At 34.4% G+C, this 144,179-nt stretch overlaps 11 protein-coding genes across 24 annotated transcripts in view; 4 read left to right on the top strand and 7 right to left on the bottom strand.

Annotated features, from left to right (window-relative positions):
* Nucleotides 1-26,374: 26,374 nt before the first annotated feature.
* LOC131944059 (signal-induced proliferation-associated 1-like protein 2) lies at nucleotides 26,375-66,876 on the top strand. Of its 3 annotated transcripts, none has more exons than XM_059304516.1 (25): nucleotides 26,375-27,864; nucleotides 30,189-30,342; nucleotides 31,131-31,282; nucleotides 35,991-36,173; nucleotides 36,638-36,713; nucleotides 37,459-37,557; nucleotides 37,974-38,077; nucleotides 39,256-39,413; nucleotides 40,115-40,221; nucleotides 40,846-40,980; nucleotides 41,317-41,441; nucleotides 42,390-42,508; nucleotides 43,080-43,194; nucleotides 43,975-44,225; nucleotides 50,348-50,473; nucleotides 52,808-53,154; nucleotides 55,347-55,381; nucleotides 55,605-55,938; nucleotides 56,374-56,482; nucleotides 57,306-57,468; nucleotides 57,575-57,690; nucleotides 58,341-58,483; nucleotides 58,968-59,121; nucleotides 61,594-61,697; nucleotides 62,753-66,876. In XM_059304516.1, the coding sequence occupies exons 1-25, from the start codon at nucleotides 26,392-26,394 to the stop codon at nucleotides 62,911-62,913; spliced, it is 5,043 nt and encodes a 1,680-aa protein (XP_059160499.1). In that variant the 5' UTR covers nucleotides 26,375-26,391; the 3' UTR covers nucleotides 62,914-66,876. The 3 variants fall into 3 exon arrangements, with proteins under 3 accessions (XP_059160499.1, XP_059160500.1, XP_059160501.1); XM_059304517.1 differs by having other exon boundaries at nucleotides 61,594-61,690; nucleotides 62,753-62,963; XM_059304518.1 differs by lacking the exon at nucleotides 50,348-50,473.
* Nucleotides 66,877-66,949: 73 nt separating this feature from the next.
* On the bottom strand, nucleotides 66,950-70,172 carry LOC131944060 (KIF-binding protein-like). Its single transcript, XM_059304519.1, has one exon. It carries the CDS (start codon nucleotides 70,155-70,157, stop codon nucleotides 68,337-68,339), a length of 1,821 nt encoding a protein of 606 aa, XP_059160502.1. The 5' UTR covers nucleotides 70,158-70,172; the 3' UTR covers nucleotides 66,950-68,336.
* Nucleotides 70,173-70,380: 208 nt separating this feature from the next.
* Nucleotides 70,381-78,338, top strand: LOC131944082 (cytoplasmic dynein 2 light intermediate chain 1). Its single transcript, XM_059304587.1, has 14 exons — nucleotides 70,381-70,588; nucleotides 72,529-72,593; nucleotides 72,818-72,852; nucleotides 73,204-73,273; nucleotides 73,362-73,450; nucleotides 73,944-74,130; nucleotides 74,688-74,756; nucleotides 75,042-75,119; nucleotides 75,341-75,420; nucleotides 75,618-75,688; nucleotides 75,872-75,917; nucleotides 76,621-76,672; nucleotides 76,929-77,021; nucleotides 77,900-78,338. Exons 1-14 carry the CDS (start codon nucleotides 70,537-70,539, stop codon nucleotides 77,972-77,974), a joined length of 1,062 nt encoding a protein of 353 aa, XP_059160570.1. The 5' UTR covers nucleotides 70,381-70,536; the 3' UTR covers nucleotides 77,975-78,338.
* Nucleotides 78,339-78,567: 229 nt separating this feature from the next.
* LOC131944061 (battenin-like) lies at nucleotides 78,568-80,746 on the bottom strand. Its single transcript, XM_059304521.1, has one exon. It carries the CDS (start codon nucleotides 80,130-80,132, stop codon nucleotides 78,774-78,776), a length of 1,359 nt encoding a protein of 452 aa, XP_059160504.1. The 5' UTR covers nucleotides 80,133-80,746; the 3' UTR covers nucleotides 78,568-78,773.
* Nucleotides 80,747-82,672: 1,926 nt separating this feature from the next.
* On the bottom strand, nucleotides 82,673-87,143 carry LOC131944074 (battenin). Of its 2 annotated transcripts, XM_059304565.1 has the most exons (3): nucleotides 87,105-87,143; nucleotides 85,776-85,907; nucleotides 82,673-85,553 (listed from the first exon to the last, which is right to left on the bottom strand). In XM_059304565.1, the coding sequence occupies exon 3, from the start codon at nucleotides 85,546-85,548 to the stop codon at nucleotides 84,265-84,267; it is 1,284 nt and encodes a 427-aa protein (XP_059160548.1). In that variant the 5' UTR covers nucleotides 85,549-85,553; nucleotides 85,776-85,907; nucleotides 87,105-87,143; the 3' UTR covers nucleotides 82,673-84,264. The 2 variants fall into 2 exon arrangements, with proteins under 2 accessions (XP_059160548.1, XP_059160549.1); XM_059304566.1 differs by lacking the exon at nucleotides 85,776-85,907 and having other exon boundaries at nucleotides 87,105-87,126.
* Nucleotides 87,144-89,256: 2,113 nt separating this feature from the next.
* On the bottom strand, nucleotides 89,257-98,989 carry LOC131944073 (dynein regulatory complex subunit 7). The gene is made up of 17 exons (XM_059304564.1): nucleotides 98,747-98,989; nucleotides 98,311-98,485; nucleotides 98,080-98,205; nucleotides 97,731-97,925; nucleotides 97,003-97,161; nucleotides 94,786-95,004; nucleotides 94,201-94,320; nucleotides 93,868-93,940; nucleotides 93,593-93,721; nucleotides 93,352-93,480; nucleotides 92,833-93,065; nucleotides 92,394-92,609; nucleotides 91,786-91,896; nucleotides 91,028-91,138; nucleotides 90,619-90,813; nucleotides 90,238-90,377; nucleotides 89,257-89,733 (listed from the first exon to the last, which is right to left on the bottom strand). The coding sequence occupies exons 1-17, from the start codon at nucleotides 98,968-98,970 to the stop codon at nucleotides 89,652-89,654; spliced, it is 2,637 nt and encodes an 878-aa protein (XP_059160547.1). The 5' UTR covers nucleotides 98,971-98,989; the 3' UTR covers nucleotides 89,257-89,651.
* Nucleotides 98,990-101,253: 2,264 nt separating this feature from the next.
* Nucleotides 101,254-107,696, bottom strand: LOC131944076 (kanadaptin). Of its 3 annotated transcripts, none has more exons than XM_059304569.1 (12): nucleotides 107,605-107,696; nucleotides 105,129-105,306; nucleotides 104,783-104,902; nucleotides 104,580-104,643; nucleotides 104,263-104,405; nucleotides 103,772-103,926; nucleotides 103,408-103,477; nucleotides 102,818-103,010; nucleotides 102,596-102,695; nucleotides 102,083-102,392; nucleotides 101,605-101,700; nucleotides 101,254-101,417 (listed from the first exon to the last, which is right to left on the bottom strand). In XM_059304569.1, exons 1-12 carry the CDS (start codon nucleotides 107,665-107,667, stop codon nucleotides 101,368-101,370), a joined length of 1,542 nt encoding a protein of 513 aa, XP_059160552.1. In that variant the 5' UTR covers nucleotides 107,668-107,696; the 3' UTR covers nucleotides 101,254-101,367. The 3 variants fall into 3 exon arrangements, with proteins under 3 accessions (XP_059160552.1, XP_059160553.1, XP_059160551.1); XM_059304570.1 differs by lacking the exon at nucleotides 107,605-107,696 and adding an exon at nucleotides 106,377-106,397; XM_059304568.1 differs by lacking the exon at nucleotides 107,605-107,696 and adding an exon at nucleotides 105,516-106,218.
* On the top strand, nucleotides 107,650-113,226 carry LOC131944077 (uncharacterized protein C19orf47). The gene is made up of 8 exons (XM_059304571.1): nucleotides 107,650-107,703; nucleotides 109,492-109,694; nucleotides 109,825-109,912; nucleotides 110,274-110,369; nucleotides 110,506-110,621; nucleotides 110,730-111,048; nucleotides 111,719-111,883; nucleotides 112,037-113,226. The coding sequence occupies exons 1-8, from the start codon at nucleotides 107,688-107,690 to the stop codon at nucleotides 112,216-112,218; spliced, it is 1,185 nt and encodes a 394-aa protein (XP_059160554.1). The 5' UTR covers nucleotides 107,650-107,687; the 3' UTR covers nucleotides 112,219-113,226.
* A 1,731-nt stretch (nucleotides 113,227-114,957) lies between these two features.
* LOC131944075 (synaptojanin-2-binding protein) lies at nucleotides 114,958-124,078 on the bottom strand. The gene is made up of 4 exons (XM_059304567.1): nucleotides 123,689-124,078; nucleotides 120,029-120,165; nucleotides 119,324-119,437; nucleotides 114,958-118,661 (listed from the first exon to the last, which is right to left on the bottom strand). The coding sequence occupies exons 1-4, from the start codon at nucleotides 123,759-123,761 to the stop codon at nucleotides 118,554-118,556; spliced, it is 432 nt and encodes a 143-aa protein (XP_059160550.1). The 5' UTR covers nucleotides 123,762-124,078; the 3' UTR covers nucleotides 114,958-118,553.
* Nucleotides 124,079-127,544: 3,466 nt separating this feature from the next.
* On the top strand, nucleotides 127,545-133,778 carry LOC131944063 (uncharacterized). 9 transcript variants are annotated; one of them, XM_059304527.1, is made up of 5 exons: nucleotides 127,560-127,617; nucleotides 130,448-130,522; nucleotides 130,893-130,990; nucleotides 131,738-131,843; nucleotides 132,517-133,778. In XM_059304527.1, exon 5 carries the CDS (start codon nucleotides 132,718-132,720, stop codon nucleotides 133,237-133,239), a length of 522 nt encoding a protein of 173 aa, XP_059160510.1. In that variant the 5' UTR covers nucleotides 127,560-127,617; nucleotides 130,448-130,522; nucleotides 130,893-130,990; nucleotides 131,738-131,843; nucleotides 132,517-132,717; the 3' UTR covers nucleotides 133,240-133,778. The 9 variants fall into 9 exon arrangements, with proteins under 9 accessions (XP_059160514.1, XP_059160511.1, XP_059160510.1 ...); XM_059304523.1 differs by having other exon boundaries at nucleotides 127,561-127,617; nucleotides 131,704-131,843; XM_059304525.1 differs by having other exon boundaries at nucleotides 127,602-127,621; nucleotides 131,704-131,843.
* A 2,924-nt stretch (nucleotides 133,779-136,702) lies between these two features.
* The window catches only part of LOC131944062 (inositol-tetrakisphosphate 1-kinase), a 35,610-nt gene continuing 28,133 nt past the window's right edge, over nucleotides 136,703-144,179 (bottom strand). Inside the window, exons 4-10 of the mRNA XM_059304522.1 lie at nucleotides 140,890-141,004; nucleotides 140,423-140,521; nucleotides 139,464-139,507; nucleotides 138,494-138,653; nucleotides 138,127-138,194; nucleotides 137,552-137,720; nucleotides 136,703-137,153 (exon numbers count right to left, since the gene is read on the bottom strand). Coding sequence (XP_059160505.1) covers nucleotides 136,801-137,153; nucleotides 137,552-137,720; nucleotides 138,127-138,194; nucleotides 138,494-138,653; nucleotides 139,464-139,507; nucleotides 140,423-140,521; nucleotides 140,890-141,004 — 1,008 coding nt within the window. The 3' untranslated portion in view covers nucleotides 136,703-136,800. The remainder of the gene's footprint in view (nucleotides 137,154-137,551; nucleotides 137,721-138,126; nucleotides 138,195-138,493; nucleotides 138,654-139,463; nucleotides 139,508-140,422; nucleotides 140,522-140,889; nucleotides 141,005-144,179) is intronic.

The raw sequence follows: 144,179 nt of genomic DNA, 5'->3' as shown, positions 1-144,179 counted from the left end.
GAAAAACTTGAGGGGGGGTGCAAATCGAATGTTTGAGGGGGGTGCAAATCGAAAACTTGAAAGTTTGTCCCCGGGAAGGGTCGCAACGCCTCGGGGGGGGGGGTGACACCATTAAGTGCCGCACCGGGTGACACCCGACCTCGCTACGCCACTGCATATCAGTATCAATAAAGTGAAATAGATCTAGATCTAGACTCTACAAGTCTACAACTCTATTAATTTAATATTAAATTATTAATAATTTGATAATTAACCTTTTAGTTATCATTAGTAAAAAAATTTAGTCTTATAGTTTATATTCTACTACAAGTTTACCCTTTACAGGATTAAAAGAGTATATTCTAGTTCTAGGATTATAGACATTTCTGGAATAATATGAAGTGACTAGGTCAGGTTCCTGGTTTTTTTAATAGGCCTAGACCCTATTCACTTTTAATTTTATCAGGCCTAAACTACGTCATTATTGTCAGCAGTCTACTTTTAAGCCATACAACGAGAACACATTTATTAAAATTGAAACATTTAAAATGGAATAATTGATGATGGTTCACATCAGCATTGACCATTGGCTTCATTAAAATTTTAATGAATGGGTACAAATTCATATAATTTTAGCTCATTGAGTTGTTTAGGAATATGATAAGAGTTGATTTTGGAGACTTAGACAAGCTATATGCATGTGACTAAATAGTTTGCTGTTAAACACTTAATATCTCAATTTTAGAAAGTATGTAAAATAAAAAAATAATGCTGACTATGGTATGATTTTTTATACATCATGTAGCTTTTGACATTCTTTAAAATATGTGTTTCAATGAAGTTATTATTATTTAGTTTTTATTTAGGTTAGCAAATGCTTATATTAATCACGAAACAATAAAAATACAAACTATAAGAATAACTTTTTTCGCCTGTGTTATCAGTCAAAACGTTAGTAGTTAGATTCTTCCATCTCAATACATTTTTAACTTTAATAACTTGTAAGTTTGCTGCCACTAACAAAATTTAATCTGTGTTGTTAAACATTGTTTGAACTCTCAAGTTTCATAACCACTTTAAGTTGATAGAAATCATGCCTGAAATAAGGCATTGCCTGGCTTCTATTAGGGGCTGTGCACATATGATATAAATAGCAGGTGGCTTGACATATTTTTTTATGTAATCTGCTGTATGGAGTTGACTAGAGTGCTATTCTAAATAACCATATATCTGTTGTTGCTGTTATTTTTATAGTAACTGTTTGTTTAAAACTTTAGCTGTTCAGATTGATTGACATAAGCAGTTTAGCTATTCTTTGTTCCATCACAATATTAGGATTTTTTTACCTTTATTTCTATGTCTGATATGGATGTGACATGCAACTAATATAGGATTGTTTAAATTACATAAACATTGTGTGCAACCTTTTATTTTATTGGGTGTTTTTTAGTGCTGGTCTTAATCCCTATAAAGTTTTGTGGTCAAGCTGTTCTGAATTCTTTCTGGAATTTAGATGCTATGTGTAAATTAAAATATACATTTAGTTTTAAACCTAATTTAGTTATTAGGTATAGTTTAACTTCTATATTCATCACTTTACTAGAAAAGAATATAATCAAGAAAGTATATTCGTAACTAGCATACCAAATGGTATTTTAGCTTTTCATGGTATTTTTTTTTTATTTATGTGAAGAAAAGATCTATTGCTGACTTCTGTTTCTTACCCAATACCAAGGTTTAGGGCGTTACTAAAGATAAGGTTATGTTGCAGTTATCATCTTAACCTGTAATACCATTGCCAAATATCCCATTGCATTTGCCCTTTTCCCCTCCCAGGCCCCCTCCTCCCAACGTAATTAAATATCAGTAGTTAATTAGACCACAGTAGCCAGTGTTGTTTGATGTTTAAAGAAAAATCACTTTTCCCTGTGCCTACTTGCGGGTGTCTTATCTGGGCCTCTCGCCTTCTGGAATGTTCCAGTGTCAGGTCTCATTAAGCGCACCTGCATGCTGTGTGCCTTCTACAATTGCCTAGTCAATGGGGATAGACCTTGGGTTGGAATTTCTTCTTCTTAAACCCGTGGACTATAGAGCGTTTTCTTTTCCTTAAAGAAAAAAGTTTAGATGTCTATTATCGTGTTTGGGTACAATACACGATTGTGTTCTTTTATAGTCTAGCCGTAGTGTGATTGGCGTGGATGTTACACCTCAGCAGAATCTGATGATCCAGGGGTCGACAAACTTGTTTTTATTTTAAATCACGAGAAGTTTTTAACTAGAACCGTGTCAAAATTTTGTACGCGCATTACGACCTGAGTAAAAACTTGGTAAAAAATAAATGTAAAAAATTACACATGAGTTTATGGCTAGATTCGGCGTGAATTAGCGTTTAGATCCAATGCTAATTAGGATTTAGATTTAGCGTGAATTAGCGTTTAGTCCAGTGTTAATTAGCGTTTAGATTCAGTGTGAATTAGCGTTTAGATTCAGTGTGGATTCGCGTTTAGATTCAGTGTGGATTCGCGTTTAGATTCAGTGTGGATTCGCGTTTAGATTCAGTGTGAATTCGCGTTTAGATCCAATGTGAGTTAAGGTTTAGATCTAATGTGAATTAGCGTTTAGATCCAGTGTGAGTTAAGGTAGCGTTTAGATCCAGTGTGAGTTAAGGTTTAGCGTTTAGATCCAATGTGAGTTAATGTTTAGATCCTATGTGAATTAGCGTTTAGAACCAATGTAAGTTATATTCTGAGTTATCGTTTAGATCCAATACCCCACGAACTACCCTAACAGACGGATCAATAGATTGTTATTTGTCCTGTTGTTCTACAAACCCCTACTTGTCTTTATGAGCTACGGAATGTCCGCTTGTAATGAATTATTTGTCTCTTTTCTTGCTTGTCTTGCCACATTCCTCTGGTTTTTCTCTTGCTGTTCTTTAGAAATGGGATGACGTGTATGATATATCAATACTACCGGCAATGTACAGCTAGTTAACTGTTGTTGCAAAAACACGTTATATTTGTTCCATGGGGGTTAATTGGATGCATGTTTTTAGAATATGGTTATGTTAGTGTTAAAATGTGTGTTTAGATGCGCACAACTGAGGATATAAATGTTGGTGATATGAACAATGGGACTCAGATGCCGATGCTTGTTTGGTTTAATTGTGTATAGCGTGCATCGTGACGTACGTGAAAGCTGTAATTACACCGCGTTTTGTTTTATGCGATACAGAACGACTGGAACATTCGTAATGTGATAGCGCTGTATCGCACTGCGATTATCACACAACGACCGGTACATGTTACTGACACTGCTGTTTTCGGCTTTTTGGCGTGTGCTAAGAAAGCAAATTGACCGGCAGAATGTACTGGGACACAGCTGTTTTCAGCTTCTATCCATTTTTAGTGTCTCAGTGCTGTTTTCAGCTTTTGTAGTGTCTCAGAACTGTTTTCAGCTTTTGTAGTGTCTCAGAACTGTTTTCAGCTTTTGTAGTGTCTCAGAACTGTTTTCAGCTTTTGTAGTGTCTCAGAACTGTTTTCAGCTTTTGTAGTGTCTCAGAACTGTTTTCAGCTTTTGTAGTGTCTCAGAATTGTTTTCAGCTTTTGTAGTGTCTCAGAACTGTTTTCAGCTTTTGTAGTGTCTCAGAACTGTTTTCAGCTTTTGTAGTGTCTCAGAACTGTTTTCAGCTTTTGTAGTGTCTCAGAACTGTTTTCAGCCTTTGTAGTGTCTCAGAATTGTTTTCAGCTTTTGTGTTGTCTCAGAACTGTTTTCAGCTTTTGGCGTGTACAAAATGGTTCGTGTTAATGTACTGTAACAGTGCTGTTTTCAGCTTTTGGTGTATACTAAAAGAACGGCAAAATGACCACATGATTTGAACAGAGTGATTAGGTCTTTGTTCGCAAAACGTAACAGGGGAACAGCAGTCCACGTGAAGCCGGCCGAGTGGGAAAGGGCAGAACATTCAAGCTAACGAATGCTAATTCGTGATAATTGTTCAGTTAATTAATTAGTCAGCTGATCACTATGTTAACCTTTCCAGGGTCTATAACCCGTGTAGGCGATACCGCTTTACACTCCTAGTTTTTTTTTTTTCATTTAGACTACCCCGGGTGATGGTTTCGTTTTTTTTTTATTCCTCTCTTTTAGTTTTAACCTTGGATTTTCTAAGCATGGTATGTCAAGAAAAACATCACATAAAATGGCATAGACAAATATTGTGTAATCTACTATGGTTTTACTTCCTGTAAAAATCTGGCCACTTCATTGACCCACCGTCGCGGGTTGCGATTGTGTACTTTACGTTACGTCTCATAGACCACAAGGTTGCCTGTGTTAGCTTTTAGTAGCGAGAACAAACGGCAACCATCGCTGGGAAGAGATTGCCTACACAGCAAGTTCATAATATGTACTCGGATCGCCCTGGTGACATTTAGCAATAAAGACCGGGCCGATACCATTCTTATCTCCTGTTCGGTTATCGATTACATCAATCCAAGCTCTAACGGGGGAAGACGTAATTGGGTTGCCGATACCGGAATAAATAAATTTTGTCGAAACTCTCGGAATTTGGAATTTTGAAATGTCTGGCACGTAATGGGAGATATAGATCTATCTGGGGCATATAACAGCGTATTTTACATAGGAGTATATGTACTCATAGAGAGCACGCAATAAGTGGCACATTGTCATACTTTGGACCTAGTGTTAACTACCTTGGTAGCAGAGCTGATGTGGTAATTTTTTTGTCGAAAATCTGTTGAAAATAATCCCGGAAATCCTTGCGCATGAGCTTAGATCAAATGCGTGGCTCGATATGCTTTCAGGTACACAACTATGCAATTTAAAGAATTTTTAACACGCATTAAAAAAAAAAAGAAATCGTTTTTAAAATAGTCATGAGAATAGGCACCTAGCCTTGATTGGTGGTAATTATTACAGCCTGTGATGGAGATTTCTTCTTTAGTGAGTTTTTAATTTAATTTTAAATTTACAATGCTAAATATATTACATAGGACTACTGTTCGATAAGCCATACCTAAATATTTGTATAACTAGTATCGTTGATAACGATTATTTAACCTCAAGCCTTGTTATTGCTGTGTTGGTGGTGTCCGATACAGGGGAATAATTGGGTATGGCTAATCGACATGAAAGAAAACATCTTTTTAATTAATCCTCGTCTCAGACCAAAGTAGAAGCTCAGGTCAGCTTGACTGGAGGTGTGGGGGGGGGGGGAAGAATTCAGCAGCCCCCACAGATGTGGGTAATGAAACGTAAATCATGTCGGTTAGCGGCCGCGATGTGGCATCAAATTATTAGCTTTACTCGAGCAGCGCTGACCTATGCTGAAACTGGTGGGGGGGGGGGGGATCACTTCCGGTTCTCTTCGGTGCAGGCGGCTTTGTGTGGTGCTGTGGCGTTGGGGTAGGGGAGAAGTGGGTGCTGGATTTTTTGTTTCTTATATATGTATATATATATATATATGTATATATATATATATATATATATATATATATATATATATATATATATATATATATATATATATATATATATATATATATATATATATATATATATATATATATATATATATATATATATATATATATATCCCTGACTATATTTATAGTATTTTTAACTGCATGTTACATGTTTTAAATTATTACCTTAGTGGATAAATCTAGACGTGCGTCTCTTCTTTGTTGGTGCCTTGACTACCCCAGACGGTAGCCGACCCTTGCTCACTCTCGTCCGCGCACAAATTATTTACCCCACATTGTGCTCTCCCCCCCCCCCCCCCCCCTCCTTCCCTCATCAGCTTCCTAGCTTATTTATTATCGTGTTATTCATTTTGCTCACTTCCGTTCTGTTCGGAATGATGGTGGCGGTGGTGAAGGAGTGGGGGGGGGGGGGGGCAGTGCTGGGTTACCTGCTTTTCTCCGCGTGGATTTATCCCAGCTCTTTTAATTACGGACGTTATATAAGATTTCACGGGGAAACGGTCTGCCCTCTATTCCAAGGTACATTGGCTGTGATTTGGTGAGAAATATATAGGCCTATATATATATATATATATATATATATATATATATATATATGTGTGTGTGTGTGTTAGATAGATAGATAGATAGATAGATAGATAGATAGATAGATAGATAGATAGATAGATAGATAGATAGATAGATAGATAGATAGATAGATAGATAGATAGATAGATAGATAGATAGATAGATAGATAGATAGATAGATAGATAGATAGATAGATAGATACATTGATAGATAGATACATAGATACATAGATGGATAAATAGATGTCTTGAAGTAATATAAATACAATGTGTAAATACGTGTATTTAGATATTACGTGCTTAAAGTTAAACTACTCTACTAAGTTAAATGGCTATATCGGATCTCTATAGTGCGCGTGTTTTAAAATAAATAGAATAGAAAAGCCATCCCAGTCAAATGGACACATACGAATTCATTGAATCTGATGTTATTATACCGCTTTGCAGTGTTACGTGTGTGGCTGTCTTGAAGTAGCCAGAAATCTCTCAGCCTAATGCCGCCCGTGGTATTCGCCGTGACAGCTTAGGATTGGGTGTCTTCGGGACGTGAAAACTGATATTAGCCGGGAGAAATGACAAACGGGATAGGATCTTAGTGCAGGCTTTAAGTGGGCAGAAATGACACTTTGTGTGAGGGTGGGCATGTCGATTGTTAGTGTCGTTACGTCTTTTATATGCTGTGTTTATATATATATATATATGTTTATATATATATATATATATATATATATATATATATATATATATATATATATATATATATATATATATATATATATATATATATATATATATATATATATATATATATATATATATATATATATATATATATATATATATATATATAAACATATATATATATATATATATATATATATAGAGAGAGAGAGAGAGAGATACATACATACATACATACATACATACATACATACATACATACATACATACATACATACATACATACATACATACATATATCGTGGTGTGTTTCTGTGTGTGGCGAGGCAGCTTTCTGGTTAACTTACCGTATATGGTGTGGATAAACTGACCATCGCCGTGTGAGTAGACTGAACTTATAGCCGTAATGACCATTACTATATTCTAGCAACCCTTTAGGTAGGGGTCATAAAATGACACCGATGTATGTAATGTCGTCTAACTGACCTTCATCGTAAAAGGTGTAAAACAGTCACGTTCTTGTATTTTACTTCAAATCTTACACGTATCCTCTGCAACACACCTTTGCATACCCCTTCAAAAAGGTTTACCCAGTGTTCTTTTGACAGCCCCGCACATTATTCTCAGTGTGTTTTTTTTATTATTATTATTATACATAGCTATTGTCGAGCACACAAATCTTCGTAGAAGAAGAAAAAGCATCGTGAAATATGAGCGTTAATATGGACATTGTGTGCAGAACAATGAACGAGAGCCGGAAAAACTTCTTTATTCGTGACATCAAGGAAAAGGCCGATGTCTGAAATCTATTGTTGAAACGAAACATCTCCTTGTTGGGGTAAATAAGAAGAAGAAAAAAATAATCTTATTTTGAGTCTATTGTTACGTCCCTTGAATAAGACAATTGAATGTAGCGAACAATGAGCCGTGTCTATTTATAGAACGTAGTTTTGATAGGCCGACCTCGAGATGGTTTAAGGCGCTGGCTTTTTCCCTATTGTTGTACGCGTGTTAATTCGCTTTGCTCACTTGCGTCCTATCGCACTGGTTTATACTTTAAAAAAAAAAATCACGGGGTTTTTTGTTCGATCTTACACGTGTACTGAGTACTGACACCTATTTTTTTTCCCGGGGGTGGGGGGCGCTGGGTTAGAATGAACCGGGCTTTTATTTCCGCGTTTACCCCCCCCCCCCCTTGCATTCCTAATTCAAGTGGTCTTCGGTTACCAGGTTGTTGTGTTGTTGCTTTTTTTTTTCTTTCTTTGGTCGTGGTTAAGGATTCGTCGTGTTCGCAGGGCTGGAGGGGGGGGGGGGGGAGGGAGAGGTCGAACCAGAACACGACATTCTTACAGGGTGTTGTTTAGCAGGACTGTCTGCTGGCGTGGAGCGTTGGACCGTTATGGATTATGTAATAACCTTGAGGGTAATTAGTCGTTTTTTTTTTTTAATCCGCTTGCGTGTTTTAATTAGAGACTTGATTGATGTGTATAAGAAACTTGAGATGTAAATTTTTCGTGTGTGTTAGAAATGTGATGCTGGTTTTTAGTATTATGTTTACTTAATATATTGTGTGCAATTATATAACTTTTAAGCCTACTATAATTTGATTTTAATATATAAGACAGAATACTTCCTTATAAAACATGTATAAACCTAATCTATGATGATAATTGAATGAAGGTATGCTTTCTCTATTTAAATATACATCAACTGTTACTGTATTCTAGTATTCCCTTACAAGTACAAGTCAAGTTTTATTATTATAGACATAATACTTCCTTATAAAACATGTATAAATCTAATGCATGATGATAATTGAATGAAAGTATGTTTTCTCTATTTATAAAACCTCAACTGTATTCTAGTATTCTCTTACAAGTCAAGTTTGATTATTAAAGTATACTTAATTTTAAAATCTCTTCCATGCAAGTTTGGCCTACCTACTAGAAAATCTCATATAAAAGTGCGCATCCATTTTCAAAGCCGTGCGTGTTACCGTTCAATTGTATCAGTTTCAAGTGGGATTGTAAATAGAATGTAATATTTATCCAATTTAAAACCTGTAATATGAGCTGCATGTATTATACCCAGTGCTCCAGCACGATGATTTGTTTAAATTAATATTTAATGCTAAAAGTAAACATTCTCGAGTTGCTGTAGTTTGTCATATTAGCTTTTAAGATTTACTCTCCAGGCTATGTGCTAAATATATATATTGACACTTGCGTATCTCGCATCCTATTTTATTTATTGCTATTACCGATTTATTAATGTGTTTTTTTTTCTCTAAGGCATTTTTCCCCCTTCCCATCCGAAGCTTAGAAATGTATCGTTTTCTTAACTGATTACTTCCTTCCTAGTTTTTTCTTTCCCTCTTCCTTCTTTAATTTATTTTATTCTCAAGTGAAAACTGTCTCTCTCCCCCGCCTTAAGCATTCAAACCTGGCTCTTTATGTACAGCGTTAATCTACTTTAGAAGTGTGTGTCATATTGCCTGACGGTTTTGACTGGCGGATGGTTTAGGGGAGGGGGGGGTGGGTCGGTGCAAAAGGGTATTTTATGAGGTTTATGTGTGGTAGAGATCCGCCACACCAGGTGTTTCGACGTTTAAATTTTTTTAACGGTTTTTTTTTTAAAAGTATTCTGCGGCTATATTGAAGTTTATTTACTGTATTGTCAAACTGAGAAAGTCGAGAATATAAGGCTATTGTTGTTAGGTTAAAATATTTCTATATTTATTATCATGATATATCAAACTAGATTTTATTTTCTAGTATCGCCGCTGTAACCTCAACATTAATAACAAAAAGGGGGAGGTGGCGAAACACAATTAGGCTGTTTCCTCTGGGAGAATATTTTAATTTTTTAATTACCTAGATTAGCTCGTGAGGTGTGAAGAGTTGATTGTTTGTTTTTTTTTTGTTTTTTTTTTGTTTTTTTTTTATGCACGCTTTTTTGTTTTATGGCATTGTTCCTACATACTCTGTTGTTTATTTTGTTGTTGTTTTTTGTGGAGGGGGGGGTAATTTGGTCGTGTCTCATTGCCCTTGTATTTAAAATATTTGAATATTTATATTCGGCCAGTCGTGATAACAGAATATGTTTTGGATCTTGCAGCTTTGATGAAAAAAAAATTTCACATTAATTCTAGTAAGCTCAAATCATTGAGAGTTTGTAGGTTTCTTTGCGTGAATTGTTACTATGTTTTATACTTGTGTACTAATTTTTATTGATGTGCTAATGCACAGTTGCCTCTGTAACTCTCTTATTATTATATAAATTCTATGCTCTTCTCTACATGTTAACGCTGGTCTATAAATTATTTCTTGTCCTTAAGTCCACTATACTGTATCGCGTTAAATATTCGTTTCAGAAGTCATCATCTTTAGCATTATAAATGCCCTTGACTGAAACAGTGTCATGATTCTTTTTTTTTTTAAGCCTCGTTGAGAACGCTGGGAGGGAGAAGGTTATGTTGTACCAGCTGTCGCCTCTCTCCCCTCCCCGCTCCAACACTTGTCACATAGCCTGCACGGAGGAGACCCAATATGAAAGAGCCTTCCCTTTTTTTTCTCCCCTTTTTCTAAAAACATTTTTAGGCCGCCGCCAGTTGTAACCTGGCCATGCGTGGCGCGTTGAAATACCGGGCGTGTTTCTAGTGCAAGGCCTCGTAACTGGTGGTTTGGTACGGGGGGCCGCCTGCTAGTCAGGGGAGGAGAACGTCACCTGTGGTTTAAAGAGTGGGGGGGGGGGGGAGTTCTTTGTGGTTTATTTTTAAACTACATGCTCTGGTATGCTGTCTCTCTCAGTGTTTTTTTTTAAGTAGTATTTCCGTTTACATTTGTATGAGACATTCGAACCACAGTTTACTTTTGTGGTTTATTTTACAACTACGGGCTCTGATATGTGGTCTCTCTCTCTCTCTCTCTTTTTGTTGTAGTATTTCCGAATATATTTGAATAAGGCATTCGAACCACAATTTACTGTGATTTATTTACACTAAATGCTCTGTTATGTTGTCTTTTTTTTTTAGTTTTGTGGTTTATATTCAAATAAGCCATTCGAACCACAATGTACCCTTTTGTGGTTTATTCGGTGTTTCATTAAGACTTTTTTCTCCGGGAGGGGGGGTGACTAAATTTTACGGGGGGGGGGGGGGGGGGCACTGGTAAAAGTATATATTTTCTATATAGATATATCAATTCCATTTCGTTCGTTCGAGGGGGGGGGGACAGACCCCTCCCCGTCGAAGTGATGCCTGGAAGAAACTTTGTGTTGATTTTATGACATGCTCTGATATGCTGCCTGTGCTCTTGTTTTTGTGTTCAAATATGGTACACGAAACCACAAGTAAAATGCACTTTAACTGGTATAATAGTCGAGGCCCACAAAAGTGTTATTTAAAGACTGAAGCCCGGCAAAGGGTGGGGGTATGGGGTTAAAGGTCACCAGTATTCGCATGTATTTCATCATGTCTATAATTACTGAATGGCCAGTGGGAATACTCTTTGTTCGCAGCCCGTCGGCGTATAATATCATAATACTGTCTTAACATTTAGTGTCCCTAGACATTTGGGGCTATTTTTATCACTTACGTACAACAGTAGAGGATAAATTTCAAGGAGCATATCCTAATATATAAATCCCCACGTTCGCACATCTCTCTCTCTCTCTCTTTCTCTGTCCGCAAAAAATTTTCGCCGGACATCACGTCAGAATCGGCAGCGATATATCGAGAACTTTTTACGGACTTTTGTTGAAAAAAATATGTTAGATGTTTTAAATGTATAACCACAAAATTATTTAAAGAAGAAAAATAAAACATAAAGGCGTATTCGAATATAGAGAAACAGTATTATTTATGCAACCGGAAAAGCATTAATATATGTGAAAAAGAACGCATAAAACTGTGACGTCACTATTGCTTATACATTAACTAATGACGTCATCTGCCGTGTTTAGAATGAAAAGAAATGAACTATTTCATTCAAATTTGATTTAGATCTACGTACACTATGAAATGTATACAATACAATTTTTCCGGCCTAAACTCATAAAATTTATTTTATGTATTTGGATTCTAGATCTAGAGATTCTAGATCTAGACTAAATCTAAATCTAAATCTACGCAATAACTAGATCTAGACGTAGACGCTAAGATCTAGATTTAGACTCTAACTTCTCTAAAATCAATTCCAAAAATAAATTTCTATATTAGGACTAAACTATTTCAAGACTTATTTATTTTATACAAAATCTTTGTTTGGAACTGGCTAATTTGGGATAAAAAATTAATTTGAAAGAATAGGCATATTCGCGTAAGTTAAGATTTTAAAATACGTGTTTCATTCTCCGTATTTTATAAGGTGCCTAAATAGCGGAGATGTTAGTGTACATTAAACCACGCAGGTGGTGCGGGTTCGAGACACAGCAAGTCAACTTGGTTAATGTATTCTTTTTTATTATGCTCGGGCTAAACTTAAAAAAAAAAATTCTTTTAGGAATCTAGATCTAGATCTAGATTGTCGGGTGTCCGATAGGGCACTTCCCGGCGCCGCAGGCGCTTCAAATTTGGCATGATCTTGCCTTGGTGCGACAGAACACGGGGGCCGGTTGGCCGAAAAGTCTACGATGTGGGGGTCAAAACTGACCTCGACTGACCGGTACCTTATATAAGCTATAAATCGAAAAAAAATGTCCACGGAGGAACCTCTTCATAACTCTTGAGGTCGTAGACCGACCTTCGGGCGAATTAATTAAGCATTCAAATTCTCAATGTTTTCGAAAGCCTAAGCGAAGCTGGGCAGCATGCCTAGTTATTATACTAAAATTCATTGCATTGGGTTTTGGTACTTTAGCTAGCTATTTTTTTTAAAGTGCTCAACATATCAGTCCATTGTTTGTTCAAATCCATTTATGACTAAATCTATTAATTGTGGCGTACAGATACATGCATATTTTTGTATCGATCTAGTATTATTAATATTTTAAAATATTCTGTGATTAGGAGTGTGTGGCTATCAGATTCAAGTGAACTTTCATCTCAACTTTCTATGCTGAAGCCATTGTGCACATTATCGAAGTCTTTAACGGTAAAAGCAAAAAAATAAAATAGTTTTTTATAGTGGTTATTGCTCCAAGTCTTTTTTTTTTCGATCAGAGTAAAGTGTATTAATTGTATGCAAGTGAACTTTCACCTTTAACCTTCCATTTTGGGAGTCATTGTGTACATTGTCAAGGCCAGTACGGTGTAGCCCAAGTGGTTGGATAAAATCGACCTCTGAAATAGCATCGTGCACCTTTTCGAGACTCGACTGTTTAGCTGTATAAAAAACAATCGGTGTCTTTTTTTTTCCTCTTGTCGTTTTTAAAATGGGATTATTTTTAACGTATTAGTAACTCAAGTCTTTTGGGTTATCTCTTACGTAATTAGTAACTTACATCGTTTGGATTATCTCTAACGTAATTGGTAACTTACGCCTTTTGGATTATCTATAACGTAATTGGTAACTTACTCCTTTTGGATTATCTATAACGTAATTGGTAACTTTCGCCTTTTGGATTATCTGTAACGTAATTGGTAACTTACGCCTTTTGAATTATTTCTAACGTAATTGATAACTTACGCCTTTTGGATTATCTATAACTTAATTGGTAACTTACTCCTTTTGGATTATCTATAACGTAATTGGTAGCTAATGCTGATAAATTTATTTCAAGGTTTGAAGCAACGAGCTTTAAATTAGTCTTGAGAGTGGTGCCACATTGTATTTCAGAAAATGGGTTTGGGAAGAAAAATTATCTTTTTTTCTTTTCCTGAGTTTCCCACCGACATGGCGCTTTACTTCGTGTTATTAAGAGAGTTATATAGTTTTTAAAGAAAATCAATAAACTGCGTGATTTTAAAAGATGGGTGGGGTGGTGGGGGTAGTTTTTTGGGTTTTCCCCCGTGTGGGTTAATAAGATGACAAAGTGGTAAACTGTTGTGGTAAGTTTGTAGCGCGAGGATGCTGCGATCGATGGTGGGAGATCTGTGTATGATGGTATCGACCCAGCCGGGGTCTGTCTGTAGACCACTGTGGAAACCCTGCATTCTTGTCCCCCCCGTGTCTTCGGGAATTGTTCATTTTTATTTTATTTTTTTTCGTTTGAGTATTTATTTATTTTATTTTTATTGTAAAAAATAAAACAAGTAGGCCTTAACACTTAGGTCTAGATGATGACTTCCAAGTGTAATGGAAATATTTTGATGCTGGGGTCAAGTTTACTTACTTAAGACAGTGAAGACCATTCTTATACTGGGAATATGTTGATGCTATGGTCAAGTTTACTTAAGACAGTGAAAAACATTCTTGTACTGGGAATATTTTGATGCTGGGGTCAAGTTTACTTAAGACAGTGAAAAACATTCTTGTACTGGGAATATTTTGATGCTATGGTCAAGTTTACTTAATACAGTGAAAACCATTCTTGCACTGGGAATATGTTGATGATAGGGCCAAGTTTACTCGAGACAGTGAAAATCATTCTTGTACTGGGAATATGTTGATACAGTGAAAACCATAGCAATGTTATCAAGATGCGCGATGGATATCAGGATAATTAAAAATCGGATGGCCTAATTACAGCAGGTTAGCTATTTTATTTGGATTTTTTTTTTCATTTTATTGAGGTGTATCGATTTTTATTTAAATTAAATATAAATGTACGTGTGTAGAAATAATAATCGATTATTTTGTAATTGTCGGCAAATGCTAAATTATACAATATTTAATTTCCTGTCGATATCATTGATCAAGATAGTGTATCGATACAGACAAATAAGACCCTGCTAGCAACATTCAAGTACCAGCTAATAGACGTCTATATATAATGTGAACTAGTGTTCATTCATGAAGTAAAATGCCACATAAGAGTGGATCCTTGTATTCTATAAAGGTATTGTCAGATTGGAATTTAAAAATATAAAGACCCCTCTATATGTTCAGCAAAATGTATTCATACACCAATTCATACTGCTATTTGTGAAGGGGAGGGGGGGAGCTATCTCATGATGCCCTTACGTTGATTTATGTACGTAGTGCGTGATCGTATCTAGTTCCTTTTATTTAGTGTCACTCTCTGAGACCGGTGTTTATGGGGCTACTCACACGGTATTATCTTAACTCCTGCACGTCTCCCTAAGCTCACATTCTTTCTTTCTTCTCCCCCCCCCCCCCCCCCCCCCCAGTGAAGACGAGACATTAATTAATTGGCCGAATCAAGGCTTGCGCAACATAACCCCCACGGAGACGTCAATCCGGCCATGAAATAAATTCCCGGATGGCTGTATCCCAGGCCGGCGGGTTTACGGAGCGGGGAGAGAAGCGTGTTACACGCTACACTTTATTTACACGTCACACTAACACTGGCTCTATGGGAGGCTTTTTTTTTGGGAGGGGGGGGGGGCTAATACAACAATTTGTTTCTTGTGACACTTTTCGCTTTACCTGATACCCCAGTGTTTCTTTCAGGCATCTTTCTGGGAGGCACTGCCCCCCCCCCCCCCAATATCGAAATAGAATGTAAATACCTTAATTAACAGTGTCCGCACCCTTTCTGAAGAAAAAAGGCTGGAAAAAAAACACGGCCATACTCACCCCCCCCCCCCCCTCCAAAATAATTTATCTTAAAAAATAATGACATACATATTACAGGCATATTTGTAAGCATAACAATGTTTTTTTTTTAATTAATCAATGATGGTACTTGCTGAAGTTAATCAATTTAGTTGGGTCTCCGTGGATAGTGTTCGCCTCTTAATTAATAATGGATTAGTAGTCGGCTTTAGTGTGGGGAACATAGGCCGCCTCGTGTCTATGTAAATGATTAGACACTGAGTTTGTGTGAAGGTTCAGTGTTACCTACAGGTCTAACAATACTTGATAGTTTTGTTACTTTACGGCTGTGACTGTCACATAGGTGTTTTTTTATACGTTTTTAGTCAGTATTCCTGGTAATCATCTAACCATAACCTAACAGTACCTTTATGCAGTGACGTAGCTACCTATCCCGGGGCGAACTATCAGTTTTTGCTCCCCAACCCCCATTTATAAATAGTTAATCACGTTGACTAAAAAGCGCACCCACTCAACATTTTTTTTTATTTTAGTGTCACGCAATAGATGTAGAAAACGGTTAAACAAGACCGTAAAACCATTGTTTATAAAACTGACTGTAATGCTGTCAAAATGAGCTTTTTTTTCTATCCCGTTGGTCGGCGCCCGGGGGGGGGGGGGGGGGCGCCCCACCTGCACTCCCCTAGCAACGCCTCTGCCCGTACGGTCTAAACTTCTAAAGTATCGCTATCTGCGATACCATTTAATTGAATATGTCGGTACGTCTATGCTGCGAGTATTAACATTATTTAAATTAAGTCAAATAAAACACAAAAGGAATGTTAACTGTAGTTTTATGAATCAGTTTAAGCTGTAAATCATTACAACGTTGTGTGTTTGGTTTTACTTTACGGGGCGGGAGGGGTTAACTTTTAAACACAGAAGCAACGCTGGCTTATCATAACTATCCCGTTTGATCTGTTTATTTTATAGCTTTTTATTGTCGTTTAAGTTCGTTGAACGAATGTTTGTTGTCTTCTTGACCCGCTTGTTGGCAGTTGTGAATTTTTTTTTATGTTGACCATGGGTTTCATTGAAGAGTAATATAAACCGTTTTGCAGTACCGGAGTTATATGTACTTTGGGATCAGTCAGTCAACATAGAGCGTATGTGTGTCAATGTTTATGCGTATGAATATTAGTGTATGTGTGTGGATACATCAGGTCACTTGCCTTAGGGGCGAGGTGGAAATCGGACTTCGGTGATAAAAGTACTTTGTAGTAGAGATGAGAGGGTTAAGAAATGTGACGAGGCGTACTTGTATTGCTTCAATATAAACGTGATTAAAAGATGTATGTTTAGATTATGTTCGGCTGAAGGGCTGAGGGAGACTATGTCTGGGTTATTTGTAAGTTATATGAGAAACTGGCATGGTTATTTGTAAGTTATATGAGAAACTGGCATATTTATTTGTAAGTTATATGAGAAACTGGCATGGTTATTTGTAAGTTATATGAGAAACTGGCATGGTTATTTGTAAGTTATATGAGAAACTGGCATGGTTATTTGTAAGTTATGTGAGAGACTTATTTTGGTTTTTAAGGGGTAGTGGAGTCCTTGTGACTACAACGAAGGGAAGGAGCTTACGTTTTTTGTGATGGTAAGGGGTTAAGGACTACAAATCTGATGGTAAGGGGTTAAGGACTACAGTACAAATTTGATGGCAAGGGGTTTAGGACTACAAATCTAATTGTAGGGGGTTAGGACTACACATCTGATGTTTAGGGGTTTAGGACTACAAATCTGATGGTAAGGGGTTTAGGACTACACATCTGATGGTAGGGGACTACAAATCTGATGGCAGGAGGTTAGGACTAAAAATCTAATTGTAGGGGGTTAGGACTACAAATTTGCTCAAATTTATGACAGGTCCCTAGATCGCAAGCCCGCCCAGGGCGCCTTTGACTCTAGGAAATAATAGCAGGCGACCGTTGTTTTCATTCTCGACATTACGCCCATAGCGTCGCGAACTTAGGGCCCGGGTAGGATATCTGGGCAAATTAGTTCCTAGGCTGGGTTGCTGCCCTTTAGCCCATGCCTATTGATTCATTGGCTGGTATGAAAAGGGGGAGGTAATTGTGTTGAAAATAATGAAATGCTGAACGGGGACAAAGAAATGTCTTATTTGTTGATCGTCTTGGTTGTAATTAACGGTTCCTCTTTAACTTGTTATGCGTGTAGCCAATGTATCAGCTGTACATAAAAAAATAAAACGCAACTTGTTGTTAATGAATAGTTTTAAAGCTTGCAAGCACGCTAGCTTATTTTATAATTTGACGTGCACTCAATTATGCCTAATTAGTTCATTTTGAAATCTTTCCATGTTATGGTCACTGTTTCCTGGCATTTTTTTTTTTTACCTGTGAGCTGCCCGCTGTGAACTTGATTAGGTAGAACGTGTTTTCCTACCTGTCGAGACTCTAGTAAACAGTAAACAAAATTTTTAAAAATGTCTGTAAGTTTTTACTGTGTAACTGTGCACATTTGGGATCTCGTTTATTGGTTATTTCAGCCTTGTAAAACTTTCACCGGTGGCTCGTAAAAAAAAAAAAAAAAAAAAAAAATCTATTCCGTTTGGCAGTAACGTATTGGCCCTGTCGAAAGTGTGCTTAATTTCTATCAGAGACAAAGGGAGTCTCATTGATACGATTATCTCCCCTGTGTTAACGCCTTGTTCAATTTGGCCTTGTTGAAGAGAGAAATTGAATGGATGGCGACTTGATCAAGTGTCGGTTTCTCGGAAGTCCGGTGAGCGATATGGGTCTGAAATTCACATTTTTTTTTGTTCAGAAATCGACGACGTGCATTGCGATCCGTAATGAGATGACATTTTCCAACCCCACCCCACACCCTCCTACCAAAGCCGATGGTCTTAAAGATTCGGCACGCTGGGGTTTTGAGGGTTTTTATTTCGACATCTGCGGGTCGATGGTCGTTGTCCAAGCCACGGACACATCTGTCACGCGGGACTACTCGCATTTGTGAATAACTTGCCCGTGGCCGAAAGCTCTCTTAATATTTAATAAGCAGCAATTTAGGGATTCTAACAGCGGGAAAATATTTTCTCGGCAATTTTTTTTTAAGATAATATTTACAATTTTCCTGGCCACTCTGATTGTCAGACATAAGGTGCTGATTTTTTTTTTTTTTTTTTTTTTACCCCAACACCGTTTAGGGAATTATATGCGTGTTTTGGGATGCAATGGTTCAGCATTTTCTGTTTATTTTGACCCAACTGTCTTAGTGTCTAGCGTTGGCCTTGTTACTTGTGACTTGTATAAACCTATTCCGGTTCGCGCATGTTCACTTTAACGTAATGATATGGTCAGTGAAATATCACTAAATGTGTACCTGCATCCCCTTCTTGTATTGCCACACTGTATTGTGTCACATTGTACACATTTACACATAAAGAACTTGAAACACTTTTAATTTTCACACTTCGATGCTACATTTTTAAATTTTAATACAGCGTTTCTTCCAGCGCCCCTTCCCCCCCCCCCCCCCCTCCCCCTGAGAAAAAAAGAGTGAAAAAAACACTGTTCTAATACCCACCCGCCGTGGTGTCATCTTTGTAATGCGACCTTTCGTTGGCCATTGCTAAAACTATCTCAAATATTAAAAATAACAATTACATCGGATCTGTACAAAACAAATACAAAAGAACAAACAATCAAGTTTGTATGGCCACTACTTTCATTTTAACTACACCGCAAAGAATTGTTTTAAGTATTGTATCTGTCTTCTTGAGAGTATTCTGCACCGATGACATTAAAAGAGGTTGATTTAACAGTGTTTAATTATTACACAATTAGTCAAAGCAATTCTATAGCCCCCCCCCCCCCTTGACACCCTTATGAACTCGCTGACCACCCACCCACCCCCCCTTCCCACACCTAATGTGTGACATCATTAATTATAGCCATCTTACATAACTAAGAGGAGTAAGATCTAGGACTTGACATACTTAAAAGACTAAACAGACAATCTTTCTGCTTTGTGAAAAGCAACCTACGCTAACGGAATCGCGTGGATAAAGTTGTCAACCAAATACCACCAGTGTTGAAAGATTAAACCACTTACATTCAAATAACTAGGTCCTGTCAATACAAACACGTCTTATAATGCAGTGAGTGTACCTTTCTTCTTTTTTTTTCTTTGATTAACCACCCCCTCCCTTCTATCCAGTCCGTGCAGGCTAATATTTGATATGAATATTCAAGTTTCTAAAACCATTTCCCCCCCCCCCCCCCCCCCCCCGCTGTCGTGTTTACCGTATACATAAAATACAGTCGGAATAGAGACGTCCGTATGCGTTTAACTAGGCCGTGTCTCCTGAGGAGCAACTTGAAGAGAGAGGGCGAGACGGGGGAGAAGACCCTGACATACCTCGTGTATGACGTGGCAGATCTCCGGGGCTTTGAGGGCCGCGCTAATGTGGTCGGCTTATCTCTAATTATTCTTGATCAGCGAGATGCTCTGTTTTCTGGTGACCGTGCTGGGAGAAAAAAAGAACGGATTGTGGGTTTGAGATTGTGTCGATGTCTTGGAAATGGATCACAGCACTGGCTCCGTTTAAAGAACATATTTCTATGGTGTGGAGGTTGGGGGGTTCGGACTTCTGTGACGAGGGGGTGTGGGGAGTAGGGGTTCAAAAAGTGTAACGTCACACTTTTGCACTTAAAAACAAAATTTGGTTGTTTTTTTTTTTTGTCCGATTTGTAAATTCTATATATAAATAGTAATAATAAAATTAAATGTATTAATCATGACCCAACTCATTTTAAGGTGCGTTACGATGGAAAGGGGTAAAAAAAATCTTTAAATAGCGTGACTTCATTGACGTGTTGTTTTTTAGTAGTTGTTTTTAGTAGTAGTTCTTGCGCGCCTTATGTTAAATCTTGGAAGTCCTTGTACACGTTTTCATTGTCTTGTTTCGTTAGTTAATTGCACGTGTTGTTTTTTAGTAGTTGTTTTTAGTAGTAGTTCTTGCGCGCCTTATGTTAAATCTTGGAAGTCCTTGTACACGTTTTCATTGTCTTGTTTCGTTAGTTAATTGCACGTGTTGTTTTTATACATATTTTGTTAGTTCTGATACATATAATAAATGCTTTTTTTAAACACAATCGTCATTTAAAAATAATAAAAGGCTAAATTAATAAGACATAAGGGGGTTTTTTGGGTGGGGTGGGGGGGGAGACCCAACACAATTCTGTAATTCTTTAGCTCACTATCTTCTTAATAGACCTTCTTGGTTGTTTTTAATTAGTAGTATCGTATTTTGTTTCGTCATCTAAAGAATAGATTTTTTTAAGCTTTTCTTTAAACCAGCTCACTGGGTGGGTGGGGGGGAGGGGAAGATGTCCCCGCAAATCTTTTTAATAGACCTTCTTGGTTGTTTTCAGTTTGTAGTATCATATTTTGTTACGTCATCAAAAGAAAAAACAAACTTTTCTTTAAACCAGCTCACTGGGTGGATTTGGGGGGGGGGGGGCGAGATGTCCCCTTCAAATCTTTTTAATAGACCTTGGTTGTTTTTAATTTGTAGTATCGTATTTGGTTTCGTCACCAAAAGAATAGATTTTTAAAGCTTTTCTTTAAACCAGCTCACAAGGGGAGGAGGTAGAACATGACCCTTCAAATGTAATACACTAGTGCCTTTGGTTTCAATCGGCACCACAGTAGGCAATTGAAGCTGAAGACGGGAACAGAGCGGACTACGTGCTATTACGGTCAACCTCAGACATCGCTTTTGTCAGATGAGAGGTATCGGTGGGGGGGGGGGGGGGGGGGGGAGTAGGGATAGAGTACAAGAGTTGTGTGCCCTTTCTTGGCTGGGATATAATTTGTATTCGCGGGTAGAGGCACTTGTTGATTTGGTTACGTTTGGTGGTGTGTCTTGGCAGCGGAAAAATAACATGCACGGGAGATACATTGTACAGCACATATAAACTTATACATACATACACACATACATACATATACATACATATTACAAACACATACATATTATATACATACATACATACATACATACATACATACATACATACATACATACATACATACATACATACATACATACATACATACATACATACATACATACATACATACATACATACATACATACATACATACATACATACATACATACATACATATTCACATACATACATACATACATACATACGTACACATATATTCAGACATGTATGTGTGTTGATTGAAAGATTGGCTTAAATACAAGTGATGTTAAGCAACAAATGTATAATAGAATGTGATACTTTATATTAGACGTTCCGCCATACTCGCTTCTCTACTATCACCAGCTATAATAGAGCTGAGTTCTACCAAGTTACTAGCTATTTCCATTTAATGGTAAAGTCTAGATCTAGAACTAACTGGAAGAAAATAACACTGTTAGAGACACGTACATAATATTAACCCTAGCAATAGTTGGTTCTTGGTAATTTCTGTATTTATACAGAGGTTATAGCTAGAGACAGGACGAAATGGCGCTTACTTGTCGATGCTCAATTGGCGCTGAGAGATGATTGTGATTAATATATTTATATTCACTATCACAGACAACTATATTTCCATTAACTTGCCCTAACCTTAAAACTAGCCTATGCATAATACTAAACATTTCCTATTAAGTTACGGTGTTGGTATGGACTATATCAGTGCACAAGCGAAAGTTAGCCGGGACTTTTGAACGGATGTGTGGTACTAATCAGAGCTGGGTTGACTCGGGGACGTTTCACAGACTAGTCAGGTACCCATTTAAGCTGGGTGGACTCAGGGACGTTTCACAGACTAGTCGGGTACCCATTTAAGCTGGGTGGACTCGGGGACGTTTCAAAGACTAGTCAGGTACCCATTTAAGCTGGGTGGACTCGGGGACGTTTCAAAGACTAGTCAGGTACCCATTTAAGCTGGGTGGACTCGGGGACGTTTCAAAGACTAGTCAGGTACCCATTTAAGCTGGGTGGACTCGGGGACGTTTCAAAGACTAGTCAGGTACCCATTTAAGCTGGGTGAACTCGGGGACATTTCACAGATTATCAGGTACCCATCTAAGCTGGGTGGATTCCGAATCGCCTTACCGACTCGAGTCAGGTATCCATCAGAGCTGGGGCGGACTAAATGAAGCCCTGCTGATTCTAACCCTGGAACCAAACTCAGACTTTACTCGCTAATGCCGGGCTGGAGCTAATCAATAAGATCCTCGTTTGTTAGCTGGCTGACATTGATCTCATTAGAAAACATTTAGTTGTTTTCAAGAGCCGATTCTATACTTAAATGTTATATTACTAGATCTGTTATTAATAAAAGGGGGGCTGAAAATGACCGCATTAAAAAAGTTGTGATTAGTTGTTTGGTGCTAACATCAGATATGTGTCCATAGAGACCAAAAGCTGTGGCTGGTTCAGGAATAAGGATGGGAGGGGGAGGGGGGTTCTGGACGTGGGCTGCTTGTAACATTCTCGCAAAAAAAAATTCTTTCATTTTCAAGGCCGTTGGATGTTTGAACTGGCCGATTAGACCCCGATGGTAAAACGAAAGAAAACATGAATTGCGCTCCTGTGAATGTTTGCCGGGGCGGCTTGCTTGAACCCAAACATTCGCCCGGAAAATTGGCTTTATCCGGATAGGACATTCAAGGAAAAAAAATAATACTTTTTTTTTGTCAATCGAGATGTGGTCATGAAATGTATCTGCTCATTGAGCTTGTGAATATTCTCCGATTTAAAAAAAAAAATTCGCTGAATGAAAAAAACATAACAAATTTATCATGCATTGTAGAGTGTGTATTATTTTAATTACTTCAGTAGTGTGTTGATGAATTCTGTTTTTGTTGCGATGATTAAGAATTATTTGAAGGAAAAAAAAACAAGACAGTTTTTTGTTTACTCACAGTCGTAAACCCCAAACTAAAAAAAAAAGTTGTTGAAAATTACGCGCTGAAAATTATTAAAGTATATCAAGCAAAGTATTGATTGTTTGAAAAGTACTAAATACTGGAAGCGTCGAATCTCTTAGGTTCCGGGCTTAGAAGCCAGTTTTGTCCATTTTGAGGTATAAATTATTCGTAGCTGTGCTTTGATAATACACAATACAGACTCAGACTAAGACCCAGGACAAAGCTTCATTTAGTTATTTTTATTTTGCTGTAATGTGTGTTCTGTTGAGGTTATTGTTGCATAATACGCATGGGTCAATTTTGTTGCTGTTGTTAGAGCTATTCCCCAAAAGAAGAATCTTTTATTGATGGCCTTTCCAAGTTTGTTATTTTTTTTTTTTTTTCGTTGTTTATTTTTGTTGTTGTTGTTTTATTATTGTTTTGGACACTTGCACCTGACTACCTACATTCGCTGAATAAAAACGACGGTCATTTTTACACGTGAAGATGTGACGTTACTTAATTTGAAGTGTCGGATAGTATTCCTCCCACCAGCCCCGGGGTATACTTGACCTTTGCCCCCTCCCATCACGTGGCGTGCCGTTCTGGGAAATACCAAACACACAGTCGCACCGTCTGTTTTCATCCTCTTTTTTTTTTTGTTTCTATGTGGGGGCCCTTTTATCTGCTTCCACTGTCGCCGTGGCGGCTCACCTTTACCTCCCGCCCCTTCCCCTCCCCCACAGACCAAAGGTTGGCTCACTCGTCGACTGGCGGGGTTCCGTGACGTCAGTGTTTACACGAGTGCCGTACATCTGTTGGAGCCGTTTGCAGGCTCACCTCAGGTGATCTGGCTCGGTGTGGGGATTGAGTGATGGTGGGGATGGGGGGGGGGGGGGAGGGGGTTGTGACAAATAGAGACACGGCTTAATTAGGCTGATGACACTGTGCTAATTGACGTCCGCACTGACGCCACCAGTGTGTGCCGGACATTGAAGTATTGATTTAGTACTTAGGAAATCAACTCCACAGCTGACTTTGCTGTTTGACGTCTTCCCCTTCCATGCACATCAGAATATATACAATACATGCTTTTTCTTTAACTATTTCCTCATACAATTTATTTAAAACTGAAGAAAAACAATTTTTATTGAGTATGAACCCAGCACATGATGTGTCAAATATTTTCTTCTGTGATGGTTAATGAGAAAAGGATTTTAATTAATACATTAACTTTACGAATATCTCCACTTAACTTAAAGTGGTTTATTTTTGGAAAACCTTTGAGTCATAAACGCTCATACCCTGTTGATATTCTTTTAGCTAATTGTATTATATGTTTTTTATAAAGTCATTAATTTTTTTTTAAATATTCTTTACCTAATTGTATTATGGGGACGGAGTGGTCTAGCGGTAGAGAGCTGGACTGCTAACCCGCAAGTCTTGAGTTTGAATCCAGGTTCAAGTCAGTTGACCGTCCCTGAGTCCACCCAACTCTGATGGGTACCTAACTCACACTAGGGAAACTAAAGGCCGCTGGGCATAGTGCTGACCACACTATCTCTTCATATGCCGAGGTCACAGAAACAAGTGAACTCCACTTGCCCTATAGACCATCAGGTTTTAAAGGGAACTTTACTTTACTTACTTAATTGTATTATACGTTTTTTATAAAGTCACTAAGTTTTTTTTTTAAATATTCTTCTCTCAGAACAAGCTAAGTGGACCAGATGCACCCAAACTTTGCTCTATGTTGTGTCTAAAGGCTGCTGCTCCTCTACACCATGATCAAAAGGAAGCACTTACCCGAGGGCTAATTGTAAGTATCTTGGGGGGGGGTGTCAGGTGCAGCATCACACTTGTAGTGCTTGCATGTAATTACAGGTGCATTGTTGCATCTGTGTTGCTTGCATTTTAATTGCATGTACATCATCACGCCTGTTTCGCTTGCATGTAATTACTGGTGCGGCATTACACCTGTGTTAGTTTCATGCAATTACAGGTGGAGCATGACGCTTGTATTGCTTGCATCTAATTACAGGTGTAACATCATACCTGTAATACTTGCATGTAATTACATGTGCAGCATGAGATATGTGTTGATAACATGTAATTACAGGTGTAACCTCATACCTGTAATACTTGCAAGTAATTACAGGTGTAGTAATACTTACATATAATTACTCTTGTAACATCACACCTAATTTGCTTGCATGTAATTACAGGTAACTTCACACTTGTAGTGCTTGCATGTAATTATGGTGTAACATATCTGTAATAGTTGCATGTAATTACCTGTGCAGTATCACACCCGCGTTGCTTGTATGTAACTTACATGTGCAGCATCGCCTGCATTCCTTGCATGTCAGTATAGCCTGTTGGACCAATCTGTTTTCTGTTTACATGGTAGACAGTCAGGTGTTGGAGTTTGACATTAACCCTCTAGTGCCTCTTTAGATCATCATCTTAAAAAAATAGTTATTTGGGAGTTACAGGGTTAACTTTAGGTCTAAATATTAACACTTTTCTTCAATGAACGTGAGAATATAAAATTTAAACTATTGAAGATTTGTAGTATGATTTTTAATAAACAAATCCAACAGATAACTGTTAAGAGAGTGGCTGTACACTATTGGTTCACACTGTTCTATTTTAGAACCACTGAACATTGCTCTAAATTTATTTCCACCTACTGAACTGTTTCAGATTGTTTTTCTTGAAGTATCTGCCCAAAATATATTTTAAGAAGCCATTTATGAGTTTTGTCTTTTATTAAATGAAAACATCTGAGCTGTTGGAGAAATATTTTAGGTTACATTTTTATTTATGCTGGGAAAAAAATGTTCTGATATAAATTATAAATGTGTGATATACACCTACCTTCTCTATAGGGCTTGTAAGTAGGTCACTACTTCTCGTTCTCGTACTATGCAGCTAGTAGATTTCGAGACCGTAGACTTACAAGCCCTATAGGCATATGAAAGCTAACTTTTTTTTTTAATTTTTTTAGTTAATGAAGATGAATGACTTAACATTTAACTTAACACGTTGTTAAACTGTTGTTCCAGGAGCTTGAGCAAGGTATGCAGAGATGGCCACAGATGGCCAGATGCCAGTTGGCCCCACAACCAACCTGGACGTGATCAGACAGCGGGCCCTGAAGGCGGCCGAGTACTACCAGCAGCAGGGCTACAATGGTGGGGACCAGGCGGACCAGGGCCCCCACCCCGCCAGCAGAGACTTCAGGGTCCCCCCGCAGTACTCTGACAGCTACGGCACAAACCACAACCTGCTCTCCCACGGCTTCGCTGGGGACGGCACCGGCTACACCAACCTCAACCGGGTCCTGTCTGATGATTCGTTTGACTCGGCCATGGCCCCGCCGTCCAGCAATAGTTTCTACAGGGCCAAGATGAAAGCTGGGATCATTGACCTGCGCAGTTCATATAACGAGAGGATAGGAGCCGGCGGGGGGAGCAGAGCCAGGGCCAGGACATTTCACGGCCCGCATACGGGTACGAGGCCGAGGACTCAGACGTACGCCCTCGAGACCAAGCCCAGCAGCCAGCCGCAGCAACAACCACAGAAGTCAGCGTCAACACCGCACCACCCACAGCAGCAACCGGCGCCGCAGAAGCCAGCTAGGACGTTTGCCCCGAACCGGACAGTGCTGTACCGGAGCAGCAGCGACCTGGATATGGATACATTGGAAGCAGACACGCCCCCTCCAGCGCCGGCCAATCTTCACAGGGAGTACGGTAGCACATCTTCGCTGGACGTTCTCGGAAACAACTACCCCGACAGTTTTTTCTCCATGGTTAGTGAGTTTGGTAAACTCAACCCCTTAGACCAGCGCAGCCCCGCCCCTCCACGCATTCAGGAATTACTTCAGGGCAGGGGCCGGCTGGAATCAACATCAGAACCTCTTATACCAATGGCAGGGGAGTCTTCTAAAACTTCTGTACGCTTCCTGAATGGATTAACCCCAAGTGATAAAGACTTAACGGTGGACGATACAGACGGGGGTAAAGCAAGCAAGAGCAAAGCCAAGCACAAAGAAAGGAAACAGAGGGCTAAATCCATCACAGGTGAGGGGAGTGCAAGCATACTGAAAAAACTGAGGGGGAAATTAGAATCTGATCTGACCAGCGCCAAATCTGAAGACCGGAGCAACTCGGATGATTTGCCGTCCCGGACAGAAGACTACTCACGGCACCGAGCTTTTGTCCATTTTGACTGTCAGTCCGTGGGTGTGGACCTGGCTAAAGTTATCTACCAGCGCTTGCATGGACTTTCGTACAAGAACAACACAACCACAGGCGCCTCGGCGGCATCCGGGCAAAGGAATAGCTTAGCCCCGGATAAAGACGACCCGGATATACTGGCAGACACGGATGAAGGGGACGGGAAAAGCAACGAGCTTGTTCTGTCCTGTCCATTTTTTCGGAATGAACTGGGAGGGGAGGATGAGAGGACTGTGAGCCTAACGAAGGTGACGGCCAACAAGTGGATAGGTGGGACGAGCACAGTACCTGTACAGCCTGGCAATGGATACAAATCTCAGGTAGGCTCTTGTTGTCATAGCTACCCTCCGTGGTGGTTTTAACTGATATGCTTTTCTTTTACTTTCAAACTATTTGTTGTTGTTTTTTATGTTCTGTAAATCATGTGTTTGCTCCAGATTTCATAGTAAAATTTGTAATGTGCTTTATGTTATTTAAAAATTGATGATAGACAAAACAACTACCAATTTTTTTCTTCTTAAATCTAATAAATACCACATCTTAAATTACTAGAAAAAGAAAAGTTTCCCCAAATATAACTTCAGGAACCAATGTTTTAATAATTAATTTTTTTCAATTAGTATTTTTGTAAAGATTTTTAAAAATACACTTTTTATTATCAAACCATGAATAAATGATGGTCCTTCTTAAAGGTCATTAAAATTATCATGATGCTTTCATTTCGAAACCTCAATCAATAATTATTATTTCACTGCTCTGAAGAAGCAAAGGCTAAAGAATACATTAATAATAATTGTACCCTCTAATGTTAATGATGAGGCAATTAGTTAACAAATAGCTAAATTTTCCCATCCGAATCTTTGAACAGATCTTTCTGTTTGTTTCTTGCCATTTAACATCTGGACTAAATGTTTACACCTGTTGCCTACCTTATTTGAAGGTCAGACTGACATGAATTTTTTCAATTAGCTTCTCTGTGATCTTCACTTAAACAACATCGCTAGACAGGCATTATTAGGTTGGAAATCCCCCAAGGAAACAGAAAAGTGGGTAGGCTAAAACAAACATGGTGAAATAGCTTAGAGTCAAGTATGATGGTGTAATGCAGTTGGGTCCCTATGCTGCACAAGGGGTATACAAGACTGATGATGATTATCACTATGTGCTCCAGTTCATGGAAGTTGTACAGCTTAAAAATAAAAAATTTATTGCTGAAATCAAAGCATCCATTGCCAAAGATCCTTAGCCTATGAGCTTTTGTTTTGGGGTTGCCACTCACCCAGTCACAGAACTTAATTAAGGATGAAAAGAATTCAAAAATGAAGAATTTACTTTGGAGAACTGTTCTTTGGAAATTCTTGATCTAGTAAAAAGTGTTGAGGGATTGCGTGGGTTTGTTTAGTCTGTCTCTTATGTCATCCACTGTTGACCACTAAATTCCCACATCCCTAGATAGGTAAAAATGCATCAGTTTCCTTATGTGGAAGCTCTTCTTTGTTGCTGAATCACAATGATCATATATGTCCAGCTTAGCTTTAAGTCTCTATTCATTGCTCTTGTCTTGAGTTACACTTTGCTCAGCTGTGACTGTGTGCAAGTTGATGGTCTTACACCATGTGTGTTGTATGCTGTTGGTGATACATCATGTGCATTGTATTTTGTATGTTAGTGGTCATAAATCGTGTGCATTGTATGTTGATGGTCTGACACCACATGCTGTATGTTGATGATCTGACACCACATGCTGTATGTTGATGATCTGACACCACATGCTGTATGTTGATGATCTGACACCACATGCTGTATTTTGATGATCTGACACCACATGCTGTATGTTGATGATCTGACACCACATGCTGTATGTTGATGGTCTGACACCACATGCTGTATGTTGATGATCTGACACCACATGCTGTATGTTGATGATCTGACACCACATGCTGTATGTTGATGATCTGACACCACATGCTGTATGTTGATGATCTGACACCACATGCTGTATGTTGATGATCTGACACCACATGCTGTATGTTGATGATCTGACACCACATGCTGTATGTTGATGATCTGACACCACATGCTGTATGTTGATGATCTGACACCACATGCTGTATGTTGATGATCTGACACCACATGCTGTATGTTGATGATCTGTCACTATCTGTGCTGTATGTTGATGATCTGACACTATCTGTGCTGTATGTTGATGGCCTAACACCACATGCTGTATGTTGATGATCTGACACTATCTGTGCTGTATGTTAATGGTCTGACATCACATGCTGTATATTGATGGTCTGACACCACATGTTGTATGTTGATGCTCTCGCACAATCTGAGCTGTCATGCGCCTTAAAGTTTATAAGCTTGTTGTTAATTTTGTTTATTAATGTTGCATTAAGAAAAAAATCTATGCTTTATTTTTTTTTAAGTTTTTACTTTGTTGATGGGTTGTTGCTATTTTTAATTGCATTTGCTTAATTATTTTTTATTTGCCAAGTCATAAGTAAGGCTATTTTTTTTCTTCAATAACAAGACTAAAAAGAAATCTTTGGGTTAGCAAACAACAATTAGTTTACTTCTTGTTTACCTTGTTTTGTTATTACAAAAGTATTTCCATGGTGTATATTTTCTTTGTCTACAGATCCGCCATCCAGCCTGCTGTGGTGTAGCAATCCTGGACTCTTCACCCTCCCCCACAGGCCAAATCCTTCCACCACTTGTGTCACATCGGGGGCACGTCATTGAATATGTTGACCATGGGGCGTATTACTACAGGCACTTCTTTTATAACCATGGTAATGCAGATAACAAAAAAAATTTTAACTTGCCTTAAGCATTCATATGGGATGGCATGGAAGACTCAAAGAGTGTTTGGCTGTAGCCTGAATGTCTCGATTTCAGATCTATATTTGGACTTGTGACTGTAGGATGTCCCTGAGTCCAGGTGATGGGCACCTGACATGTTGGGGAAAGTAAAGGTGGCTGGGCGTAGTGCTGACCTCACTGTCCCTTCATATGCTGAGGTCAAGAAACATGAACTCTACTAAATTTGCCCAATGGATCGCTAGATCTTAAGAGGAACTTTACTTAATCATTCATGATTTGAATCATTAAGTCTTTCTTCTTCTGTCCCTTAATCTAGGAGGATCAATGATCATTGGGGAAACATTATAAGTGTCCTTCTGGACATATTCCTCCATTCCACCTCATTCTTCCCACATCTTCAGTGCCTCTCCCAGTGTCAAACCTGTCCATTTCCTATATTGTCTTCCCCTTGACTCATTAGTTAGGGCAGCTGAAGCAGAGTTCACCTTTTTAGATAACTGCCATTTTAAGCTGCCTTAAATTTCCCCAACCCAAGTCAGGTACCCATGAGAGCTGGTTGAACTCAAAGACAACATTAGGATTTGAGCCCAGAATAAATCTTAACACTAATTTAAATTCTAGTTTACACTTTAAAAGAATTATTTAAAATTCATAAATAAATGTTCATTTGTCCAGCTATTTTAATTGTTTTTTTTTAATGGTTTGTTCTGGGGTTATTTAGAAATAATTGACAATTTTTTTGCTGTTGTTTGTTCAGAGCACCAAAACTATTTTGGGACTGATGATAACTTGGGCCCTGTTGCCATCAGTGTGAGGAGGGAGAAGCTGGACGCTGAGGACAGAACAAATAATTTGGGGAGGGCAGACTACGGCATGGCGCAGTACAGGATTATATGTCGGACTAGTGAAGTAAGTTGACAGGACAGGATTATATGTAGGACTAGTGAGGTAAGTTGACAGGACAGGATTATATGTAGGACTAGTGAGGTAAGTTGACAGGACAGGATTATATGTAGGACTAGTGAGGTAAGTTGACAGGACAGGATTATATGTAGGACTAGTGAAGTAAGTTGATGTCACAGTACAGGATTATATGTAGGACTAGTGAGGTAAGTTGATATGTCACAGTACAGGATTATATGTAGGACTAGTGAAGTAAGTTGATATGACAGTACAGGATTATATGTAGGACTAGTGAAGTAAGTTGGTATGATGTCACAGTACAGGATTATATGTAGGACTAGTGAGGTAAGTTGATGTCACAGTACAGGATTATATGTAGGACTAGTGAAGTAAGTTGGTATGATGTCACAGTACAGGATTATATGTAGGACTAGTGAGGTAAGTTGATGTCACAGTACAGGATTATATGTAGGACTAGTGAAGTAAGTTGGTATGATGTCACAGTACAGGATTATATGTAGGACTAGTGAGGTAAGTAGATATGACACAGTACAGGATTATATGTAGGACTAGTGAGGTAAGTTGATGTCACAGTACAGGATTATATGTAGGACTAGTGAAGTAAGTTGGTATGATGTCACAGTACAGGATTATATGTAGGACTAGTAAAGTAAGTTGATATGATGTCACAGTACAGGATTACATGTAGGACTAGTGAAGTAAGTTGGTATGATGTCACAGTACAGGATTATATGTAGGACTACTAAAGTAAGTTGATATGATGTCACAGTACAGGATTATATGTAGGACTAGTGAAGTAAGTTGATATGTCACAGTACAGGATTATATGTAGGACTAGTGAGGTAAGTAGATATGACACAGTACAGGATTATATGTAGGACTAGTGAAGTAAGTAGATATGTCACAGTACAGGATTATATGTAGGACTAGTGAAGTAAGTTGGTATGATGTCACAGTACAGGATTATATGTAGGACTAGTAAAGTAAGTTGATATGATGTCACAGTACAGGATTATATGTAGGACTAGTGAAGTAAGTTGATATGATGTCACAGTACAGGATTATATGTAGGACTAGTGAAGTAAGTAGATATGTCACAGTACAGGATTATATGTAGGACTAGTGAAGTAAGTTGATATGATGTCACAGTACAGGATTATATGTAGGACTAGTGAGGTAAGTTGATGTCACAGGACAGGATTATATGTAGGACTAGTGAAGTAAGTTGATATGATGTCACAGTACAGGATTATATGTAGGACTAGTGAAGTAAGTTGATATGATGTCACAGTACAGGATTATATGTAGGACTAGTGAGGTAAGTTGATGTCACAGGACAGGATTATATGTAGGACTAGTGAAGTAAGTTGATATGATGTCACAGTACAGGATTATATGTAGGACTAGTAAAGTAAGTTGATATGATGTCACAGTACAGGATTATATGTAGGACTAGTAAAGTAAGTTGATATGATGTCACAGTACAGGATTATATGTAGGACTAGTAAAGTAAGTTGATATGATGTCACAGTACAGGATTATATGTAGGACTAGTGAAGTAAGTTGATATGATGTCACAGTACAGGATTATATGTAGGACTAGTAAAGTAAGTTGATATGATGTCACAGTACAGGATTATATGTAGGACTAGTGAAGTAAGTTGATATGATGTCACAGTACAGGATTATATGTAGGGCTAGTAAAGTAAGTTGATGTCACAGTACAGGATTATATGTAGGACTAGTGAAGTAAGTTGATATGATGTCACAGTACAGGATTATATGTAGGACTAGTGAAGTAAGTTGATGTCACAGGACAGGATTATATGTAGGACTAGTGAAGTAAGTTGATATGATGTACAGGACAGGACACAGTACAGGATTATATGTAGGACTAGTGAAGTAAGTTGATATGATGTCACAGTGCAGGATTATATGTAGGACTAGTGAAGTAAGTTGATATGATGTACAGGACAGGACACAGTACAGGATTATATGTAGGACTAGTGAAGTAAGTTGATATGATGTACAGGACAGGATTATATGTCGGACTAGTGAAGTAAGTAGATATGTCACAGTACAGGATTATATGTAGGACTAGTGAAGTAAGTTGATATGACACAGTAATACAGGATTATATGTAGGACTAGTGAAGTAAGTAGATATGACACAGTACAGGATTATATGTAGGACTAGTGAGGTAAGTAGATATGACACAGTACAGGATTATATGTAGGACTAGTGAAGTAAGTTGATATGACACAGTAATACAGGATTATATGTAGGACTAGTGAAGTAAGTAGATATGTCACAGTACAGGATTATATGTAGGACTAGTGAAGTAAGTTGATATGATGTCACAGTACAGGATTATATGTCGGACTTGTGAAGTAAGTAGATATGACACAGTACAGGATTATATGTAGGACTAGTGAAGTAAGTTGATATGATGTACAGGACAGGATTATATGTAGGGCTAGTGAAGTAAGTAGATATGATGTACAGGACAGGACACAGTACAGGATTATATGTAGGACTAGTGAAGTAAGTTGATATGATGTACAGGACAGGATTATATGTAGGACTAGTGAAGTAAGTTGATGTCACAGTACAGGATTATATGTAGGACTAGTGAGGTAAGTTGATATGACATCACAGTACAGGATTATATGTAGGACTAGTGAAGTAAGTAGATATTACACAGTACAGGATTATATGTAGGACTAGTGAAGTAAGTAGATACGATCTCACAGTACAGGATTATATGTAGGACTAGTGAAGTTAGTTGATATGACATCACAGTACAGGATTATATGTAGGACTAGTGAAGTAAGTAGATATTACAGTACAGGATTATATGTAGGACTAGTGAAGTAAGTTGATGTCACAGTACAGGATTATATGTAGGACTAGTGAAGTAAGTAGATATTACACAGTACAGGATTATATGTAGGACTAGTGAAGTAAGTAGATATTACAGTACAGGATTATATGTTGGACTAGTGAAGTAAGTAGATATGACACCACAGGACAGGAGTATATGTAGGACTAGTGAAGTAAGTAGATATGAAACAGGACAGGATTATATGTCAGACTAGTGAAGTAAGTAGATATGACACCACAGTACATGATTATATGTAGGACTAGTGAAGTAAGTAGATATGAAACAGGACAGGATTATATGTAGGACTAGTGAAGTAAGTTGATACATCACAGTGCAGGATTATATGTAGGACTAGTGAAGTAAGTAGATATGTCATCACAGGACAGTATTATATGTAGGACTAGTGAAGTAAGTAGATATGACATCACAGTACAGGATTATATGTAGGACTAGTGAAGTAAGTTGATGTCACAGTACAGGATTATATGTAGGACTAGTGAGGTAAGTAGATATGACACAGTACAGGATTATATGTAGGACTAGTGAAGTAAGTTGATATGATGTCACAGTACAGGATTATATGTAGGACTAGTGAAGTAAGTTGATGTCACAGTACAGGATTATATGTAGGACTAGTGAAGTAAGTTGATATGATGTCACAGTACAGGATTATATGTAGGACTAGTGAAGTAAGTAGATATTACACAGTACAGGATTATATGTAGGACTAGTGAAGTAAGTTGATGTCACAGGACAGGATTATATGTAGGACTAGTGAAGTAAGTTGATATGACATCACCATTGTTCAGGATTATCTGTACAATACCACCATTGTACAGGATTATCTATATAACACCACCATTGTACAGCATTATCTCTATATGGCACCATTGTACAGGATTATCTGTACACCACCATTGTACAGGATTATCTGTACACCACCATTGTACAGGATTATCTGTAACCAGTTAGTATTCAGGCTTATCAGTAGGACTAGAGAACTATGACACTAAAGTAAAGGATCACCTAAATGACAACAGTATAGGAGTGTTTGGACACCGCTCCCCATAATAGAATTATTTATAGTGAAGTTTTTCTTTCTTGGTAATTTTCTTTGCTTTACTGTATAAATGTATCACAGCAAACGACACATAAGTTTACCATTTAAGTATAAAAGCAAATTAAAACTTTAATATAAAACATCACCCAATTTTTTAAAAACTACAAGTAAAATTTTGAAGACTGCATCGTAGCCTGATAGACAATTGGATTATTGCTCCTTGAAATCAAGACGCAAAGCCTAGGCAGTAAATTGAGAAGAGCCAGATGTTGTCCTTGTATCAGCCCCCCCCCCCCCTCTCCCCACACCGCTGATGTACCCAAGGGAGTGACATTACCTATACCACCTGGCATCAGCTGTGTCACTGCCTAAAGGAAACCAGAGCTGGTAATCCTATGGATAACTTCCCCTCCTGTTTCATTTAGGAGTTTTCTCTCCTAGTGGGGTAGATGTACCCAGCTAACCAACCTCATGTACAACCATATAGTTATAAATTAATTTTTCAACACATGAATGCAGCAGCTTTGTATTTCCCATCTTTAAACCACCAAACTAAATATAATCTAGTATGACATTTTAAACTGCTGCACTTCTTTGCTCATTTTATGCAATCCAAGTGTTGAATCTATTGTTCTATTTCACATTTTTTGTTCTTACTTTTTTACTTATCCTTACACAATGAAAATAAAAATATTTTCCCTTGGTTTACAGAATGTATTCTAAGTTCTGTTATATTCTCTCTCCCCCAGCTGACCACATTGCGGGGGTGTATACTTGAAGATGCTATACCCTCTAGGCTGAGCAGCTCCAGGGGAATACCAATCAAAGATGTCCTGGAGGTGGCCCTGCCTGAGGTCCAGCTGTCTTGTCTGAGGCAGGCGGTCGCTGGACCCAAGACTTGTGAGCAACTGCTCAAGTTGGATGAGCAGGGGGTGAGGGGTGTTTTTTTTACCTATAAACAATTTGTCTCACCTCTGTATGATTTGTCTCACCTCTGTACAATTTGTCTAACCTCTATACAATTTGTCTCACCTGTGTATGATTTGTCTAACCTCTGTACAATTTGTCTCACCACTTGCAATTTGTCTCACCTCTATACAATTTGCCTCACCTCTATACAATTTGTCTCACCTCTATACAATTTGTTTCACCTCTGTACAACTTGTCTCACCTCTATACAATTTGTCTCTTTACAATTTGTCTCTTTACAATTTGTCTCACATCTATACAATTTTTCCCACTCTACATACATAATTATCTACACGATTTTTTTTACCTCTAATTTTCTATTTTTACACAATTGTTTAGATTAACCTTTTAAAATAGTTTCTAATAGTAATATTAGTTTGATATAAGCTAGGTTAATGTTTTAATAAAGACCTTTGCTCCATCCTAGATAAGCAATACCTACAAGATAGGCATCATGTACTGTAAGGCAGGCCAGTCTACTGAGGAAGAGATGTACAACAATGGTAAGCTATTGGCTCTGTGTTTGCTTGTGCCTATACACATCACTAGACTTAGGGATACGAAATTATCATTTTTACTAAGTTGTGTATACACGAAGACCTACATGTCTGTTTATACATATGTAATAATAGATTAACATTGGGGTTTTTTTTTTTGTTTTTTTTTTTTGTTAACATTTGTTCCCTAACTTTTATTTGAAACTAATTTTGGTATTTCCCATGAGTAATTGCCTTTATTTAAAAGTTTAATAAATAAGTTGTGTCCCTTAGATTGTTTTTCAATCACCCTCAGGCTTTAACACCAGCAAGTTTCAGTATAACTAAACTCTGTGCTTTAGGTATTACTGCCTACTATACTTACCCTCAGTATCCACTTATTAAAATAATGGCTTTATGTTCTATAGAAGATACAGACATAAAAATTGTTGCAATTTTAAACTGATATTCATAGTTGATGTCCATATTTAATATTAAAATCTTTAGTAGACTGTCTAAAACTGCACCATGTCCAATTAAAGGAAAAAACTACATGGGTTAAAAAAAAAAATTAAATTTATCTAATAGGTGATGTTTAACACAAGTATTTTGTTTTTTGTTACAACATTTATATTTTATGTCATTAATGATGTCCCATTATATTAGCTGCTTTTCTCTGATTGGTGTTTGTTTTCGTGTTTAGGAATTGTTAGTAAATATTGTCATGGCTGTATTCTTTGATGTAAAAGACTTTTATTTTCTCATCATGTAGAGTACAGTGAACCAGCCCTTGAAGAGTTCCTTAACTTGATCAGCCAGAAGGTCAGGTTAAAAGGTTTTGAGAAGTATAGAGCTGGTCTAGACTGTAAAAGTGAGTGGTCAGTTTTTTAAACAATTAATTTAGAGCATCATTAAAACAGTTGAGTTGTCAGTTGAGCAGTAGTAAGTAGTTCCCTTTCAAACCTGATGGTCCATGGGTCAAGTAAAGTAGAGTTCACTTGTTTCTGTGACCTCAGCATATGAAGGGATAGTGTGATTAGCACTATACCCAGCCGTCTTTACGTTTCTAATGTGAGTCAGGTCAATAAAACCTCCTTAAGTCCACCCAGCTCTGATCGGTACATTGACCCCCACAAGAACTGTTTTAATTATATATTTTTTACACAAATTAAAAAAGTGGACATTAAATTAATGATACAGATGTAGTGTGTAGGCTGTACACGTTATTCTGCAACTACTGTTCCAGCTGTACACCAACTACTGTTTCATCCCTATTTTTATTTTCAGCTGACACCACAGGCACTCACTCGTATTACACAACGTTTAACAACAACGAAGTCATGTTTCATGTCTCCACACTGCTGCCTTACACACCCAACAACAAGCAACAGGTCAGTTTTGTTAGTGGTGGGTCAGCTTTGTTAGTGGTGGGTCAGTTTTGTTAGTGTTGGGTTAGTATGGTCAGTGGTGGGTCAGTATGGTCGGTGGTGGGTCAGTGTTGTCATTGATGGGTCAGTTTTGTTAGTGGTGGGTCAGTATGGTCAGTGGTGGGTCAGTATGGTCGGTGGTGGGTCAGTGTTGTCATTGATGGGTCAGTTTTGTTAGTGGTGGGTCAGTATGGTCAGTGGTGGGTCAGTCTTGTCATTGATGGGTCAGTTTTGTTAGTGTTGGGTTAGTATGGTCAGTGGTGGGTCAGTATGGTCGGTGGTGGGTCAGTGTTGTCATTGATGGGTCAGTTTTGTTAGTGGTGGGTCAGTATGGTCAGTGCTGGGTCAGTCTTGTCATTGATGGGTCAGTTTTGTTAGTGGTGGGTCAGTATGGTCAGTGGTGGGTCAGTATGGTCGGTGGTGGGTCAGTCTTGTCATCAATGGGTCAGTTTTGTTAGTGTTGGGTCAGTGGTGGGTCAGTATGGTCGGTGGTGGGTCAGTGTTGTCATTGATGGGTCAGTTTTGTTAGTGGTGGGTCAGTATGGTCAGTGGTGGGTCAGTGTTGTCATTGATGGGTCAGTTTTGTTAGTGGTGGGTCAGTATGGTCAGTGGTGGGTCAGTATGGTCGGTGGTGGGTCAGTCTTGTCATCAATGGGTCAGTTTTGTCATTGATGGGTCAGTTTTGTCAGTGGTGGGTCAGTATGGTCAGTGGTGGGTCAATAGTGTCAGTCTTGTCAGTGGTGGTTAATTGTGTCAGTGGTGGGTCAGTATGGTCAGTGGTGGGTCAGTATTGTCATTGATGGGTCAGTTTTGTCATTGATGGGTCAGTTTTGTCAGTGGTGGGTCAGTATGGTCAGTGGTGGTCAGTTATGTCAATAGTGGGTCAGTCTTGTCAGTGGCTGCTAACTGGTCATGATGAGACAGTAACCATTGCAGGTCCAAACTAACATCTTTGTTAAAAAGCCTAGGTCTTTCCATGAGCCTACTCAGCATTAATGAAGACCCCGCATTAATATAGAGGGGCTTAGGATACTACTACTCGTCATAATTTTATTATTATTATTACCTGACAGTTGAAAAAAATCTTCATTCTTAAATTTTTTAAATACATTTATTTGAACCTTTTCCTATTTTGTTTTCAGCTTTTAAGAAAACGTCACATCGGCAATGATATTGTTACCATAGTATTTCAAGAGCCAGGAGCTCTGCCCTTCACCCCTCAGACTGTCCGCTCACAGTTTCAGCATGTTTTCGTCATCGTGCGAGTGATCAACCCCAACTCAGACAGTGCACGCTATAGGTAAGTGGTGTCTGGCGCTAGTCTTGTCAGGGAGGTGTAGCATTGCGATTTTTCATGGCTGGCATTTCTGTCTTACTGGTGGGACATTGTGATCAGGTGGTTTGGCTCACAGGTATTGTTCTCTCTAAGGGGAAAAAGCTAGCGTACAATGTCTATTTTGTGTGCGTGGTGTTTTAAAAGAATATACCAGGATATATATTTTTTACAAACTGACTGCGTGGGAGGTTTAAAACTACTGTGCAGCCGCACAACCGCGCAGCTTAGAGGGAACATATCTCTACTTCCCTGTTAGTGCTGACGGCACAATCCTTTAATATGCCTTATTATGTCAGTCTACAAGAGAACTTCACTTAGTGCTGATGTAAAGAAACAATTGGTTAACAGTGATCTAATTTGTTGTCAGAAATAACTTTTTTTTAGCTCACATGTTTATGTTGAAAGGATAAAATGTAGTTACAAGTATACACTGTGGCAGTAATTTGAATTGTAGTACTATTTTTGCAATTCTAATTTCAACACTTCGTTTATAACTAAAATCTTGTAGCCAACTCATTGTATAACAAGAGAGCATGTAATAAGTTAGTTATGCATTGTTCAGTGGAAACTAACAGTATTGGAATTTTAGTAATTCATTAAAAAGACCTTGTTATATTTAAAGATGCTAAGATTGTTACATCTGATTTTTCTCTCTCTCCTTCTAGTATCGCTATAGCCAGATCTAAAGATGTCCCTCCATTTGGTCCACCCATACCACAGAACTGCAGCTTTAAAAAGTCCCAAGAATTTGTGGACTTCTTGTTAGCTAAAGGTATTTGACTTTCTCCTTTTGCCTTACACTGTTTTTCTTCTTTGTTCTTAATTCAAATGTTGAAGGGGATTTTCTCGAACACAATTAAATATTGGGTGTCAACATGTTATGGCCAGTTGACTCCGATTTCAGCCTTTGCTTCCATAGTTTCAGTCCATCCAAGAACAAACTACCAGTCAGAGTTGTTAGATTTAAGAGTTTTCTCTCCTAGATGGGTTGCTGTCCCCAGCTATACCTCATTTCCCTGGGTGTTTTGAACCAGGGACTTTAAGTTAAGCCATCCTCCTCTTTACACTGTGTTTGTTTAGTATTTTGTGCCAGGTAATAGTTTATATAATTTATTCCAATAGCTAGTTTGTTGTAGTTTATTCTAGCCAATTGCAATGAACCAATTGCTAGCTATTGGCGTTTTTAAATATTTGTATGGTATAGGCCTTGAAATCATTAAGTTAAAGCACTAGTTTAACATTCCCACTGTAGGGTTGATGATCATATAACATGGTGTTTCACTACCTAATGTAGTCTATCAGTTCCTAATTAGATATCTCATTTTCTATGTTGGTCTTAACCCTGCCTACATTGGTCTTACCCTTGCTAATTGCCGAATTGCCTGTATACTTCCAGTGATCAATGCAGAAAATGCCGCCCATAAATCAGACAAGTTCCTCACCATGGCAACAAGAACAAGACAGGAATATTTAAAAGACCTAGCCATTAACTATGTCACCAATACACCCATTGACTCAGGGTCCAAATTAAGTAAGTGGTGGTTGTTTTTTTTTATACAATTTAATAATCAAAAAGTTGAGGAAAATACTTCTATTAATACATACGCATTTCTAAAAAAATATTTCAAAATTTTAACCATCTTTTTTAAAATCAAAATGATATAGATCTAGAATATAATTAACAAATTTTTCTATTTTATTCTAAATTATAACCGTGTTATTTAATTTTTTTTTAAAGTTCCAAGAGAGTGGAAAAAAATGTATTTTTAAATCAGACAATGCAAATGACTAAGTGTTTCTGTAGGTTAAGACTAATAATATAGCAGGGAATAAATTTTAATCTAAAAATGCAACTTTTGTGTTTCAGGTAAATTTGGACTTGGGAGTGGCAGAAAGAAGGAAAAACCTAAACAAAAGGTAGTGCCTGACATGTTTGCCAAAGGTGCTGTGGTGTGGGAGGTGCAGGTGGAAGATATGGGAACAGCCTCGCAGGTTTGTAGGGTGAGGGGGGGTTGTTGAAACAGCCTCGCAGGTTTGGGGGTGTTGATATGGGAACAGCCTTGCAAGTTTGTAGGGTGAGGGGGGTTGTTGAAACAGCCTCGCAGGTTTGGGGGGGGGGTGTTGATATGGGAACAGCCTTGCAGGTTTCGAGGGTGTTGAAGAAATGGGAACAGCCTCTCAGGTTCATAAAGTTGAGGGGTAGGGGTGTTAATGAGATGGAATCAGTCTCCCGGGTTTGTGAGGTGGGGTGGGGGTGTTGAAAGTATGGTGATTTACTGTTGAGAGGAACTTTACTGTTACATTGCATATCACATCATTATTTAGCAAACAGGCATTAAAAACTCATTCAGGCTATGTAAATAAATCTTTTGAAAACCCTGTGCTAAGTCCAACTCCACTTTATTTGCCTCCAGTTGTTGTTAAATTAAAAATTAAAAAAAAACCCTGTACCAAGTCTAGCACCATCCCTAATGATAAAGTAAATAACATCTCAGGACAACACTGATCTAATGTCATATGTTGACCTTCACAACTCCTTATGATAAAGTAAATAACATCTCAGAACAACACTGATCTAACATCATATGTAGACCTTCACAACTCCTTATGATAAAGTAAATAACATCTCAGAACAACACTGATCTAACATCATTTGTAGACCTTCACAACTCCTTATGATAAAGTAAATAACATCTCAGAACAACACTGATCTAACATCATATGTTGACCTTCACAACTCCTTATGATAAAGTAAATAACATCTCAGAACAACACTGATCTAACATCATATGTAGACCTTCACAACTCCTTATGATAAAGTAAATAACATCTCAGAACAACACTGATCTAACATCATATGTTGACCTTCACAACTCCTTATGATAAAGTAAATAACATCTCAGAACAACACTGATCTAACGTCATATGTTGACCTTACAGGTTGAATGCCTTCTGGCCATAGCTGCTGACACCATTGTGCTGGTGGAGGAGACCAACAAGGATGTCATCTTCACCATCCCCTGCAGTACAGTCATAGGCTGGACCCCACAGCCCAGCAGGTTGGCCTCTGACTTCCTTCAAAACTTCCTAGAAATATACAGGGAACAATATCTTCCTGTTCTCTCCTTCTAAAAATAAAGCATGCAATTTTTCCACCATTCGAAAATTTCTTTTAACTAAACAACTTTTTCCTAATCTTTTTAACATTTTAACAACTTGATCAGTCTGTTTCTGTTTTTATTTTGTATTCCTACTATACTTGGGGCTTTATTTTTTAATCCTATAAAGTAAAAAAAAGGTGAAGCTTCCCATTCAGATCTAAAGATCCATAGATCCAATGACGTAGAGTTGTTATGTTTCTTGACCTTGGCATATGAAGGAGTAGTGTATTGTGTCAAGGTACCCATCAGAGCTGGGTGCACTTAAAGGCGTCCTATAGTCCAGTCCGGAATGAGATCCGAACTCGAGACCTCAGGGCTAGTAGTCAAATGCTCTACCATTCAACTATGCTGTCCCACTTATTCATCCTATCTTAACAGTTAATCTTTGTTTACTTTTCAGCCTGCGCCTGTACTTAGGTGCAGGTGAATGTCTACTGCTGAGGTTTAATTTTTTGGTCTACTTTTTCAGCCTGCGCCTGTACTTTGGAGCAGGTGAATGTCTACTGCTGAGGCCCATGTCAGGAGAACAGGAGGAGATGCAAGAGATTATCACTAGGCTACAGGCTGTAACACATGGCACAGAGGTCAGTAGAATTGGTCAGTAGAATGGTCACTGGTACTGGACCGTAGAATTTGTGACACTGGTCAGTAGAATTGGTCAGTAGAATGGTCACTGGTACTGGGCCATAGAATTTGTGACACTGGTCAGTAGAATTGGTCAGTAGCACTGGTCTTTAGTATTGGTCATTAGCATTGGTTTGTGGCACTAGTCAGTTTGGCTTGTTTTGCAAATTGATCTATGTCACTATTAAGTAGTATTGGTCAGTGGCAATGGTTATTATCACTGTCAGTAGCACTGGCCAATGGCTTGTTTTACAAATCTGTATTGCTCATTATATTCCCAAAGCACTAGTCTATTGGTTGGCATATTTGAGCATGGAGCCCATTGGACATTTGTATAACTATGAGTCCTAGCAGCAATGTATTAGAAGTGCCTAGTTGTAAACAGGGCAGAGAAAGTACAATACACCTGTCTTTGTTGTCTACCCATTGAGGGCTTGTATCGTCTATTAAAGTTGGGTGGGTTTTCAGGGTTGCACTAATACAAAACTAAAACCTGCTACACCACAATGTTGCAAACTCAAGTCTCTTAATTTTTGCATCTGCGCACTGTGTAAGTTAGTTAATGCTCATCACAAATTACTCCTTCGATTATTTTGAGGAAACATTTTGTGGCTTATTCATAAGATATTTGATTTAAAAGGAAACCAGAATTTCTGCATTGAAATATCTGATAATTGTAATTACTCTTATCTTTACCTAGCCTTTATACTAGGGTACAAAAATCTACTTTACTTCTACAGACTTCCAAGATGGCCTTGAAACGCAATGGGCTTGGTCAATTGGGTTTTCACATTCAATCCGAAGGCATTGTTACAGATGTTGAACCTTTTGGTTTTGCCTGGGAGGCGGGGCTTAGGAAGGGCAGCCGCCTGGTTGAGATCTGTAAGGTTGCCACGACAACGCTGTCACATGACCAGATTGTTGATCTCCTGCGCACGTCAGCTGTTGTTAAAGTTGTCGTTGTTCCTCCAATGGAGGACGGTTCACCCAGGTAAGTTTCTCTCCGATTCATTGGTTAAGTTTAGTTAGTCTTTCTGGCGACCAGTGAAGTTAAAATAAGTAATATTTACACCTAGTAGATTCCTTACAACTCAAACTTTCCCACAACAGTTTTTTCCCTCAATTCCAACTTTTTGAAAATTGTCTATATTCTTAATTAAAACATGTAGTAATCTTTCCTTTTTAATTGATTAATTTAATGGGCGGTTTGAAGATAAAAATGTGAGTTTAGGTGCCTTGGTATATTTTATCAATCATGATTGAATTTGTAGTGTGATTTATTTTTAAATTAACCTTATGCCGCTGTAAAAAATGTTTGTTTTGTTTAAAATCTATGATTATATTTTTCATGTACACTTTTTTTTTCTCTTTTTTGTTTTTTATAATTAGCACACATATAATAAGCAAGTATGATCAAATGTTTATCATAGGTTTTACACTATTTCATATCAGATAGACATGGGCTTGATTATATGTTCATTCATATACAGTGGCTGCACAACTTTTCTTTGAAGAAAATAAATCTGTTTTTTATGTACTGTTGGATGATTGGTTTCAGTTCACTGAAAAGTTTATTTTTAATCCTAAATTTTTGTTTTTATAAAATATTTTATTCACTATCCTTTATATCAAAGCAAACCTATTTTAATGTATCCTGTAGCATCTGTGTTTTACTCTGGCTAAAATGAAAAATTGCATTCACTTATGGGACAGGAAGGTTGATTGGTTGAATGGATGTTTACTTACTCAAGGTTCATGGGTTTGAGTTTGTATGCCATCTCTGAATCAACACAACTTTGATGCATACCTGATTTACCTCAGGGAAAGTAAATATGGCTAGCCTTAGTGCTGACCACACTGCCTCTTCATATGCCAAATACAGAGAAAAAAGTGAACTCTGCTGCACCCACCCCTGTTCAGTTTGGTCTAATTACTTGCTTAAAGTTTACCTGAATTTTTTTTTTTACATATGAACTACTGCAATAATGTAAAGTTATATATTTTTCTCAAACTGCATTTGAATGCTTATAATATTACAGTTTTTATTAATATTAGCATGATGCATTCTCTGCTTTTAAAAAAAAATTATTAACAGTCTTATGGTCATAAAGTAGGTCAGTGATGTATGGTCAGAGAGTGGGTCAGTAACATATGGTTAGAAAGTGGGTCAGGAAAGAATGGTCAGGAACTGTTAGAAATGTATGGTCAGACAGTAGGTCAGTGATGTATGGTCAGAAATTGTGTCAGTAATTTATGGTCAGAAAGTGGGTCAGTAATTGATTGTCAGAAAGTGGGTCAGTAATGTATGGTCAGAAAGTGGGTCAGTAATTGATTGTCAGAAAGTGGGTCAGTAATGTATATCAGAAAGTGGGTCAGTAATTGATTGTCAGAAAGTGGGTCAGTAATGTATGGTCAGTAAGTGGGTCAGTAATTGATTGTCAGAAAGTGGGTCAGTAATGTATGGTCAGAAAGTGGGTCACTAACTTATGGTCAGAGAGTGGGCCAGTAATTGATTGTCAGAAAGTGGGTCAGTAATGTATGGTCAGAAAGTGGGTCAGTAATGTATGGTCAGAAAGTGGGTCAGTAATTGATTGTCAGAAAGTGGGTCAGTAATGTATGGTCAGAAAGTGGGTCAGTAATAGTTTTCTTGTTGTCCAGTGTTTTCATGTGTTGACAGTGATAAAAAAAACTAATCTTGTTAGAGTGATAGAATGGTTGAGTTTTAATTATTCATCTTATTGAATAGAGATTTACTGTCAAATGGTTTAAAGCAGGGGTTCCCAACCTTTTTTTACTCTAGAGCACATTCTTAAATATTGGTAGGGTGGCGGGCACCACCTATTTTAAATCGACAAACTCCTTACAGAGGCGTAGCGACCCTTTCCCGTCACCCAGGGACAAAACTTTCGATTTGCACCACCCTCCTCAAACTTTCGATTTGCCCCCCCCCCCCCCCTTCAAACTTTCGATTTCCATCACCTTCAACCTTTCAATAATGTTTATGAAAAAAATTCTGTCGAATAGTGAGAGGCGGGCACATACGAATCGTTCGGCGGGCGCCATGGCGCCCGCGGGCACAGGGTTGGGAACCCCTGGTTTAAAGGATGAATCCGTTTTTGAAAATGTGCAGCATCTTGATGATTTAACAGTGTGCTGCTGTCTGTGCTGTTGTATGTCACACCACCACCACCACCACCCCCTCACTGCACTATATCTCTAGAACTTTCTCTCACTAACCATTTGGCTGCTCCAAATTTTGTACAGATCTTCATATTTTTTCTGGGTCCAAAAGATCCTTAAATTGCAATGGCAAAACCTGTTTGTGTATTATTTTTTTTAACTATACATCTCTTGTTTTTATGTAATTAAGAAGTAATATAGTCTAAACCATTGATGTCAGAAAGTTATTGAATATTTATTTAAATTTTGCTGATAGGTTTATGTTTTTCTTGAGGTTAGTTTTTAACATAACTGTTAAATAAAAACTAGCTGTAAATTTTTATTTATTTATTATTATTATTTTTATTTTTTTCCCCTTTCCTAAGTCCACTAATTAGACAACAGTGAGAGAAAGTAACAAGTGCTATTAATAAGTATCCTTCAACCAACCAATTAAACACTCAGTATTGATTGAGTATCTTTACCCCCCACCTAATTTAATATTGATTCAAGAGACTGTCGATTGATTTTAAACACAACTAGAATACCCGTCATCCGTTGGATAACTGTGGGTTTCGGGGGTCATCCATAAAAAAACATCACGTCTGTCACTCAGAGGCATAGCGAGCCTTCCCGGCGCCCGGGGACAAACATTTCGATTTTAACCCCCCCCCCCCCCCAAGATTTCGATTTTCAACCCCCCCCCCCTCAAACTTTTGATGTGCACCCCCCCCCCCACTCAAACTTTCGATTTGAACCCCCCTCAACCTTTCAATTTATTTTTCGAAACCATTTTGGCGCCCCAACATATGTCCCCCCGCCCCCCCTTCCCCCCTCCACCTCCCCCGCCTCCCCTCCCCCCCCCGCCCCCCCCCCCCCCCCCCTTCTCGCTACGCTACTGCAGTGTCACTTATCGTCACAAAAAACAGACCCCACATTCAAAAATATGTTTCTTATCTTTTAAAAACACCGAAAACACCGATTTCGGACTATCCCTTCATATACTGACGTCACATGTGACCTACTCAACTCTACTTCACCTGCCCAGTGTCCCGCCAAGTCTCAGACAACATGTTTTTATCGTTTAAAAACGATTCCAGCCGATCATGTCTCTGACCACACTATCCTTTTATATGCTTAGGACAAAGAAACAGATGAACTCTACTTCACCTGCCCTGTATCCTGGCAAGTTCAGATAGGCAACTTTATCATTCACATCTAAAAAAAAAAAAAATTGAAAAAAAAATATCATTGACATATTGGTCTAGAACCTGTGCCACCCACATGAGAGCGGGCTACGCTACCAACTTAGCTATTTACTCGTGACGTCACAAATGAATTTTTATACTATACTTTTGAGTCTCCGCGCATAGATCTTGATATTAGGCTAGTAGTAGTAACTTTCAAATTAAATTTAATCTTAAATTAGCCAAACAAAGATTTATATAAAATAAAGAAGTTCTGAAATTAGCTAGATCTAGATAATTCTATCTAGATCTATATTCTACGACTCGCTTGCTTAGGTCTTATTAAGTTTAGTTTTTCTTGCTAGATCTAGATCTAGATCTAGATCTAGATCTAATCATTAGCTACGCTGATAGGCCCGGAGCGAGCATTTCAAAATTACCATATTCCAAACAAAGATTTATATAAAATAATAAAGGTCTAAGATAGTTTAGTATATAGAAAATCATTATTATCTAAATCTAGATAGAATTATCTATATTTTAGATCTACGACTGAGCTATATTTAGAATTTACGTTTATAATTTAGCAAAATTCCGGTATAGAAGCAGCGTATGAATCTTAAGCTGCGCAAATACGCCCTGGAGCCTGCACTTCAAAATTTGCATAGTCGAAACAAAGGTTTATACAAAATAATAAAGGTCTAAAATATTTTAGTATATAGAAACTCATTATTATCTAAATCTAGATAGAATTATCTATATTCTAGATCTACGACTGGTTTGCTTAAGTCTCGTTTCTTTTTTGGTTTGTATTAAGATCTATAACTAATAAATTTTTGATTTGACCTAGATTTAGATTCTAGATCTAGATCTATAAATAAATAACTTTCTTGGACAGATTGTAGATCTAGAGAAATTTATTGTAAAACTAAATGAAAAAAGACAGTTGAAAATTGATATAAGTGTTGGAACGTAATAAATACAGCAAACGGACGTATTGTTAAAGTTATGACCGACAGAAAATTAGATTTGATTTGACCTAGATTCTAGATCTAGATCTAGATGATAGATCTATAAATAACTTTCCTTCGACAGCTGATCTTTAGATCTAGAGAAATTTATTGTAAAACTAAATGAAAAAAGACAATTTAAAATTGATATAAGTGTTGGAACGTAATAAATACAGCAAACGGACGTATTGTTTAAGTTATAGCCGGCAGAAAATTAGCTTTGTAACGCGTTAAACTTTTGAATGGGCCACAAAGTCTATGATGGAGTCCGCCATTTTTATTGAACCAAAAAGTAAACACATCAAGGGACGTCACTATCCCCACAAAGTTTATTCAAAGTATTAACATTTAAAAAAAAATACGGTTAATTTAACTATGAATAAATCAATAAATTAATTATAGTCTTTAAATAAATTTGTGATTAACAGTCTGTCTGCATTAAAAAATTATTCTCTACCTACATACTATTTTACAGCTCTACAGATAGAGTCGAACATATCGCAATAGTCGATCAGGCAAACAAACAAACAAACAAAAAAACAAAAAAATAAATATTCAAACATGTAAACAAACTTGACTTTTAGTAGTATATAGATAGATGTCCACTGTTTGATTTCTGCCTATACGCTCTACACTGTTGATTGGTGTTTATGCTGTGTGTTTTTGTTTTAATCACCACAGTAAAATAAGTATGCAAGTTTTGCTTAGGAAAGAATATTTTGTCTGCCTTAAAATAGTTTAGCTAGTAAATCTTATGTTCATTGTTTCAACTTTCAGATTAAATTACTTACTAAATTAGGTTTTAAACTTACTAAATTAGGGTTCAAAAATACTAAATTAGGTTTTAAAAACTATCATTTGTCCTTTCCCCCAATTATTTAAACATTGTTTTTAAATACATACTTGATGTTAAAATGGGAAGGCTGTGAAGTTGTGTTTTTAGGTAACAGTGATTTTTATTTTAATGATAATACATTTGTTATGGTTGTTTCAACCCTCTTCTGTTACTTTGTTTTGGTTTGTTTTGTTGTTTTTTTTTTTTTTTTTTGATGAAATTTGAGACTTTAAACTTTTTTATATACCAGAAACTAACTTGAATGTTCTTACACTGTCCCTGGGATTGCTCTAACACACAACCTCTCATGCCTTGTGCTTTTGTGTATGTTTTATCCACACATTTCTCAGCAAAATGTTCACTTTTTAATGTGGCACTTCACATTATTTTAAGCAAATGTCAATTAAGTTATTAATTCTGTCATTAACTATTCCTGTAATTATATTGCAAAGTTTAAACTTGTTTATAAAAAGTGTAACTATATTCTATTTTACTAATTAATTAACTTGTATTTGTTAATGTAAGCATAGACAGGCATTAATTTTGTCTTATCATTAGGTTGAATTTTATTCATAAAATTGTACGCTTGGAACTGATCAATATCTTTTGGTCCTGTCTTTAATACTGATACATTTTTTTACTGCTGTTACTGTCAGTGTTAAAACTACCATGATTTAACACTGACTTGATCTTTACATGACCCTATCCTCAGGTTGGTGAGTTAAAATAAGCTAGGACAGAGCCAGCTCATTGCGTTGACCACCAACATGCTGTCCACCAATGTACTGTCCACCACTGTGCTGTCCACCCAACTAATTGATCCCAAACTTTTCCTGTCCACCAATGTGCTGTCCACCAATGTGCTGTCCGACAAAATTGCTGTCCACCTAACTAATTTAGCCCAAACTTTTCCCGTCCACAGAGGCTTTATCACACTCAACACCCACCTCCCCCACACCTCCATGATGTCCATTAACACCATTATGGTATCTAAGCAGTTCACTGCTGCCTCGTATCAAGGTTCCATGGAATCTGTCTACATGCCTAGGTACTCCTGTCTTCTGGGTGTGGAACTGTCTGAAGACGCATGCTAAAAAAAGTTTTTAGTTTATTTTATGGATCAGTGGGGTTTAGCTAGTGTTGCAATTTTTTATATTTTTTTTTGGTGATGCTGAAATACAAGTGAGAAGTATTTTTGGATAGCACTACTAACTATTTAGTTAATTATTATGCGAAATTTGTTGCAAAAATCATTGGTATATGTCACAAATGTGTCAATGATTTTCTGAAGAATTCTAGTGACTATTTAAGAGTTGTTTTTTAAATTTAAAAAAAAAACCCATCTTAATTTCAATGATGTTGTTTTCACAAATTTGAATACATTAATTTTTCAAATACTCCAAATTCCAGACTTTTTAAAATATGTAATATTTAGCTGAATATTTTTCTATCCTACTCTCATATTTTGTGTGAAGCCTAACCAAAAAGTAGTTATTTGTGTTTGCAAATCTCATTTTAAGGGCTAGTCCTAGTAACCTTTTTTTTTTTTTGTAACTTCTATGAATTTATGGTTTTACTACTTTTACTGTAAGGAATCAAACAAACATCAAATTGGTTATTTCAGTCACCCTAATGCTGTCTGAAAGTAGAATATACAATGCTATCATAACACATAGCACAAATTCTCTTGTTGCTTTTAATAGTTCATATTTTTTTTAAATACTATTTTGGGAGTAGGGGTACTTGACTGTAGTAATGAGTGGGAGTCAAATCAGGCAGTTCTTGTTGTGGTTTCATGTGTTTTTTTTTTAATCTTTTTTTTTTCTCTGGTTTCTATGCACAATGTCTGCCTGCTGCTTGTCATACAATTTCAAATCTTTTTTTTTTTTATTTCCTTCAATATTGCTGTTTTTTAAATTGCTTTATTTTATCAAATTTCTAAATTATTGCATAATTTGTTCAATAGTTGCATGCAGTAGCCAAATAACATTTTTTTCCCCCCATCAAAGCAGTTTTACTTGATTCATCTTTACATTCTGTTTGTGATTAAAATGATTTTTATAAATATCAGTGTTTGCCATTTACAGTGATCTGCCATTTCATTTTGTAAAATAAATGATGTTTCCTCAACCATCCAGTTTCACTGATCATCTCCATACTGCCTTTATAAGTCTCACTTAGTTCATATGCACCTTTTCTACTATAAACAGTATTTTTTTAAGACATAATCTGTTATATCCTTTACAGTTTATGATGAATTTTTAAAATACTTTACCCAGTGCAATTATATTGTGATAACATTTATACTATCATATTATTATGTCAACAGTACTTGTTCATGTTTTTATAGTTCACAAATGTTCCTTTAAATTCATCATTACAAACTTATAAAAACAGAGTGTGCAATATAGTTGTGCTTAGCTTATGCTGTGCATTTTTTATCCTAAAAAAGTTAAAGCTCAAATATGTTTATCATACATATATATGCAAGTACACTTATACACACACACACACACACAAGTACACACACACAGATGCTTTTATATATTTATATATATAACATAAATTATATAATAGATATATATAGCCTATTTATCTTCATTGTAAAACTACAAAGACAGAAACTAATAACATGATATTTTAAAAATATTAATATGTTGATGTGTTTCCGTTGATGTATCTGAATTGTCATCATTGATAAAACAAATGAATTCACAAAACCAAAGCCATACATTAACAGTTGCCATTAGCTTGCTAGACCTAACAAATGACTTTGAATTTTTTTTTCTTCCTAATAACCACTGATCTGGTGGATGGGTTTGTGCCGTGGTTTCAGTGGCGTGGTACTTCTGTAGTTGTTTTTATTTCATTGTTTCGTATAACAGTGTTGTGGAAATAAATTTTTTTTCAGTGTGCTAGTGTGGTTTTTTAGTTTATTTTTTTATGTGGATAAAGTCATCTTTTTTTTTTTTCTTATAGTTGTAGCAAGCTTAATTCAATGCAAGCTTTTCAACACTAAGTTTTTTAGTATTTTAAATATATATTTTTTACATTTGAATTTATGCTAAAATTAAAGCTTTGAAGCTTTTTTTTATCCTAATATTGAGCTGCCTTTTTACTTAGATGCCTTCATAATGAATCTATACCATTCTTGTTATGATGCTTGAATTCTAAAAAAAAATGGTGAAACATCTGGGTTTTTTTAAAGAGTTTAGAAAAACTGAAATTTTTTAGACAACATAGTTAAGAATCTTCCTTTTTAAAAAACAAATCTGCCTAGGTGCATATAAAAATCAAATTTTTAAAAATACTTTTAAATATGTTTAAGAATGTTTTCAAATTTTGCATCCACTTCAAGATGCTGTTCTGTTTGAATTTTCAGGGGAGATAACAGCTTAGCCTCTCCTGCCCCTCCAGCCAACAACAGCACTGGCAAACCCTCCCCTTCATCGCAGCAGAAAACCTACCACCAGCCCCCTCAGCCCACTACCATGTACGACCAGACACCACGCCAGCGGACAACGGGGGGTCAGCACGGCTACTCCGACTCCACCCTGTCCTCAGGTCGCTCCTCTGACGACGGGCGGGGCTCGTATTATGGTCACTCGCGCCAGGAGTCATCTGAGATGTATGGGTCAGTCCGGGGGAGTCATGAGGGTCACACAAGCTCAGGGGATGAGCTGCATTCTAGGAACAGCTCACATGATAGTTCTGACTATGCCATGTCTGGTAAGTCCACTGACATTCTAGGAACAGCTCACATGATAGTTCTGACTATGCCAAGTCTGGTAAGTCCACATTCTAGGAACAGCTCACATGATAGTTCTGACTATGCCATGTCTGGTAAGTCCACTGACATTCTAGGATCAGCTCACATGATAGTTCTGACTATGCCATGTCTGGTAAGTCCACTGACATTCTAGGAACAGCTCACAGGATAGTTCTGACTATGCCATGTCTGGTAAGTTCACTGACATTCTAGGAACAGTTCACATGATAGTTCTGACTATGCCATGTCTGGTAAGTCCACTGACATTCTAGGAACAGCTCACATGATAGTTCTGACTATGCCATGTCTGGTAAGTCCACTGACATTCTAGGAACAGTTCACATGATAGTTCTGACTATGCCATGTCTGGTAAGTCCACTGACATTCTAGGAACAGTTCACATGATAGTTCTGACTATGCCATGTCTGGTAAGTCCACTGACATTCTAGGAACAGTTCACATGATAGTTCTGACTATGCCATGTCTGGTAAGTCCACTGACATTCTAGGAACAGTTCACATGATAGTTCTGACTATGCCATGTCTGGTAAGTTCACTGACATTCTAGGAACAGCTCACATGATAGTTCTGACTATGCCATGTCTGGTAAGTCCACTGACATTCTAGGAACAGCTCACATGATAGTTCTGACTATGCCATGTCTGGTAAGTCCACTGACATTCTAGGAACATGATAGTACTGACTGCCATGTCTGGTAAGTCCACTGACATTCTAGGAACATGATAGTTCTGACTATGCCATGTCTGGTAAGTCCACTGACATTCTAGGAACAGCTCACTTGATAGTTCTGACTATGCCATGTCTTGTAAGTCCACTGACATTCTAGGAACAGCTCACATGATAGTTCTGACTCTGCCATGTCTGGTAAGTCTACTGACATTCTAGGAACAGCTCACTTGATAGTTCTGACTATGCCATGTCTGGTAAGTCCACTGACATTCTAGGAACAGCTCACATGATAGTTCTGACTGCCATGTCTGGTAAGTCCACTGACATTCTAGGAACATGATAGTTCTGACTATGCCATGTCTGGTAAGTCCACTGACATTCTAGGAACATGATAGTTCTGACTATGCCATGTCTGGTAAGTCCACTGACATTCTAGGAACAGCTCACATGATAGTTCTGACTATGCCATGTCTGGTAAGTCCACTGACATTCTAGGAACAGCTCACATGATAGTTCTGACTATGCCATGTCTGGTAAGTCCACTGACATTCTAGGAACAGCTCACATGATAGTTCTGACTATGCCATGTCTGGTAAGTCCACTGACATTCTGGGAACAGCTCACATGATAGTTCTGACTATGCCATGTCTGGTAAGTCCACTGACATTCTAGGAACAGCTCACATGATAGTTCTGACTATGCCATGTCTGGTAAGTCCACTGACATTCTAGGAACAGCTCACATGATAGTTCTGACTATGCCATGTCTGGTAAGTTCACTGGCAACATTCTAGGAACAGCTCACTTGATAGTTCTGACTATGCCATGTCTGGTAAGTCCACTGACATTCTAGGAACAGTTCACATGATAGTTCTGACTATGCCATGTCTGGTAAGTCCACTGACATTCTAGGAACAGCTCACTTGATAGTTCTGACTATGCCATGTCTGGTAAGTCCACTGACATTCTAGGAACAGCTCACATGATAGTTCTGACTATGCCATGTCTGGTAAGTTCACTGGCAACATTCTAGGAACAGCTCACTTGATAGTTCTGACTATGCCATGTCTGGTAAGTCCACTGGCACCATGCAGTGGCACCATACAGTGTCGTCATGTCTAGTAAATTGACTGACAACATAAGTGTCGTCATGTCTAGTCAGTTGACTGACAACATACAGTGTCGTCATGTCTAGTAAGTTGACTGACAACATAAGTGTCATCATGTCTAGTAAGTTGACTGACAACATAAGTGTCGTCATGTCTAGTAAGTTGACTGACAACATACAGTCTTGTCATGTCTAGTAAGTTGACTGACAACATACAGTGTCGTCATGTCTGGTGAGTTAGATGACAACTTCCGTTGTTCAATTGTGTTATGTGAAAGACTCACTACATTGCTTATCCATTAAAGCACTCGTCACCATCTTTTAAAATTCAATTTTTTTTTTTCATTTAATTTCAGCTGCCAGTGTAAAATCATGGGCAAGTCATAGTCAGGTACTCATTTCTTTTCATTTCTTTTCTTAAAAACAGTTTTTTATAAAAAAAAAACATATAAATACATAATAAGCATTAGTTTTCTAAAAGAATCTATAAAATTTATCTCTACCAACCCACTATTCATAGAATATATAAAAAGTTGTATTATTAATTTTGTTTATATATCGAATATATGAGTACCAATGTAAAGTTCTTATTTTTATGTGGATTACTTTTACAGCCACCCCTTCGGAGAGGAGAGCGTGTGGTTGGCAGCATAGATGTTGGCTTAGACGGGAGTATCTACGCCCCCACCTCCCAAACCCCAAACAACAAATATCCCTCCAACATCCCAGCCACTGGCAACATTTCGGTTGAGCTTAGGAAGCAGACGCAGAATACAAAGTACTTGCTGGGTCAAGGTCAGGGTCGACCTGCGCATGAGCAGGGTCGGCAGCTACATGAGGGTGGGAATAATCCTGGGTCAGCCACGAACCTGAGCCAGATCAGCGAGGGCTCGTCGAGTGGATCATCTCAGTACACGCAGCGTGGTGACGCTGTTAGACTAATTAAAGGTGAGCCTATACATAATCTTTTGCACTTTCATAACTTTATTTTTGCTTAACTTATAATTTATATTCACTACTTTTTCCTAGCTTTAAAGTAGCTTGTGAAATTAATTTGTTGTTTTTTTAGTGAAAAATCCTACACCAAATGTGCCAACATAACACTGCTAAGCTTAACCACTGCTAAGCATAACGGATATAAAACATTGAATACAAAATACATTTAAAGAATAGTTTATGGCAAAATTGTGATTAGATTTCTTTAGTTCTACCAGACTAAAAATCCCTAATCTGAAAATGAATTATGGTAATTTTTTGCAAGATAAAAAATTTAGACCAGTTGTCTTAAATTTTAGAATTTAAGTTAGACCAGTTTAGTCTGACGTTGCTGTGATAAAATAAATTTTTTAGACCAATTGTCTGACGTTGTGTCCTCTGTCTCAGATGAAGTGACCCGCAGGAAAGAAGCTCTGGCCTCCACCAGGGCCAACAAGCCTGTGATGAAGAAAGGGCTGACAGAGCCCCCAGTGCATAGTCCCAAAGCTACCAGAAGGTAAGAAAGGGCTGACAGAGCCCCCAGTGCATAGTCCCAAAGCTACCAGAAGGTAAGAAAGGGCTGACAGAGCCCCCAGTGCATAGTCCTAAAGCTACCAGAAGGTAAGAAAGGGCTGACAGAGCCCCCAGTGCATAGTCCCAAAGCTACCAGAAGGTAAGAAAGGGCTGACAGAGCCCCCAGTACATAGTCCCAAAGCTACCAGAAGGTAAGAAAGGGCTAACAGAGCCCCCAGTACATAGTCCCAAAGCTACCAGAAGGTAAGAAAGGGCTGACAAAGCCCCCAGTACATAGTCCCAAAGCTACCAGAAGGTAAGAAAGGGCTGACAGAGCCGCCAGTGCATGGTCCTAAAGCTACTAGAAGGTAGGGAGTTAACTCCGTGCAATCAAAAGTTGGGTTTCTTTTGGGTTTTTTTTTTTTTTTTGTTTTTTTTTTTTTTTTTATATTTCTGTGATTCCCAGAGCTTCTAAAAAGGTTTAGATGTAGTATGTGCTCCATTTAATCTCAAATATAAAATAAATGTTAATGGTTGGTGCTGGTTAACAGCCTAAAACCTTCAAGGTTTACTATAAAAAGTAGTAATCAATTATTTTGTCTTGAGGGTGACAGTTAAAAACAAAAATGTCTTCCACTGTTCTAGAAACCTGTCTGTCTGGTTTAGATGTAGTATGTGCTCCATTTAATCTCAAATATAAAAAAAATATGTTAATGGCTAGTACTGGTTAGCAACCTAAAACAATGATGTTTACTATAAAAAGTAGTAAACAATTCTTTACTCTTGAGGGTGACACTTAAAAACAACAATTTCTTCCACTGTTCTAGAAACCTATCTGGCATGTCCTCGGAGGAGTCCCTGGCCACAAGGTTAAGGCCTGGTGTCACCAGCCAGAAGAGCTCAAGAGACAAAGCCAGAGCAGATTTCCAGGAGGAGCTGATGAGGCTGATTGACCCTGATCTCTCGGAGAATGATCTAGTGGGCTTTAATGTAAGTCTCATTATTTACTTCTTTTTATTCTCATGGCTCGTCAGGACTTTGAACTGGTTTTTACTAATGAACTGGCTTCCATTCAGAGTATTACCTTACTTTTCAGTCAAGGAATCTACCTGTACGTAAACCAGGCAGGCTTCAGAGAACTCTCTCGGATGAAAGTTTGCACAAGTCGGGGAGTAATGACAAGCCACAAGTAGATGACCCCGCTACTCAAAGGTCAGTCAGCAAGTTGTCCATGTTTTTAGAAATAAGTTTTGTTACTTTTGTTTGCCTTTGTTTTTATTATTTTATTTGATGCTATCAATACTACAGTGAATTTTTTAATTTAATTTTTTTTAACCTACTATTAAAATAATGTTATTATTAAAAAAAATTATTATTAAAAAAATAAAATAATTACAAAAACCCAATGTACCGTACAATTCAAAAATGTGTTTTCTCTGTTTATATATGCCATATAATCCAAAGGTGTATTTTCTCTATGTGCTTACATATGCCAAACAGTCCAAACATGTGTTTTGTCTATGTCGTACCTAAAACCAATGCCATACAATCCAAAGATGTGTTTCTCTCTATGTGCTTACATAGGCCATACAACCCAAAAATGTGTTTTCTCTAGGTGCTTACATAAAACAAATCCCATAAATCCAAAGATGTGTTTTGTCTATATGATTACCTAAAACCCATACCATACAATCCAAACCTGAGTTTTGTCTATGTGGTTTCCTAAAACCAATACCATACAATCCAAACATGTGTTTTGTCTATGTGGTTTCCTAAAACCAATACCATACAATCCAAACATGTGTTTTCTCCATGTGATTACAAAAAGCCTATGCCATACATAAATGTGTTATCTCCCCTAGGTTGTCTCCGCGAGCCGTGTCAGACCTAGCCAGTGCCAGACAGAGAAGTAAGTCCACCATGGATAACCGTGTGCCTTTGTTAGAGTCTGCAGCAGCTTTGGACTGGTCTAAACTAGTTAATGTTGCATCCAAGGCTATTGATGGTTAGAAATTTTCAGCTTTAGAAAACAATTTTTTCTTCATTCTTTTATTTTAGAGCTAGTTTTATTCAGTATCCCTGTTATAAGCAGCTGTTTATTACATTCTATCTTTTTTTTTAACTGCTGTCCACTGTAGAGAAATAGAAGACAGGAGGTCATGTTCTTACAAATAAGTATTTGGGAAAAAATATCATAATATAAAAAAATCAATTAAAAAATACTTTATTTTTTTTATTTTAACAAATGCTTATTTTTTCTTATATTTTACATATTATTTTGTCTTTTTTTAACCTTTTTTTTAACATCTCCTTTTATTGACCTTTTTGTCTCCCTACGTTTACCTTTAAGATTTATCTTTTTACTTACTAGTAGTAGATCCTGTCAGAGGATAGCTTTTGTAATTATTAATTTATGTTAACTTGCTAGTCCAGAAGTTGAACTACTAACTGGAATATATTTATAATGTTAGTTTAAAAAATTTCTCCAGAGACTGACTCAAGACCCAAGCATGGCCAGAAGTCACTAGGGAGTGAGAGGGACGTTGGAGGCCACCATCACGGGGAGGAGATTGATCTACAGGAGGACCACCCCCCGCCACGCCCACCCTCTCCGCAGATGGGTCTCTCAACATCACCTTCAAGGTGGGTTTTTGCAGGAAACTTCCAGCGCTGTGTGTAATATGCAGGGTTCGTACGCAGTCTGGAAAGTCTGGAAAAAGTCTTGAATTTCGAAAAGTGAATTTAAGACTTAAAAAAGTCTGGAAAATCGCTAGTTTTTGGGCAGGATTTTTTAAAAGTCTGGAAAAAGTCTGGAATCTAGTTTTAGAAACAAAACTTCGTAGTCCATATTTTCCAACTTTAAAAATTGCTATTTTAAAGTGAATTTACTCCAATTTTTTTCCCGCGCTTTCGCGCGGGTTACACTGTGTTGTGACGTTTTTTCGCTGGTTCGCAGAAAAAATGCTCATTGGGAGAAGAGGGGAAGGGAGGGAAGAGATATTTTGTGGCACGACTGACCGTGTGAATGTGTTGCAAGTACTTACAATTGTCATTTAATGAAAGAATGATCGCCGTCAGAATTGTTAGGCTCTCGATTTTACCCGCTATTTTTTCATCGTTTGAGTTTGCATGCAGGCAGTCATAACAAAAGTTATGGGAGAGATGTGTGAGTGGTAGTTTAGATATAATGTATCAGTCTGTAAGGCGTCATCCATTTATGAATTACAACAATTTTTTGGATTTTAGACCCCCCCCCCCCCTTTCCCCACTCCCCCCCCCCCTCCCCGCCCTCTGTCCACACGCGTTCACTTACTTTGGATTAATATTAGCATTTATAAGATTAATAAGTCGCAAGGCCTCCTTGGGTTCATACCTGTAATTCTGTTTGCTTCAGCTTAACCAAGAGGTACTATTTTTTATTAAGGAGTCGACCATAAATGACGTCACACTCCGGAAAGTCGGGAGGAGGGTTTTATAATAATGTTAGGGCAGATATAAATACCGTGTTTTGTTTACATGCTGTGATGGTTTTTAAAACACTAACACAGTCGTCTTAATTTTACTTTCTACTCACAAGATACAAGTTTTATGTTTGTTTTAGAATGTAATCACAAAATCTTCTGACCCCTTCCCCCCTCCATGTGTACGTCATAAATGGATGACCCCTTTAATTTTAATTCACCTTCCATTAAACTGTTTTTTGAAATCTTTGCAAATGCTGACGATTAAAGTTAGACTACCCCGCCCCTCCTTGTAACATCGGTCCTTTGTGTGAACTCACCGTGACCCCAAGTGCGTAGTTGGTACCGCTTGGTAAGTAAGGTGGGGGAGGGGGTATAAGTCACAGCACAGTTCCTGTTATGACGTATTAAACAGGCATACTGAAGTCTAGACTACTATGACCTCACAGTGACCCCTTCACCGTGTCGTGTATGTGGGGGGGGGGGGGGAAGAAGGATACCGGCAACTTTTTTTTTTTTAAATTGCAGACCCGTTTCTCAGCTATTACTATAAGCACAAACAGTGAATGATTTTTTTTTTTTTTTGCTCTACATTTTTTTTTACAAGTAACCTATATTTATTTAGGCTACTTAACAAGAGCAGACCTAAATTAATACATTACATTATTATTCTTTATAGTAATTAACTCTCACTATTATGCAATACCATTTTAATGATAGTTTAATTGAAAACATAAGCAATTAGATCAGGAACAGATTACATAAGTCTAATGTTGGAAACAAAATAGTTGCATCATTTTAATCAATTATTTTAATTGTTAAAATTTTAGGTAGGGTGGAGTAGGCAAACTTAGAAAAAATGTTTTTTTGTCAATTTGGCTAGAGAAAGTTCACTGTGAATATAGCCTAAAATAAATGTCAATTTAGTATAAGTAATTATAATGACAGTACAAATAGTGCATCATTTTAAAAAATTATTCGCTAACACATTATCTGTCTAAAGTCTGGAATTTTTCCAAAAAAGTCTGGAAAATGTCTGGAAAAAGTCTGGAATTTCATTTTCAAAAAGCAGTACGAACCCTGAATATGAGGAGGTTACCCGAGTCACCTTTTCCTGTGTTGCATTTATGCCCTGAGTCTACCTAGCTATGTTGGGTACCTGACTTCATTAATCTCTTTTATAATGAACCTCCATACCCATCATTCCCCTCCACAATATCCCCCTTCCCACAATATCCCCCCACCCCTCCACAATATCCATCCCTTCCCACAATATCCCCCCCATTCCCACAATATCCCCCCACCCCTCCACAACATCCCCAAAACTCACCAAGTCCCCCATGCTAAAGTGACTTCTCTGTGTCTAGCATGAGCAGCTCCTCCCTCCTCAATATCATATCCTCCCCATAATACCCCCCCCAACCCACCATATCCCCTCATGTTAATGTATGTACTCTATGTTTTTCTAGCATGAGAAGCTTCCCCCCCCCCACCTTACCATAATCCCCCCCCCAACCCACCATATCCCCTCATGTTAATTTACATACTTTATGTTTTTCTAGCATGAGCAGCTCCCCCCTCCCGCAACCCACCATATCCCACCCCAACCCACCATATCCCCCCATGCTAATGTGAGTACTCTATGTTTGTCCAGCATGAGCAGCTCGTATGTGTCAGGTGTGACCAACCCACAGCAGCGTATCCTGGAGCTGGAGCAGCGGGTCAACAAGTTGTCCCAGGAGCTGGATAAGGTGAGAGGTAAACGGGTTCATAAGTACTCGCTTTTTTTTATTTACCCACGCTGGAACATAGGCCACATTTTTCACCCTTTTTTTATTTTCAATCAAAACTTTGGTTTTTTTCTTTTACTATCTCAGCTTTTTTTAATATTGAATTTGTGATTAGTTCAGCTTTTTTACTCTTCGGGGCAGGTGTTTGGTCTGGCTTATTAATTTAACTCAACAGTTTTTATGGTAGAGCCATTTGATGATGCTCTTTCTGGGAATAAAGAGCCATATGGACTTTTTATCAAGAGAAAATGTTCTTTCTACAAATGAAGAAATTTGCTGGATTAAAATTCTCTTTATAACAACTGATATTGGTTTTTTTTTTTTTCATGCAATTTCTAATTACTTGAAAATGTTTTTGTACCTTGTTTTAGTACTAAAAACCTGTAACTAAACAAAGGTTAATATTTGTCAATTAAGAGCAGCAGTTTTCTATTCTGCTGTTTACATTTTACTTGGATTGTGCATTTCAGTTTTATCCTGGGTAGTGTTTTTTTTTGTGTGGTGTTGTTAGGTACAGGATATTTATTTATAATTTTTTCTCTCATTACTCTGTCTTATACTTTTGATCAACCCATGTTCTTTAATCAAAACACTTTGGTATTTCTGCCATGGATTATTTTTACTTTAACTAACAAAGCTAGTTTTGCTTTACTAAAACGAATAAAGCATATTTTTTTTATTTTACTCATTACCTTTTAGTGTAATTTTAAAATTCAGTTTTATTTTTAACTTTTTATTATTTTTATTCAATCTAAAGTTACCAAAATCTATTTTTGTAAGGTCAATACATTTTCATACTGCAGAATTTTAAATAAAAAATTCATAATCTTTAAATCAAACAAGTTTTTTTTTCTAATTCAGATCAATAATACTGCAAAATCAATAGCTAGTGCTTAAAAATAAAATTAACTGCTTCAAAGAAAGAAAAAAAATTCTTTCTTTGAAGCTTATGGTCTGAGTTGACGAGCTCTGTATTTTTACTCCTCATCACATAGTTTTCTTCTCAAACTTTCTTCCCCCTAGACCCGCCACGAAAAAGCCGAGCTGGAGCTAGAAATCCAGGACCTGAGGGCAGACAACGTCAGGCTGCAGGAAGAATCTCAGACAGCCGCCACGCAGCTGCGCCGGTTCACAGAGTGGTTCTTCAACACGATAGATCGCCAGTGAACAAAACCTATCTTTGAATGTGTCAATAAACTATACTTGAGATGTTGCCAGTATATGGAGCTTTATTGGCGATGTTGCCAGTATATGGAGTTTTATTGGCATGAACAAACTATACTTATCTTAAGATATTGCCAGTATATGGAGCTTTATTGGCATAAACAAACTATACCTATCTTAAGATATTGCCAGTATATGGAGCTTTATTGGCATAAACAAACTATACCTATCTTGAGATATTGTCAGTAAAGGAGTTTTATTGGCATAAACAAACTATACCTATCTTAAGATATTGCCAGTATATGGAGTTTTATTGGCATAAACAAACTATACTTGAGATGTTGCCAGTATATGGAGTTTTATTGGCATAAACAAACTATACCTATCTTAAGATACTGCCAGTATATGGAGCTTTATTGGCATAAACAAACTATACCTATCTTAAGATATTGCCAGAAACAAAAGCTTAATTGGCATGAACAGATTTAACCTATCTTCAGGTGTATACTATAAACATCTTTGTACCCTTGTATCAAGACGTGGCCTTAGGCATTGTGTTATTTCAGTTCCTTGAAAAAAAGGTTCTGAGTTTGGTATTTATTATAGTAAAATGTATTGATTATCCTTAGGCTCATTCTTATAGATATTTGTGTAATGCATTGTATAGACTTAAACTACATACTAAATTCATTCATTTATAACTTTTTTTTTTTAATTTTTATTTAAGTTATTGTTAGGATAAGATCAAAATACACAATGTAATTTATAAGAAAGTTTCCTGAATATAATCTGCTGTTAAAATGTTATTGTTACAGATAAGCTATTAAAAAATAGTTGATAAACAAAATAAAGTTGACACAAAGTGGTTGTAACTTCTATGTAAAATAAATCTAGTTTACTTTTAATTTTCCTTAAAATAAATTATTGATTTAAATAATATATTTATATTAATGAAATGTTTGTGATGTGAACAAGGTATGAAATAATTTTATTTGCTGAATTAGATTTGTATTGTATCTAGCCTTTTATATTGCCAGTCATGAATTATTTTCAATGAGACAAGGTTGTTACTTGGTTGTAGTGAATTTATAAAACAAGGTTGTTGATTGGTTGTAGTAAATTTAATTAAAAAAACAAGGTTGTTGATTGGTTGTAGTGAAACCAATCTTATGCATCTTGACATGGTTATTTATCCTTAGCATCTAGGCAGCAATGCAGTTCACATTGTTGTTAACTTTTTTCACACGTTTTATTTTTCTCTGGTTTGGTTTTTTTTTTTACTGTTACACTGTTGTGATTGTCTGAGTGACAAAAACATGTCGATAAAAAAAAACTGACTGCTGAGTTTATTAAATATTGTCAATGTTCTTTCTTTGATATTGTGACTTACAACACAGACTTGTGCTGTAAGTGGGCTAATTGTTGATTCAATTAGCTCATTTCTTTTTTATACTTTGTTTTTGTACAGAGAAAAAAAGGTTTATTTTTCAATTTATAATACTTTAATTTGAGGCACCTTGCAATGTTAAAACAATTGTATGTTGTGGCAGGAACTAAGGTACTAAGTTAAATGGAATCTCTTTATTAGTCTTTCTTTAACCATTACCTTTAGTCCTGGTGTAATTAGGTTGATTAAATTCTTAGCGTGGATTTAAACGTGACAATGTTTCCAGGTTGTGGTATGTCGCAGATCTTTCAATTATTTTTTTTTACACTTCTTTTTTTTTTTCTTGACTGCTGATTTTTTTTTTCTCTGCTTTAGTTGAAAAATTTGTTTTACAATTCAGAAATCTGCTAGCATTATTGTTTTTCTTTCTACTGCTTAACACAAAAGCACCAAAGATATATTTTTAATTATTTATTTTTTTCCAAGACAAAATAAAATGCTCTTTAAAATTAAATTAAAATTTACAATACTTGTTCATGACAAAGGTAATTATAATGTTAAAATTGAATGGGATGCAGTCTTCATTTAATTCTTGATAAGTATAAAGAATGACAGCACATAAATATTACTCATATAATTTTAAGAACATTCATTTATCAGACCACAAGCAACATGGCCTAGCACAGAAATCTTAATTTGATGTCAATGTTGTTGAATACCAACCATATAGAATCCAAATAATGAACTAGTTATACACACAGATTTAATTTCCCGTAAAAACCATGTCACTCTATATTTATAATACAGTTCTTTCTCTTAGCGATTTGTGATTTTCAACTGTAGACAGAGGACTAACTTTTTCTTTGTTCCAGAAAAATCTTATTTTTGCACAGAATATTTTGACTTCTTAAAATTGTGTATTAGGTTTATGGTTACAATAATAAATCCTAAAAATTTATAATTTCCATCTGGAAAATATTTTTGTTCCTGAATGCAAAAAAAAATGTCCTATTTTATTTTTAAAATGGTCATTTAGATCTTTGTGTAGGTTTAAGCTCTGATTTCTATTCTTTAGTTTGTATCTAATATAACTAAATTGAAACACTTTTCTTTTTACATAAGTATTCTATGAACAGTGCTTGCTTCCAACTTGCCCAGTTAGATAAACCTTGTCCATTATACACCTCTCTTTGTACTGTTTGAGAAAAACAGCTTTTCCAATTAATTTTTTTTTGTTCTGACACAATGTTTTCCTGTCTGTAAGAAAATGTACGATAGCCATAAAAAACAAACTGGTATATTTTTGCAGTAGGATGAGCTCATGGATAGTTTATTTTTGCATGAAAAAATTAAAATCTCCACATGTTAATATGTAAAGACAATATATTCTTCATACCTGTTTAGAATGAGACAGCCTTAAATATTTTTATTGACTGAAGAAATCTTATAAACATTTCACATTAATATTACTATAATAAGATGCATGTAAATTAAAAAATGATTTAAACAATAAAATTAAACCAGTGTCGGGTTATCTACAGCTTTTCCCCCATTTCATGACCATAATTTCTGTTGATTTTATTATTCAATCGTACTCCAATAATGGAAAAAGTTTGTAAGAATTTCTACATATAACCAGCATCGCAAGTTATTTTGCTGTTGTGGTTAACTCGATTTGCTATGCCGTATATAGAGCCATCTCTAATCTGCAATAAAGTGTACAATAAGTTTCAACTTATAGAAAATACATGCTCTGGTTTATTTTTGTTTAAACATGTCCAGTTCTGTCAATAATTTCAGTTGTGTTATCTTGTCTCTCTATGCATGATCAGTGTGAATCTTTTATGTTGTTAATGAATATATATATCAAGCACTAGTCACATGTTTGTATTGTGCATTTAATAGGTACTCCCTGGGTACTGTGTAAATATTCAAGTCAGCTCTTCAATTAAGAAAATGGGGAAAAAAATTGTTATAAATTACAACAGCAAAATTCTGAATTGCAATATTATGTTAAGTTGTATATCAGTGTGTGAATATTTAATGTATATTGTGTTTGTATGGAAACATGTTTTGATTTATAAATGCATTGAATCTTGTGAACATAATACCTCATTCAGTACAAATGCTAGTTCCATTTTCCTTTATTTTTGTATTTGAAAGATATTTTAAGGTTTTTCTTGCTGTGTCTGCATTTGTGTGTTTGATCCCCATTTTACTGAACAAAAAAAAATTAATTAGAAATCATTTAATTGATTTTTATTTTTTTAAATTAGCAACTATGTTGTATTAATTAAAAATGTGTGAAGTTTAATCATTATTTAAAACGTCTAGGAAAGTAAAAAAAATTTGTTTTGTGATCAATTCATTCATGCTGCAGCCAACAAATTAGGTAAAAAGATTTGTAGTTCAAGTCAAGGTCACAAAAGAGACCACTTTTATTTTAATTTTTTTACTTTTGGATTATAAAACCTGAAGTTTGTATGAAAGTTTGCTGTGTATATACAGTAGCTGTATAGAGGATCTTTCTGATCTTTACAAATGTATATTTTACTTGTACATTCATTCTCTAAATCTATCAGTAAACCATTTTCACCTAGAATTGAGTTCAGTTGGAGTTTGTTTTTTTTTATTTGCAATTGTTAAACATTATTTCTCTTACATAGATAGCATCAAGTAGGTTATTTAACCATAGAATAATAATAAAAGGAAACAAACACAAAATGAGTGATCTTAGACCTCACTTATTCCAACTTTTTTATTACTAATACAATTCTACAACAGTTTTGAAAAAGACTAGTTCAATAGTAAATGAGTCATTTTAAACTTGTTTATTTACGTAAAAATGTCATTAACAACTAATGTATAGTTTTTCAAAGACAGACAGAAACACCACATTTCAAGTTTATAGGAAGATTGTGAACTTATTTACAGGAATAAGAGGCCATGCAAACAATAGAGCAAAGGACAAAGGGCTTAGTTAAATAATAATACTAGTTTTCATAAATTTTATCTATAAAAGTAATCATACACTGCGGTAAATATAAACATCTTGTATAAAACATAACTCGTCAAAAGTAAATCAAATTAATTATCCTCATTTTTTCATCACAGTATAGAACACACATACTTTGCTACTTTTAACTTAAAATTATGACAGTGGGTTTTTAAATTACGAGAAAGTTATATTCATTTTTAGGAAAAGGTTTGTGGAAAATGCAAATTGTAAATCTCATCAAGTAAAGCTAGGAGCAGAGTACTTTCACACAAGTAACAGAAATTATGGCTTTGTAATTTTATGAATTTACTTTTTTAACCAAAGTTCTCTTATTTTAATAATTTTATCAGAAACTATCATTTACAATTTAAGTTATCACTAACTTGAAACAAAAAAAAAATAGCCTTGATAGTCATCTTGCAGACAGCAGCTGTTTTTTTTTTAGGGTAAGACTAAACATTTACTTTCAGTCATTTTGTTTTTTAAAATTCAAAAGAAATTAGCGATAAGTTGTTTTGAACAGCAGCTTCAGTTTTTTTGAGTTCATAGATCCTCATTTTTTCATCACAGTATAGAACACACATACTTTGCTACTTTTAACTTAAAATTATGACAGTGGGTTTTTAAATTACGAGAAAGTTATATTCATTTTTAGGAAAAGGTTTGTGGAAAATGCAAATTGTAAATCTCATCAAGTAAAGCTAGGAGCAGAGTACTTTCACACAAGTAACAGAAATTATGGCTTTGTAATTTTATGAATTTACTTTTTTAACCAAAGTTCTCTTATTTTAATAATTTTATCAGAAACTATCATTTACAATTTAAGTTATCACTAACTTGAAACAAAAAAAAAATAGCCTTGATAGTCATCTTGCAGACAGCAGCTGTTTTTTTTTTAGGGTAAGACTAAACATTTACTTTCAGTCATTTTGTTTTTTAAAATTCAAAAGAAATTAGCGATAAGTTGTTTTGAACAGCAGCTTCAGTTTTTTTGAGTTCATAGATCATACAACAATCTCTTCAAAGAATAAGTTTTAAAAGTTCTCTATAAGTTGATTTCACATTCCATTCTGCTCTTCAATTTTACGCATTTTTAAAGGAAGAAGAGTCACCATTTCCCGACAAATATTTAGCTCACTAGTGACAAGATCCTGAGCTGAAGGGTTTGTCTCACAGTAAGTTTTAACAAAGCTGTAACACTCCAAGCTTTTCGCCAAACATGAAAGCCTCTGTGATGTGTCAGGCTCCAGAAACTTGGAGTACAACCTCCCCATGCAGAAGAATGCAACCAGTGCGGGGCGCACATCACCCTCAGGAAACTCTGAAGGTAACTCTGGTTTCCCACCTTTTAATGAATCGATGTATGCTTGGTACTTATCAATACTTTGCTGCACAAGTTTATTGATTTTACTGGTACTGTAGGCTGTAGCTCTGGTCCTTTCCATTTCAATTTGAGTCACTTTCAAATCCACCATTTCACTGAAGGTTTCTGCCATCTCAAACATGAGCTGCCGGCACACTAACAGATAATGCTGGGGGTTCAGTTCTTTCAGCAAATCTGAAAGCATGTCAATTCTTCGCTTGTGCATTCTGCACTGTCTGCTCATGTCAAGTTCAAAGAAGGCTAAGAGCTTGAACGCGCGACTGTGGTCTTGAGTAATCTCTACAGCATCACTTGCGTGCGAGTCTAAAGAGTAAAACGCCTTAGCATTCTTTATTTTGTCAACTACAAATAAAAATATTTTCCTCGCTTCATCAAATGTCCTTACAAATTTGTCGGTCACACGTTCCTCGTACGCAGTGAGCTCCAGCTGAAACTCTTGAAAAATTTTGTCAGACCAAGATCCAGATGCATTTCCATTAACATCAGAATTTTCTGTTTTTTTGTCAGCATTATGGTCACATGGTTTTGAAGTGCCTGATGGTCCTTCTTCTGCATCATCACGATCTTCAATTTCACTCATCATTTTATCTCTTGAACTTTCTAAAATACCCAGTCCATATTTTATCCAGCATCGTTCAATATCTGCTTCTCTTTGGCATTGAAGCTCCAACTCTTGTTCTGAAAGTTCTTCTGGATTTTTCTTAGAACTTTCAAATATTAATGTACCACTAGCTAAACAGTGTCTTGCTTCAGTAAACTTTTCATTTGACAAATAATACTGCGACAGGGTCGCTGCGTTTAGTCCCCAATCAACAGGGTTAAAATCACCACTTTGAAGCTGTCTTTGCAGAGTCAGGTGACAGTATTTAGCAGACAGGGAATTTTTCTCCAATTTTGCATACACTTGGGCTAGGTAGTACAGAGTATGTGTGTGAATGCTTTCAAAAGCTTGACACCTTTGGCGAGCTCTTTCACTCTCATCTCCTTCGTACTGTTCAAGAAGCTCTATAAATGCCAAAGGAGCATCCCCTATATTTTTTTTGTAACTTTCATAAAGACTTTCTGCAAGTACTAAATATTCTAATGACTTTTCCAGATCTCGCCTTTCACTCCATAAAATACCCAAATAATTTAAAATATTGATATGAAGACTAACAGCATCATTTAATTCATGCTCTGTAATGCGTTTTAAACATGACATTAGGTAATCTTCGCCTTCTGCTAATTCTTCAGTGTCCATATAATTTAGACCTATTGCTTGTTCTATACAAATCGAAAGTGTGAGCAAACTTTTGTGATCTACTCCCTCTGCAGGAACATCATTCAATTTATCTTTCACCTTATTGCAGATTTCTTTATATATTTCCCTAGCTTTGTATTTTGACCTATATGGTTCCTCTTCTGGGTCATTCTTTGATTCTTCATCTGATAAATATTTAGCTTTCTTGTAAAGATCGACCACTTCGTCTCCAAGGAATCTTCCTAACACAGCCATGATGGTTACTGCTGTGCCTTGACTGTATCAAGCAGTTAAAAATGACACTGAACTATTTTAGTTCGACTATTTTAACTGATAAATTATATTGTTTTAATTATCTTAATTTTTCAAATAACGTGATTAATTGTTTTTGTTTATTTTTTTATGAATCTGATTTAATCTAGATCTAATAAAAAACAAAATGAAAACTGCGGTGCTGTTATCTATTCCATATCCGGATTGTTGTTTACATTGCCTACAGATGTGACAACTCATTGAACTGTTTTTACTTAGGCTAGATAAAACAAATTTAAGAGATTCTTAATAGTTTTAAAAACAAAACGACTAACGAAGACAAATATATAGACTTAGAAGACAGATCTATCTAGTATTTTTAATGGACCGTTCGCTCTGGGATATTGCTATCGAGCAAGCAAGTCGTAGCAAAGGTGAATTTTTTGTGGTGAATGGAGGCGAGCGAGTTGACGAGATTCCTTCCATAATGTTGTTGTCATGGAATAAAAACGTGTTTTTTTAGATTTAGACCTTAAAAAAAATAAAAAATAAAAACTTAAGCCTAAAATTAATTTAGAAATTTTATATTCTTAGAATAAATGCTATAAAAGTTGCAAATCCAGAGAACTTGAAAATAATTTGTTGAGTTTAAGGCTACATTTCTATTTATTTTCATCAAGCCTAAGTTATAACCGGATGTTTCACTTTCGTAAGACAAATATTGATTGGATGTACAGTAACTTAGTGATCGATAACTATTTGTTTACAAAACTTTGCAGATCAAGTTTTTAAATAACAATGCAAATTTAAAACCCCATTACCTAGTTTTCTTTTAGCTTACAATGTGTACAATAAAATCTATGGCAGCCTATCCAATAGCAGGATGCCATGTTTATGTCGCCATTACACGTGAAAACCAAATTGTTTTTGCTTTTTTTTTAATTTTTATTTAGTTACCGAAAATATTATAAACATCAAATACATCCAATCTTTAGTAAAGTCCGAAAAAAACCAGACAGGCAGGATTTTATAACCATATTAATTGTAAATACGCTGTGCATGATTTTTTAATGAATTTATACACCTCTCAAATACCTTTGAGACTTTTCTCGCTGGTGTCCATTAGTAAATGTACAGTAAATTAATATTATCGTTTTAGGTACGTAAAATCGCCCGCGGCTAGTAATGTCCGAAAAAGTTACCTCGTTGCCAAGGCTTTAATAGAAGTAAATGGTAATATATTTGTGTCAAATACTACAGATAGGCCTAAATGAATACTAAACCTAAATCAATGGCTAAATAAAATATATTATATACATCAATATTCATATAGACCAGAAAGTAACTATTAACAGCAGTGTTTGCGACCAAGATTTGCTATATAAACAGCAGCCATTTGTAAGATAGAGTGGCTTCCCCTGAATCTAGCGCTATAAGTTTAAAAAAATAAATAAATAATGTAAATGAGCATGGTTGCATCTGCTGGAAACATCGCTAGTCTTCATTTATTACTGAAAAGTTTTAATCCAATTGTTTACAAACAGGTACATAAATGAAACAAGGAAACATTTTTGTATTTTTCAAAACATAGATCCTCCTCAAATTGTGAAATAATTATTAAGATTTAAGGAGTCACCTGTTTTTCACATTACTAGTCGCGGGAGATTTTATGTACCTGAAACGATAGATTACCAATTTTTTTTTAAAGCAAGCCTTAAAAAATGTACTAAAAACTAATGCCTATTGCTAATATTAAGTTATATACTAATAAAAAATTTGAGAACTTCGGCTAAATTATTTAATCTAGAATCTGGCCTATAAAATTTATACTGATTACAATCATGACTTTACTTTAATTATTAAATTAAATCCTACTAAAAGTGGGTGCAGAGTAGGGTGAAGGCCTAATCCTAGTATCTATGTAGTATGTTCTCAATAATTATAAATATGTTGAGTGACATTAATTTTAAATCTTATTCTCACATAGCAAAGTTTTCTAACCAGACCCACAAAAATACTAGATCTAAAAAAATCTAGATGGGCAATATTATTAGTAGAGATTCACATGGCCAGAACAAGTCTAGAAACAAAGTTCTAAACCTAAGAAATACTTTTCTCAAGTTTATGCTTCTAGTTAAATTACTAGTAGTTTGTCTGTTTTGTTATTTGTTAAACTGTGACATTTGTGGTATGCTTTGCTCTGTTAGATTCCATTTTATTCTATAGCTACATTTCTTATATAGTTATATAGTTAGACTAGACACACTAAGTGGCATAGACACACTTTAAAAGTTCAATTAGTTAAGCTTCAACTGTATTCAGGCTAGACTAATTTCTCATTTTTATTATCACACACGTTATATTATTTTTTCAGGAAATGAAAACTCGTTATCTGAATCTGAAGAGTCAACAGTGATTCTTGTTGGCAGTAAAAATTCAGTAAGTTAATTTTGAGGTTCTTGTTGTTTGAATATTTTAGATATATTTTACTAACCTGAGATATTGTATTAAAACCATAGATAAAGTATTAAAGGGTGGATATGTTTCGTTGGGCACACCATCATGTGACTATTGAAATTGATTGACAAGGTGGCACATCATATTTACCGTATCTTAAATATATTTCGTCAGTTTTACTTAATTAATATTTTTTGTATATGCAGGGAAAGACATCAATTTTGCTGCGATATGCTGACAGGTAAATCACATACATGCTTTACAGGTTTTAAAAATAATAACCACCTTTATATTTTCATAGCTTATCTAATTTAAGCCCAGTTGCTATTTAGGGTGTAGTTTAGATTCACTGATTCGCTTAGAGGCCTATATTTTAAAAACTATTTTATAACGAATGTCAACAGATATCTCCACATTACTATGAGGAGACACAAAACTAATTACAAAGAAGTGAATAGTTAGTTAAGTTGTGATACAGATACTTTTTTTTTGCGTTTACCATTTCTTTTAAATATTTATTCTCATATACTACATTCTATAGCTCAGTTTAAAAATCTAAAGTTTAAGAAATGTTTATTTTATTTGTACACAGAGATGAGCCACCAAAGCCTACTGTGGCACTTGAGTACACACATGCCAAAAAACCTAAAGGTGTCACAATTGTAAGATTCTTTTGGTTTTTAAAAAAAAGTTTACCATTAACAGCACTTGTTTCCTTTATGACATTGATTCCTGGTTTATTACTTGTAGGCAAAAGATGTTGGTCACATTTGGGAACTTGGCGGTGGAACTTGGCTGACAAAACTTATAGACATTCCAATCAATCCAAATATACTTTTGTGAGTGAAAAGCTTGTTTTTTTTTTTAATGTCATATTTTTTCATTTATCCTAAATATTAATTCCAAGCAGGTAAATATACACTAAGGTACAATATAGTTTATCATGGCAAATATTGTTCCAGTGGCTCATAGTCTACATATCATACTCAAGATCAGTAACCACAGCAGTTTATTCCCTTCATACTGGTTGTCTGTTTGTTTTTTATAGTCTTCTCAGTTTTGTTGACTGTGTTTACATATTTCTTTTTCAAGCACTAACTACCCAATTTAGAACATATGTAAAAATAGAATTATAAATCATTTTGAGGCTCTGAATGCATCTTGGAAAGATAAGTTATATATTTCCCTGTTTTGTAATTGGAAAACTAAAATAACAACTTAAATTTTTAAAAATGTTAATTCCCTTTTTTTTGTTTGCCTAAACTAAATACGTTTTTTCCCTGTGAAATTTTCATACTGTAATTGTAATAAACCCTCTCTTTGCTGTGACAGGAACACAACTCTGATCTTAGTGCTGGACTTATCTGCTCCTGCTGAGCTGTGGACCACCATGGAAACTCTGTTGAAGGCGGCCGAGTCCAGGGTGAAAGAGGCCATCAGAGAAGCTCAGGCTGTTGACCCTCAGATTGAAAAAAAGCTGAAGAAGAAAGCTATGGAGAGGGTCGGCGAGGATCATCCGGTTAGACTTTTATTTTTACTGCCTATGTTTTTATCTATCATCAATAATTACGATACTAAAGTTACCCTAACAATCCTTGGTGGTGGATGAAGTAGAGTTCATGTTCTTTGACCTCAGCGTATGAAGGGATGGTGTTGTCAGCTGTATGCCCTGCCACCTTTATGTTTGTGCTTGAGATAAATGAGGCAGATGAAGTAGGATAGTGTGGTCTGCATTATGCCTTAGTTTCCCTAATGTGAGCCAGCTGCCCATCAGAGTCGGGCAGACTCAGGGATGTCCTGCAGACACAAGTCCAGACAAAGATCTGCACTCAAGACTTTTGGGCTGAATATGATACTAGTTTTTAGAGTTTTTACATACAATCACACAAACGTTTTATCTTAGAATTTTTTTATATTTTTTATGACAAAGTTTAAATTTAAATCTAGTAATTGTAAAGGATCTACTTTAGTTTGATGCAGAAATGAGAATAAAATATTAATTTTGATAGAATGTCTTTAAATTTAAACTTCATTTAATCCCCATGTCATTTGTATTCTTTATTTACCCATGTTCAGGACAAAGATGAACTAAGGCCATTTCTGTTGCCATTGGTTATCATTGGGAGCAAGTATGACATTTTTCAGGTCAGCACACCTGTCTTATAAATTGTATTTTATCATTTCTGTTTGTGAATGTTAATGTGTGATAGAGCACCATCATGCTATCAAAATATTTTTAAAACAGAAAATATTGATAAACCTAAAGAAATTAACATGTTAATGATGTTTTGAGTTTATATATAATTGTTACTAAATTTACTTACTGCCCTTTCTGTATTGATTCTCATAAATCACAAGTTTTGTAGTGATAATATAATGATTTACTAGGATGCACATTTTTAGCATATAACTTATAATTATTCTCTTTAGGACTTTGATTCAGAAAAGAGAAAGAATATTTGTAAAACTTTAAGATACGTTGCACATGTGTATGGTGCTACACTTCAGGTAATTTATTTTATAACGCTGCTATTGTTTAATTATTTTAAGAAATAACCAAATAAAAAAACAGTATGATTTGAAATGTAAATATATATATATTTTATGCTTTATTTCCTTTAAAAAGTAAAACTTATTTTAACATAGTAACTTAGATGTGTATCTTTTTACATTGTTACTTTATGTAAAATTTCCAACCCATATCAATTATATTATTTTTTTATTTCAAGTTCTTTAGTATCAAACATGATCAGCTGGTCACAAAGCTCAAAAGTCTTTTAACTTATTGTCTTTTTAACAAAGATTTCAGGTTAGTATTTTCTGAATTTTAAATATAAACTGTTTTTAAAGTTCCACTATATTCAAGGTGTTATCAATTCTTCATCAGACATTTTGTCAACAACTGTATAATATGTTTATTTAAGCCAAAGAGTTTATTTATAAATTCTTCCTAAATATTTTGTAGTAATACATATAGTTGATATAGGAATTTATCTTTTCTTCCAGTAAAGCAAATCAGGTGGACCACAACAAACCCATCTTTGTATATCCAGGCCAAGACACTAAAAAACAAATAGGTTGTAAATTACTTTACTAGAAGATTAGTGATAATGTTTACAACAATATTGAAAGTGTGTTGATAACATAGCCACCATATCAATATTATTTAAATGTTTAAAATTTAGGAAGTTACCAACTTTTATAATCCAGTGTTGTATAGATGAGTTGTTCTAACTATTGAAATGCTTTTCATTCCCTAGGTCCACCTCCCTTGTCAGAAAGTGATATCGGAAAATATAAGCCAGAGTATGTGAAATTAGTTCAAATTTGTTTTACTTTCACCTGTTTAAAAACAAGGCATTATGTGTAGGGCCTATAACATTTAATTTAAAAAAACCAGATGTTGCCATGATTGGGGTTAAGGTGTTTTTAAATTTTATTACACAAAGTGTTGTTTTCAGGGGGAAGGGGGGGGGGGGGCTGATGAACTAACTAAACGGTTTGCAAACAGCTTTTTGTGAATTATAAAAACTTGTTGTCTAAAAGTATAACAGCTTATAATAGCATTTAATTTAATAAAACTTTACAGAGATTGAATGTTCAGAATTTTTCATAAATTATTTGAACCTTTGCCTCTTTATCAACCTAAATATTTTCTGGCTTCTCAAGGTAAAATTGTAAACGAATATTTTAGAAATGAAGTGTTACCATTATCATGATAGTTATACACTTTAGATAAAAATATATAACTGCAATATTATCTTCACTACAACCCCCAAGAGCATAAGTGTCACTTCATGTTTCACTTATGTGTACTTATCTACTTTATCTAACAAAAATATGCAGTTATCTATGGACTTCAAATGTCTTTATCAACTTAAGCTATGCTTGAACTGGTTTACCAAGGACTCAAATTCTCATTTTTAAACTTAAAAATTAACTTTGATGAACTTTGATTGAATAAAATGTATTATTTACTTTTAACTCTAATGTTTGTATTTACTTTCAGAGACACGATAAGTTTGTGGAAAAATGCTTTTACTAAATTATTCCCCCAAACTGTAAGCAACACATACTCTATTTGATTATTGTTCAGTTTTTATTTTTAAATAGTTTGTTACTATTAGAGAATAATTTGGGAAATTACAGTTAATATGATGAACTGGCTAAAATAAAAATCCACTCCACTTCAAAAGCTTCAGGCCTTATTAAAATATTATCTGCTTTGTTTAATCAGGATTGTTTTATAAAAAATTTTAAGCCATTGAAAGTTTGTTCCAACTTTTTTTCTAATCACCAAACTGTTCAACTTTTTAGAGTGTAAACAATCCAGCAGCTATTGATGATCCAGGGAAAGATCCACAGTATGCTGAACCTGACATCGACACACTCAGGACACAGAAGGATGAAGTGAGTTTCTTTTTAACCTCATTAGCATCTTTAATATACAAATATACTGTAAAAAATGTGATTGTCATTGCTTTTGTGGTCAACATTAAATTGCTGCAGTTGGGATTTTTAGTCAAATAAATTTAAATGTACTTCATGCATTTTATTTTTGTAATAATGAAGCAAAATCAGAATTTTTTTTTGAATACCAAAGCAATTCATTATGTATTTGCCTGTCACATATAACTATATTAGTGATGGGTCTTGGACATTACCCCTTGTCGATTCTATCAATCCCCCTCCCCTATGATGAAAAACCTTGACCCAAACCCCAAACACAAACCTATACTTAACCCCAACAACAATACTAACCCCCAACTCTAAACGTACATATAACCCTAACATATTACCCTATAACTAGCCCTAACCCTTAACCTGACATCCCTAACTGGGCGAGGAGTAATTGCTCTGGGGGGTAATTTGCAAGGGGGGGGGGGGGGGTAATGTCCTGCTCCCATACTTAATGTACACACTAGTAATGCTATCTGATGTTTAACATAGTCTGTTTAAAATATATTGTTTAGGAGCTTACACACTAGTAATGCTATCTGATGTTTAACATAGTCTGTTTAAAATATATTGTTTAGAAGCTTACACACTAGTAATGCTATTTGATGTTTAACATAGTCTGTTTAAAATATATTGCTTAGGAGCTTGAACGCTAGTAATGCTATTTGATGTTTAACATAGTCTGTTTAAAATATATTGTTTAGAAGCTTACACACTAGTAATGCTATTTGATGTTTAACATAGTCTGTTTAAAATATATTGTTTAGGAGCTTACACGCTAGTAATGCTATCTGATGTTTAACATAGTCTGTTTAAAATATATTGTTTAGGAGCTTGAACGATACAGAAAGCTGGCAGAGAGAAAAGCCAGGGATGTTGAACAAAATGGCTACATCATTGCTTAAAGAACATGCATTCATCACTCAAACATTGTTCCTGTACAACCATCACACACAGAAGCGACAGCAGCAATTAAATGACCCTAAGTATAAAAAATAGATTTTAATCTGCTTTTATTTAAAGCAGGATTGAATGTTTTACCACTTTGTGTTTTTTTTAATCTCCACTATAGATCTCCTACTGTTGCTATTTAAGACATAATTTACTTGTGTTTTTTTACATAGAAAAGTTATTTATTATGAATATAAGAACATTTGGTTAGGATATTAACTATGTTGAAAAATTCCGTCCAGATTTTATTTAAGGTTTTTTTTTCATAGTTGTTAAGCTTGTAATGTAAAGCACACAACTGCCTTGTTGTTAAAGCTTAAAAATCTGTTTTATATTAAATTATTTAATAAAAAATTGTATAAACCAAACCTTGAGTGACTATATTTTTCTAACTAATTATATACTAGCTTGTTTGGTGTTCTATTTTGACATTGAAAAAAAATTGACTTTAGTTGAATGCTTTGGTTGAAATTACAATTTATTTTAAAAAATGTATCATAAAAAAAAATTATATTAAACAATTGTATTTTAAGACAGGGACATTAATTTGATAAAGCACATAAGTTAACAATTGTATTTTAAGACAGAGACATTAATTTGATAAAGCACATAAGTTAACTTTTTTTTTAAATCGACTCATTTGGCTTATATTGCCAAGAAACAATCTAAAAAGCTTACTGATTAAATAAAAAGATGATAAAAACAAAAATTATGCAATATATTATTCCTGCATTAAAATTTTGTTTACAAAAATCACATTTTTAAATTGAGGCCACAAATGGCATTGTGGCTAGGTATGGCTGCAGCTCCTGCTAGAGCTATGCCGATGGAGTCTGAGATAGCAGCCATGCTGATGCAGTATTCCTTCTTGTCTGCTGATACATCATTGGTGATTTTATAGAAGGTGTTTACATAGGCAGCCCCTCCCAGTAGCCCTTCCCACAGAACAATGGCAAAAATTATCCAAATGTTTGGTATGTATCTGTAAAAAATCTGGCATGTTAATAGTGCCAGGTTTACAAACTGTAAAACAGGTAGAACCCAAAGAGCTTTGATGTGAATTAAATTAACTGAAGACCTCGAGATGAAAACTCCAATTTGATAGTCAACCTGGTACCACCTGTACTGCTCACTTTTAGATAGCCATTGTCCATTAAAGTACAACAACTCGTGTAGACCTTGATTTATGAAGTACTCACCAAAGTACACCAAGGTCAAAGGTATCATGTACTTGAACAGGGTTGGGATAAGCCTGACTTTTTCTTTTAAAGTAAGCGTGTACTTTGTAATTTCCGTTGTCTGTTCAATAACAACATCGTTAGAATTCATCCTGTACAGCGTGACAGTTGAGCCTTCAAGCCCTGTCACTGAATTGTCCGAAACCGAGCCCAACTTTTTAAAACTCATTTCTAAATTGTGTTCCTTTTCCTCGGGCTTGTCCAAGATGAAAAGGTAGGCCACCATCATTAGAACAGGGATGACAACCATGATCAGAAGAGAATCTCTGGGGGACAACCCAGCGCTGGTGAAACCTGCGTAGACCAGGGATCCGAATATCCCAGCTCCACCCGTCCCTGACGACCACAGAGATACAACATTCCTGCTGTAAAAAGTGGTCAGGCTAAGAAACGCAATCTCACCCAAACCTGAACTGACACTCGCAAAGACGACTCCCAGAATGCTAAGCCACATGGCATGCGCCAGAGCAACAATTAAAAAACTACTCAGCGCGAAAACTGCCACCAGTGAAATTTTAATGCCGTACGGAATTTTCTCCAGGAAAAATGGAAAAGTAAATTTGACCACAAGAGTTGGCAAAATATCAGCCAACAAAATAGCTCCAGTGCTGACAGTGTTACATTCTAAAAAAGAAGGATCAGTTTCATTTTGTGTTTTATTGACGAGTACAGTGGTGATGTTATGACCAGAACTTTTCTCATCTTCTTTCAAAATGTCGTGAGCTGCACTCAACATGACCACATAAGCAAAATTGTTGCACAGGCCAAAAATCCAAAATGCAACCAAATTCCTCCAGTTTCTTTTTTGGCCATTCTTATCATCCTTTTCTGGTTCTTCTTGCTTGGTTTTAGATGTTGATTTCTCTTCCCCCATGTTGAAATAAACACAAATTTAGTTTCAAATTTTGAAATATGAAATCCTTTTATATCAGAAAACACAATTCTTCCAACAAATACATTGATACTTTTTTTAATCACTTTTATAAAGAGATGTCCAAAAACATTATATAAAAAGGTATACTGTTCTCTCCAGTTTCAATTACTATGTCATTTGTATACTATAGAAAAACATCTATACTAAAATTTCACAAGTGAATGAACTAAAAGTTTATCAAGTGTTGTAACATGAACACACTATTTGGTAATAAGTGAAGTGATCTGATGGATGTGTTGATATCAACTATCTAATGTTTGAACTACTTCTTTAACACATTTTCTCTAAATGACAAGATTAGCTTTATCTTAACTTCTGCTGTGATATTATCTGCATCTTGTTTTATATTAAATTATCTCAAGTTAATGACACTGATAATTGCTTATAAATTCTTGTTACTGTAAGCCCCACAAATAAGTGTGTTGAGAAATGCATGGTTTTTTATCATACATTAGGAGGTGTGCCTTTTTATAAATCTCTGATTAATGCATTTGATGACAAAGTGGCTACAGTTTTAGTTGAAATTACTGAAATATTAATTTTTACAAAAATAAACAAACTTAGAAGCTTAAACAATTTTAAATTATTTTATATTTTTGTAACAAGAAAATTACTTTAAATTTTTAAATTAAATGTAGAAGAAGATTACATTACCATAGCACAAATAAAATGCAGATTGCATGTTTTGTGTCAAGGAGACTCATGCCCTTACTTGAGACTCAGGTTATCAGTCATGACACCCCCCCCCCCCCCCAAATAAGAGAATGGAGAAGTTCTAATATGCAACTGCAGTAGAGCGCTAGGCTGCTAACTCGAAAGTGTAAAGTTCGAATCCAGGTTCAAGTCAGTAGAACGTCCATGAGTTAAACTCTAAACCCAACTATTATGGGTATCTAACTCATATTATTTAATAAAGACGTGGGACATAATACTGACCACACTATTACTTCATATGCAGAGGTCACAGCTACAAGTGAACTCTACCTCACTTGCCCATGGACGGTCAGGTTTTACATGTTTTAACACTGCTGGCTTGTAAGGAACACAAATACTTGCTGAATGGGATTTTTTATATGAAGCTCTTGTGTGGACCTAACAGCTCAGAGAAATCTTTGCTTCATTTTTTCTCAATTTACAAGTGTTGAAAATAGTGTTCTTACAGTAAAATAATGGCTAATTAACACAAATCATAAGCATGAGATAAGAATGTCTTACAAAGGTATGTAATTATCACTCTATATGATCACTAGTAGTGTTCAAGTTCTAATAGAAGATAAAGAAAATATTTGGTAAAAAAAAAGTCTTATGGTAGTGAAAGAAAAAAAATACCTATGAGCAAGATAAATGAATCCAAAATCTTTATAACCAAACTACTTGGCCTATATTCAATAAGAGTTATCTTCCCTGAGAAACAGCTCTTTTTTTTTTTTTATTAAAGTTAATCTGCTAGCTAGGGTCACATGGAACAAATTACCTGTATACTTGTCCTGTGAGTGTGTGAGTTTGGGATATTTCTATTTCATTTGTTTCTATATAATGTACCCAGAGTTAGCAGACTGGTCATGGGGCAGGGGGAGCTGCCATTACTGTTTGTTTGGTCATGTGACAAAATTTTAGAAAACAAACTACAACAATTTATCCAACTCAAGATAAGCAATGGGGATGGCGTAGCCCAGAGGTACAGCGCTAGATTGCTAACACAAAAGTCTCGAATTCGAATCCAGGTTCAACCAGTAGGACAAAAACAGATGAACTCTACTTCATCTGCCCCATGTGATTTGTGCACGAACTGGAAAAGATGATGATGTAAGATAAGCAACATAAAAATTACCCACATTCTTTAAGCTTTACTTAGGTCATCATGTCTATCATGTCTGGGTGGGTGTCATTTAAGTTTGTAACTCTACTTGATTGCTCATTAAATCTCTTGACCCATTTTACTTAAAAAAAAAAGAAAGTTTGTGTCCATTTTTTTTATATTTTTAGCGCATTTAAAAGATTAAGATTTTTTTAATGTTTTATTTTTTAACTTTGTTTTATTCAGGAGCAGGTGCGTATGATAATTTGTTGGCAAGGCATATCATTGCACATATGAGCAGTACAGGGACAGCATAAACTGCTAACCAAAGTTCCCTCTTAGGTGGAAAAAGCTAGTGTGCAACTTGTACCTTCTGTGTGCGGTATTCTAAAAGTCTTATACGAGGATATATGTATTTTACAAAGTGGTTTAAAACTACTGTGCGGCCAAGCAACTGCACAGCTTAGAGTGCACATAGATACTAACCCCAAAGTGAAAATGAAATTTTTAAAATGAAAAGGACTGAAATTAAATAATCTACAGCACTCTATAAATTTGAATGAATTACCTTCAGAGAAGCTAAGCAGAGAGAATAAGAATTCAAAATACTAAGTAAACCTACCACTTTTTGTTAATTGTTTTATGTACGAGGCCAATAGTTGTTGTTTTTTTATTTTTAAAAAAACATAAATTAAGTCCACAACAAGAAAAAATTTAAATAAACAGACCATAAGTTAAAACAATGTTAATATATAATCTTTTATATAGCTATCTGACAAATAGAACAGTACCACCAAAGCTTTTAAGTATTTCCATGTGATACAATAAAAATGTAATACAATAAAAATAATTTTACAATAAATTTGTCATAAATATAGTGCTCATAGACTAAAATAATTTCCTTCAACCAAGAAGAAAAATTCATAAGCAGCAATCAGCAGTGCAGACTAAAGATAATACACCATTCAAACTAGATATACATTTATTTTTTTGTTATTAGTAGCCTACACAATTATTAGATGAACTTACTTTTCTCTAAAGCCATTTAACAGTGGCCCATCTCAGTAATTTGTAATAGGTTACTTTCATTTAGAAGGGAGACAACTTACAATAAATTTTTTAAACTCCACTGCTTTTAAAAAATAAATAACAGTAGATTTCAATTCACTGCAGTAATATTTCAGTACATGCTAATGCAGGCTATCTTTATTGTATATAGATTACAAGCCTAATTTTTTTTTTTACCCATTTTAGTTATCATGTCACTGTTATCAAAACAGTGACATCAGGAATAATTTAACCATAAATTTGTCACATGTATAAATAAAGAACACATAGATCAAACAAATTTCTTCCACCAAACAATGTGGGAGAAATAAAAAAAATTTAGCAGCAACATGGTAATTAAAGAAACTATTTGCTTTTTTTTCTACCTTCTTAGTACAGGGGTCGGCTCTTTTGATATCAAGATGCGGCTCTCCAGCTCTTTGAACAAATACTAATAATCTTAATAAAAATATTAAATATTTAAAATAAAAAAAATGTTAGTGGCTCTTTAAAACCAGCGAAATTTTGAAAATTGTAACTTTTGGCTCTTCCGCTTCAAAAGGTTGCCGACCCCTGTCTTAGTAGATGACATGGTGATTAGAAATATTTTCATAAGCAACATCAGCACAGTAAATATCAGCATTGCACCACAAAAAATATACAAATATGTTTAAAATTCCAAAATCACCACTCGTAACTATGTTGTGATCTGTTGTAGTAGTTACATAAGACCCAAATGTAATCTAAAACTATATTACAGCACTGATCATGGTTAAATCAAAATAATTAGGAAGATACAGAACTCTTTAATAAAAAGTTTAATTTTTTTTTTAAATATTAGAGGTGCTGTCTTGATAGATCATCAGTAGCATGAATAATAAATATGGGCAGATCTTTAAACTCAATAGACACTACTAAAACATGTTAAAAATATTTTCAAAGTAAGACAAGATTGTCTTTTAGTGGTGTATTCAAGAAAGTTTTGGAAGTATAAATATTCTCTTAAAATGCTACATATTACCTCATATTTTGTAACACTAAGTAGTAGTGAATTCAAGAAAGTTTTGGAAATATAAATATTCTCTTAAAATGCTACATATTACCTCAAATTTTGTAACATTAAAGGTTACAATAACTACAAGTCAGAGCTGGTACACAAACAATGGAACATTAACTATTAGGCTTGAGGAAAATAGTGAGGTAATATTATATTTTTCTAAAAATTTCTTACATCTTCAGATGTAAATTACAAATGGAATTATGGGAAGGAATGGCTGCAACCCCAGCTAGAGCTATGCCAACGGAGTCGCCCAGACAAGCAACACCAATACAGTACTCCCTCTTGTCTGCTGGTACCTCATTGGTCATTCTAAAAAATGTATTGACATAAGCAGCACCACCCAACAATCCTTCCCATAATACTATCACAAAAACAATCCAGATATTTGGAATGAATCTGTAAAAAACCTGGCACGTCAACAGTGCCAGGTTTACAAACTGTAAAATAGGTAAAACCCATAGAGCTTTAATGTGAATTAAATTAACTGAAGACCTTGAGATGAAAACTCCAATTTGATAGTCAACCTGGTACCACCTGTACTGCTCACTTTTAGATAGCCATTGTCCATTAAAGTACAACAACTCATGTAGACCTTGATTGATAAAGTACTCACCAAAGTACACCAAGGTCAAAGGTATCATGTACTTGAAGAGAGACGGAATCAGCTTCAGCTTCTGTTTAAACGACAAAGCCACCTTCTTTTGTTTTTCTTCCTCTAACAACAAAGTAGAATCATCCACTTTTTTCTCCTTCTGCACAGACTTAGTCAGGATGGCAAAGTACGAAATCATCATAAGCACAGGTATGACAATCATGATCAACAGAGAATTCCTCGGTGACAAGCCGGCACTCGTAAACCCTGCGTAAACAAGCGCCCCAAAAACTCCAGCACCGCCTGTGCCAGACGACCACATGGAAACCACATTCCTGTTGTAAAACGTCGTCAGACTCAGGAATGTGATTTCTCCTAAACCAGCGCCAATGCTAGCGCACACAACCCCTAAAATGCTCAGCCAAACTTCATGCGCCAGTGCCACTATTAAAAAACTACTCAAGGCGAATCCTGAGATAAGAGAAATTTTAACACCATATGGAATTTTTTCCAAGAAAAATGGAAAAGTCAGTTTAACGAGAAGTGTTGGTAGAATATCTGCTAACAGAATCGCACCAGTGCTGACTGTATTGCATTGTAAATACGACAAATCTGGGGATTCTGTTGTGGTCGAAAAGCTAGATGAGTTGGTACTATTGGAAGATGGACCTTCCTCTTCTTTTAAAATATCATGTGCGGCACTCAACATAACAACGTAGGCAAAATTGTTACACAAGCCAAATATCCAGAAGGCGGCCAAATTTCTTCTGTTAGCAATTTTTTCAGCATTTCTGGCAATTAAATCTTGATAATCCTCACTTCCAACTGTATCATCTTCTATTCGCTGCTGTGCCAACATTTTGTCTGTCCAAAAGAAACATAAATGTGTGAGTATATATATATATATATATATATATATATATATATATATATATATATATATATATATATATATATATATATATATATATATATATATATATATATATATATATATATTTAAAGTGAATAGCGGGAGTAATTTGTCATTCTTTTTGTTATATAAAAGGTACACATTATTCTTAAAAACTACATAACTATCCTTACACAATATTTATATTTTATCTTAAAATCTTTGCCTAAATCTCCAACCATGTACTATAAACAAGCAGACGTGGGTAGAAGTACAGAATTCTAAATGAGACTGCAATTCAGTTCTTGATTCCATTAAACACTATTCTGAAATGAAATAAAATTATTTGACTTAAATTTGTTCCTGTAAATTACTAAAAGTAAAACCATATAGGCCCTAACTATTGAGTGGAATTTAATTTTTTGTTACTAGATCTAAATCTATTTTGAAAAGCAATTTATTATTTTAATTTGACTTTTGTGGAGATTCTACTCTACTTGACAAAATGTAGATTTACTAAATATTATTTTGGTTATCTATCATTTTGGGCACGTAAAATAAGCCAAAGCTAGTAATTTATAAGTAATGTGAAAAACAACTGCCTCATTGTTATAGAAGTATATTGTGATATATTATATTTGTGTCAAATATTATAGATAACTGAATAATAAACCAAAATCAATGGCTAAATAATATATATCACTATAGGTCAGAAATTAACTTTAAACACCAGTGTTTGCTAGCAAGATAAGTTATTTAAACAGCTGCCATCTGTAAATTAGAGTAATTTCCCCTAAATCTCCCACTTCAATTTTACCAATAAAAAACTTTAACAAGATAGCTGCTAAAGTAATGAGCTAGGTTGCATCAGATGAAAAAATTGCTAGTCATAATTTATAACTGGAAAGTTTTAATACAATTGTTTACAAACAGATACATGAATGAAACTTTAAAACATTTTTGTAACTTTCAAAACATAAATCTGAAATCCTCCTCAAAATGTGAAATAATTTAATTAGGCCCTACTAAAATTTAATTTAATGAGTCACCTTTTTTTCACATTACTAGTCTCAGCCCATTTTAGTATTTTACGTACCTAGGTAGATTATTTTTATTACCATAATTTTTATTTAAAACTAAACTAGAATCTAGATATCTAGAATCTAGATCTAGATCTAGTTTAGATCTAGCTCTAGTACTAGTACTGTCTAATCTAATTCTAACTATTCTGATTCATTCTGGCTCACTGGAGGTCTCAGTCTCGCTGTTTCAGTGACAGTGTGTGTCACTGTGTGAGACAGTGTGAGTGTTTGAGTTTGGCCACTGTTAAAGTTAAAAGTAGTTAAAACTGTTTGGCGGTTGGTGAGTTTGTGTCGAGGTTCTATGATTCTGGATCTAATAATCTAATTTCTAAATTACACCGAAAACAAGCATACAACTACAACCATAACCCATACAATTTTGATCTAGATCTAGATATCTAGATCTAGGTAAAAATTAATACACTTAATACTAGTGAATACATCGAACAAGGAGAAGAATCCATCTGTTCCTGTTGTGTTCATTACTTTGTTATGATCATGTGATCATTTCTAAAAATAAAAACTTAAAAGTAACAACCAAAAACAGTTATTTGTACCGGAGAGTGGTATAAATAAACAGATTTCGATCTATATTTAGATCTATGTCTAGATCTAGATCTATATCTAAATTAATTATAAGGGACTAAGATAGTTTTAAAAAGTATATAAATTCGTCTATTTGTTTCCTAAAAGTTCGAAAATAATCTAGATCTAGAGAGGAATAGTACTCAGTGGCGTAGCGAGGTCGGGTGTCACCCGGTGCGGCACTTAATGGTGTCACCCCCCCCAGAGGCATAGAGACCCTTCCCAGGGATAAACTTTCAAATTTTCGATTTGCACCCCCCCTCAAACTTTCGATTTGCACCCCCCCCTCGAATTTTCGATTTGCACCCCCCCCCTCAAACTTTCGATTTGCACCCCCCCCCCCCTCGAGTTTTTCTCTATATATTTTGCTATTTTTTGCCTTGGTGTCACCCCCCTAAATGGTGTCACCCGGTGCGGTCCGCACCCCCCGCCCCCCCCCTCGCTACGCCCCTGATAGTACTTAGTAGTTATTAGTAGTTCATTCATCGAAGGGGTGGTATATAAACAACTTCACACTTTTTTGCCAAATTACTCCCTTGTCTTCACTAAAAATCAAAACCTCTCCTAAAAATGGTGCCATACTTTACAGAACCCCATCCACTATACTAAATCCAACCTCTATCGTGTGTTCACTTTCCGAAAGACAAGGGGATATTACCAGGCTGGGATTATTTTCATAAAGTATTACTTGAGTTGTTTCCCTTTGAACATAAAATATTTCCAAATCCGATAAAACATTAAAAAATATTTTTATTGATCTTTATTTAATCGTCCTTGTCAGGTCTCATAAAAGGACGTCACACAGCCGATTATCCTCCCGCTCCACCCTTCTGTATTTTGTTTCATTTCTGTAAAATTCAGTTTAAAAACCTCTTTAATGCAAAAGTGTGACATAACACTTTCTTACCACCTTCTCTCCCATGTCCCACATAGTCTCAAAATTTATATCCCCTCGCTATAATATATCGTCGTTTTAAAACAAATTTCTAATAATTTTTTCTTAAGCATCCCTCTTCTTCTCTCAGGTAACACGTCATCCAAACCCCCCACACTTAAACTAGGGTAAACAAGATTCATTTAGGCTCCCTCCTGCCACTATAAACCTGCCTTCCCACTGTCTCTCATCAGATCTGTTCCTTGCCATCATCTGCCTGCTCTCTACTTCCCCTGTGACTTCCAATTCAGGACCAGTGGTCTTACCATCTGCCTTAACCAGATATTCCCTGTTCATCTTCACACCAGTGTTTCTTCCAGACTTTTTTCTCTGGGGGGGGGGGCACTTGAAATTTTCGAGGGGGCGGTAGACTTTCTTCGGGGGAGGGGGTGCGGACACTGTTAAAAGTATATATTTTCTATATAAATTATATAAATTTCATTTCGTTCGGGGGGCGGTAAAAAAATTTCGAGGGAGCCCCCCGAAGAGATGCCTGGAAGAAACTCTGCTTTACACCCTTCTTCATTTATGATTTTCTGTATACCTCCATCTCAAATATCATTATGTAAAGCATTCATTATACAGTGATACCTACCAAATTATTATCAATAGCGTTATTAAAAAAACTTTTATTTTGTTTTATAAAGAAGCCTTTTTTTCTATCTTTAGGGTAGTGTTTCACTTGCTAAAAATTTGGCAGTTTGATAAGAGTTTACCCTAACACCATCAGGTGATGTGGCATTTAGTCTTGCAACTTTTCTTTAAAGTTTCAGTGAGCTTTCAATTTGTATTAAGAAACAAAGAAAAGAAGATGGAGACAGATGCCCAACAAAATTGAAAGACAAGGCAATTCAAGGCTTCCACAATGATCAAGGATAAAAAACCTGGATTCACCTACCATAGACAAATTGACAAAGACATGAAAATTATTAAAGAAAGAAAGAAATAGAAAAAAATAGCAGAGCCAGATTACGTTTTAATGTTTTATCTGATAAAATAATGTATTTTGGCTTAGATAATTCACACACTACTACTTTTCACTTTTATTTTAGTCAGGCTTAAAGGAAGTTTATTTATTTTAATGACAATATTTAATCGAAATATTTATTATCTTACTGGGCCAGTTGTAGGATACAATAAATATACATGACACTAGACATTCATGATAGTACAGTTTATTTTAAAATCAAACTTGAAAAAAAAATTAAGTATTTTCTTCATATTTTAATTTTCAAAAAAAGGGTTTACATATTTTAGACATAAAATTGTAATATTTACAAATATTTTAAAATTCTGTTAACAGATGTGCATATTTTCAAAGAAAATTTATATGTATATATATATATATATATATATATATATATATATATATATATATATATATATATATATATATATATATATATATATATATGTTGTAAACAACACGCTACATTTTAATTTTATACATGCAATTTACTATAAATAAATTAAAAGTATTCTGCCAGACGTGGATCCTGTCTTAGTTTTTGTTCCAAGTTCATATACTTGTGTGGAGCATTTTCTTTGTGTCTGAAAAAGAATAATAATAGACCTAACATAGCTTTACACTTAATTTTGTTTCTATTTATGTTTCTACAATTAGGAGAGAAAAAGAAACGTAGTGTAGAAAGCTAGAGTAAAAAGAAGCTTCTGTTATAGCAATGGCGTTAATTTCTAAAAGAAATTATTGCTTCTTTTCTGAAACAATGATATTTTTAATGAATGAAAACCTATCCATAAAATACAAGAGATTATTTAAAGCTAGTAGTGTTTGCCTATGGCAAGCCAGTTTAAATGTTTGATTCATTCCACCCTTAAAATGCCATAACAAACCTTCATCCCCCCAAAAGTAACCATTATTCAAACCATAATTCATGTTTTCCATCATATTTTTTAAGAGATTTAAATGCCTGTAACATTTCTTAACCACCTTTTCCCCACAAGTCCATCATTTTAAAAAGCCTAAATCCTCCCCTCTCTTTATTTATCAGATCATTTATGGCCAAGCCCTTACAGTAAAATAGTTTTTCTAACCTGGCCAGTCTAAGCTCTAATATGTGTATTCTAAACATGGCTTCACTGCAGTAGTTGAGATAATCTTCTTCATCATCTTTCGACATAGAAACCTGGTTCTGCTGGTACCATGCTTGTTTCTTCTGTAGCTCTTGTGTTTCCTAAAATTAGACAAAAAAAGCTTGAAAAACTGTGTTGATTTCTATTTAAGTTTAATATCATATTACATGCTTTTGTTTAAATAATTTGACAAAGTGTTGAACCCTTTAGAATTCTAAGCTTATAGTCTTTAATTACCTAGCATGGAATATAAATGGATGCATAGAATGCTGATTAAGAATCGTGGAACAACAACAAAAATCAGAATCTTATACTATGGCCATTATTGCCAAAAAAGCTAACCTTTTCAAATCTTGACTGAATGAGATTTGCTTTATTAATGAGACGATGTTTCAAATCTGCTAAACAATCCTCCTTTAGTTTGAGGGCTTGGGGTTTAGTTATCTTCTCAGGGTCACCCATTTGAGCCAAGAAAGGTGCCAGATAGTCAATTTCCATTTCCTGCTTTCTCATCTTTTCTTCCAAAAGTTGTCGTTCCTAAGTAAATAAGTTTCAGAAGGTAATATTTTCATGAGCCGACAAAATTTGAAAACAATTTTTTTCATTTAAGGCCTACAAACTAATTCAAAGTACCAAAATAGAATTCATATTTTACTGGTGCCTAAATGATTTCTGTATTAATTACAATTTTAGTCAAGTTTAAAAAATGTATCTATTCTCAGAATAAATTTTTAACGTAAATATTTCTCACCAGCTCTCGTCTATGTTTTTTAGCTTTCTCATTTCTTTCAGTGTCGTACACAGATATATCAAGCTGCGATGCAATTTCTTCTCTCTGGCGGCTGGAAAGAATTTCTTTGACCTAAAACATTTTTTAAAAGATTTCTTTAAGAAGAAGAAGTAAATTTGTGTTAATTATAAATACTGTGAAATGACGCAAAAATGGGGGAGCAGATGAGGACATCAAAAACTGTATCAGCAAGGTCAAGTATGCATTCCACAATCTCCTCACAACCTGGGAATTAAGAGTCAATGCTTTCCAAATAGCCACAGCAATGTGAAATCTGTTCTCCTCTATGAAATGTGGAGATTAATACAGACTAACAACAAAAAACTTCAAACTTTCATTGACGGACGCTTCTGCTCCATATTGAACATCAGGTGGCCTGAAAAATTATCTATGCAAAAAACTGAGCAAGATGCTATTGGCAAAGAAATACAATAGCGCAAATGGGGATGGGTTGGACGCATCTGGCGTAAACCAACTAGCAAAATCACCAGATAGTCACTAGTTTGAAATTCACAAGGAAAGAGGAAAGTAGGCCAAAACAAACTTGGAAAAGTTCTGTTGTCAGCGAAGCAAAAACAGCCAGAATGTCGTGGGCCCATCTTAAAGGAATAGTCCAAAACCAAGTATGATGGAGAGGTGTGGTTGCATCCTTAGGGTCCACCTGAATGATGATGATGATAATGATGATGATGGTGATACAATAACACAAATGGTGTTACCTCTTCTTCAGAGTCTCTCACAGCTTCAGTACAAGACTCTTCCATCTTCAACAAATGAAGCAGGTTTTGATACAACTCTACTTGCTTGCATTGAGGAAAGTTTGGATCTGCCTGTAAACATTTCAATTTAAAAATTTAAAAATCATTTATCTGTTATTTAACAAGCTTGAAAAATATTGGCTGGTCATCAAAGGTTATTTTTGTTTATATACATATATATGTTCAAGAAAGTCACTTAAGTTGGGTGAAAAATAAAAAATACTTGAAACAACACTATAAATATTACTGCAGAGGGAACATAAGAAATCAGAAGAATGAACTTAATCAAAGCTGAATACTACTCTATAAAAAATTATCATGGAAATGAAAAAAAAAATAGTTGATAGAATAACTTGATGAACAGTAATAATTATTTAAGTTGTGTCAGTGATTGATATATAGAAATATTTTTATTTAATTCAAAGAAATCAGTTTAACATTGTTAATTGAAAAGCTAACATACTTTCATGAAATTGGCTGAATAAATTGAGTTTACAAACACTCTTTAATTGTGTTCTAAGATTTTGTCATTATTTTGTGAGAATTCTTTGAAGTCAAAAATTTCTTACTTGGAATGTTGCATGCATTTCTTGTGACCATGCCAGCACAGCCCCTTTTTCTTCCCAGTTTTGAGGTTTAATGTACTCTCTAAAAGAAGAGGCAATATGGGCCTCTTCTGTGTGGTATGTAATGTGGATTTTGTCCTCTGCAACCAAAAACACAAGTTCACTGATATCTGAGTTGGCAGGTTTGGCTGGGTTGTGATCAAACCTTTGAATCATTTTCTGTCAAGAATAAAAGAAAGGAAAATATATTAGCATTAAGTACAATAAACTTTGAATAGAGTCCACCAAAAGAGGTTTAACATTTTCGATTAATTAGAATTTTTTTAAATTGCACTTATTTCATGAATACATTAATTTTGTGAAAGAGTTAATAAAATTTTAAAATCTATTTACAAAGTGTGTTTAACGTTCATTTTTATGCTTTATGTTGTGCATTACTTACAACAATAGGCTTTAGTATGTTTGTGTTGGTATCTTCTTGAGGCCCAAATTTTTTAGCTCTTTTACCAAACTCAACATGCTTGTAGAAAAGAAAATCATCTCTTCCCTTGAAGTGTTCAGTCATGGATAAAGGAGTCTCAGTTCTTTTGACTAGACCATCGACTCGAGCATCAGAATAAAACATCATCGTTCTGTCATTCTCTGGTTCAGGGGCGCTGGCTCGGTAACAGTGCTCTGATTGGTGGAAAGATATTTCTTAAGTATTTTAACCAATATAAATAATGTTTAAGCTACAACAACAGGTTCTTAACCCAACATCTGCTGTGTAGCACATCGTTACAATAGTCAAAACTCACATTCCTACTATGTAAAAAATGTTAATTATTTATGATCCCTAAAATATTAGTGCTTTTTTTTTTTTTAAAGTTTGATTTGAATTAATATATTTATATTTATAAAGGATTTTCTAAAATCAATACTTAACTGTGTGAAATATAAATTTAAAGTGTAAATTGTTTACCTTTAACTTGTTTAAGTCTCCCAGGGTGAAAATATTCAGTGATCCAGCCAGTCCTGTGGTTATGAACTCTCAAATTCAATTTATCAGCTCGATGTTCAAAATATTCTTTCACCATCATCAAATCTGTCACTGTAAAGTAAACTGAACATTACTCACTGAAAACTATACAAGTCCCAATGTGCTTTAAATTCAGCTACCACTAGTGAAAAAAAAATATTGATATAACAATAGTGTAACTTACAATCTTTATCATCATAAATAGAAAGCCTTGTGATAAGCCCATCAGGCATAAGGTAATGTGCAAACTTTTCCACCTTAGCTCGTTTGTACAGTTTTGTTTTTTTACCATGTGGGCACCGCATTTCAAAATCTGTAAGAATCCAAACATGTACGTAATAAATATTAGTTTTGTAACACATTGTGATGAGGGAAACAATTATTTAAGTAAATGGTATTAATATAGATTATTATATTTGGAAAATGCATTTGAACTAAACATGACTAAATTAAAATTACCCTTCTGGGAAAGTTGGAGAGGTTCAACCCAAGATGGCGGCATATCCAAATGGTGTTCTTCTTCTTCTTTATTCTAAAATTATAGTAGAGAACTTGATTAGCATAATTCAAAAAGGGAAAAACCATCATTTCTACCCATACAAATTTAGAAACTACCTTATCAATATTTCTTTCAGACATTTTACTCTGGGGAGGGGACATGAAACTTTTGGGGGGACAAATGACACTTGTTAAATTATATATTTTCTATATAAATTATATATGGGGGGGGGCGCAAGGTACAGGGAAGCCTGAAAGAAACTCTGGACACTATAATGTTAACCCATTTTCTACCTCTTCTTCATCTAAGTTATCAAGGTCGTCCTCAGCCTCTGGAATAATCAACTGTGGTTTGTCAACACTTGGAAACATGAACTCCCACTGAACACAATCTCCAAGATCATAGCTAACTTTCTACAGAAAATATAGAAAAGTAAAGGAACGTTACAGTTTAGAAAGATTTTCATTACCTAATAGGGTTGCCAGGTGTCCAGTTTTGAACTGGACAGTCCAGTATTTGAGCAGACTGTACAGGATAAAATAAATATAAATACTGGACAAGTATATGAATAATACTGTTAACCCCCTTCTTCTGCTTTGCGGCATACCAGAGAAGGGAAGGATGGAAAGGTGTCCAGTATTTTCGGAAAAGGTATCTGGCAACCCTATTACCAAAACAATTATTTAACGTAATTACAGAATTAAATCAAACTTTTTTTTAAGACTTACACTTATACCATCTGAGCAGTTCTACATGCAAACCCAGTAATTTAAATGGTTCAATAAGTAAAGGAACATTACAGTTTAGAAAGATTTTTATTGCAAAACAATTATTTAAAGTAATTACAGAATAAAATCAAAATATTTTTTAAGACTTACACTTATTCCATCTGAACAGTCCTGCATGCAAACCCAGTAGTTTAAATGGTTCCATAAGGATTCTATGCCAAGGTAAGCATCACTGGTTGTGGGATGTGACAGCCCTGTAAAAGGCTCAATGAAAAAACTTTCTGGTACCTCACGCTTCCCAGAGAGAACAAGAACCCAAGAATGAATTTGTAATCCATGGAGTGGGTTTGGCTGAGGCTTTTCTAACTCCTTGAAAATAAAATGAAATCATAACTGTTATCAATTTTATAAATAGTTTACATTAAAGCTATAAAATAAATAGTATATTTTTTTTTGTTAGATTGTTTCAATTATTTAAATTAGAAGTATACAAAGTAAATCAATAATGAAGTTGGCAGAAATTAGACCAATTTTGACTCTTCTATTTTATAACAAAGAATGTGACTCTGTGCAAACTGAAATCAGTATAAAATATAAAAAAGCCTGAGAGCACTTTACTATATAAAGGACTATATGCTTATGTTTGCACTACTTCCTGAGTTATTGTTTAATGTACTGTGCAATTTATATAGATACTAGCGTACCCGACCCCCGCGCGTTGCCGCGGGGATAGAAGAAAGTTTGACGAAATATATTAGGATTTCACCAACCGTTTATCAATTATAATTATATGTTCTTAGACGCGTGACCTACTTTTCTAAAACCTTGAGTGTACATTAATTAATATGGTAGAACACACTTCGGTGAGCGCCTCTGTGTAAGAGCGTAGAGGGGCGCTCTCATCCCCCCGTCCCCCGATTACACTACCGCATAGGCGCGGCGTACTACTCCAGGCTCCTTAAAACTAACAGGTGCCATCGGCCAAATAGCATCCTGTTAATAAAGATGCAGATTTCGTCATTCGCTAAAGTGACACAAATGATCAGGATTTTTTTCTTTAACACGTAAAAAAAAAATTATTTGACGTGTTTTAAATATCAGTGTGACTGATGCAATATGCTAGCATTACTAATGGTTTATTATTAGATGCTCGATCTCAATTTCTGACTGGATTGTCTAATAATAGATGCTTATTGCATCATTCGCAAAGTGATGAAACTATACAATAGGCTCCTCATATTCAAAAAGTTATTTTTTCATCTTTCGCAAGGTGACGAAACTGTACAGAAGGATTTCCTCGCGTTACAAAGTTATTTTTAGAAGCCTGTTGTAGTTTTACTGCTGAATATAGTAGTACTCCTTACTCGCAATGCAGGACGCTCGATTAACGGATGCCAAGTGCCAACATAGTCGCTCTAAAACTCTGGGCGCCAAACCGTGTATTGACGAAAGTTGTACCCTATATGGCGCCGCCCATAAGAAACTTTAGTTTTCTTTTTCGCAGAAATATTCTCGGGAGTATTCTCATCTACTCCCTAAAGTTTCATGGTACTCGGATGAACCGCATCCGAGTTTTATTTTTTATAAACCGAGTATAGAGAAAAAAAATCGCTCCCACCCCCCACCCCGGGGACGCCGCCCTTGCAATATTAAACAATATTTTTTTGCAGAACCCTACCATTGAGTGATCTAATCATCTCCCCAAAGTTTCATGGTACACGGATGAACGGTATGAAACCGAAATTTTATAAACCGTATATAGAGAGAAATCGCAGCCTCCCGTGGCGCCGCCCTTGCGAAATTAAAAATGATTTTTTTACAGAACCCTTCCCTAGAGTGTTATTATGAACTCCCCAAAGTCTAATGGCTATCAGATGAACGATGTCAAACCAAAATTGACTTTTTATTTTTATATACCGTATATAGAGAAAAACAAATCGCGCCCTGCCGGGGCGCCACCCCTGCGAATTTTAAATTTTTTTTTTCGCAGAAACCTCCCCAGGAATATTCTCAACAACTTCCCAAAGTTTCACGGCGATGTGATGAGAGGTGTAGTAATGCATAAAGGACAAACACACACAAAACACACATACATTGCTTTTTATATATATAGATCTCACATATAAAATTATTAGAACATTTTTTGAAAGAAATTTGTCAATGCTGAACAGTAACAACTGTATGTTAACATGAGATTGCTCTGTTATTATTGCTGAAGCACAATTATTCTATTATTTCTCAATATCATGTAAAGAAAGTAACTGAGATAAAAATGCTGTTGAGTCTTACTGTAATGCAAATTCCATCTTTTTTAACAACATATTTGAAAAATTAAAAGCATTCTTTAAAATCTGTAGGCTTACTTACTGCTTGTTTTTGTTCTGCCTCTAATTTTCTTCTCAGATCTTCTGCTTTTTGTTCTTCAACCTTCCTTGCCTCCATTTTTAGTTCGAATTTGCTTCGTAAATCTTTTGGTGGTTTGACTGTATATTTTTTTATTTGCTTTTTCTTTTCTTCCTGTTTTTCCTAAAATTTCAACATATATCTGGTTAATAATAATTCTATAACTTTAATTAATTCTAAGTTACTGATTAAATAAAGGGGATCACACATGACCACCACAACATACATTATCCCTTCATAGTTAAAAGAAACAGGTGAACCTTACTTCATATGCCCCATGTAACACCAGGTCTGAAAGGGATATTTTACTGTTTTATACACTGGGGGGCCTGAAATCTACTAAAGCTTACAGAAGCAGAGCTCTAGCTTGCCAACAGATCTACCGATGGTTTGATAAATTAATGTCTCCCAGACAAAAAAAATGTCATCTAAAATTTTAATATTTTTGACAGCTACACAATATTTTAGTATTAAGCTGTAGATTCTATGTTGCAGACCTCTAAAAATATCGTGAGTGCTGTGACATTTGCAATATTAAGTACTTTTTTTATTGTTGCTATTAAGTTATGTATGACAGATGCTAATATTTTGCTTTTCTTGTTTAAGTATAGAACCAACTAATTTTTTCAGATTTTAATATTTAAAAAAGAAAACTACTACAAAAATCATAAATATCGCATTGAAATTATTACCTCCTCCTTTTTCTTAAGAAGAGGACATATTTCTCTAGATTCATCAGCAAGACATGTGTCTCTATTGGCGTAACCACTGACAACATATGCATCGTATCCAGCACCGATCAGCATTGAACAGAGTAATGTGCTGTACTCAAAACAATTCCCCTTTTGACGTTTTAATATTGTGGCTGGAGATATAAGTCTCTTAGGCTGAAAAATAATTAATTGCAGTTTTAAAATATTAAATAAAAACTATTACCATAATTGATTTTAAAAAAAAAAAAATATTCAATATTTAAAAGTTTATATTTTAAAAATTATTGTAAGCTTTTGTTATTTTTAATTGATTTAACTGAATAAATACCAGTTCATAAGAAGGGTCGAGAGTTTCAAAATTTAGGTAATCAGCCACAAACTCTGCAGCTCCTTCCCAGTTGTATAATTCTTTAAATGGAAGCAGACATGGTCTGATAGTGGTGCACACAAATTTCTGTGGAATAAATATTAAATACATAATATGAAATGAAGACTTGCACTTGCTGATATGAATTTTAATTAGTTTCTATTAAAATATTAAAAATGTGTTATGAAATACCTCAACTCCACATTCATTGATGGGACAAAGTAGCAGAGGCTTACGGTCTCTGTATAGATGAACATACTGACGACGGAAGCTATCTGCATATTGCAAAACTATTTGTTCTTTAGGTAGGTTGTCTTTATATGATGAAGGAAACTTTGATGGATCAAATACTTCCACTGGCTGTGGACTATAATTTAGGTAATCTTTTAAACTGTATAGTATAGTATAGTATAAAACATAGCATATAGACTTAGCTAAAGCTTATCTGAATTAGGTGAGTTTAGTAATAAATTATGTTTTATAATAATAATAGTAAATTAGTTTCAAGATTAAAAAGACACATCTAAATGATGTATTATATAAATAAATTGTGATTTATGCCATTCAATTTATGTGAATACGTCAAATAAGTTCATAAAGTTTAGTTTATGTATAAAATTTTAATTACGCGACGTCAACTTCTGGTGGAGTAACTATAATTTTTTCTAACTCCTCTTTTAAAGCTTCGGCATCTTCTGAAAACTGTTCATTTTCAGAAAAAGGTTGATCCTCTGCTTCTACGTTTTCAGTTATATCTGGTAATGAACTTGAGTTGTTATCCTGTATTACAGAATCAGATAGTTTTTCGCCCTCGGTATTATTTTCGGAAGAGGACTCGGTGTCTGACTCCATTTTGAATGAGTCTAACCTCATCACCGACAAGTTAAACAATTGCGCAGTCATGGTAACCATAACGAAATAGTTCTATAACATAAAAAATGTATTCGTTTATTTTTTAAACATGTGTATGCATTAAAGTGATTTAATGTATTCTAAAATGTGATTGTAAAATTAACTCTTCTGTTAAAAATATTTAATTCATTTTTTTTAAATGTTTGCTCGTAATTGAAATTATAACGCTTCACTATTTTAAGGGTACTCTAAATAACTCAACAGATTAAAATAGGGCCTACTGAAAACAATATAATATTTATCAAAGGGGAGAAGGAAAATCGACCATAAATGACGTTACACGCTGAAGGGGTGGGAAGATTCTGAATTTTGTGACGATCGATGTGCTACGAGGGGAATTAGGGGGTTGGGAAATTGTGACGTAGTGTAGGAGTTTTATTAAAATCATGTTAATATTTTTTGTAGTTATTTAGTCTTAAACAGTGCTTCTTCCAGACTTTTTTCTCCGGGGGCGGGGGGGGGGGGCACTTGAAATTTTCGGGAGTGTTAAAAGTATATATTTTTTATATAAATTCCATTTAGTTTGGGGGGCGGTAGACTGTCTTCAGGGGGGGGGGCGGCTCTTTCCTCCCCCCCCCCCCCACCCCAAAGAGATGTCTGGAAGAAACACTACTCACAGCTTACAATGTTTAATCAAGTGTAATGGAACCTCCTCATTTCAAAGTAAAGTAGGTAATTATTAGTAAACCCACCAATTGGAAGTTGTTTATTTATCTCATGCAAACATTTTTCTCAGACGCAAAAGAATACTTTTATTTTTTAAATTGGATTAAATTAAAAGATAAATGTAAGAATGAATATTAAAATAAAATTACTTAGAGGCTGAGTTGTTCATGTATTCTTGTCATGTGTAGTATTATTATCTATGCTATAAGCAAGAAGATTTCATAAATTGTAATTCTAGCTGTATTATACAGTGTTTTAATATACAGTTTTAATTTTAAAAATGGCAACAGAGTAAATGGTATATTATATTACCACAGCATTTGATAATAGTGGATAAAATAATAAAGCGCAAAAGCTTGATATTCTAATGAAGTACAAATATAGAGTTGTTATTATTGTTTATTATACTATTCCCTGCCTCACAATCATACTAAAGGGATTCCTCAATTATTTTTTTTTGTGTAAAAAATGGGCATTTGGGCACTTTTAGCATGCTTTAGGGTGCATTGAAAACAGATCAGAACCAATAAGAGTTGTTGAAACTATGGTCACGATTAGTGGTGGAGTGTTCAGGAAGAAACGCCTCATATAATCAGACTTTAAATATTACCACCCATTTCTAGGTGGCCCAAAAAGATACTTCACAGTATCCCATTCCATCAGTGTCGTATCTTTAAACTCTTGGTATCAATTGACGTATGAAGTAACTTTTGTGTTCTCTTGTTTGAACAAACTCACAAGGTAAATGACTGAATAGAAAAAAATAATAAGAGCTCTCTCTCTCTCTTATCCAGGAAGACTGCAACACAAGTTAGCTACTCTCAGATATTATTCTGCCTGCCGCTAAACTCACTAGCCGCCACCCCAATCAGCAAGTGTGCATTCTACTTTTGCTAGACCAGGTTAAGAAATACTAATTACTAATATCTCATAAATAAAACTTACATTATAAAATAAAATTTAGCCCTTTGAACCCTTAGCTCCTGAACCTAAAATCTCCATGCCCTTGAGTTAAATGTACACACAACAGACTCTCAATAAAAAATATGAATATAACAACAAGATTAATTTTATTAATTTCAACTACCATTTGTACATGAATTATCACCAATATTTCGACTTAGTAATCCGGTCATCCGTGTAGGTAGACCCTTCTTTTAGTAGATGTAGACATAGGTAGAATGCTAGTTTTGGAATTTTTAAATTGTCTTTCCATTGTAAATTTTAATAGATAAAAAATTTAGTTCATTTACAGGAACTTATTACGAGTCGAACAATACCAGTTACATACGTTTTTAGTATCGCAATCAATTGTTCGGACTGCCAATCTAGGTTAAAGTGTCTAATAACACTTTATTGGTATTTTTTGGGCATGGAGGTTAAATACTTGTACCGGTAAAGTGGTTCCGCGGGGTCAAAGGGTTAAGAAACACAAGTGGACAAATGTACTTCAAAAAATTATTTCCTGAATAGAGTATGCAGGATAAAGTTCACTTGCTATTTTAACCCATGCGCTCATGTTTTTTTCCAAATATAATTAACTTCAAACAAAGTGGAGAATGTTAAATGTATTTTAATACTCTGGCTTCCTGTAAAGGAACTGTACATCATCTCAATACAACAATTCAACTTAACAATCTATGTTTATCATCCAGTATGTGTGTAAATTGTTTAGTATCCCAGTTTGTCATTTAAACTTGTGCGTCCATCTCCAGATTGTTCTGAAATATATGTAAAAGGGCTGTGTAAGTAGGTCAATTAAAACAATATTAACATAATTATCCTGACCATCTTTTAAACAATTTTAAGAGAGCAGAGTTACTGATTGTCTTGTTAGTATATGAGGTAATTTATAATGACTAACTCATTTATGATGAGGAAAAATCTAAAAATAAATGACCAACTTACCTGATGGAGGTAACCACATAGCATAGTCAGGGTCCGCACTGTCAAAGTTAGGATTTGGTTTTGGCTTACTTGCTGCTTGACTTTTGTCTAAAGATTCTATTGATTAGAAAACAAATATATTCAAGTAACATCAAATAACAAATAAAGTACTTTTTGACATGAAATCATTAGTTAAATACACTTCAAAAGCTCATTGTGTAAAACATGCATCTAAAATATATTAAAATGTGAATTCATTTTTAAAAAGCAACCCTAATTTACACCATTAAAGTGGATTAATTTTATACATGCACACCAGTATAATGCTCAAATATAGCAGTGTTCATTAATTATTGCAAGAAAAATTAATACTGAAAATGGGTAATGGCTTCTTTTTTTTTTAATTTAAAATTGTGTTAAATCAGATTTATTTAGATTTACTCTCCTCGCTGTTCAAAATCCAAAAATATTTTTGAAGGAAAAAATGTGCATAACTTACTCAAAAAAGATCTTGTAGAAGTCTGATGAACACTGTCTGATTTTTTTACTGGCTTTTCTTCTGTTTTTGGCGGAGGTAGTGAGGGGCCTTTCACTATGTTTTTTGTTGTTTTCTCTGATTTTGATGATTTATCTTTTATAGCTGTTAGACCAGTATTATTAGGACTTGAAGGGACTTCATTATCACTTGCTTTGTTGGGTGATTCTGAAGAAATGTCTTTAGGTATGGAACTACTTTCTTTACTAAGATCTTCTTCATCATCATCATCTTCTTCTTGAAAGTCGTCAGGTTTGAGATCAACTTGGGCTTGCTAAAAATAACAATTTTAATTGAATACAAGCAACTGTGAATATTTAAAACTCGATCTACCAATATATTTTAGGAAATAATAATCTATAGATAAATAATTAGTTATTTCTTCCATCAAATTACTACCACAGAACAAATCATACTGAGGTTAAAATTTAGTAGGACTAAATGTTAAAAACTATAAAGTCTGTAACTACCACTTACTTTTCTAACAGGTGTCACTTTTTTATTCTGTTTTTGTTGGGAATGAAGTTTTCTTGATAAAACATCAGCTACAGGTGTAGTAGCAGTAACTGACGGTTTACTATTTTAAAGAGAAATTAAAAACATTAAATTTAGATATTTAGCAAATCAAGTTAAAACTTTGAAATGTTAAAGGTAATACTTTGAATATCTTAAAAATATGTCATTAATCTGATGTCTTACAATGGCTGCAGAGGGGGAAGTAATGCTGGTTTAGCAATATTCACTAGTTTTCTCAACTTTTGTTCTTCCACTTTAAGCTTGAGCAAATCACCTTTGAGCTTCATGCGGGTTTTAGTGTCCATGGCTCCGGATTTTATGGACACCATGTAAGCATCTAGTTCATCCATTTCTTCAGATGCTAATGCTTCAGCATCTAAGTATAAAAGATTATTATTTTAAAAAACAGAATATTTAAGCAACTCACTGAAAATAATATTGTTATGATGCAAGTAAAGGTAGGTAACTAAAATTATGCAAGAATTTTCTGGTACATTTGATACTAATCCTGGTTAATTCGGAAATAAATGTACTCATGAGTTTACTCGGCTCTTTTTGCATACAGTGATACCCAATTTTAGTCATATGAGAAAAGGTGTTGGCTGGAATTGTGCTAGTTATGCCAATGCTACAAAAGCAGACAAAAACTACTTCACCTGAATCACATCTGCTTCACAGTGTATATAGCTGTGAATTTTTTTAATTTTCATGAAATCGGCAAACAATAGTTTTCAATGAAAATTTAAACAATACCGTTATTAATAATGAGTTACCTGCTTTAGCTTTTTGAAGTTTATTTTCAATATCTTGTATCTGTGTTGATACTTTGTTATATTTTTCCAACTGAAATATAAAAAGAATTCATTACTGATTAATAAGTTCTTAATTTATTATATCTAATCTTATTATTTATTAAATTGAAAGGTGTATGTGTGTGTGTGTTATGTAGAATGTCCTTTTATTTCTGTATGTGGGAAATTCCAAGCCAAACTTTTTAACATGAAAAGGAAAGAAAAAGATAAGGAATAGATCTCTAGAGCAGATCCTTGTTAAACAACTTAAACATCTGTGTCAAAAAAGGGAACAAAGCCAGAAGAGAGCATAAAACTGATTTTAAAAATGTGTTTAAAAACTCACCAAAGAATCATATGTTTCTGGTTCATCTTTACCAGCTTTCTTCATTCGCATTACTCTCTTTTTTTCTATTGTCCCAGTTCTGTCCAGAAAAGTGTCCTCATCGCTGTCATAAAAATCATCGTCTTCCCATTTCTTCTGTTTACGCTTTCTGCTTTCTTAAAGCATAAAATTATTACTTTACTTTATTTCTTCTAACAAACTGAATTTACTTAATTTAACATATGTGATCTAAATTTCCTACTCTTTTTTTTTTAATTAAGAATTGAATATCATTTTATTTCAAACTACATATGACAAAAACTTTTTAAAAACAAAGCATTTCCAGAAAAATGATTTACAAATGAAAATTAGTTTGTGTCAGCTATGTCAGTATGTTAAAATATAATGTAAAGATACCATTTTGTGAATAATGTTTATAAAACTATGGAAGTAGTTTTCATATTGTGTTAGAAAACTGAATAAATAATAGAATAAGAAGGAGATTGACTGACCATGCGTAGATGACCGCAACAAACCCAGTCGGTCTAAAATTCTGCAAGCTTCTAAAGCACAAGCAACAACAGCATCTTTTCTTTTGCCTGAAACAATGGCTTCTGCTACAAGTTCTTCTCCATTTGGGCCATCAACAGGAAGTCTGTAATCCAAACAATAATTTTTGACTAATAACAACTTTTTAGAATAAAACTTCTGATATAATTGTTAAAAAAATTTTTTTTACCAATAATTTAAAAAATTTTGGATGAAATTTACCATTATACTCAACTGTGCTTATTTTATTATCTTGATGAAAAAGAAAATCACCACTTACTCTAATCTGCATTTGTGTTTACCCATAGCTATTTCTGTGAATTGGTAATCAGGTAAATCACAACCTACAAAATAAAAAACAGAAACTTGTATCTACAAAATTGATTCATGTTATTATTTGATAATTAGTAAAGTGTTTGAATTTCCATGCTGAAAATGTAACATCCTAAAATAGTGTTTTTTATAAACTAAATAAAAATTTACCTTCTCTTTCATAAAATCCTTTTAAAGCCTTTTTAGGATCATCAATATACAAACTTTCATTTTCTGCTATTAAAGATGCAAAAGCATTTTCTCCTTCTTCCGTCTCTTCTGCATCATCATCTGAAAACGAGTTAACTTAAGGGGTTTTCAACACATAATAGATTAATAATACATGTTAATTTTCAAGCAATACAAGACGTTAGAATGAAACAAACATAACTAGATGGCAATTTTTTGAAGCCCTAACAAGAACAAAAATGGTTTAGAGAAATAGTACTATTATGTAAGGGAGATGAATGAACAATCTAGACCTGAAACTGTTATAAGAAAAAAAATTTAATTTTACCCATTCCCCATCCACAGCCTCTGTCTTCTAACATTTTTTTTTCAGCCTCTATCCTTTGCATTTCTTCTTGCATTTCAATCTGTCTCAGCAATTCAGCTTCCTTTTGAAATTTCTCTTTCTGAGCTTTCATTTCTGTAATGGTCATCTCACTCTCTTCTTCAAGATCTTCAGGAGGGCCCTTGAAAATTTAATGTTAAAAAATAAAAATTAAGTGGCTTAAAAGGTTAAGTTCAATGAAAAAATTGTCACAAATAAGATTAATTAGTAGCTTAAGTACTTTTAATTAAAATTACCATCACAGTTAAAATCAGAACCTTGCCCTCTAAATCTTACAGAACTTTAAAAACTCTTATATTTAATTGCATTCAATGATTTTAAAAAATAAACCTGCAAAATGTGAAGCCTTGAGCTTCCTCCAAACTTAATAATATAACCAACTTTGAGTCTGTGGTATTTCTTGGGTGATATTTTATTTTTATTAACCCAAGTTCCGTGTGTGCTATCAAGATCATAGACAAACCATCCTTTATCTTTTGTTGAAAATTGCACAACAGCATGATATCTTGAAAGAGATGGATGCTCCAGTGTAATATCACAGCTTGGAAGACGTCCAAATATGTAAAATGGTTTACTGGTAAGACATACTGTGTCTATGATACTACCATTTTTTAGCACATCAAAACTGTATTCCTGATCAGTCAAACCACTCCAATCTGGTTCTTGATAAACAGAAGATGGGATAGTTAATTTTGTCGCTTCTGTTGGTTGTTTATCTAGTGCTTCGTTTATTTTTTCTGATTTCGTTTTGTTTGTAACATTGTTATTTAATTTAACTTTGGCTTTATTTGTAGAAAGCGAAAGTGGAACTGCAAAAGGTTTTGTTGATTCTGACTCTGTATTTTCACATGAGGTTTTATTTTCATTAGAAAGTCCATTGTCTGAATTGATAGTCTCTAAATCAGGATCGTTCACATCACTTTCTGTATTCTTATTTTTCTCAGGCAACAAAACATTTGCTACAATCTCAGAATCGTTATTACATCCAGCAGATGAATCAGGGTCGGCCATTTTGAAACAAATAAAGTCTAATCTACAAGTAAAGCTATCATGATTATTTTCCCATTAATAATAACTAATTAAATTACAAATGGCATAATAATGTTTTGTTTAAAAAAATAAACGATAGAAATAATTATAATAATTTAATAATGATAATAATAAACCATTAGGCCATTAGGCATTAATAACCTTCTTTAATTACGAATATTGTATTTTGTCTAAAGAACTCTACTATTACTAAACGTCCAAAGAACGTTAGCTGCTCTATCGAGATAACCTTTTTAAAGAAAAAAAAAGCATTTTTAAAATATAAAGCAAGAAATATGGCTATGGCTAAAATAATTAATATGCTTGTAGGTTATTAACATAAAACGTTATTTATCACGTAGGACTATACATTATGTATACACTTTGACGACATTTAAACAATACATTTTATTTGATTTGAGAGCAGAGTTTCTTTCAGGCATCTCTTCAATCAGTGGGGCGGAGCCCTCCTGAAGAACGTCTACCGCCCCCAAGCGAAATAGAATTTTTTATATAAAAAATATGTACTTTTACCAGTGTGCCCCCCGCCCCGGAAATTTAATATTCTTTTAAATAGACTAATGATTGCTTTATACAATAATATGTTGCGCTATTACACACACATTCGCGTGTTCATTTTGTTGCGCAAAAAATATGAGATTTATTTTATTTTTAAACATTAAAAATGTTTTAATAACAATAAACTTTTAAGTTTTTTTTTTAAAAAAGGCGAATATATATATATATATATATATATATATATATATATATATATATATATAACCACTATGGGGTCGTCCATAAACAACGTCACACTCGTCACAAGATTTTGGAAAAATATCGATTGTTAAAAAAAATTTCAACTGCAATTTTGAGGGGGGGGGGGGTGTAGGCTGAGGTGTGACGGCATTTTAGGGGGGGGGGGGCTGGCTTTTTGTTACGATGTGTGACGGAGGGGAGGGGGAGGTAAAAATCATCCCCAAAAAAGCGTGACGTCATTTATGGATGACCCCTATATAAGCCTAAGTCTATATTTATATAACTATAAACAAAAGTGTAACTCATTAAATTTTTTAAGGGTATTTATCAATACATATAATATATCAACCGACGCTTTTATATATATATATATATATATATATATATATATATATATATATATATATATATATATATATATATATATATATATATATATATATATATATATATATATATATATATATATATATATATATATTTATATTTATATATATATATATATATATTTATATATATATATATATATATATATATATATATATATATATATATATATATATATATATATATAGTATATATTTAGGCATAATATATAGATCTATAGGCCTATTTTTTTTTCTTTATATACACAGATGTCTTTGAAACTGGTGAACTCTTGCTTCCTTGCACATTTTTTGTACAGTTTCAGCATTTAGTCCACTACGTTTCAAAATGGCGTCGATGTCTGGTAAGACAAGTCAAATTGTATTACGAAGATATTTCTTGTTGTAATTTTTTTTTGCATTAATACAAAGAATTCTAGATCTAAATATATTCTACGTTAAATCAACATGTGCTATATAAGTTGTAACTTAAACTAGAAGATGCATGTCGTTAGATAAAAAACAAAACCATCAAATGTGGCATTAATCATCGTCATAATAAAATTTGTAAAATGCGAAAAAATGCCAAACGGAAAAGTAAATTGAAATGAGATTTTAAGAATCTAGAATGCAGAAAAGAGACAGATCTAGACTAGATCTAGAATCTATATCAGATCTAGAATCTAGATCTACTTCAATTCTAAATTAGATGCTAGAGTAAATGACTAAATCAAAAAATCTGGATCTAGTTGTGCAACCACTGGTACTGGTAGGTCTTGACTAGAATTTCTAGATCTAGATCTAAAATAAAAAAAATATTTCTAAATCAAATCTAACAATTTGTAACAAATCTATTTTGAATGCTGCTTTAAACTAGATCTAGTTGTGAATTAGATCTAGATCTAGTCACGGCTCTTCTTAGTGAATTACATCTGACCCCAATAAATTGTGTGTGAATACTTTCTATAAGTATAAAACATCTTGGTTTGTTGCTTGGTTATCTATCGGTTCAACCTAAAATACTTAAAAAATACCTAAAATGTCCAAAAAGTGGAGTTTTCTCAGTGAGATAAATAAAATCTTGCTTTTTTATGCCATTCAATATATAAATTAAACACCAGGTCTATGTATGTAAAAATGGCTGCACTAAACTTAAACTAACCCAAAAAATTGAGATTAGGCCTAATGCCCTAAGTGCTAAGAAAACTAAGCTGGCTATTATAAACGAAGTGACTACTCGGAAGAAGATTTTTCTCCCCAACGTCTCCACTTAGTCGGCAAAAGATAGCTCTGTGCATGCGCAGTGACCTATGGCTAGGGTTAGGGCTTATTCCGGATAGAATATGGCCTATTATAAATAGGGCCTACTATTAGTTAGAATATGTCTATTACTAAGACATCTAGAACAAGTTTTTCAAAATATACCCACAGATGGTTGAAAAAAATTGACTCCTTTTGAAAATATTTTGGACACTTTAACGATATAGATTAAGTAGGCTTAACAAACTTGTAACAAAATAATGTTTCAAGAATACACATTGATGGAAAAGAAAAAACTACTACTATGCTGCCTACAACCCTAAGACATGTTATTATTCCTTACAATTTATCTGAATTCTACTTTAGGTGGTTCCATCATATTTTTTCTTCTGCTACTACACTAAAAGAGTGTAGAGCTTTTCAAATTGCTATCACATAGGCCTAAATTAAATAGAATGATCACTTGCACTGTTAAAAAATTCTAAATGCATGCATCAACTGCGGATATCATATAGTTGATAGCCACTTCATACACCCATCTTGGAGTGAGTGTTGCTATTATTTTGTATTCATTCTGAATGAAGTGTAATCTGCCTAAGTTTTTATTCTTATGTCCCTTCATTCTATTGCAATTTTCTAAATTCTATGTTTAGTTTAGGTTCTCTGTCTCATTTTAGCAATATCTCTTCTAAGCCTAATAAATATTTAGACAGCCTTAATAATGACATTAAATCATCTAGGTCACTCTAAATAAATTTTACAAATTGCTTGCTTTTTAAATTCATCCAATAAATAAAACTATTAAAATATACTGCTTATATTATATTTAATATATATTTTTTTGTATGTAATAAAATCACAAGTTAGTCTTAAATTTATTTTGCTTTTTTCAGAGACCTCGTATTGGATTAATTTTTTTACATCAGCTGGAATCCCAGCAGGAGATTCTGCCCATTATGCTGTTATGTTCTCAGATAATCGCATCACACGGGAAATGCTTTTAGACCTTAGTAAAGAATATCTAACAGACATGGGGATAACCAGACTTGGAGATATTATTGCAATTTTAAAACATGCAAAGGATGTTTTCAAACAAGTAAATTAAAATTAACAGCAACCAAATTAGCGCAAGTTTATTAATTGTTTATTAAATTATACTAAGCTCCAAGCAGTAACTTGTAAGTTATGGTTATGATTAATTTGAAAACATTGCTCTTTCTTTTTAGGAAGCAAAAGACAAGATTTTAAAATCTACTTCTTTGACATCTCTTTCATCTTCTAATTCAGTATCGCCAGTTTCACGCAGGTCAACAGGTATAATATGCTTTCATTCTGTTGTTAATAGTACTTTTGTCTCACCAGTATTTTCTTTCTTTTTAAAGAAAAATTAGTCTGCCTACAAATTCAAACTTAAAAATCATTCTAAATGTAATTTTTATTAGTGTTAAAAATTACCGAAGTTTGTGAATTTAATATTCGAACATTTTGCATGTGCTCATTGTTATGTGCCTGGACTCAAAGGAGTTTTATACTTGGGCTTTGTGAACAATTAGTAATCACAATATATTCATTAAAAATATAAGTAGTGACTAAAAAATTATTTAATTTTAATCTTCTTTGTGTGATTATAAAAACAAAGGATTAATAATTTATGTTGATTTGCTATTCAAATTAGCTGCAAGCCGCATGGTAAATCACTTCACAGGCAAACATCCAGAGGCAGCACCAATGAGCCAGTCCCCAATTCCAAAACCAGCACCACCACCTCCAGGTAAAAAACATTTTCCCCATATGAAGTTGGTAAATCATTCATTTTTAAAGAAACAATAATTGATTTCAAGTTGTAAAAGATTACATTCAGTAAATTATTTGTGTATAAAGTAAACTTATTTTTCTTTGTGTTGCAGAACCACCTCGCTCCAAAAGAAAAGTTTCAGTATTTGACAGGCTAGGCTCAGATGGAGTAGAAGAAACCATTACGCTTAGTACAAATTCAAATTTGGAAGCACTATCTTCCCCTGGTGTAAGAACTAACATTTTTAATCAACTAATTAACTAGCTTATTTTAGATGAAAGAATAGTCAATTCATTAAAGTAAAGAGTAAACATACAATTTTTTAAAATTTTTCAGCAAACATCTGTATTTAGTCGGTTAGGGGGTAAGTCTGGTTTGAAGAGACCCGCCTCAGATACATCTGTTGAAGGCTTTGATGACCTGTTACCAACTAAAGATAGCCTACCATACGTTGGGGTGTTGAAAAGCACAGGGCCATCTCCTGCTAAGAAGCCAACTGTTAAGGTGGCTGTCAACAAAGCTAGTCTCAGAGACCCTATTCTGAAAACTTTACGGCAACCTGTAACTACCCGAACAAACCTCAGAGAGCCATTAAAGATTAAAAAGACTATTAAAACCATAACTCTAACGGACAAAGAGGAAAAGAAAATAACTCGTAAGTATCTTGTGTTAACTAGCATTAACTAATTAACTAATTTTATACTTTAGGGTCATTCATAAATGATGTGGTGTTTCTGGGGTAGGTGCCTATTAAGTCAGTGATGAATCATTTATTTTGTATTTTTAAAGTACAAAGTGTCATTACATTGGGGGGGGATTTTTGTGGCACTTCGGTCTGACATTTTGCAGAGTGGGGTAGGTTAAATCACCTAAAAAGTAACTAAAGTGTGAAACCACTTATGGACAAGCCCTTCCCAGTAATTGCTATTGATTGCAATGTAGCTTTAGCTCATATGCTACTAATGCAACAAGGACACAACCAGAATTACTGCCTTTTAACTATCATGCTTCTATTGTATTATTATTATGAAAAAAATTGTTATTCTAGCCATACTAAACATAGAAAAAGAATGCACAAGATTTTATCCCCACATAAAGAATTTTGTAGCATTTTTGTTATTACATACTAAGCTTGTTTTCATTTTCGCGTAAACTCACTAAACAATTATGTAGTACTTAATTTGTTTTAGATAATTAAATCATTAAATGGGTTATATATTAAGTTAGATATTTTCACAATAGAGCTAAATTTGCTGGTTTGTAACCTGTTACAAGAAAAAGTATGGAAATTGTTATGATTATGTGTATTGTTTTTTTTGTCTTAGACATACAAAGGCCTGAAGTATCAACAACAACAGAAGGAGTCTTGTCTGATTTTGCTAAACGTGAAGCACCTTCATTGAAAGATAGACTGGGGTCTAAAACTGAAATGGCTTCAGTCTCAAGTAGTTCTTTGTCTAAACTATCACTTCCTGTGAAGACTAAAAAAGGTTTGTACTTATTGTACTAGAGTGTTGTTAAAAGTTGGACATTTTTTGTTATATCTTTAAAAAATTTCTCTTTTTTTAATATGGATTATAGGTAGATAATCAAAGATCAGGTTTCGCACATATGTTTGATTTCAAATACATGCTTTTCAACAGTGAGCATACAAGACAGATTAGGTGCAAAGAAAGATGAACAACAGTCATCCCCAGTGGTTTCCTCAACACAGAATATCACAGCCAAGCTGAAAAAAGTAAAAGCTAGTGAAACAAGTGCTTCTAGTGACGTGAAAAAAACTAGTGGGGTATTCAGTCGCCTTGGCAAGAAATCTCAAACATAGGATATTTTGAAAAAGCATTTAAATTTGACAGATTTTGTAAATATTTAAAGGCACACAAAAGAAAAAGAAACATTTTGTCTTGCTAGTATGAACTTAAATGTAGAAGTATATAAATATATAAGTTTTAATACTGCAGAAAATTATTTAGTCTAAGAACTAAATAAATGTTTACTGAAGCTGCTGGTTAGGTAAGTTATTCAATTTGCAATGGCAAATGTTTGAAAGTGCTGATATTTAAGAGCATTCAGCTCCTTTGTTAAATAGGTGTAAATTGTCATTTCAAGTATAGGTCAACACAGGGTGATCTTGTCTGTGAATTTTATTTTCGTGTATTGTTCAGAGCTCAAATGCCTTATGTCTTGCATACAACTAATCACTTTCTAACAGACAGTCTCATAATAAACCATTGTGCTTTAGTTTTTAAACAATGAGTAAGAGTGTTCTAATCAATTAAATGCAGTTAAATAAAGCTTTTTAATTTCACCAGATTGTAAAATGTATTTTTTATAATGTACGAAAAAATGTAAATAGCTAGGCAAAAATTGCTCTGAAACATTCAAACATTGGTTTGTTGTTTTTAGCTATGTTTTTGTCTCAGAAGAAATATGAAAGCATTAACTATAGTTGTGTTGTGATTTTAATCTCTCGTAGGAGAGATGTTCTATTAAATTTATAGTTATTAAAAGACAAAATTAATTTATTTTTATATCTGGTACGGCAAATTTTAAACTTGTAATTCATTGCAAAATAGTATTTGGTGATGCAAACATTGTACTTACATAGGCATACTTTTAAATTGATGCCTTTTGTTTTTCATTATCCTGTTACTACTTTTTAAAAAAGTAATGTGCATTTAAGATTACATAAAAGACATTATTTGAATCGTCTTTTTGAAACTTTGAATGACCCAAAATAATAAGCACAATATTGAATTTTTTCCCCTTTTTGTCTGAGTACTGTTGTACAGGGTATAAATGCAAATATCTGAGAATAAATTTTTGAGGTATTTATTTTTGAATTTATTGTTTTTGATTGAAATTATAACTTAATTTAAGCTTCTTATATTAAAAAGTCCGAAAAAAGCATTCTAAATTTTAGAGTATATGATACATATATAAATATAGATTGGTAGAAACCACAGAACACTTGTTTTACCTTAGGTAAAAAAAATTTAAGACATTATGTTGGTATTTGGTTGAACAAAGTGGTATTTTACAATTACTCCCATAGCTGTACTGTGGTTAAGTCGCTATTTAGACTTAACTCACTGGTAGAAGTCGATTATATAATCAGCTTGATGTTGTGGACATGATTCAGCTAGAAAATTCTTTGTTTCAAATTCATGGAAATGAAATTGCTTACATGCCAAAATTTGAGGGATATCTTTACAACCAAGTAAGCGTTTGACTGCTAGCCTGGTCTCGAGTTCGGAGCATGGTACAGACTTGTGATTTTAGGATGTCCCACAAGTCCAACCAGCTCTAACAGGTACCTGAATTGCATTGGGAGTGAGGGAATGTAGTACTGACGGCAGGGCATAGTACTGACCACACCATCCCTTCATATACTGAAGTCTAGAAACATCTACTTCTTTTGCACTATGAATCGCTAGGTCTAAAAAGGAATCTTTACTTTTTTTAAATTAATTACAACCAAGTGAAGTGTAAAGATACATAAAAAGACACCAAATCAACAGTTGGTGTGGTGATAGGTATGTATGTGGAGCCATGTAGTGTAAATAGTGCATGTACTGTGTAACAAGACTGATGTCTGTGTATGTTTTTGGATGGAGTGAACAAGGGAAGGGACTGGGTTGACAGCATGTTGTGGAGCGGCATATAAATAAGAACAATGAATGAAATGACAAAGGAAAAAGTGGTTGACTGTGTAAGTGGATTGAAATGGGAGTGGCAGCACAACCAGTTACCATATAAACTGAAATAAAGGTGAGAAGTTAATTGAAATCAACATTTTGCTTAATGAAGCTCAATGTTTTTTATTCAATTGCTGTAACCACCTTTCAGTCTATTTCTCACCCCAACCATGAAGTGATCTTCAGACTAAGAAGAGGATGAGGATAAATATGTTGAGGAAGATGAAAGTTGTTACCAGTGACAAATGTGGCATGCATCCAGAAAATGCAAACCATGAATGATGCCAATCAGAGTAAAATTTTAATATGGTGTGGGGACATACTGAGTGAAGGTGTAATGAGCTGTTCACTAATGATATTGTGAAGACATTCACATATACAAACAGCCTGAAAATTGTTTTCCAAATTAAGTTGTAGGCCATCCTAGTATATTCATCAGTTCTTAGGCTAGACCACTCTTATAGTCAACTAAACTATTTACTGAGCTCTGTAATATTTAAATGTGTTGGCTATAAATTGGATAAACTGGATATACATCTACAGTGTCATGAGAAGTTTCATTACATAAATAATGTACCATTATATTAGCATTGTTTACTTTAATATGTCACAGTATAAATCTCTAATAAGAGATGCAGTAAACATCTGATGAAAATGTGTAACGCTTGGCATTACACTTCACAATTACCCATGTATGCAAAGAGAGGTGAACTACCACCAAGATGGTGGAAAACTAGTACAGCAATAGAATTACAGGCCTACCTAGTAATTTTAGAAAATCAAGGTTATCTATTAATATAAATTTGAAAAAATACATGATTAAAACTACCATGTTCTTTAAAAAAATGACAATGTTGAAAACACAGTTAAATTAGAGCAGGTATTTAACCTTACTTGATATGTATTATTTTAATTGGAAAAAACAATTTAAAATATAAACAATACATCATTTTTTTTTCAATTACTCAATGCCTTTTATTAAATCTTCTATAACCACTGAGATAAATGACAGTGTGTACATTCATTCAACTTACTTGTGAACATGTGTTAATAAAGGCATGATACATCAATGGTGAAATTTTAGGGTTTAAAAATAAATGATGCTTTTCTTACACCATCCCATATAACAATCAGACAAAACATGGAAATTAAACAATACATTAAAAGACATCAGGAATTAAAGTTAAAAAGATAACTGTTTTGAGTATACTTAACTGATTTGATTTCCAACTAATACTCATGTTAAAGCTGTATGGAGAGAAAACACTTTGGCAACAAAAGAAATATTAGCTGATAGTAAAGTAGGACAGTCTCAACACAATTTTGTTTTGTTTTGGAAAGTGCTTTTTCTATTCATATTACTATCAAAGAATTAAAAGAAAATTTGATCCACATTATTTAGCATACCTAATATATACACTTTAAATAAAAAGAGAACCACAAATATGGTATAGTAATACAATGTAAATTTTTTTAATATCTTGAACACCTAGCTTGAGGAAGTAAATAACAGCTTTAACAACCTAATAATTAAATAGGGAATATGAGGAAAAACAAAACGGTCATGTTTCTTTTTAATTTAGCAAATTTGAGTAAAGCAGATGATGCAAAAACTCTTCAATCAACTGTCTATAGACATATCCAGTTAGACAGGCATATTGATTAAAATTTACCAAATATCTGGCTGAGACAGTATAAAGGGATGATGCGGCCAGCACATTGCCCAGCAGTCTTCAACTGTCCTAACACAACTATTGTCAGTGATCAACCCAAGTGACACCAGTGATCAACCCAGTGACGTCAGTGATCAACCCAAGTGACGTCAGAGTTCCAGTTAAAAGGGTGTCTAAATGGCAACAAGGACAAAGAGCTCATGGGCTAACAATTGCATACTCTACAAGTTTATGCTGCTAAGGTATGTTAAAATATTAATGATACTTAAAAAAATTATATATATGCAACTTACTGCTGCAATAAAAAAATTAAACAACTGGTTGAAGAAAACTACCTTCAGATGCCTAGCCATTGGTTTGTGGATTAAATTAAGCAGTAATCAAGTGACAGCCCACACATGTGAGAAGACCATTCACACAACCTCAAACCTGGTTTCAAGAATGTTCACAACATATACTGTACAAAAATACATGTGAAAGTCTACATACACATAAGATTCAAGTCTCACTTTTGTTTTTACATGAACTTAACAAAGAATGTAAGGAGCATAACTAAGGATGCATTTTTAAAATTATGAAAGATACATAATTAAATGGTGTTGATAGATTATAAAGTTGACCTTGCATGCCAGGATATTAATAAATTAGCAATAACAAATATAACTTTACATTTGAATATTCATAAGATTACTTTTTCTATAAATGTAGGTGAAGATTTATAGTCTGCCAAACAACTCCACAACTCTTTCCTGAAAGAGTATTGAAGAGAACAGAGTTTCTTGTCATGTACCTAGATCCTAATCTATAATGTAGTTGCTTTCAGTTTCTTAAATACCTAGTGTACCACAGTACCAGCTACAATATTTCTATTGAAATATTTTACACTAATTAGCAATTTTTAAAAAAAACAGGTTCAAGGTAAATAAATCAAATACCAATTTTTAAAATACATAAACTAGCCCTGTTATTGAAACTGCTTAAAATAAAATCACAAAATTATAAATAACAAAGTATTAAGGTTAATGTTTCACAATCATTCTTACCTCTAATTCAATAGTCTTTATTTGTCAATGAAACACAATCTGGATGCATAACTGAAGAGATCATTACCTTAACTAGTCAATATACTGTTTAACAACACACACAAAAAAATGAAACTTAAATAAACTTATCAAGATCAACAGGAAAAACATCACTTTTTAAACATTCTTATAACTGGGTCTTATAAAATTTCCTTCAATTTAAAATGAAAATATTTTAATTTATGAAAATGGTCAAGGAAAAATATTCATTAAAAAGGGATGGCAAGTTATCTAAGGGACTGCCCCCAAATGGGCTGCAAGCTTTTAGTTATTTTAAGCTGTGTACCTGTTAGTAATAATGTAGGTATACATGCAGTTTGATAACAAAATTAATTTCGAAATAAAAAATGATCAGTTTTACCTGTTTTTTAGAAAAGATTATTTATCAACCATTTAGTAATTAACTTTTTCTTCAAAATAGAAAAATAAACACCCAAAAATAAAATACAATTTAAAACAATGTCCAGCAAAATTTCAAAATAAAAAGAATGCAAAATTCACTAATTACAAAAGTATCAAAGAAAATACTAAAAAATGAATGCAATAAGAATAAGATAACACCATTATTATAGTTGATGACATTGTTTTGTGCACTTTATTATTGTATATATGATGTATTTCACTGAAAACTTTTTGTACACAAAAAGATGTTTGGTCATTATGATGGTACAAAATACTTGGTAGACAAGACCAGATAAAGCCATTATATTTTTTAATTATCTGCAAAAATTTAAGCACCTATATACTAATTTAAACCTCTTGAAAAATCAATTTTTTCTTAGATGTTCATCATTTTTTTAAAAAATAAATTGGATGATTCACTATACATTTGATAAAAATACTGACATGTCAAACCTATGTTAATTGTTTTGTAAAGCCGGCATAAAAATTTACTTACATTATAGTTTTTTGAATGGGTATTTTTAATTGCAGAGAAAATATTCATTTGCATTACTTTTCAGAATATTCTGCTAACAGAAAACCTCATACTTTTGATAAGTGTTGTTTATAGATATACTTTACTAAATTGCTAAGGAAAGGCAGCGGAGGCACCAGATATTATATTATACTTTTAAAACAAATTTATGAAGCTGATTATTTTCCAGTGCTAAATGACATTATTATCCTGGCACATTAAGAATGATCAATAAATTTTAAAACTCTACTCAGTATTTTAATATGACTATTTCAATAACTAGTTTCATATTGAATAAATAATTAATTACATTTACATCTAAAAGTTTTTAATCACTTTATAAAGCTAATTGACACCAGCCCTAAAATAAAACTAAAATGTATTCATGAAGAATTCAGAAAGTATAGACATAGACTATCATAAGTTTTCAATCTATGCATTTACAGGTAGTTAGACTTCATGTAAAAATTAAATAAACTACAGTTCCAAAATATGTACAGTCACTAAACCAATTAAAAAAATTAAAAACATCAAGCCTAATCAAACCATTGGAAAGAAAGACTGACTTTAAAAAATCTATAAAACAAACAATAAAAAATTTATGATGGCAGGAATAGTTTACCTGGCAAGGCCTATGATGATATTGGCTCAAACTAAATAGCACTATATTTTTTTTAATAACAGATGTGCTGTAGTTATACATCAAAGATAGTTTTAGCTTTTACTTTGTTGCTTTTTTTGGATATACAAGTTGCTAAATTATTGTATGGGGTACATAATTAAAACCAAACTCATTTTTTACTCATAACAACAAATCCAATCCCTGCTGCTGCAGCCAAACCAAGAAGTAGCAAAAGGAGGAGGCCGCCGCTACCACCTTTTCTGGCTTCCAATTGTTTCTGTTAGAAGAAAAAAAAAGTTAATTTTGCATTACAGAGAAAAAAATATGAAAGATAAAGGCTAGAAATGTTAAAGTGATTTAAATTGTAAAACATACAAGTAAAAAATCTTTAAATGTATATGTGGCATCACTGTATTCTAATAATTTGACAAAATCCTAACAATATTGGATAAAATATCATCTACACTACTAAGTTGGTATGGCTAAAGAACATTTTGACAAAAATAAAATTACTGAAGGCACAAATTAAATATAAGTAAAGATGTTTTTGGCATATAAAAGGATAGTGTGTCAGCACTATGTCAAGCCACCATTAGAGCAGGGTGGACTAATTGAAATCTTTTGGTCTCATAGATTTTTAGCAGATATGTTCTCTACCAATCCATCCAAAGATACACAAGTAAAAACTGTGTAATAAACAAGTCTTTCCACCGTATCCTGTTTTTTACACAACCTAAACTGTTTTTCATTTTTACTCCACTTACTAAATTATAACCTACCTTTTTTCAGTTTTACTACAACTACCGAATTATATCATACCTGAACTATTTTTCCTTTTTACTCAACTTACCAAATTATATCTTACCTTAAGTGTTTTTTTTCCGCCGGCCTTACTAAATTATATCCTACCTTAAATATTTTAATTTTTACACCACTTACCAAGATGTATTCCTCTGCACCATGTTGAACTTTCAAGTGCACTGTTTCTCCAGCTGTGATGAAAATTTGGACAGCTTCATTGTGAGTAACTGATTGAATTTTATGACCATTCACCTAAAAAAAGTTTTTAAAAATTATATCAAATGCCATAGTAAAAAGCACATTTTAAATGAACTAGTTTAAAATTTAGTAGAACTCTATTACCATATATAATATAAACAGCTGGCATTTCAAACCTAATAGTTAGTGGCCTTAGCTATATTACATAAATATGGGGGATAGCTAATACAGTATAAAAGCTTAAAATTAAAAGATTGTGCCAGAACTATACCTCTATAAAACTTATTACATCGCTAAAATATAGACTTCATAGCAAAATATGATCAAGAAACTGGGATTAAATACTGTAGTTTTAGTTTAATTAGAAAGCTCATCAGCATTCATCTGAGATTTGATGTAATGTAAATACTTTTTTTTTTTAAAGTAAAAAGTGTGATAGCAATAAGCCCAACCACCTTTACTTTCCCCAACTCAGGTTTCCATTAGAGCTGGTGGAGTTGAGAAACATCCAATAGATTCAAGTTCATGAACCAAACTCAAGACTTTGAGCTTTGTAATACTAATAGTGTGCTCCTTTACTTGACCACACCATCCCATAAGAAATAAACTTTTTAAAAATGTAAACAAAAATAAAACTTATGCAACCTCTAAGATTTTATCTCCCTCCTTCAGTCGACCATCTCTGTAGGCAGCGCCAGCCTCCTTGAGCTTAGTTACGAAAATACCCGTGTCTTCTTTGAAATGGGGAATATCTGTGCCTCCTCTGATGTTAAATCCTAAACCTGTTAGATGGGGAAAATATTAACATGTATGATAAAATACATTGTGTATGGTTTTACAAGAAAAATGGGAAAATCTGTGACTTCTCTGATGTTAAATCCTAAACCTGTTAGATGGGGAAAATATTAACATGTATGATAAAATACATTGTGTATGGTTTTACAAGAAAAATGGGAAAATCTGTGACTTCTCTGATGTTAAATCCTAAACCTGTTGGATGGGAAAGATATTTAACATGTATGACAAAATAAAGTGTGTATGGGTTAAGGACTGTTATGTGTGTAGTTAGTGGATCACCTCTGAAAGGTGGAGTACATTACAAATGTCCTATTGGCATTCAAGTTACTTTTTACAAGCCCAATCCATCTCTATCCCTAGCCCTGGACATACCTACATCAATGCCAAAAGAGCTAATTTATTTGATCTTATGTCCATGGCTATGATTATTGGCACTTTAGGTTACTTTTTACTAGTATAACTAGCCTAACCATCTATCTGTAGCCCTGGACATTCCAACAGCAGTACAAAAATAACCACAACTTGCAGCAATAAACTATGATCTTGTTACAATTTTTTAAAGAAAGAAATTATTGAGCTGTTAGGATTAGAATTTGGATTATGATCAAGGCTATGATACTAGCAAACACTAAGATTCAATTTAACCTTTCAATGTATTTATAAGTACCACACTCCATTTATTAATGGCAATGTGCTAAATTTGAAATATAATGAATGTTAAGTGTGCACCAAATCAATCATCCATGTGACATTTTTATCCCAAGGAATACTGGATGCAACCTGGTACCATATCTTAAAATGCAGAGATGTGTTTTAATTTTCTCCACCCATGAAGTTCATTACACATGCTCATTGTGGATCTTTATTCACATTATTCTGCCAAATTTGAACCACAAATAAAATCTATTAAGATTACTTTGCCACAAACATATTTCAAGTCAAATAAATCTATGAGCCCAATTCTACTGCACCCTTAACAACTCCGCCACACAAATATAAACCAAACTTATGATTTAATTACAATTAAAAAGCAGATCAAGTTTTGAGATACTTAAAGGTATGTTTTAAATAAGAAGCAATACATACTTGAGAGCACTGGTTTCTTTTATAATTACAGTTTTTAAAACAAAGTGATCACAAATTAAGAACTAAACCAAGCTTACAACAACAAAAAAATTCTCACAAAATTATTTTGCAATTAACTGGTAGTTATACCAATTAAAAATTGCCCTCCTCCTCTTTAGAAATTCGATTCATGAATTTTTACCAACATCCAAATCATACATCATCTCTATCCCTAGCCCTGGACATACCTACATCAATGCCAAAAGAGCTAATTTATTTGATCTTATGTCCATGGCTATGATTATTGGCACTTTAAGTTACTTTTTACTAGTATAACTAGCCTAACCATAGCTCTATCTGTAGCCCTGGACATTCCAACAGCAGTACAAAAATAACCACAACTTGCAGCAATAAACTATGATCTTGTTACAATTTTTCAAAGAAAGAAATTATTGAGCTGTTAGGATTAGAATTTGGATTATGATCAAGGCTATGATACTAGCAAACACTAAGATTCAATTTAACCTTTCAATGTATTTATAAGTACCACACTCCATTTATTAATGGCAATGTGCTAATTTGAAATATAATGAATGTTAAGTGTGCACCAAATCAATCATCCATGTGACATTTTTATCCCAAGGAATACTGGATGCAACCTGGTACCATATCTTAAAATGCAGAGATGTGTTTTAATTTTCTCCACCCATGAAGTTCATTACACATGCTCATTGTGGATCTTTATTCACATTATTCTGCCAAATTTGAACCACAAATAAAATCTATTAAGATTACTTTGCCACAAACATATTTCAAGTCAAATAAATCTATGAGCCCAATTCTACTGCACCCTTAACAACTCCGCCACACCAATATAAACCAAACTTATGATTTAATTGCAATTAAAAAGCAGATCAAGTTTTGAAATACTCAAATGTATGTTTTAAATAAGAAGCAATACATACTTGAGAGCACAGGGTTTTTTTTTACAATTACAGTTTTTAAAACAAAGTCATCACAAATTAAGAACTAAACCAAGCTTACAAAAAAAAAATTCTCACAAAATTATTTTGCAATTAACTGGTGGTTGTACCAATTAAAAATTGCCCTCCTCCTCTTTGGAAATTTGATTCGTGAATTTTACCAACATTCAAATCATACATTGCATCTTTTAAACTCTATTGGAAGGGATTTATTGAAATTATTTTAATACCAGCACCACTACCCTAACATTTATTCTGGTACTATCAGCCTGAAACTTGCCCTGACAGCAACACAAATAGAAGAATTCATTTTTTCACAGTGATAATATTTAATAATATCACGCCAAAATATTGCTAGTAGTAAACTAATATTTGCTAGTATCACTCTCAACACTAAAACCTAGTTTGGCAACTGTGTTTTACACAAATGATTATAATTCACTGAAGCTAATGGAAAAATGGAGATTTGGTAAGATATCTGATAATTCACTTTTCTGAAATAGTTGTGTTGTTTTAGTATTGTAATCCCAGGTTTAGTGTTATGGTCAGAAATTAAAGTTAGGGCTACAGTTTAAATGTAGGACTCAGGTAAGAGTTTGAGTTAGAGATAGGGTGAGCATTGACTCAAGTTTGACATTAGCAAGTCATATTTCTATTTAGTTCTAGTTAACTACCAATAATCGATAACCCCTCTTCTTAGAAAACTCTGTTCATGTGACTTGTTTAGACACTGTGTCTGATCCTAAATAAATCAGATATTAGATACTTAGATTACCACCATTACTTTTAACTAGAATAGTATTAGTTAAGATTCAATTCAATTCTGGAATGCAAAACTAAAATATAAATTAGATCTATAAACTATAAGTAGTATAAGCTATTAAGAAATATAAATAAAAGTCAAACGCCTGAGGAATAAATAAACATGAGGAATAAATAAACGTGAATGTAAAACTGTAGCTACGCTAGAAACAAAGCCACGGTGAGATTACCTACCATTGAATTCATTGATTCAAAGTAATAAACTAAATTTAGGTAAATCTATTAGATCTACACATAAGCTTAAAATTAATAAAATAATTAAAATATGATAATACTAGTCTAATAATAAAAACCACAAATTGTAGATCTAAATCTGGTGTAGGTTAGTGGTGTTTTTTTTTTATAACTGCAGTGTCTTCCACTATCAGTGGACTTGTTAAATTACAAAGTCCATATTATTATTAACAATTGAACTAAAATAATTAAATGATTGTGTAACACAAGTCCAAGACTTAGAGAGATCAAGACACTGAAATAGCAAAACACGATCGTGATAAAAAGTGATAATGAATCTCGGCCTTGGTGGCCTATGCTCAGTAGAGGGAGAGATCCAGATTAGCCTTGACTTGGCCTAGGTTACAAAATCAAAACAGATATTTAAATTAATAATTATGTATCCTTAACATTTAAGTCCTACCTGTTTCTCCTCGATGTAACGTAATCTCTGTCACAGCCAGGCCTTCTGTCATATTCAACACCGGCGCAGGCATTTTGGCTTGTTGAGATACTTCCCACCCGCAAGATCAAACCCGGTCACAGAGACAGGGGATACGTTGCTATTTTCCTGTTGACTGATGCCTACTTACGAGGCTATTCTCCCAACTGTCAGTCTGAATAGACTCAGATCCTAACGGTAACCAGCCGGTTAGTGACCGGCTTTCCAGGTCAAGTTTTTTTCCGGGGTGATCCTATTTATAACATCCATGAAACATTATCATTATAAAGTTGAAATCAAAACATGTCTACCAGTAGAAAAAGAAGGCGGATTTGTTGCGTTGTGACATGACGTCATATACTAGAGCGTGACGTATTTATCAAATGTGTTGCCACCTTCAATTACTATTTTATGCACGAAAAAAATAAATATTTATCTTTTGTTGTTAAATTATTATGTTTAATCAAGCAATGATTGACCCAAACAAAAGTTGCAAAAAGCATGTTAAAAATCACAGTATAATTTTTTACATGTTACTTTGCACCTAACGCAAATAATAGAAATAGTTTTTTTCTCATAGATTTTGAAATGAACCTTACAGTATTAAATACCAAGTGATATAAAAAGTCTTTGTCTTAACAATTTAATTATGATAATGTGTAAAATGTGATCCTTTAAATAATGTTTTAAAAATAAATAAAACTGTACAATTTAAACAACAAAAAAATTTAAACCTATTTTGTATTAAACTAACATTATTTGATCCAGTGACCTACAAGCGCCCTTTGATAAAACATTACTTTGTTATAGTTTGATTCGATTTCCCAGTTCAGTTACAACAATGCCTTTTATTGCTGAGCTAATTAAGTTATGTCCTTGTTTGATTTAATTTATCAGGTTTCTGTTATTTAAAAAATTAAATTGCTTCATGCTGATATTCTTTATTTATCCTAGATCTATGTCTAACATGCTATTTTATGTTAAGTCCCAGCCATACAAATTAATATCTTTTCATTGTTGTTTTGCTATTTGACAAATAAATGCATTTTTAAAAAGGTACAGCAGTCGATATAAATCTCTGTTGAATTATGCATTGTCTTAAAACACGACTACAGGTGTACAAGATTCAGATCTAAACCGCGAAGTTTATTTCCATCTTTCTCTTACATTGATATCATGTGTTAAACAACAACATCGTTACGCAGTTTGTACAGAAAAATAGCTTCCGTATCTATAAAATGTAGGCTACATTGTGTGTGTCGTCATTAGCAGAGTTTCTTCCAGGCATCTCTTCGGGGGGGATTGCAACCCCCCACCGAAATTTTTTTACCGCCCCCCCCCCCCCCCCGAACGAAATGGAATTTATATAATTTATATAGAAAATATATACTTTTAACAGTGTCCGCCCCCCCCCCCCCCGAAGAAAGTCTACCGCCCCCCCCCCCCCCGAAAATTTCAAGTGCCCCCCCCCCCCCGGAGAAAAAAGTCTGGAAGAAACACTGGTCATTAGCAGATTGAAACAATGTACTTTGACAATTATTTTACATAGGCAGCGTTTCTTTTATACTTCTTCTTCGGGTGGGGGAGGGGGTGGCGGACTAAAATAATTTCCGAGGGGACATTTTTCGGAGTTGCCGCCCCGAAGAGATGTCTTTAAGGAAACTGCACATAGGCATAACTTTTATGGAGTTGTCCATAAATGGCGAAATGGAGTCACGCTGTTTGGAAGATTTTTTTAAAAGTAAAGTCTATCACCCCACCTCAATTACAACTTTGTTTTTTCCGAAACAGAATTTCTTTCTAAAATGTCTGTAAAAAAGTAAAAATGTTGAATAGCTGAAAAAGACAGCTTATTTACTTTCAAAAATTGTAAGCTCAAACTGTGAGCTGACCACACTATCCTTCATATACCAGGCTCACAATATAGATCAATAATGAGTTCCTATATCATACAATTCTAATACAATGTTTGTAGAGGTGGACTAAGTTTATCTGTATAGGAAATTTTGCCACATTGGTCCTCGTTAGGTCACCCGTTTATGACGTCACAGGATAGAGGGTAGGCCCTATAAGGGGTCCACGTAAATCATTTCAGGCCTACTTACAACTTACGTTACAAACAATACAAAAGTTCAGCTTATCTGACGTAATCAAACGTCAGCGCCAGCGTTAAAAACAACTAAGCAATTAACTGTGGTAAGCGAGCGATGAACAATTTTTTTTTTAAATTAACTATTATGCTATAATATAATTAGTCTACAGAAAAAAATGTTTATTTGTAAATCAAACATTAAGCTTTAAGAGTAAACCAAGTGTTTAATAAATAGGCTATATGCCTACCTAAATTGATGTTTTAAAATGCTTTATTTATTTTTCATAGGCCTAATTAAAATCTTTGTTCTGTTTTTATTATTTCATCTTCCTTCTTAAATACAAATATTATCAGTGAACATTTACGCACCAAATAGCCCTTTGGCTTGAGTTTTTCTTTATAAATTAGCATACATAGCTTTTGTCCACACAATAACAATCTGTAAACAGATTTTCTTCCAGGCATCTCTTCGGGAGCTCCCCCCCCCCCGAAATGGAATGTATATAGAAAACATACTTTTACTAGTGTCCACCCCCTCCCCCGGTAAATGTTGTTGTCCCCCCCCCCCCCCCCGAAAATATCAAGTGCCCCCCCCCCCCCGAGAAAAAAGTCTGGAAAAAACACTGTCTACAAGACAGCAGTTGTTGGGTTTTGGAGTTTTTGCGCTGCTAGATGTGTCCCCAGCTTATGAGCAACTTTTGCGTGGTGTCCAAACTCTGGACTTTTGTAGTTAGTAATAACGAGCTGCGTAGCGTACGCCGCTATTTAGTTGTTTTATTTTCTACTTTTCATCATTTGTGAATTGGACACTACCGTCCTCCTACGCCCCCCGCCCCCGTGAAAGCAACCGTCCTTGACGGCAGTTTACAGACGACAATGAAAAGACCAAGCAGAACTTTTTATTAGCTCCCCTTAGTTTCAAACCCCTTTAAAACTAAATTATCCGCCCCTAATCGCCATCACTAATTCGACCCGGCTCTACGATTGTAAACATTTGACTTGAACCACAGCTCACCAGACAGGAGAGCGAGGGAGGGGGCGATAGGAGGGTTAGATAGATACGCCCTACCACCCGACTTTTTATTGTTAAAAAGCACTACCTACATCACTACATTATTACATTCCGTGTTACAATACACTAATACTTGTTTTTGAATTATTTTATTGAAAGTAAGCTTTGAGCATACTATATAGTATATAGGCTAGGCCTACATAATTTGTCGATGTTCGCACCGAAAAACGAGTATGGACTGGGGGGGGGGTCTAAAATTCCAATTGTATGTGCGTTTCATGAATAGATTAGAAGAGTTGTGTCAAAATGTTTAAGAAAAAAATGTGTAAGCTCTGTCCTTGATATAATAATAACAAAGTGATTGAGATTGGACTTGGAGCCATATTTAAATTACACTTTAAAAAAAAAAAAGGTTTTTGGCTTTCAAACCAATTTGTATTTATTTTGGTAGGAGTACTTCCTAAAATACTCACGCACATTTTATGTGTGAATAGATTAAGATTTCTTTAAAGTAAGTTTGTTATTTAATACAATATAACGAAACAAAAAAATCCTAAAATTAAATTTATATATATGTTGTTAACAAAGACTTGATCAATGCCTATTTATTTTTAAATAAATATAGTTGTTTTGTATAGAATAAAGGCCTTCAATAAGATTTTTATGAGAAATCTACAGATTCAGATCTAGAAATTAAACTAGATCATTCTTTATTAATTTTATTTAGATTTATCTAGATTCTAGATCTAGAATCTAGTGAAATATTGGAATTGTGTCCCTTAGTTGCCAAATTCGTCAAAAGCGCGAGTAAGTAAGTCTTCAGTTACACCTAGACTAGTCTAGATCTAGCATAGATCCTAGATTCAAGGCCTAATTTTTGAAATACTTATTACTATTAGGCCTACATTTAGATCTACCTGCAATATTTAATTAGGTAAAAATAATAGATATAGATCTAGAACTAGATTAAAAATAGATTATTTTTTTAGTTTTAGATCTGGATCTAGAGATCTAGATCTAGATCTAGATCTACTTTACTACTTTACTTACTACTACTACTAGTCTATCTAGATCTAGAAATCTAGAATCTAGTAACTAGAGCAGGCCAGGGTGGTAATCTATCGTTTTTTTTTTTTGTTTTTTTTTACTTTCTCGTAGATCTAAGCATTTTGTTGACAATTTCAAAATCATTTTTTTAATTAAAAAAAGTTTTAGGCTAAAGTATCAATAATATAGCACACTAGTAAACTAAGCCAATATTTAGCATAGAATATTAACTTTCTGTGCAAAGTCATTAGGCCGATTCTAGCCGGAATAAGATACGCATGCGATACGCATGCGCAATGGAGAGAAACTACGACTTGCCTTAGCGGCGATGTTTTCGATGGTACTGCGCATGCGTGTGTTTACAACCGCAGAACCCCAACACCAACCCTAATCCTATCCTTAACCCTATCCCTAATCCTATCCCTAACCCTATCCCTAATCCTATCCCTAACCCTAGCCCTAACCCTATCCCTAATCCTACCCCTAACCCTCATTCTAGCGCTAACCCTAGCCATAGGTCACTGCGCATGCGCAGAGCTATCTTTTGCCGATTAAGTGGAGACGTTGGCGAGAAAAATCTTCTTCCGAGTAGACACTTCAAAGTCATTATTAATGAAAAAAATTCCAAAGTCAGGTCGGCCTGTGGCACCCCTCACTGAACTTGACTAAAGGAAAAAATATTTGACCTGTGACCTTAATTAAAACAGAATTTACCTATGTTTTTTTTTAAACTATTAGTAAACATGTGCTTAATCTTACCCAATAAGTAATAAAAATGTGAAAATTGATTTTTAATTACTGTTGTAAAGTGAGATAAATAGCTTGATATCATAAACACGTGCTGTTTGAGAGGAAGATTTTCTACATAAACAGCCGCCATCTCTTAACTAGAACTAGAGTGGCTTCCCCTGAATCTCTAACTATAATTAAACAAAAAAAAACTTAAACAAGATGGCATTATTACTTGCCTTAGACGATTTTATGTAATTGTACCTAAAACTATAGAGGTAAAACTCCATTTTAGCATATTTTATTTGCCGCTTCCTGTTCACCTCTGCTTCAGCGTATTTTATTATAAACACAACGGGTTGCAGTCCTTGGCTTGGTTAAATCATCCAATATTGTGTGCCACCATGTGAATATTGTAGGGTGCTTTTTAAAATGAACGTAGGCACAAAAGTGCTCACAGTGATTCAATTTAGTGAACGACTATAATATTACCACATCTTATCCATATTCTGTCGCACTGTTTAAAACTAACGTATGCACTATAGCGCACAGGAAGGCCCAGGAAACCAAACAGCTCCTGATTCAAGTTAGTGAGCAACTATAGCAACCCATTCTATTCATCCCATAGCCTATTGCATTCTTAAAATTAAACGTAGGCCCCAAAGTGCTCATGGGTCAGCCAGTGGGGTGGCAAATCGCCCCTGCTAGGGCGGCTGATTTGATAAAGTTAGCAATTATTGTTGCCCATGGTCTCTTTAGTGTATAGCCTTTTTTTAAAACAAATGTAGACGCCATAGTGTTCACAGATATAGTAGTACCCCTACCCGGCCAAATAGAACATGGAAAAGAACGGTAGAGGAAGAGGCAACGACAACTGGGCCCACATGGGCACAGATTAAGGGAGCAGCCCAAAACCGAGTCAGGTGGACAGGTGTAATTGCAGCCCTTTGCTCCCCAGGGACCACAAAGGAAAAATGATAATGAAGTGCTAAGATAGCCGCTCTGGAACTCAAGGCGCCAAAATGTGTATTGACAAAAATCGCACCCTCTGATGCGCCACCATAAGAAATTTTAATTATTTTTTTTTGGCAGAAATTCTTATCAATTCCCTAAAGTTTCATGGCGTTCGGATTAACGGTGTCATACCGCATCCGACTTTTATTTTATACACTGTATATATAGAGAAATGGCATCTCAATCTGCCGGTTCGCCGCGCCTGTGAACCTATTCTGGAGTATTCTCATCAACTCCCCAAAGTTTCATTGCGATCTGGTGTAGTAATGTATAAAAGACACACACACATACTTTCATTTTTAAATATATAGATTATATTCTAATTAATTATAGTATATAGGACTTGTGTTGTGCTTGGTTATACATTTAATAATCTTAATTTTTTACAGACACTGATTAATTAGAATCTATAGGCTGTATTGATAAATAATTATAGCCTTTATAAGCCTATACTATACTATAAGCTAATATAAAAATGGAGGTTGAACAGTTGGGGTAAGGAATAAATTATAAATTTTATTAAATAAATAGGCTGATTACAGGGATTATGGTTTAGGTATAAGCCTGGTTTAGGACAAGGTAGTAATAATAAAGATAAACCTTGAATAATTCCTGCTGACATGTTCTAATTACTTTTAGGCTTATATATTAATTAAAATGGGCCTATAGAATCTAGATCTATCTGGCTAATTTTATATATGGTGTTTGTAATGATTATTTTAATGGAATTTTTTAAATAAGAATGTGTTAATCATTTCCTGGTATCGTTAATTAATGAATGAATAAATAAAAAATTAATAATCCAGAACAAAAAGGACGTTTTCTTACTGCTTCTTATTTTACACAGTGAGTCAGTAATTTAAACACATGAGGATGTGAGCATTACTCAGAATGACTGCTACTTGGGATGAATTTATTTCAGGTACACTCTTATATCTCATTGGCTACTTTCTGTCAGGTGTTCATTGCTCAACATGCTAATCTCATAGCTGGTCCAATGGTAATAATGAATAATCTTACTAAAGCGGCCAACCAACTCTGATTAGTTAATAGTACCCAATATTAGGGAGAAAAGGTGGCTAGGCAGTGTACACAATGTCATTATGTGCTGTTGTCACAGCTGAACTTCAAATATAAACAGTTTGGGTTCATCTGTGTACATACATTTACTGGTGTAACTGTCAGGAATTCATTTCAGACATTGTAAACTCTCATATGCTGTCTCTCCTATTCTGAAACAGAGGTCAGCATTTTTAAGTTAAATTAAAATATATAACATTGTTTCTTTTCAGAAAACCTTTTAAAAAGTGGATTGTTTACAGGTCTATGTTTGCTATCCAATAGAAAAGAAATTATATACTCATACGGCTCTTTGAAAAATATAGACAAGGTATGATTAATGTATAGTCTCTTGTTCCAAATGTTTGTTTAAGAAATGTTTTTTTTTTTTAATTTACACCTAAGTACATTAGGTACATATTAGTACATATTAGTACATATCTCATTGGCTACTTTCTGTCAGGTGTTCATTGCTCAACATGCTAATCTCATAGCTGGTCCAATGGTAATAATGAATAATCTTACTAAAGCGGCCAACCAACTCTGATTAGTTAATAGTACCCAATATTAGGGAGAAAAGGTGGCTAGGCAGTGTACACAATGTCATTATGTGCTGTTGTCACAGCTGAACTTCAAATATAAACAGTTTGGGTTCATCTGTGTACATACATTTACTGGTGTAACTGTCAGGAATTCATTTCAGACATTGTAAACTCTCATATGCTGTCTCTCCTATTCTGAAACATTAAATGGGACTTTTTTGGAAAGGAGAAAGTGTAAATTTGTGGATCCTGTGTGTAATATATTTTTAGTTAACCCAACTCTAGTACCAATGCACTAGAAAATTCTCAGAGAGTTCCTATGACAGATATTTCCCATTAATCTTATGGTCTTCTACTAAAAAAGCTATCAATCTAAGGAAAATAGTAAATTTATTTTGGGGTATTATTTACCTCAATAAATGTTATTAAAATTATTATATTGTACAGCCTACTTACTTAAGCCAATTTAGTATTTTTTTAAAAGAAATTATTTTCTTTGCAGGGAGAACAGGATCAAATTTTTAGTTTATTTTCAGGAAATAAATTAGAAGAAAACCACACCTGTTTAAAGCTAAAAGTGGTGACTTCTAATCAAAATAGTGTAGAAATTAACTTCAGGATCTATCATAGGACACAAACTAGGTATTGTATTTTTATTCTTAGATTATTGCTGTAAAATGTCTTGTGTTATTTTTTTACATTTTTTTTTCTCTCTCTTCTTGTAGTTTAAAGATAACAAATTAAATAATTCAACACATGAAGAGATTGTTTTTATAAGTTGAAACTCTGATAATTTGATATTTTTTTGTTTTAACAATTTTCTAAAATGAAAACTTTAATGTTTATTAGCACAATACCAAAAAAACTATTATTTAATTGTCTATGGTAGTCATTTTGGCTTAATATGCTTGCTTTGAACTAATCGGATAGAGAATTTAGGAGTAAACAGCTCTGCCAATAAATAATGGAGAATTTCAAAAGTAGTAGTCGTTCTAATCTTTACAAGTTATATAAAAATCTAAAGGCATAATTTTTTTATAAAGTTATAGGACATTAAACAATAATTTATACATGTTTAATTATACTTTTGTGTAGGAATTCAATTAAACAGACTTTATAAAATGCTGTATTTTATACCTTGGCAGTAAAACTTTTAAATATTCCTAATACTATCGTTGTGTATGTTTCTTTGTTGGATTTTTATTGATAAAAATATTATTTATATTCTAAAATTAGTATTTTATTTAACTGTTTAATTTAAGTAACACAAAATATTTTTTTTTAGTTAGTTTGAACGCTGTATTTTATATTTCAGCATATATGCGACGACAGAGGGTAATAAGTTTGGAATAACACTAAGTAAGCTGCCACACGGGGTATTCGTTGGATTGTTTCAGAAACCTGTCATTGCTCACAAGGCTATAGCCCTCATTGAAAACTTCACCGAAAGACTAAGGCTCTAAAACATTTGTACACAAGACACATTTAGTCTAACTCAATCTCTTCCCCTGTTGCAATGGCAGACTTGTTGGAAATAGCTGCTGCGGCTAATATTGAAATTGTTGACGCTGCCCCAGGAGACGGTGGGGATGTTGAGAGAAGTGGACATGCTGAAGGTGGATCTCTGTTGGGAAATACAGGGCCAGCAGAGTCTGGGGATTCCTGTGTGTATCCTGATGTAGCCGAATATGAAACCTTGTTCTCTAATCGTTACACAGAGTCCGATCCAGATTATGTCAAGGCATTAAATGACGTGGACATCACCGTCCAGCCACCATGTGTAACTGATTTCTATGTGAGGCGCCAGCGGGATGGCAACTGGAACAGGAATCGGGGTGGTTCTGGGAACTTTGGGGGTGGGGACCGGTATAGAAACAGGAGTAACCACGGTGATTGGGGTAGACAGGGTGGAGGCAACTGGGGTCGTGAAGACAGATCTTATAATCAGCCTCGAAGTCATGGTGACTATCACCAGGGAGATAGAGGCTACAGGGACAGAAGTAGGGATGACAGAAGGGACAGGTCATCTAGGTACTAACATTTGTTAAAATGTTGCTAAGTCAAAAATGTTCTTTACTTTTATTGGATGAAAATTGTAATTTTTTGTGTGTGCAAAGGCAGCTTTGTGTTAAATGAATAAATTTCAAGATTTCTTTATGTGAATCCCAATTATTTCTTTTTTAGTACTCCATTAGAGATAACAATATGAAGATTTTTTAAAAGTTGTTTTGTTTCTTGGAAAGCAGACCTGATGAATGCACATGTTCAGCATTACTGTTAAGAAAGTACTTGATGTTTTAGGGTTTTTATACATCCTTAATACTATAAAGTATAGTTTTTAAATATATAGCCATCCAATATAATTCAAGCCATCTGCTTTGTAAATTTTCAATGTCTCTGACAATTAAAAATATCACATGAATACAGAAATTTATTAAAATAAGTGTATTTGCACCACACTTGGCAACTGATGTAATGAGACTTGACAGCTCTATGATGGGCAACAAGATAAATCTCATGTCAAATTCTGATCTTAAAATCTGTGTGAATGTATGCAGACTGAGTGTGCAAAAAGAACGAAGAAAAAATTCATGAAAATATTTATTTTAGTCATTTTAACAGTAAAATCACAAGAAATCCACCAAACTATCTGCATATGAAACAAGTTTAGGTTTTACCTAATACTTAGAGCTAGGAAAATGTTCCTTAATAATAATACAATTGTAATTTCATAAACCCAAAACTAAGACCAAAAAAAACTTTTCTATCCAAGGACACTTCAATTATTTACAATGTGAATATTTCAAAGTTTTCAATTTAATACAAACAAGTCCTTGAATTGCATAAATGAATACTAATAGTAATATGGTTGCATGAAAAGTTACAAAATGCTTAACATTTTTCAAAGGATTTAGGAGCTAGATTTATTGCTTAGTATTTCATAGAAGATGCTTCCCCCTCCCTTTTTTTATGTAACACCTTACAAAAAGAAATAAATATGTGGTTTAGATTACCCAGTATTCTTACTATTTCATTTAAAACTTAATATACAGTTAAAATTAAACAGTGGAAGGGGGTTGGACCTCAGCAGCTAATTTGTGTTAGTGAAGTTTGTAATAAATAGTTCTTAAATGTAAAAGATAGATATAATTTAAATAAAAATGTATTACCTACATACTTTATGAAGTATAAACAATGCACATGTTTGTAAATGTTATTTTGAATTAAAATTATAATCGTGCATAACTATAATTATTTTTACAAAACTAAGTCCACATGATAAAGCAATATTTATAAAAGAATTGTAGAAATGAACTATTAGTTTATGCTTGCAATGATAGTGATGAAAGTAAATGAAGCATGCCAAACTGTAACAGGAGTAGTATGATCTTTCTGTATTATTAAGTTATTCTCTTTTCAACACTGTTTGAGAAAACTTTAAAAAAATTCTATCAATATTTCTTACACTTTGGTCAAAATTTTAACTGTTGAAGATAAAAAAATTTCTATCTACATTTCTTAAACCTTGGTCAAAATTTTAACTGTTGAAGGAATAAAGAATATGTATTGTTTTTATCTTGGTCCATGAACATTAAATAAAAAGGGGGATACAATTTCAATCAATTGGGAAGTAAAGATCTGACAGGCTGAGCATTAATAAATAAACACGGAAACAAGTGGAGTCAGTGATAGAATGGTTTATGAATACAAGGTCATGGGAGGTCATTTCTTCAAAGCAGAAAAGATAGAAAAAAATCAAGCTTCTTGCTTCAAGATATTAAATATATAGCGAATCAGTAACTAAGTAATTAATGCAGCTGAGAGATTTAAAAATCTTAAACAAGTGCAGTTGAAGGATGTTAGAACTAATGAATGCAGTTAAAGAACAGACTAGCTGCACTTGAATGAATGAAATCTCAAGTACAATTTTAATTGATATCTCCTCCGGTTTTTCCTTGTGGAACTATCAACAATTTTCTCTAAAAAAAAAAATTTACATCACTTTATTTATATTATATAGCTTTATAAATTATAACATTGTAAAGAAAAAAGAAAATTCTATTATAATTACCAATTAGTTTAAAGTACAACTAAAACAAATTACATGGTGGATTCAAAAATATTGGTGACTTAATTAAAAGATTAGGTGTAGTCAACAAAACATGTATCAACAAGGTGAGAATATAACAGACAAGCAGCAAGTAACAGTTGGTAGAAGTAAATCAACTAAACAAAGTGCAAGAGCTAAACATTAGGTGGCGGGGGGGGGGGGGGGGGGGAAATAACTAAATTTGCAGCTCCTTGATGGAGAAATCAACTGTTTATCGGCATGATGCTTTTGCAATGAATGAGCCAGGTGAAAATCCCAGCTATTATATCATTATTCCTTTACTAAATTCTTTATTGAAAAAAAATTAGGAAGAAATACTTATTTTGACACAGTAAAAAATTTTTTTTCAAATACTGACTGATAAAAATTGGGTAATACTAAAATTGGTAAGAACTATACTTTTGTTTTGAGAATCCTCCTCTTTTTTTATCTTTCACAAGATGTCTAACTAAAATGAGAGCTGTTGATTTTGCCTTACAAAAAACAAACATTTTAAACACTTTCAGATAAAAAAAAACAACCCAAAGCATAGATATTTATACAAAACATCTTTTGACTTGGTTTTTACAAAATAACATTAAAGTATGAAATATAACTGTTCAATTTATTTTATAATACACTTGATTTTAGCTCAGGGAACTGTTTAAAAAGCATGTATTTATTTAAAAATATATATGTATATATGCCTATATATATATATATATATATTAAACAAAATTTACCGAAAAGACATTCCAGTAAAATTTTTTAGATTAAAAATATTTATATTTATGACAATTGTAAATGGAAAAAATAAGGAAAAAACAACTTGTATAGCAAAAATACTTCTGACTAAAATGTCATTTCAGTTTAGCATGAAACAAAATATGAAATATAAAGCTCGTTTTAAAATAATGAGCATGGCTTCTCAGCAAAATAAAAATTCCTGCAAGAGTTAGTATTATTTATTAATATTGCTTTAATAAGTAAATAAGGAAATTTTTAAAAATTAACTCTCTCAACGCAAAACAAAAAAAAAATGAAGGTTAAGAACAACCGTAAAAGAAATTATGGTATTATAATGTTAAAATTATTTATTTCTTTATACATACATACTGAATTGTTCAAGATTTTGACAGTAAAATATATACTATCTTTTCCACCGTTTAAACTTCATTTAACTAACCCTTTAATTCATCAAAGGGGAAAAGTATCTTTCAATTATTAGCATGCCCTAAGTTTTATATTGACTGAAATAAGCAATTTATATAATTTAAAAAAACTCTCCAATGATAGCTGATGTAAAGAATTGAGAAACTATTTACAATCAAGTATAAAACTGTACAGGACAGACAACAGCAGTATGAACTAAAACTTTAAAAAAAAAAAAAAAAACAATGGCATTTATATAAAAAAAAAACTGGAAGGCTGCTAGGTCAGAGCCTATAACAATGGCACCCACAACTTTTTTCCTTCAGTAGTGCTTCAAGTAGGCTAGAATGTCAGTCTCTATGCTTTATTTGAGCTCTCACCACTGTCAGCTGCCCCTGCTATCACATTATTGTTCCCTGCTATGTACACATTGCAAGATTTTTCCCCTGAAAGACTTTTCTCCAAGCTCCTGGGGCTCAGGTCGATGACAGGAGAAGGTGACATCATCGATGGCCATGACAGGTTGTTGACCTGGTTTTCCGAAGATCTACGAACCTCCAAGTTCAGCTGGTTAAGAATATTCATACTAGCAGGGTCATGGGGTGGAGGCTTAAGTCGCCCGTTGACCAATTCACCTTTATCGTTGGCATCCAAAACTTTAACAATGTGCTCCAGAAGAATACCAAAGAAATTATCGATAGCCTCAAATCCTGGTGTAGTCAAATAAAAATGATTGTTATTTGTTTTTTTAACTTAGTTACTATAAATCATAAATACTTTCAGCTTTGTTAATTTTTTTTTATTACAAATAATTTTAAATAGTTATTTCCCTTTCTTCAGACAGGATCCTTTTACTTTTAACATGGACAATATTTCAACTCTGAAAGTTATTTTATAGGTAAAAGGCTTAACAAAAGTTAGGTAGGGAAAAGAAAAAACCTAATTTGAATAGATACTATATAAAATAAAATGTTTTCAAAGAAATTCAAGAATCGTAAACTAAAATAACTTTTAAAGTAAATTTGAATTTTGTGAACTTTCCCATTCCACGTTCAAAAAAATTGTAATGTTTATTGTGGCTAGGGATTACTATGGAAATTCCACTCACCTGGAAAGAAATTAATGTCAATAATTCCATACTGATTAGTTTGGCTGTCGATGATGACATCAAAACCAAAGAGATCCAGCTCCATCGCTTCTCGCATGCTCTGACCAAGCCGATCAAGATACACCCAATCAGGTTTTGTTGGCTGGTTCTCCAGTGTAGCATAGTCCACCTGGGTAAAGACATTATATAAGTTACCCTTTTGAACCTGGGGTGGTCCATGGGGCAAATGAAGTTGTGGTAATCTATTTCTGGGACCTCAGCATATGGAAAGTGTGGTCAGCGGTAAGCACTTTCCTTTATGTCAGGTACCAATCAGAGCTGGGTGGACTCAGGGACATCCTATGGACTCTAGCCTGGAATTTAGACTCAAGACTCTCTAGTTAGAAGCATTGTGCTCTACAATCTAACCATGTGGTCCCATAAAAACATTATAACATAACTTTATATAATGATTCCAAAGCAAATAAAAACTGTTAATAAAACAAATATTGGCTTGGGAATTGTGTGAAAAACAAACTGACTGTAGCACTGTTGATTACAACTAATAAAACTGTTTTATTACAGAAGCAACTTACAGCATTTAGTGGATGATCTGAGTCAGCTTTTGATACTTCCTGTGTATCAAAGAATATTGTTGGGTGAGCTGTAGATAGAAAAACATCATTAACTATTCTTCAGTACAGTCTTTTTTTTAAAAATCTCTTTTAAATCCCTTTCGTCTCCTTACCAAAAAAAAAAAGGATATTATATAGGTAATTTTGAAGGCAAACATGGTAAATGAAAAGTTTAGAATCATAATTTTGATACATGAGTTCAACTTTTTATCAAGCATGAGTTAAGTTTATATGAAATTGCTCACAGAGTTATTTTTAGTCTCCAGCTAAAAACTTTAGGAACAATTTTTAACAGTCTCTCCAACCTAGATACTACCAGTAATAATACCTCCAGGGTACAGGTTCTTTAGGGAAGGCCTCTGAATGATGAACTGCTTGCAACCAACCACAAGAATCTTATACAGGATGGCGTTATGGTTAATGAAAGACTGGGCCACACAGGGTGGGTCAATGTCCTTCAGCCCCTCTTCATTGAAGATTATAGACATCTAGGGAATAGACAATTCCAACTGATTAATATGGGTCATGTTACATACGCATAAATATATTTAAAATTTCCATACATAAAAAATTCAAGCTAAAATAATAAATTAAAATATAAAATTCTGATTTAATAAAAATTATTATAATTTTATAATGCCTCCAAAAAATAATTTTGTTATGTAATTAAAAATTCTACATAAAAACGTTTAAATAAGATCAATTAAGAAAGAATCTGCTCATACAGAGCACACGAAAAACTGAAATATTAAAGAAAAGTGTATTAATGACATAGATAGGTGAGTTGGTTTTAAAAATGCTTTACCAGAAATGCATTTATAAAACATTTAATGTATTAGTGCAGTATTTTAGGGGCTTGAATCTCAGAAGAATTATAAATAAAACCACTAAAAAATATATAGTTAACAAAAATTCTTTAAACTTAAAAAAATTTCTTGAAAAAATTAACAAAAATTTATTTATAAGCCTATTAACATTATTTTAATCCCAGGAAAAAAAAATCAAATTATTGAAGGTATCAATACAATATAAGTTTTAAACTTTTTATGAATGACTGAGATAAAAAAAAGTATGACCTTTATATAGCAGAAATTGAATGAATCCAATCGTTCAATTTAATATTATTTAGTGAACAAAAAAAAAATAACAAGCGGGTATCTAAACACAAAAAGTGTATTTAGTAAGAAAATGCAAACTACAAGGTATCTTTTTTAAAAAATGGGTAAAAATATATTCCTGATACTTAAAATAACAAAAAAAAAGTATACTTTCTCTTTTATTCATTGCTATTAAGATACCTGATGAGCATAGGTAGATCCATGGGCCAGTATAGGCTTGCATACTGCAATAAGAATGGTTTTAGTAAGTGTGTGTCTGTGTGTAAGTAGGCTCTTTGGCAGAGTGAAGTGGGGAAACAGTGCATGTTTGTGTGTTGGCCAAAGTGATTTGCATGCTACAGAAAAAAATAAAATAAATAAACCAATGCAATGCAAGTGTATTTCTTAAAATCTCTGTGTCCCTAACTCTACTTAATATTAATTGCAGCTCTATTGTCTGTTTTTTAATATGAAAATAATCCAATAAGGCTGGTAATATTTCACTATAAACGGTGTTGCTGCAAATTAAACAAAATTTAGTTTGTTTTTTATGGTGTCAGCTTTCATGTGCAGATTTGAAAATAAAAACATTTTTCGATAAAAATTATCATTTGAATTATTATTGACAATTTCCTATTCTTGTAACGAAGCGACTGTTTAAAAATAAGTAGAACTTTAGCTCCAATGATGATAATCTTGTGAGAAGTGTTCTTTTAACATATTTTCTTCATCATAAAATGCACCATGCTAAATTTTTGTTAACATAAAGGTATCTTTGTTTTTTTAATGTTGCTACTCAAACCTATAATGCAAGGCTGTACACTACTATAAAAAGAAAAACTTTGGTTTTATGAAAGAATTAATGATTTAAAAACATCATTGACTCAATAAAATATGTTTATAACACTGACAAAAATGAAGATTTGACAATGGAACATATTTTTTAATTATTATGGTCCAAAACTTGTGTTTTTTTTCTTTTTTTAAAGCTTAAAGCATTCTAGGATAGGACCATGCTATGTACAAACAGTTAAACTTCATTAAAAAAATGTATTAAATTTATTGGAAACACACTGGGCATTAAAAATAATTTACTTTTGAAAAAAAAAAAAAAACTTGGTATCTTCAATTGCACTGTAAGACAATCTAGTAGGACTTACCCAATGGGAATGTAACACCAGCTCTGGCCAATTTGCCTTTATTTTCTTCTCTGTCTGTAGAATTGAGCTCCACAAAAGTGGGAATCATGCAGCGCTGGTCTAATGAAGGTGGAATAGACCACAACTCAATTTAGGAACTAAATTTCTAAGCAACCATGGGAATATGACTTAATTTCTGTTGTTTTTAAAATAAGGAGATGAAACAAAGTAGGCACTAAATTTCTAAGCAACCATGGGAATATGACTTAATTTCTGTTGTTTTTAAAATGAGACGAAAAAGTAGGCACTAAATTTCTAAGCAACCATGGGAATATAACTTAATTTCTGTTGTTTTTAAAATAAGGAGACGAAAAAAGTAGTCACTAAATTTCTAAGCAACCATGGAATGATTTAATATCTGTTGTTTTTAAAAAATAAGGAGAGGAAAGGTAGACTAGATGGGGAAAAAAACCCACCATCAAGCTCACCTTTCATGATGCCAGATGTTGAGACCCTCTGGTACTGGGTGTACCTGTCCAGCAATCGCCTGATGCTGTCCAGTGGGTCCAAGACCACAGTCTCAGGATGGTTCTGGATGTAAACCTGTCAATCAAGCAAAACGTAGGGTAAATATAAATAGTGTTTTGAAAAAAAAATGTGTTAAAATAACACACTTCTGAGGTGTAAAATACCATGTTTCAGATTGTTAACTGTTTATTTTAAAAATTTAGCAATTATAAAATTAATTTATCAATAATAGCACTCCACGGTCAGAGGCGTATCCAGGTTTTCGTTATAGGGGGAGCGAAAAGAGCAAAAAAAAAGGCGCCGAATTTTTTACACGTTCTCTAAACGTGTATTTTATATATATATATATATATATATATATATATATATATATATATATATATATATATATACAATTACTAGCTGTAAGTCATTACTTCGCTATGATGTAAAATAAATTGAAAGTAGCACTCTGAAGAAATAAGAAAAAAACACACAATGTAGGCCGACAAAACAAAATTTGTATCAATCTAAAAAAAAAAAATATACACACACTACAACAAAAAATAATGAACGTAACACAATCTGTTCTGTAATTCTTGTAAAAAACATTTCTTACATAATAATTATTTAAGACAAGTGAAATAGGGGAAATAATTACTCTCTTAATATAAATATGCATATTTCTACACATTTAATTATAAATGTCAAAACAAATAAATAATTACTTAATAATATAATGATATTGTTTAACACTATTCGTGTTTACAAAATGTTTTTGTCTATAATCAGAATTTAATATATTGTCATCATAAATGCTAAAGTATTACAGCAAAAAGAAAATTTTTAAAATCAGAGTTGGTATAAAACCACGCTTTTCGATATTGTAGAAAAACATTCGGAATAACAGCCTACATTTAACTAAATGTCGGTCTTTTAGTCCAGATCATATATTTTTAATTAACTACTGCTTCTTTGTGTTCTTTAAAAATGATTTTTTAACATAGTGATAGGTATGGGTTAGATCACTGTATTGATCACATACCTTTTTACTGGTAATTGCAAAAACAATATTCACAGAGTTTTACGTTTAAAAGGCTAATTTTCTGGCGGCATGGTACTTTGGTACATCATTACGCGTTTTTCTACATGTACTTAACAGATCAGTTCGGGGTGGGTTGGGGGTGGGGGGGGGGGGGGTTCAACTTCATTCACCACTGTCCGGTCACTTTAGGTCATTTATCTAACCCAGTGTATACCTAGGTTTGACATTAATGTCGCTCTACACAATTGTGGTGGTGAGGTGTGTGTGTGGGGGGGGGGGGGATTACCAACTCAAAGTGAACATAGCGTCACTTTTTAGATGACTTTTCTAAACATACATATATATTACACAAATATATAATACACAAATATATATTACAGAAATAGATTTAAATAAGTAGCAGTGGTATTATGAAAATATTTTTTTTACAGAGGGGTCCATGGGGGAGGGGGGTTGTAACTGTTTCATATAATTTGTAATCGTAATCACTATTGCCCAAACTGTAAGAATACTACTACTTCATCGTGCTGACGTTGTTGATCTTGTCAAAATTTCCCCACCACTACGCAGTTTGCTCATAAGTAAATTTAAATAGAGGTGCCACATCAGTTGTATTTGTTCCTGTATTGTAATTTTTTTTAATTAATCACACGATTCAAACTGTATATATAAAGTAATTATGTGTGAAGTTTTATGTATAACATTTTCTAATTCAATTATTCGTAAGCAAATGCATTATACAGTTGCCTTAAACTTAACACCCCTCTTGCCAAGTGGTACTACCCGTAGAGGTTTTTTAAACATTGCAATGCATCGTCATGGTTATTTTAAGAATGGCAAACTGATGCAGCTGTTAATACGTGTTGTAAACGTAGACACAACTAGACTAGTACAATAATGCTTATTTGATGCATGAAAAGAAATCTTGTGATTTACATAGATGTGCCGACCAAAAATATGTTTTTAACAAATATCATTGTTTAAAAATTTGAGTTTAAAAAGTTTCCAAAAAGGTGCCACTTTGCTGAAAATGGCCAGAGGGGGAGCGGCCGCTCCCCCTGCTCCCCCCCTGCGTACGCTACTGTCCACGGTTTTAAGACAAAGACATTGCTTAAACATTGATAAAATTTTAGCCAATAAATAAATTTATACTTTCATATTCAGAGCACAGACTATTGAAAACAAAATTTTTTTTAGAGGGTTTATGGAAAATCTTGCAATGAAAAGGAATCTAGATTTTGAAATTTCTGCAGATGCCAGCTGAGGCAGATAAGAGACAGTTATAGTTTTAATTTCAAATGTATGCTTGATTATTGCATAGGGAAGGGATGAAAGAAAAATGAATAAGACTAAAACACCTCTACCTGATCTCATTTCAATGCTACTATTCTAATTACAAATAAAAAATATATTTTTTTTTACAAGAACTGAGTAGGGAGCGTAGAGAGGGGAAGACAATCTATTTTCATTTAAGGAACTTCCTGTTTATGCTCTGCTATCTTGGTACCTTATAATTTTAACCCCACCCACGTCAATGCTACAGTTTACTATATAAAAATATTTTAATCTTTGAAGAAATGAGCGTGAAGTATAGAGAGTAGAGAGAAAGAGCATGTTTACAATGAAGTTGTCTATTGCTACAGTAACTAACGATGCTATTGGGGGAGGAGGGTGGAGGGTGCGTGCGGTGAGCTGTGATGATTCATCCCCAGCAACTGCCGTACTAGTTGGACAGTGAGTAATAGTGCATCGCGTCTAGCCGCCCTTCCTTCCCACCCACCCAGCTTACGAACACGCTTTGCTCGCTGATTAACACCTTGTGAGCCAAGGTTGAGTTTTTTTTTTCCCCCTTCCGTTGCGCGTTCGTTTGGCGCGCACCTCAAATGTATTTATTGGAAATTCATTAGATAAGACTTGAGGTGTAAGGCATTAGCTCACCGGGCTGGGGTAAGGTGGAAAGTAGTTTTTTTATTGTACAGACCGGCTTAACCCAGTGATGGCTAGAAGCATTAGTTGCTTGTCTAATTAACATTAACAAGGTTAGCATTGACGTAGCCAAGTGCCGCGTCGTTCAAGGATAATGTAATGTGTTTCAACGGATGATCAACGGGGTCTAACTGTAATAAAACATCTAATGAACGTGGCCTAACTGTAATAAACAGAGGATCAACGTGTAACTGTACTAAAACAGCGGTAAACTGATGCAAGAACGACTGACACTAGAGA

The sequence above is a fragment of the Physella acuta genome, unplaced genomic scaffold (genome assembly GCF_028476545.2).
Source record: "Physella acuta isolate Inbredline_101_S28 unplaced genomic scaffold, ASM2847654v3 ptg000480l, whole genome shotgun sequence".
NCBI lineage: Eukaryota > Metazoa > Mollusca > Gastropoda > Physidae > Physella > Physella acuta.
This window is presented reverse-complemented; position numbering and strand designations above follow the sequence as displayed.

Bases quoted from the DNA above. Each gene is read 5' to 3' on its own strand.
- LOC131944059 (XM_059304516.1), top strand. From the start codon at position 26,392: ATGGCCACAGATGGCCAGATGCCAGTTGGCCCCACAACCAACCTGGAC. The intron at 31,283-35,990 runs GTAAGTTGACAG...TCTCTCCCCCAG, and splicing joins TTATATGTCGGACTAGTGAA to CTGACCACATTGCGGGGGTG. The intron at 40,981-41,316 runs GTAAGTGGTGGT...TTTGTGTTTCAG, and splicing joins TGACTCAGGGTCCAAATTAA to GTAAATTTGGACTTGGGAGT.
- LOC131944060 (XM_059304519.1), bottom strand. From the start codon at position 70,157: ATGGCTGTGTTAGGAAGATTCCTTGGAGACGAAGTGGTCGATCTTTAC.
- LOC131944082 (XM_059304587.1), top strand. From the start codon at position 70,537: ATGGACCGTTCGCTCTGGGATATTGCTATCGAGCAAGCAAGTCGTAGC. The intron at 70,589-72,528 runs GTGAATTTTTTG...TTATTTTTTCAG, and splicing joins GCAAGCAAGTCGTAGCAAAG to GAAATGAAAACTCGTTATCT. The intron at 77,022-77,899 runs GTGAGTTTCTTT...TATATTGTTTAG, and splicing joins TCAGGACACAGAAGGATGAA to GAGCTTGAACGATACAGAAA.
- LOC131944061 (XM_059304521.1), bottom strand. From the start codon at position 80,132: ATGGGGGAAGAGAAATCAACATCTAAAACCAAGCAAGAAGAACCAGAA.
- LOC131944074 (XM_059304565.1), bottom strand. From the start codon at position 85,548: ATGTTGGCACAGCAGCGAATAGAAGATGATACAGTTGGAAGTGAGGAT.
- LOC131944073 (XM_059304564.1), bottom strand. From the start codon at position 98,970: ATGGAGTCAGACACCGAGTCCTCTTCCGAAAATAATACCGAGGGCGAA. The intron at 93,066-93,351 runs GTAAACAATTTA...TCCACCAATCAG, and splicing joins GAGACTTAAACAAGTTAAAG to AGCACTGTTACCGAGCCAGC. The intron at 92,610-92,832 runs GTAAGTAATGCA...TATTCTTGACAG, and splicing joins ACATACTAAAGCCTATTGTT to AAAATGATTCAAAGGTTTGA.
- LOC131944076 (XM_059304568.1), bottom strand. From the start codon at position 106,196: ATGGCCGACCCTGATTCATCTGCTGGATGTAATAACGATTCTGAGATT. The intron at 105,307-105,515 runs GTTTATTTTTTA...TAAATTTTCAAG, and splicing joins CAAGGCTTCACATTTTGCAG to GGCCCTCCTGAAGATCTTGA. The intron at 102,393-102,595 runs GTAAGTGGTAGT...TGTTATTTTTAG, and splicing joins AAGTGACACCTGTTAGAAAA to CAAGCCCAAGTTGATCTCAA.
- LOC131944077 (XM_059304571.1), top strand. The intron at 109,695-109,824 runs GTAAATTAAAAT...CTTTCTTTTTAG, and splicing joins CAAAGGATGTTTTCAAACAA to GAAGCAAAAGACAAGATTTT. The intron at 110,370-110,505 runs GTAAAAAACATT...TTTGTGTTGCAG, and splicing joins ACCAGCACCACCACCTCCAG to AACCACCTCGCTCCAAAAGA.
- LOC131944075 (XM_059304567.1), bottom strand. From the start codon at position 123,761: ATGCCTGCGCCGGTGTTGAATATGACAGAAGGCCTGGCTGTGACAGAG. The intron at 120,166-123,688 runs GTAGGACTTAAA...CCCATCTAACAG, and splicing joins GTTACATCGAGGAGAAACAG to GTTTAGGATTTAACATCAGA. The intron at 119,438-120,028 runs GTTGCATAAGTT...AACTTTTTTTAG, and splicing joins AGGGAGATAAAATCTTAGAG to GTGAATGGTCATAAAATTCA.
- LOC131944063 (XM_059304531.1), top strand. From the start codon at position 132,718: ATGGCAGACTTGTTGGAAATAGCTGCTGCGGCTAATATTGAAATTGTT.